The sequence below is a fragment of the Talpa europaea genome (assembly GCF_964194135.1).
Source record: "Talpa europaea genome assembly, chromosome: 4".
Classification (NCBI taxonomy): domain Eukaryota; kingdom Metazoa; phylum Chordata; class Mammalia; order Eulipotyphla; family Talpidae; genus Talpa; species Talpa europaea.
This window is the reverse complement of record NC_140070.1, coordinates 142,892,354-143,005,125: the sequence shown is the minus strand read 5'-3', so window position 1 is coordinate 143,005,125 and position 112,772 is coordinate 142,892,354. Positions and strand designations below refer to the sequence as shown.

General features: G+C 39.3%; 1 protein-coding gene across 1 annotated transcript; it reads right to left on the bottom strand.

The window, feature by feature from the left end:
* Positions 1 to 5,787: 5,787 nt before the first annotated feature.
* On the bottom strand, positions 5,788 to 112,359 carry TTC3 (tetratricopeptide repeat domain 3; the record flags this gene model as incomplete). Its single annotated transcript, XM_084232429.1, is given in 47 exon segments — positions 5,788 to 5,859; positions 6,894 to 6,986; positions 9,049 to 9,183; positions 9,359 to 9,479; positions 10,708 to 11,048; positions 12,313 to 12,414; positions 12,805 to 12,895; positions 15,320 to 15,420; positions 16,655 to 16,751; positions 17,591 to 17,659; positions 20,125 to 20,264; positions 24,360 to 24,509; positions 29,525 to 29,590; positions 35,876 to 36,884; positions 41,445 to 41,609; positions 42,827 to 42,900; positions 44,104 to 44,160; positions 45,051 to 45,097; positions 47,859 to 48,110; positions 50,076 to 50,402; positions 51,389 to 51,525; positions 52,493 to 52,557; positions 53,184 to 53,276; positions 55,237 to 55,338; positions 56,083 to 56,205; positions 58,226 to 58,346; positions 60,527 to 60,639; positions 63,166 to 63,246; positions 63,890 to 64,024; positions 65,257 to 65,341; positions 69,712 to 69,772; positions 71,749 to 71,812; positions 73,112 to 73,232; positions 74,070 to 74,115; positions 75,049 to 75,211; positions 80,736 to 80,790; positions 91,338 to 91,400; positions 92,880 to 92,974; positions 93,982 to 94,067; positions 96,143 to 96,263; positions 97,651 to 97,704; positions 98,510 to 98,594; positions 99,041 to 99,191; positions 99,824 to 99,866; positions 100,522 to 100,674; positions 112,304 to 112,341; positions 112,344 to 112,359. Coding segments are annotated over 47 exon segments (5,979 nt in total).
* Positions 112,360 to 112,772: the final 413 nt, after the last annotated feature.

The window sequence follows — 112,772 nt, the reverse complement described above, 5'->3', positions numbered from 1 at the left end:
TGGATGGCCTGCCAGTGCCAGGTGAGCGGAGGCTTCACGCACCACCGTCTCAGCATGCATCGTCTCTGGCTTTTCTCTCTGGAGCCGGCAGCCTGGTGAGTCTGGCCTCAGGGTCACATTCTTCACCTGAAGCAGCTTCCTGAAGAGCCACTGGCTAAGCTTGAGGCTGGGAGGGGACAGGAGCCGGGCCAGGAGGGAGCCCTGCAGGGAGAACATGGCGGGACTGAGCCTCAGTCTGCAGGCCCGGGGGAGCCTCTCCAGGCGCCTCCCAAGCCCTGGGCTAACATTTTTGTTTGATCTTGTTGACAACAATGACAGACAAGAGCGGCTTTAAATGTATAGCTCAAGGAACTTTCTAAATGACCCTGCAGGGGAGCAATGCTCAGCTGAAGAGACAAAACATCCCTGGAGCCCCTGGGGCAACCGCACACCCCTGTTGGCAGCATCACAACGGTGGCAGCACCGCTGTGACACCCCCACTGGAGACTAGTTTCCTGGCCGACAAGTCCATACAAATAGAGGTGTCTTATCTGGCTGCGTGTGTTCAGGACCGCTGTGAGTCCCCGTGGTACCATGTGTGTCGTGCCGACGCGTTCCAAGATGTCCTCCAGGCCCGGAGAGGCCGAATCCGTCCGGTCGACTGCTGGCTATGTGAACGCTTCTGTTTTAAACTTTTAGGAATGAAGGCAGAAAAAACCCCTGCACCCCTGCATGTATCTTTTAAATGGGCCTATGTCAGGGCACCTAGGTAGTAGCCTTAGTAAGCGCTGTGAACACAGTGGTGCCGATTTATGCTCCTCCCACCACTAGTATGGGAACGCACCAGTCACTCCATGTCCTAACCCACGCTTAGGGTTGTCCATGGTTTATTTTAGCCACCGTGGTGGGTTATCTATTGTATTAGTACATCATGGTGGTGTTAATGTGTATTTCCCTGATGATGGAAACAGAACAAATTTGGTTATCAAAATGCTTACCAACCATCAGGAAATTTGTGAAGTGTCTATTCAATTTTTTTGCTCATTTCTAAATACATTTCTCTATGGACATATAACAGTTCTGTTTCGGGAGCTCTTTGTTGGAAGTATTACATGTCTTCCATTTTGTGACTTGCTGTCTCCATGGTCACTTCAGAGTTCTTAACTGTCATGAAGTCTAGTCCATCAGATGTTCACCCTCATGGTTAGTGCTTTCTGCAGCCTAGTAAGTGCTTAGGACAGGAAGATTGTCTGTGTTTTCCGAAGAAGCCTTATTATTGTATTTTTCATGGTTCCAAGCACAGCCATCTGGAGCATGTTTATGGCACGGTGAGACGATTCTTCCCATGTGCACATCCAAAATGATTGTTCTTAATGTACCTAAGAACTCTGTCTTGACTCTAGAGGGCCTCTTTAGGCTGTTCACTAGCACTGCTTAACTCTGACACTTCTGCGGAACACTTCACTTCTGAAGGGGAAACAGGAAGACACAGTATAAACTGGAAGCAAAGATGGAAGGAGAAGAGCTCTCACCCTAAACTGCGGAACTGGAATCTCACACCTCTATTAGGCTCAGCCTTACCGGGGGACCCCCAGGGCGCCAGACAAATCCTCCCACTGAGCCACCCAGGTAATCTGGGAAAGCCCCCTGTGAAATTCCCCTTTGCTGTAGATTCCCAGTGTTGACTCAGGATTCCAGGAACAAAGCTGTTATTTTTCAAAATGACTTGGAGGTGATTTGACTTTTCACTCTTTTCTCCACTTGACTACATTTTGGTCTAGCCTCCCCTGAGGAAGTCGACTTCCTAACCTAGTAAAACCACCCTAGCACAAATATTTTTCTTTTTTTTCAAAAGATTTATTTATTTATTTATGCAAGCACTGGGTATAGTCAGAAGCGCGGGAGGGTGAGAGAATTCACCAGAGCCAGAGCGGGGAGCAGAGCAGGCAGAAGGACCGAAGGACACTGCTGAGGGGAGCAGCGGACGGCAGGAGAGGTCTGCGCGCCATGTGGGACCCTCGCCTGGTGGCCGGGGATTGAACAGGTGCTGCAGAGGCTGCTGGCAGCTTCGCAACCCAGCGCTCAACCGCTGCGCCACCGGGGGAGGCCCTCTTTTTTTTTTTTTTTTTAAAGATTTATTTATGCATACAAGAACTGGGGTACAGGCCAGAGATGTAGGTGGTGAGAAGATTCCCCAGAGACAGAGCGGGGAGCAGAACAGGCAGACTGACTGAAATACACTGCTGAGGGAAGAAGTGGGAAGACAGGAGAGGTCTGCTGCGCCATGTGGGTAGCTCCCTGGCTGGGGTTTGAACTCATGCTTCAGTGGCTGTGGATAGCTTCATAGTCCTGTGTCTTAACCCCTTGTGCCATCAGGGAGGCTCCATATTTCTTACACCACCAAACTTTCCCTGGATGGTTCCCAGACTCTTAACATTACGGTTTATGCGCAAAGCACTATGCTAAAGACTTATGAGAACTTTATTATTAACCCACATACCACCCTCCTTACTACTTCCTCAAAGCCCGCTCATGGCCAAAAATTACATCTTTTATTGTCTATTCAACTGAAAGACAAGTTTCATGAGGTCCTGTGTCGTTTGCTGTGGTTTCAAAATGTTGAACTCCCAGTGCCTAGCAAGTAGCAGGTTTCCAGGCCTTGCCCTGCATCTATCCAAGTGCTCAAGGACCCTGCCTGCAGGCAGGGTCTCCTCTCAGCATATCACTTCAGAACGGGAGAAGAAAACAAGGCACTTGACACGATGACGTCCAGTTCTTCATATAATTATTCTTCTACTGTAAAGGCTGCCTTAAATTTTATTTGTCAAGTTTGATTAAAGTGTAACACACAGATTTCCCATTTCTTTTATGAAGGCTCCTATTGGAGGTATTTCTGGTCCTTATGCTGACAGATCATTCCATCCACTTCATGACCTGTGCTTTGTCAGGCTCATACAAGAGCTTCAGGAAATTCCTGAGGAAACTGTCTTGTCTTTTCTACCTCTTCCTTGAGTCCATTTCTCAGAGCAACCCACTTGAAACCAGCTAAAGTGGCTTCACTGCTTCAGTTCTGAAATGTGTTCATCATGGCCTACTGGCCTCCGTGCCAGTTGCTGAAATTACCTTAAAAATATAGTGACATTTTTTGGGCCTCCCTGGTGGTGCAAGGGGTTAAGACACAACCTATGAAGCTGTCCGCAACCTTTGCAGCACGAGTTCGATCCCTGGCCAGTCAGGGAGCAGCCCACATGGTGCAGCAGACCGCTCCTGACTCGCCTGCTGCTCCCCTCAGCAGCATATTTCAGTCAATATGCCTGTTCTGCTCCCCACTCTGTCTCTGGTGGGTCTTCACCCCCCACACCTTTGGCCTGTACCCCAGTTCTTGTATGCATACATAAATCTTCAAAAAAATATACAGTAACATTTTCTATCACTGGGACACCATTTCAATTTTATATTGGATCATTCCTTATTTGCAATATTAGAGAACGCGAGATTAGAATATTTCCTAGGTTAGCAATTCCTTAGATTAAGAAAATGATCAAAACTCTTAGGAACAGACGCCACTTTAAGTTATCTAGTACTTTGCTATAAATGCATCAGGTAAGAGATGTGAACTGCTACCACTGGCTTTATTCAGTCTTCTCAGTGCTCAGCAGATTCAGAAGCGAGTCTAAAATGGAAACAATGCTGACAAGCCCCAAACTCCATGAATCTGCAAGTGCCTCAAAAAAAAAAAAAAAAAATTAACACTATAGGAATCCAATTTGATTAATTTAACATTCTTACATATATTCAGGTGAAAATTTTTTTACTTTAGTTTAAAACAGTGAGTTATCATCTTTGCATAAACTTCCCATTCACGCATTTCAACAACCAATCCCATGGCCCGAGGGCAGCAGCCTTGTCTGGACACAAAGGCCTGCTGTGGCCCAGGCCCTGAAGTGCCGCGTGCATGCCCTGGTCACGCTCTGCGGTGGGTCTTGCTCTTGACCCCATGAAATCACTTAAAAAAAATATATATATTTATTTATTTATACAAGCATTGGGTACAGTCAGAAGCACGGGAGGGTGAGAGAATTCACCAGAGCCAGAGCGGGGAGCAGAGCAGGCAGAAGGACCGAAGTACACTGCTGAGGGGAACAGCGGTGGGACCCTCCTCCGGTGGCCGGGGAGCAGCCGGGGATCGAACCGGCGCTGCAGAGGCTGCGGGCAGCTTCGCAACCCAGCGCTCAACCGCTGCACCACGGGGGAGGCCCCATGAAATCACTTTTTAGGATTTGAGCAAAAGACACATCTTGAATTTGCAAGTAGACTACATTTTTTAGTAACCTCAGAAAATATGCACAAACATGACAGTAAACGGCTGCAGTTACTTTAGATGCTCTTTATTTTGACACTCACTAGACATGTGTGAAGCAAGTTCACAAGTGTTTGCGTGAAGTTATATACAAAATCTGTCCTCTCACTTGGGAGCTGCTGCTTTTCCTTTGTGCCTGATAGTAAGAACTGGTCCCTCGATCTTAACAGCCACAGTTCTCAGCTGACAGGAACACACAGACAAGATTTTAGGAACCCGCCTGGAAATTCTACTTCAAAATATGGAGGGAGCGTGTGGGGACTAAGTCACTAAGACATCAAAACTCATGGTGAGCCAAGGAAAAGGAAGGGACCAATCAGCTCCGGGGCTTGGGACACTGAATTACAGAGAAACAACACACTAAAAAACATTTTTGATTCTTTCTGTTTGAGAGAAATGGAATGTGTCCAAAATTCACATCTCTACATTTATTACTGACTGTAAGTCACTTTATAAAGACACATGATTTTTGAGTTTCTGATGTAGTCAGAGATCAGTTCTCAGCCACTGTGAACAGCTGCATGCATCACTTCACACCAATGTCAAATGCAGAGTGACTGTGACAGGGACACCCCAGCACATCTGTTACACCATGTCTGTTTGGTGGTGCACAGGAAGGGCAGTGATGGGGGCCGTCCCCCAGTGCCAGTGTGTGCTAGATTGCGAGGTAACCAAACACTTATTACCAACTAACACAGGAAGGAAAACATCAGTCGGGAGAACAGTATTCAAGGAAGTTCTAAATGTGCGGTTGGTATAATGAAAACACAGCTTTGATTTTAGGGGTAAAAAGGTATTAGTTGATACAAATAAAGTGTTTTGTAATCAATTTTCAAAAACCAGATCACATCTTTGAAAGATGAAAAATAAACACTTTACTAATCTACTCGGTGGAATCTAAAACAATAAAATGAAGAATCAAAATGACATGGTATTTCATGAAAAGGGGATTTGAATCTTTTGTTCTAAGTCAGCCAATATTTTACTGTTAGCTACAAATTATTAAAACGTGGTTAGCTTAAGCCCATTTTTAAAATTCAAAATCTTTAAGGAAAAATGTGGGCATATTTTCAGGAATACTGGCTCTTAATAAAAAGTTTAACTTGGGGCATCTGAATAGGTCAAGTACTGCTCTGAGGCACTCATACAAGAGACTTTCATCTCAGACAGCACCTCTGTAGCAAGCCCCAGCAATACGTACATGTGGCCACACCACTTACTGACCACCATTAGGCTATGATCGCAGTGTTTCATCCGTGCGGAAATTACTACCAACTACATTAAAGATTTCCAATTATTAGCACTGTGTTTCACAGTGCAGAGAATCTTAAATGTCTATTTTATACCAAAGGTAGAATGCTGTTACTTTTCAATTTGGCAAACTAGTACGTCATTTCTCAGTGAAGTGCGGCTACCTAGAACAGCAGGCCTCTTCTGGTGGGTACAGGCTACTCCTCTGACAGATCACGATGCGGGCAGGATGGGCAAGTGCTCTGCTCCTTCAGCCACTGCTTGAAGCACTGAAGAGGAGAAAAGGAAGTCAGCCGGCGCCTTCAGGAGCACACAGAACCTCAGCTCTTCTGTCCTGCACCTTCACCTCAAAGTACGCTAGAGTCTGCGGTCATCCAACACTCAGAGACACTAAAGTCTGCTTCGCCCAGCATAAGCCTCAGAATCAGATCTGTGAAGACCTGGGGCCCCAACCCTCTGTTACCTTCCCCTAGTCCCCACCCCCCGCCACTCTGATGCTCGTCTTCACGCCTTAGCTGCCCTGATCTAGAGGTTGGCATTTTCTTGTCCCTGGGTCTCCCTCACCCGTTCTCCCTCACGTCCCACGCGGCGGTGGCTGGCCCACTGCCATCACAGTGCTGGCGTGTGCGAAGTCTGAGAGCCCAGGCACAACACCCCGACACCTGAAGAGGGCAGGCCATGTGAAGGAGACTGGGAGTGGTGTCCACTTCCCTCACAGCGTACCGCAGGGTCCCTTTGCCGGAGGATCAACGAACTGACCGAGCAGAGATGTGGTCTGTGCTCAGCCAGCAGGCTAAAGTTCAGCGCACCACATACCCCAACAGTTACACACAGATCTTGCAAGGGTACAAGCCTGGATCTCGCAGGTCTGGCAAATGGGCCAGTCAGTTTTAGGTTTTCTCCCTTCACAGTATCAAGCTTACTTCCTACACTGTGCGAGATTTATACACTCTGGCGCTGTTTATCAGTTAGTCATGTGCATAAGAAGTCACCTTCCAAGAGCTACTACAGCTTTGAATTTCAGCACCAAGAGAGTTGACGAGCCAAGTGCTCCTCGCCACCGACCCTGCTGGGTAGAGAGGAGGGCCCCAGAGCTTGGGGCCCAGCATGCCTCTCCCCTCCCCTTCCCTTTGGAAAGGGAGACAATGCATATGGACACAAGGAGGTTTACAAACGGTTTGAAAAATAAAAACAAAACAAAAAACATATTGATGCTTGGGGGAAAAAAGTCACTTCCTTGTTATTTTCAAAATACTTTACAGCTACAATGCATGCTACCAGGAAGACCCAAAAGAATTCTTACCCCTTTGTGAAACTTGTGCCCGCATTTTAACACACGCATATTTTTGGATTTGAACACTTCATGGCATATTTCACAGGAATCTGTACCCAAGATCTGTGAAAACAAACATCCAAATAATAAAGAATAACTTAATTTCTTTTTACTGGAATTTCTTTTACTACTTGAACTCTTCCTACAAGTGACTTTCAAATATTTTCACCACTAAGTGGTATATTATTCCCCATGTCAGCGAAGCAGGCAGAAGAAACTTATAATGAAGTTGTGATTTTTTCAGAGAAAAATGTTTCATAGTTAACAGATGCCCAGGTACAATACCACAAATGGCTATTTATCCAACCCCATACTGAAAGTATCACAGTAGCTGAACGTTGCAAATGAATCCTTCCCCTAATTACCTAACAATTGGGGTGGCTCCAGAGATTAAGATACGCCCCCACTAGGGACTAACATGCAGGTAACATCAGGATAGAAGATCGTCCCCAACACAGAGACGGTCCAACAGCTAAGGGCACATGGGGACACAACAGTAGGAGTCACAAGTGTCACACAATGCAAGTCTTTAAAATAGAGAAGGTGTTATAGAGTTTCCAGTAGAGGGTCCAGAAAGAGATGTGTTAACAGTGGTTACTTCTGGTTAAGATTTACTTTGTCCCCTTTGCTATTTTCTGAAGTTTCTGTGAAGGTGGATTACTCGTGCAAATCAAAACAAAACAGACTGACAGCTCACTCAGCAAACATCCATGGTCAGGGGCAGTGCGGGCGCTGGGACACAGGGGCAAATGGGAGGGTTTCTGGCTCCAGCGGCTCAATCTGGTGCCTGCAGACAGCAGTTCCCATGTGAAAGCCAGCCTGAGGGCTGCTCTCTTTCACCAGACACGAAGTCCTCTCCCCACTGCTCTCAGCACTTGCCCCACTCACCATCCTGACCTTGACTCACTTCCCTCTTAGTTCTGGGCACCTGTGTCCTGGGCAGCTGGCAAGGAAGCTGCTCCACAAACTGCCAGGCAGGTGAACGAATGCACCCCGGGGGTTAAGGTCAGGGATGGAGCTGGTGGCAGCACCTGCAGGTTCTGAATTGGGGAAGGGGAATTTCTGTCTTTCCCTGACACTGGTGCCGCCAGGCGCAGACGGAGGATGTGGCACAGTGAGGTGGTCACACTCTACTGTGGCCCTGCTGGGAGGGTCAAGGTGGGATGGAGGCAGGGTGAGGCTGGAGCCTGGCTGGAGCCCACCGAGCACGTGACCGGGAGGGCCTTGCAGGAATGACCTGCATGCTCAGAAGGTGAGGAGGAGACCCTCTGGGACACAGGCACTTGTGGGCGGGAATCCAAGGGATAGCAGGAAGTAAAAATGTGGAGAAGGAATAAAAACCTAAGTTCGCAAAGACTCACTCTTAAGTTGTCAACCTAGCGCTCTCTGCATAATCTTGCTTTTCAGACTGCACAGCTGAGGGCACCGTGGCCAGCAGCTCTCCTGCACTCTGATCACACAACTGGACAAAGGGAAGCTGTGCTCTGCGCCAGATTCCATGGAGTCCACGGCCAGGCACACAGGCGACACACACTGCGTCCCGGCATCAGCTGCTCGGTGGGTGAGGACCAGGGACTACAGGGCAGATTTGCATCAAGTGAAGCAATGAGGTGCTTTGGCTTCCTCATTCAGAAATCACAGACCATGCCAACGGTTATCACTGAGATCAGAGATACAATAGCGCTCATGAAAAAGTCTATGTAAATGTGACATTCTTATTGTCTAAGATGACAACCAACAACTAAACCAGTCTAGCGAATTGGGAGGTGGGTTTAACCAGTTCTGCCCAGCACTAGAGGGGAGGGGGTAGGGAAGAACCAGCCTTTCTGGAGTGCGGTGCCTAACCCTACTAAAGCCCACTGCAGCCCCACACCAGACAACCCCAACAAGGGGGTGTGACCCCAGCTCAGTGTACCAAGTCTGTGGGATTCCAAAGCCTCTGGTTGCAGAGAAGAAAATGATCCAAAAAGCATTTTCCCCAACTAGTCACACTTAGATGGGCTGTTCTGATGGCACACTCAAGCACATCTATATTTGCTTATAATTTTAAAGAATCGTGAATTAACAAGTTTGTCTCCTTCATTAAAAACCAAGTGGACCGTGCGGTTGCACACACAGCACTCACAGGGGCAGCCTCTGCCTTCGGCTCCGTGGGGTGGGGTGCTGCTTCAACAGCCTCTGAGGGGGCACCCTGCGAGGCCTTGGTCACAGAAGCAGCAGAGCTGGGCTCAGAGGATCTCCTGTCCTTGCCAGGATTTTGCTGCAGAGATAATGCAGGTGGGGAAACAAGTTTAGTTATCCAAAAGCTCCAGCATCTTCTCTTCAGTAAACTGCTCTCCATATTTTGGCCGAAGCATTTTTTGGTTTTTACAATTTCCTATTTTACAATCAAGGGTAAAGTGGAACATTTTACTGTATCTGAATAAAATACTGACCTTTTTTTCTTCATCTAGAACATGTTCTGTCACCCTTTGGACGATTTCATCAATGCTCAATCCTGATAGTGAGTTCTTGTTTTGGTTTCGCACTTTTTTAATAAAACCAGCAAGCTCAGTGCTGCAAAGGAAAGTGAGGATAAACGAAAAAGTCAAAGTTTTCTAATGCTAAGAAATAGAATGTGTCAATATTATCTCAATAGCTATAAGAATAAAACCAATGCAAAGGAAAAAAATTAGTTTGTAAACAAAAATAGTAACTATATACAAAAAGCAACAGGATCATTCCAGACAACTATGAAAATCTCACTATTATTTCTAAATATTTAAATAGAATTTCAAAGTGACAGTGTATCTGCTATATTCCTCCCTAATTAGAAGTGAACATCACACATCTTAGGTTTACTGTAGCTTTATAAAAAGTCACTAAACGATCAGACACCATTGTTTGGACTTGGAATCTATAAAAGTCTCTTTTTATCTAAGAGAAAACTAGTTTTGATTTTCTCCCTTAAAAAAAAACCTAGCCAGGGCCTCCCGGGTGGCGCAGAGGGTTGAGTGCAGCGCTGTGAAGCTATCAGCAGCCTCTGCAGCGCCAGTTCAATTCCCGGCCGGCCAGGGAGAAACCCACATGGCGCAGTAGACCTCTCCTGTCTCACCTGCTGCTCCCCTCAGCAGTGTTTTCCTCAGTCCAGTTGTTTTGCTCCCTGCTCTGTCTCTGGTGAATTCTCTCACCTTCCCGTGCCTCTGGCCTATACCCCAGTTCTTGTATAAATAAATAAATCTTAAAAAAAAAAAAAAGCTAGGGCCTCCCCGGTGGCGCAGCGGTTGAGTGCTGGGTTGCAAAGCTGCCCGCAGCCTCTGCAGCACCGGTTTGATCCCCAGCTGCTCCCGGGCCACCGGAGAAGGGTCCCACTGCTCCCCTCAGCAGTGTACTTCGGTCCTTCTGCTTGCTCTGCTCCCCGCTCTGGCTCTGGTGAATTCTCTCACCCTCCCGCCCTTCTGACTGTACCCCGTGCTTGTATAAACAAAACAAACAAATAAAAATAAATAAATAAATAAATAAAACATGCCTCTATTAAAAAAAAAAGCTAGCCAACAACGGGTTTTCAAAATTTGAATGTTTCACAAGTACTAAGGTGGGAACTATATCATTAACCAAGAATTACATATTTACAACACTAATAATACCCCAAATGCTTTAACTTTCAGAAAATTGGGATGCATTTCTATTTGGCTGTTCACACTCCAACACAGCCAGGGTTACCAACAGCTTTATTTTTAAGGTACTTTTGATATTACAACTATTTTTACAACTGGCATGTAACCGCTACAATTTCTATCTGTACCTGCTGTAACAGGGGAAGACCTCAGACAAGTGCTCGATAATACTGTTGAATGGCTTCTTGGGAGACTGGCTTGCGTGAGCGTAAGCTGGAGGAGCAGGCAGTTTCTGATCGGCCCCAAGGCTCATTTCTGGCCCAGGAGCCTGGTCAGTGCTCTCTGCCTCGGGCAGCGCAGTGACTTCTGGCGGGCTGCAGGGTGGTCCTGGCAGCAGAGAGGGTGTCCCCGCTGGGCCAGCACTTGAATCCTTGGGAGCTGTAGTCTGGTTTCCGGACTCTTGACTTGCAGAAGTAGAAGAGCCTTGATCATCGTGGCCTGAAGACTCAGGAACAAACTGAGGGTGAGCCTGGGAGGAACACACACAGCAGCCAGTTCACTTCCGAGACACACCCATGGAGGAAGACTATTAAACATCACCATGCCAAACTTGGTTACTCAAGGGCACAAGAAATTTGAATTAAATGTTTTTGTTTAAAAACACTGCTGTCATAACATAACTTGTCAGTTGTTACAAGGGCAGAACTCTGCTGCTAAGTATTTCTCTCTATAATTATTTTCTGTAAAATATGAAAAATGAGAACATTTCACATACAAACTCCCCTTCCTTCAGTACTTACCTACTCAGACTTCTCCATGCCCAGCTATGTCTGGTGGCTGACTCATCAAAACAACTGAACCCATATCCCCCCACCAAACTGCCCATGCTGAGGCCACCAACAGTCTCCATCCCACTAAGTCCAGGGACACCCTGACACTGCTGGTCACTTTCTTTCTTCACAAGAGCTCTTCTGGCTCCACCTGCCGGCTTTACCAGCACATCTCAGGTCTTTCTTGGCTCTCCCAGTGAGATTATGTGTGAACTTCCCCATTGTCTGAGGCCTGAATCTTCACCTCAGGCTACACCTCTCCCCAGGCTTTTTTCATTTTCTCATGACTCAAGAGTAAGTGCTCACAGAACTGAAGTGCCATAATCACTCCCAGAGATCCAAACCACAAGCCCAAACTTCCTAATGGTCAGCTCCAACTGGGTGATCAGAATTTTGATGTCTCAAAGCCAGCCTGAGCATAATCTCTTCACTCTAATCTTCCCTCCCATGCCCACCACACTGACAGAAACTCAGGGTTCATTCTTGACTCCCCAACACACACATATATCACTAATAATACCCCAAATGCTTTAACTTTCAGAAAATTAGGATGCATTTCTATTTAGCTGTTCAAACTCCAACACAGCCAACACTTCCCAACACACACCCACTGCACCCCAAACTCACGAGCAGACAGTTCATTCAAGAGTCTCTCCTAAATACTTCTCAGATGTGCTCCCCACACCCCTCCTCGAGCCAGGGCATGGCCAGCAGCGTGGGCTAGTAACTGTCAGCCCTATCCCCAGGCCTCTATGTGGAAAGGCTGATGTTTCGTTTACATAAGGGTGTTATAGATTTTAAAAGATAAACCCAGAAGCACCAATAATTAAAATATGGATCTATCCCACCCCCAGAAAATCCCCACAATACTCCAAGCAACTACTTTGGTCAGTTGAGAAAAACTGTGGTTCATTGTTTTCTTTCCTTCAAAAAGGAAAAAAAAAAAAGATGTGACAGACTTACTGTGCCACAGGCAGGAAATGAAAGCTCAGAAATCTGCACTTTAGGAAGTTCACTGAGTCGAGAACCTCTTTTAACTGCCTTAATTTGGTCTTCAAATTGAGACTGTAGAGAGGAGGAAAGGTGTTAAGTCTAATAAATTCCAAGGGAAAACCATAATTAAAACTTTTTTTCTTACTAAACATTACCAAAGGTCAACAATTTTCCAGTAACATGTGAACTACAAGGTATTGAAACAATTACTTCTTGAAGGAAGTACAATATCAGCTCTCAATCAGAATGTTCTACAATCTTACCAATTTTTCTAATCTTATCAACAAGGGCAGAGTATAAAACACATAATTCAAGAACTAGCATTATTTTCATGAAAAATTCTTCATAAAATTTCAATACTGCTTTTCATAGTTCAAGCCCAAAAGAAACCAAATTCTTAGTCTCCTAAGAATTATAGCCATCACACAGACTGACAGAATTATGAAATGCCTTATAACGTACCTTTGCTTTCTCAGTTTCTTCTCTAACACTGGTAAGAAAGGATTCCCAGGAATGCATGTCAGACTCTATGTCAGGATATGCTGCAGAATCACTGAAAAAGCAGAACAGTATGAAACTGCTTAATGTCCATCTTAGAAATGAAAAAAAAAAAAAAAAAAAGCAACTAAAAGTACTAAAATACAAATGAAATAAACATTTAAACATGAGAAAGAGACATTAAAATGATCACACATACACCCAAAAAGCCACCTGTTTTTAAAGAGTTGTGTATTTTATAATCTCAGCAGAAAACACTTTACAAATTTTAATTACTGACTAACCAAACCCCAAAACTGGTGAACAGGGAGCAGTCTCCTAAATTTTAATTTTTTCCCCTCAAATTTGAAGATTTGGCTATTCTTCATTTGACACTTTCATGTTTAACATCAAAGTCTATATTTGCATTAAAAAATATAGCCTGAAACATTTAAAACATCCCAATAAAACCCTCATTCTCACCTTCTTGTAAATTAAAGGGTGCGGTCTGAGAGGCTAAGATAAATTTATGATCTGGCACCTCAGGAGTCTGGTCTATTGGAGGTGACAGACATGTTATCTATGTCTGAGAAGACTGAAAACACCGCTGACCCTTGATAGTGTCAATTCTCATTACACAACTTGAAGAAAAACCCAAACACTCCTTTATGGCTTTTCCCTTGTGTTGTCCTTTGGAGCAACAGGCAGGTAGCAGAGTCCCTAGGAGAGAAGCCAATGTATGGGAGGCTTGTAAGAAGTTGGAAACACAGGTGAGACGCGGTTGGGGTCTGTTTCCCAGAGAAGCCACACGAACACTGATGACAGACGCCGTGCAGCAGCAAAGGGCACTTTTGTCTACCTGAGTTTACAGTCCTGGGATCTGAACCAGCACGTTAACTTGCACCTTCAATCAGAAAGGACTTTTCATGTAAAAAGCACTAATCTTTGAAAAATGAAGACAAAGAATCATACTTTATATGAAAACTAATTTTCCTTGACCTACTGACAGACTGAAATTTAAATTAAAAAAAAAAAAAAGAAAAAGAAAAAGAAAAAGAAAAAAACAACACAACACTAGGAAGGAAGAAAAAATCCCGGCATAAAGAAGTCAAAATCTGTGTGTGGAACATCTTGCTGAAGGACAAGATGAAAAGTAATCCCCTGTATGAAAATATACATAGAAAAGTGCCAAACGCCAAGACTTAAGGAAACCCTCAAAGATTCCCAGGTAAACTTTGCTGAAAAACAAAGTAAAATGAACAAAAACAGGTAATGATTGTGGAGAGCTGAAAAACTGAGTGCGTGCGAATATCCTTCAAAGTGACATTCCCATACTCTGCAGTTCAGATGTTAAGTAACCGTACCTAGGAAAGGCAATTTGGCAGTGTTTTAAAAGCCTTGAAAATGTGATCTTCATTCCAGAAATTTATTATGTAGAAATGATAACATGCATAAAAACTAGCTACAAAGTAGTGCAACTTTTGTTAATAAAACGTGTAAACAACCCAAGTATAACACCACTGAGGTGGTTTTGTTAGGGGGAAAAGGCTGTCCTAAAGCTAGTTCCATACAGGCTTTGTGGACTCCCCCAGGCCAAAGCCAAAGACACTGGGAACTCCAAATCCCATTACCACCCAAGGGAAGGTGGCTGGGACCTGATGGTGGGGTTAAGCAGCCAGGCTGATATAAAGGCAGACACGTGGGCTTTGGAAGGGGTCCCCCATTTTGGATCTCCACCAGCTTACCAGCGTCCGACCAGCTCTGAGAGTGACTTTGGGTTTCCAGGTCGGCGGATCGGGTAGGACGCATTAAAGACTTTATTTCCCTATTTTCTCCCTGAGTTGTACATTTTCCTTATTTCCTTTTCCCTTGTAAATAAACCTTTTATGAACCTTTTGTGTGTGCCTGTAGTGGAGTATTCCTAAGTCCCTTGTAAGCGCACGGGTGAGGACCCACAGCGAGGAACCCGTTCAATATCAGGGCTGTCCTATAACAGCTTGATGCCCAACGTGATTTCCAAGCTTCACCCATGGTTGACCAGCCCAAAGTAATTTTTCTTGCGTTGGTCACCATAAAGCGCATTAGGTCTGCAAGACTTTTTGCTTTCCACAATGGACAAATATCTGGAGGGACTGGTTTTCTTTCACACTGAAAAATCATAACCCATCTGCATGCTGGATATAATTCAGTTTTCAAAATTAGACTGGAGAAATGTAATTATTGATATGAAAGGAAGTTTGTGTATATTACCTAGTGAAAAAAAACATGCAAATTTCCAATACAAATGAATTTATTCTAAATTAACTAGTTATATCACAATTAAGAATTACGGATTTTTTTTCATTTTTGTATATTTTGATTTTTTTCTACAGCTGAACATGTTATCAACTGTATATTAAAAAATATAATGATCCTAACATAAAAATTTCTTTCTCAGATCAGCTCTAACTTATTTAGTAAGTGATGTGCCAGAAAGGAGGCTCGTGACAGCACACCGTACCTGCTCAGTAGCTTCAGGTTCTTAAGATACGCTTCAGCTTGTGAGTCCATGATCTGTAACTTAAACACTTCCATCTCCTTCCAGTTTTCGAGCACAGACACCTACCATTAAGTTAGAGAATGTTTAAGTATTTTAACACTGAAATTATTTTAAGGTTGTTAGAACTAAAACGTACTAAACCATTTTCAAGTTTCTCCTTAAATGACAAATGATGACAGAATCGCCAATACTTGATTATGCTGCAATTTCCCTCAGGTGAACATGATTATGCTGCAATTTCCCTCAGGTGACCATGAACGAAAACTTTTGGATTTGAAAACTGAATAAAAAAAGACAGTAAAATTAAGTACCTTAAATGAGGCTTCCCTCATTGTCTTTCTGCTTAAGCTGCATTAAGTACAGAGGTTAGTCATCTTAAAGTCTATGCCTGGCATCCATGTCTATACTCCCGTCCGTGAGTGCACAGAGGGCCAAGGGTCTCAGAATAACCCCAATGTTGAACCCTAATGAACTTAAAGGTCTCAAAGAAGTTTTCTCAACACGGGCATCAAAAGCCTCTGGGGATGTTTTTAAGTCATCAGACTACAAGAAATACAGAACTGGTTTGCTTTAATCCAGGTGTCAGTAGTCTTGACAGGATCCACCAGGTGTACCTGCTTGCCAGATGATGTTAAGTGTGAACTGAACAAACGTTGGGAATATATTTTCGGGTGTGGGGCCCACAAAGTACAGGTACATTGTCTTTGCCTTCCTTTCCTTAGAAGCAGTTCAATGTTCAACTGAAAGTCTCATGTCTGCAGACTGCATAAATTCTTTTCTTATTTTCCCTAAACAGTCATATTCCAATAAATAACATTAACTTCCCAATTAGAAAAATGGAGATAACCATATTTTAGTAATTTCTCAAATAACACACCTACATTGACACATATTCTTCCATAAATTATGACTATAATAAGTGGGATTTTCAAGTTCTTTTTCTAGGATTCACAAATATATTTTGTGGTTGGTTACATCATGGTGTTATCACTTGATTAAATATGATGGAGCCATTCAAAGTTATAGCATGGAAAATGACTGAAAAACAATGACGAGTGTGAGGTGTACAAGGACATCAAGCCACAAAATCTGCTACACAAACAGAGCTATGTAACAACATAAGCATAAAGGTAAATAAAGCATTCAAAAGCCCGAGGCATGGAAGAGGGGATGTTTTAGGGAGGCAGGATTTCGCCTCCGCACTTGTCAGTAAGGCTGCTATGCCTCATGTGTAATTAGACCCAAAACAAACAAACAGCGTGCAGTCCTGTCTGTCATCACACGTCCTGGACTCACCTCTGCAGCCACAGCTCTTTGAAGACTCTCTTCATAATTCTCTTTCCCTTTCTTGATAGAGCCTTCTATTTTCAATTTCTCATTTGTAAATGTATTACTGCAAATATCAAGGAAAAAAAAGTTTCTTGAAAAAAGCTTAACTTTGGGGATTACAGAAGCACAAGTTTAGTTTTGAAATCCTATCACAAGAAAACATATAACAAGTACAGTATCTTCTTGCCCAATATTTGACTATATAAAATAGACTCTCATGTGCCCCTTGAACTTAATAAATGAGCAAAGGAAGACTGGAAATTAAAACTATTTGGGGGGTAATGCTAAAAAATTGGCTCACCATTTTTATGAAGGTAAGTGGGGTGTGATCTATTATAGTTATAATAAACTTTGTAGCTCATCCCTCATCCTTTGAGTCACAAGTTTTATTTGGGCACATAATGCAAGGACATAACCCAAAGGAAAAAGTGGTCTGTACAAAGTTGCTCATGGCAATGTTTATAACAGCTAAAAAAGGAGGCCAGGACCATGATGTAAATGAAAGTATACATGAAACAATGAATAAGAAAAGTAAAATACAATTATTCACAGCTAAATATAAAGTTTGCCAGTGTGTAAAAACAGTATTTCCATTAATAAAAGGTAAAATAAAAAAACTTATATTAGTAATTCTCTAATGAAGGAGAAAGAGGCATAACCAACAAAAAAGAAATTCAAGATTTTTAAAATTGACAATGCAAAATAAAAGCAGGAACAGCTTAAAATAAAAATACTTAAAGGATAAATTTACTTTAATATTTATGGAATAGGATAAAAACAGAAATAAAGAAAATAAACACATTATTCTATAAAAGCAACAAACAATACACTTAGAAGTCTAGTGTGCTTGTACCTCTGATATGAGAATTTAAGATATTAAAAATAAATATAAACTTAATTTGCCTGATTTCAAGAGACTGATCCGGAAGTAACTCATGTTTCTCATCCTGTTCGTCACTTTTTTGGGGATACCTGAAAAAGCATAATCACCAAATTTTAATTAATATTCAAAGATTTTAAAAAAAAAGATTTTTAAAATTTCTATTTAGGGACACAAGAACTAGGGTGTAGGCCAGAGGTGCAGGGGGTAAGAGGATTCACCAGAGAGGGTGGGGAGCAGAACAGGCGGATCTACTGAAACACACTGCTGAGGGGAGCGGAGACAGGAGAGGTCTGCTGCACCATGTGGGTCAGCTCCCTGGCTGGAGATAGAAGTCAGGCTGCAGTGGCTGGCAATAGCTTGACAGCACTGAGATTTTAACCCCTGTGCCACCAGGAAGGTCCAATTTTCAAAGATTTTTTAAAACATGTTCTCACAGAGTAAACTCTAACCCTATCAGTGCAAGCATTTTTTGAATTTTTTTTAACATTTGTGTTCCCTAAGTGACGATATGCCTGTAGCACAGATCCTGCACCTCGGTCCATTTCCAGGAGCAGCTGCACTGGGCCAGCACATGCAGAAGAGGCAGCGCTGCCAGAGCACCACCAGTGCCACCCAGGGCTCTCACTCAGCACGGCTCCTGTTCTTTCAAAGACAACTTAAAGCCCTATTAGCGCATGCATGGACACACAGATGCACGCATGGTCTGACAGCCTCTCATCAACAAAGTGTGCCAAGCCTGATTCCTAGACAATGCTTTACACAAGATGGGCCCTGCTTCTCCTTTCCTGCTCTCCCGCATGCCTCTGCAAGTCATCTCTACTTGCCCAAAACCCCAAGTTTCCATTAAAAATCACTGTCACTTCATGGCTTTTCCCTTCCTCAAACACTTCCATGAAACACCCAATGCCAGCCATTCCTTAGCTGAATACTAAGTGTGATCTAAAGTACAGCAAAATCAAAGATATTATTCTTTATCCTTTGTGCTTCTGTAAGAGACCCAAAATATTTTAAGATTTAACCTTAAACATTTAAATATAAAAATTTACCTTTAAAAACATTTATTTGTAAAGTACAAAAAGCAACAGGCACACAGAGCTTATTGCTTATCTTTAAATTGTGACAGAAAATGCCCAAAGAGGAAAAAAAAATCAATAATGTTTATTCCTAGCAGAAACGGTAATTTTTGCTAGCACAGAAAATTTTTTTATCAACAGTTTCATTTATTCCAGTTGATATTACGTCTGAATTGAGCATACGAAAAACGTTTAATATTAAATATTCCTGAAGTTCTGAATAACTTAAAAAAAATTTACGACTACACACGTTCAAATATTAGGAGGTAGAGACCTTTACAAACATTACTGTTTCCATAAATGTTCCCCACTGAAGAAACTACCCCGAAACTAACGATCAAACCAGTATCAGCAAGCATCTACTTCTTCACTCTTTCAAGCACTGTCTAAAAACTACCCAAATGAGCACTTGCAAGTCCCATAAAGAAAGTTATCTGGCTGTAGGGTATGGGACATGTGGAAAACATAAATGTCCTTGAAAGGTGAAGGTGGTGATATGGACTCCCCTCACTAGAGCCCTTCAATCTGGACGAGGCCTGCAGATTCCTTTAGACAAGAGCATGCGGCGAAAGTGATGCTCTGACAGTTTTGGGCCGGAACCTCCAGAAGCGCCCTCTGCACTCCCCAGCCTTCGCCAGCACATCAGAAGTCCAGCTGCCATGCTAGAGACCACATGCTAGAGACCAAGCATCACAGGAAGACACCAGAGGAGGAGGAGACAACCTGAAACTACACGGCAGGAAAGAGGCCAAGATACCCCAGCCTACCAGTCAATTCTTGCTAAATGCAGCCCCACAAACCACTGGTATGGCCAGAAGTGGCCCAGCTGAACTCAGTCCGGCCCAGATGGCAAGATCATGATCAAATAAAATGGTTGTTAATTTAAGTCACAGAGTTTCGGGTATTTCATTACACGGTGGCAGATAACAATTAAGCTCAGGAATCATGTGATAAATCACTATTTAGGGAAGAGAGAGATTGGAGTGGATCACAGAGAATCTTAAAACAGCTCGGCCCATCTGATGACTATCGTACCTGTATGTATTACCAAAACCCTCAAACTATCCTCAAAACCCTCAACGATCCAATTTTTACAATTTACAGATATAGGATAGAAGTAATCATGAATAAAATGGTCATCAGAACCTTAGTGCAGGAAAGAACGTCGGCACAAGACCAGCCCCTTATACAGACAAGCGGGCCAGAGGCTCTGTGCACCCATGGAGGGGTGCAGACACCAGAGGGAGGAAGTCAGGTCTTGGCTGAGCCCCAGGCCCACTTTTAATTTACCTGAAAACACAGTAGGTTTAGAAAACATTTTAGGGGAGTAATTCCCCAACGGATGCTCTTTAAAGAGATGAAGACAGTATCTAAAATTTCACCTTATTTGAGATAACCTGAAATTAGATATCCAAAGTATTAAAATAACCCCTCAAAAAAATCCCCAATTTAAAAAAAATCACTTTTCGTGTGTTACTTACATTTCACTGGCATTTAAGACCTTTTTCATTTTCTTCTTCAGAGACTTCAGTTTTTCTTGGATTTCTTTTTTCTCCTGTTGCCATTTTTTAATTTCCTTTTCCAAATCTTGGAAGAACCAATTTAATTCCGTCTTTGAAATCTGAAAATATTTTTTAAAGTGAGAATATTAAAAAACATATTAAAAAGAGCCAGAATGACTAGAACTGACTGTGGTGTAACAGAACCCTCAAAAGCTCCAGGTCAGCAGAATAGACAAGGAGATGGCTGTGGGGCCTCCTGAGCCTGGGATACCAAGTTGTACAAAACAGGGTCTCAGCCCTGCCTGCTCTCACCCAGGCCGGCTAGAGGTGAGGCCAGTGGGCCCACATAGAGGCATGAGACTGCCTGGTAGTGGGGAGGGCTTCTCAAAATCAGTGATATCTGATCTTGGTCTTTAAGGTGAGTCTAGCACGTGGAGAATGGACCCCAAGGATTGGGCACAGGAGAGCACAGAGCAGTCAGGGCTTGTCTGGACAGGCGCAGGAGGTGCTCCATGGCTGCAGCGGAAAGCGGATGTGTGGAAGGCAGGGCAGGATGAATGGGACTTGGCCTGAAATTATGAACAGCCTTGCAAGCCACGCTGAGGAGTGGACGCTTCATCCAGCAAACAGGGAGTAAGTGTAGGCGCTTAAGCATGGAGAAGATTCTGGAAAAGTAACTCTGCAGGACACAGAGATGGATCAGGGTGGGAAGAGGGCACGTGGAAGGTTCAGACCGGAACAGCAGCCTGCACATTTCCCGTGACCCACCGTAACAAACACATTCTAATAATAATCTGCAGCAAGTGAACTGCAGCAAGTGATCTGCAGCAAATGAACATTTTTTCCAGTTCCACATTTCTCTGCTGAAATCTCTATTCTATTCAGTTATTAAAAACAATTTCAGCCACCATCCTTAAACTGATTTCGTAGCCCAATAAGGATTATAACCCTTCATGTTAAAAGCTGTATTATAGGAAGGGACAGTCTCTCAAAACCTCACAGCAACAACGCAGGCAAGAGACAATGAGGATGATGGTGGTGACAATGGGGTGATAAAATTAAGGGAAACGCTGGATGAGTAGAGTAAGACGATGTGTCCACTTGGAGATAAAAAGTAGAGAAGAAGCTGACAGTTTCTCCTACTAGTGGAAAAAGGAGACTACGGAGATAAACTATGACAGGAGGCATAGGAAATAATCCTATAAATGACTTATATAAGAACTCAATAATCTTGACCAGTCATTTTGATGGAACAGAAGTTTATAAGCACTTGGCAAAGATTACAAGTCAAAGGAATAAAAACCGTCTTTCAACCTAATCACGTAGAAAGGCGTGTGTCTTGTTTACCCACACATTATAGGCACTTCTAACAGGCTACCCCAGAACAGATCAAGTCAGTGTGTTCTGCTCCTCAAAACAATCCTTCTCAATATATTCCCGGTATATTAGTAGGGCTACTATGACCACTTATAAGCTAGTTGGTTGTGGCCTGGAAGGTACTTCCCTATAATGAGCCATGTTAGAAACATCAGTTAAATGTACAAAACTTCTCTTCTAAGAAGTTCGTGATCACAGTGGGAATCTGAATAAAATGGAATTTAAAGTGTTAAGAGGGCAAGTTTCAGACCATGAGAGTCCTTCTTACTTTTTTTTTTTTTTAAAGATTTATTTATTTATACAAGAAGCAAGGCACAGGCCAGATACGCGGGAGGGTGAGAGGATTGACCAGAGATAGAGCGGGGAACAGAACAGGCAGACTGACGAAATACACTGCTGAGGGGAGCAGTGGGTGAGACAGAAGAGGTCTGCCTCGCCATGTGGGATTCTTGCCGGCCAGCCGGGATCAAACCAGCACTGCAGAGGCTGCGGACAGCTTCACAGTGTGGTACTCAACAGCCTGCGCCACCAGGGAGGCCCTCCCTCTGACTATTGAAGAAAGAATCTTAGCCTGAGTTCTGGGAGTAGAGACACATGGTGCTGGGAAGATGAGAAAAGCAAAGTACTTACTGATCTATTTAGAATAGAATCACACCTGTCTTTAGTAACCTCCCACAGCCTATAGGCACTCCATTTTGTCCTCTGGGGACCTGCCTCCCATCAACACCTTCAAGTCTCACTGGACCTCTGTTTAAGCATCCCCACCTAAAGGCATGCCCAAATCTCAAGAGCATACTTCAAATGTCTTTCCTTTCCTTCCCTTTAAATCCTAGCACAGGTTACAGTAAGATATTCTAAGAACCCTTTCCACCCTCCTGCAAGTATTCACACTTCGCCCTTCAGCTAGATAATTACCTAAGCTCAAGGCAGACTGCACACAGGTTTTAGTTGACAAGTCCAATTGTTTTTGTTTGTTTTTTAAAATATGAATGTGATGCCTTTGACTTGGTCGTAGAGGCATTTGGGTCAAGATACCTGCCAGTGTGTCAGACAGTGTGACAAAAGAAAGGAAACACTCTATTTGAAGGCAGTGGTAGCTGCCCTTTGCTGGACAGCTAGGTGCCATTCCACCTGAGACTCAGTCTTCTCTGTCAGCTTTCTTATGCAGGTACTGCTTTTTGAAACTTCTTCTAAATCTACAAATTCTCTAAAAGTTTTATGTGAATTTTAAAAGTATCATTCTTTCAATGCAGGCAATGAGGGTGAAGCCTTTAATGTGGGGGAACTAAACAATGGCTTTAAAAAAAAAAAAATTGGACTGATTACATTCTGCAGTAAAGCACATAAAAATCAGACCCAAAGTTGGCCAAGATCAGAAGCACCAGGTATAGGTGCTCATGGTCTCCATCCCTGGGTGCCTGATTTACTGTGATGGTGTCTCTTGGTCAAGTGCACAAAGAAAGAAGCCTTGATGAACTGGAGTAACACAGTACCCAGCAGACTAACACTTATCAAGCTGTGAAAGCTTATGTCAGAAAGAAATACCATTCACACAGCACTGACTAAGTGGCTGTGTCTCCAAATCTGCCCTTATCACTGAGCTGGGTGGACACAGGCATTCCCATACAGATTTAATAAATCTGAATTACCCTGAGGAAACACAAAGTTTATAAAAAAATATTTTGTTAATCCCCGTAAGTAGCTTATTAAACTTGTGTCCCATGAATCACTGTGTTAAGCAGGGTTCAATTTTTTCCTCTCCTAATCAGGAAGACTGACCAACCAGGAAACTAAGCAGAAAAGTTTCTGGTTCCTTCTAATTTTTCTCTACTATCAAATCTCATCCCATCCCAGTATAAATAGGTACTAAGGAATGTTAGGACAGCTACCTTTACATATTGACCCTTTTCTTTTGGGTATACTTAAATTTCAATAACTTAGTTTCTTGATTAAGGACCCATTAAATTAATTTTCTTCTATTTACTGTGTTAACCTAACTATTGACCTTTGGACAAATTCTTTCTTTCTTAAATGGACTAACTCTCCTTTGCTAGCTCTGTACCTTAGTTGTTAAAAAGGAAAACACAATTTCTTCACAATTCCATTTTCCTACTCATTCAACTTGGTTTTGCTATTAATAAATCCAATAGCAAGGTATAGTAACGGATGGTCAATTTTAGCTAGTGAAATTAAAGATCAGTAGACTCAAGACATTCTAGGTGACTACAGTTCCAATGTGCGTGAGCTCCATGTGTTTTTCTGACACTTCTTAGGGGTTAAGGTGGTGATGATGATGATATCAACAGTAACCCTGTTATGCACTGGACAACTTTAGGTACTTTGTAAGTATTAATCTAACCCCATGAAATGGATCTATTGTTACCCAAACTTTCCAGATAAGAAACTAAAGCACAGAGAAGTTAAATAACTTGCCTAGGATCAGAACGAGTATAGAACTAATCCTGGATCTAAAACCAGTCACTGGGATTCCACGGTTCACACATTCAACCCTACTGCTATACTCTCTCTCAATAAAAATAAGTATTTAACTCAGAACTTAGGTACCAGAAAATAGTTTTAGTTAATCAAGAAAACTCAGTTACAGATAAATGAAAACCCAGATTTACAGCCCTTTTCTTATATGGCAACTAAAGAGGCTCAAAAATGCTGCAAAAACAACGCTGCCCTTTCAACGCTAGAGAGAAATCTGAACAGGCAATAATGCAGAAGGAGCCTTTGCTCAGCCAACAATGCAGCAGCAGCAAAGGGAGGCCCAGCAGGCACACCTCTCCTGATTATGCTACAGGCTATTGAAGAGAAGTTTCATGTGGGATTACCTTGTTTTCTTCCAAGTTCCTTGTCAACTTTTCTTCCAGGTCCCTGGTCTCTTCTGCGCCCTTGAGTTTTCTCTGTTCATAATTTTCACATGCTTCCTTTAACTGCTCTTGCAAAACCTGGTACTCCCTTTCAATCTGTGAAATACCCCCCTAAAAGTAAAGTAAATTAGAAAATTATCTATTAAAAGTAGTTTAAAAAGCCTATTTCTGATTTCGTTCTGAACTGTTTCTTAAGTAAACAAAGAAAAATAATAAGCAGAAAAAAAGGGAAAATCCTAGGCAGTCTATGATAGGGAAATGTCACAATAAATCAAGAATTAAAAACCCCTAAACACTGCTTAGCGAAGATAGCTCTTTATAAAGTAATTGTTCACATTACTGGAATTCATAATGAAACTTTTCAATCTGTACTATAATTAGTTCTGAATTTTTAGAGGGTTCAGTATTAAATCAGCAGTTTGATATGAATGGCATTCTCCACAACAAATATCAGCAACTGTTAGGTTTTAAAACATATACATTAGGTTTTATGCATAGTTTAGATATAAAGAGAACATATTCATTTTGGTCTGATTTTAAGTACTTCAAATGGATGGCTGCCAATTATTTCAAGAAGACAAGTTAAAATATTATCAATGAACTGTGTTTAATTATGCAACTGTCTCTTGGACGAGCTTCTAAAAAAACAGAAGCCATACTGCAAAGTGAAACGTTGGTGAACAATATCACTGATATATTTTTTACCTTGCACACTACTAAGACTGTCAGCAATAACATACTTGTGTCCGCAAAGAAAGCCCGTGAGCTCCCGGGAGCCCCTCCTCACTGCAGGTGACTGCTCTCCCCAGATGCAAGGCCTGGCAGCTAAGCTTCGGAAACCCATCCAAGAGGCACCACCTACTCCATCCACCTTGCCCTTATCCTTCACCTCCAGCTCCGTAGCATGTTCCAAGTGAAAAGGGGCAAAATTCTGTGAAGTATCAGCGAACTCTGAACTATGACCAGAGTGGCCATAATGTCAGTTCACCTTGGAGAGTCCCAGTTTTTGTCTGTCCAGACTGAAGGTTTAGTTAAATAGTCACCCTTCCTGTGACCCACAAGAACCACTTAAAGTTTAAGATATGAGCTACCTCTATTTTCATTCTCAATTCAGCAAAAGGATCACAATGAATAGCAACTTGGTATTATCGATTAATTTATATGCCCCAAGTCACCACCGAGGACAGGCAGGAAGTTATGCTATCTCTGTTAATTCATTTAAACTTCACCACAGTTCTGTAAGATATTTAGCATTTTCACATTTTATAGATCAGAAAGCCAAGCTTTGAGAATTTAGGCAATTTTTCAAAGTCCCAGAAGAAAGCGGCAGTGTTAGGATGAATGCAGGTCTCAGAGGGAGGAGCCCACAGGCCACTACAGTAGGGTTCTGAAATCACATCAGCGTTCTGAAATCAAGCTGATTTAAGGAAGTGTTTGTGCACTTTCCAAATCCTAATGAAAATATTTGACAGTCAAAATACTGACTCCTGAAACAATAAGGCCTACCTAAGTTAGGGCTGAGCATGGGACAAGCACAGGCCCTTCCACTTGGTACATACATGTCCTGGCCCAAAGCTCAGCGAAGCTCTGTGCGCATGAAAAGCTAACACACTCTAAATGCTCAAGGATGAGAAACTGGTCAGGTATACCACCACATTCATCATACAATGGAAGATCAAGAATGCACTGAAAATGAAGTTAACAATCTGTATTTACCAACATGAAGATAAGTCCGTAAGACATTAAAACTGAAAATTTCCAATAAAACAGATAGTAAATCCCATTAAAAGCACTACTTTAAACATTACAAAATGCCTGGAAGACTGCTCATCAAAATATTAACATGGGTGATTATGGGAATGTAGATGACTTCAAATTTTTCATAAATTTCTGTATTGTTCATTAAAAGAAAATAAGGGTTGAATTTTTTTTTTTTTTAAGATTTATTTATTTATTTATATAAGCACTGGGTACAGTCAGAAGCACGGGAGGGTGAGAGAATTCACCAGAGCCAGAGCGGGGAGCAGAACAGGCAGAGGGACTGAAACACACTGCTGAGGGGAGCAGCGGGCGGCAGGAGAGGTCTGCGCGCCATGTGGGACCCTCCTCCCGGTGGCCGGGGAGCAGCCGGATTTCGAACCAGTGCTGCAGAGGGTGCAGGCAGCTTCGCAACCCAGCGATCAACCACTGCACCACCGGGGAGACCCAAGGGTCGAATTTTTATAATTGGCTAACTGATAGCTATTTGTACAGATATTAGCAGGCAACACAAAGCTGATTTTTTTCCTATTTAATTACACATCTGATCTTAAAAATGATTCCATACCAGTAATGGCAGAATTGTTTCATGTTTAAATGATGGTGTAACATTTCATTATATGGATGTGCCATAATTAAACTAGTTCAATACTGATGGGTGTTTAGATTGTACTTTTCTACAGATACAAATATAGATGAAACAAATATATAACAAATCCTTGTTTATTGATCTCTGGACACATACTGAGTGTAAATAAATCCCAAATTGCCTTCCCCAGAAAATTTTTTTTTTTTTTTTAATAAATGAAGTGCCATTGAGCCAGTACAGGACTGATTTCTCCCCTCCTGTGTGGTCACTGCAGCTCTCACAACCCTTACATTTTTATATTCTTTTGATAACTTATAACTTTTTCTTGTAACAAATGTAGTTGTACATCTTCTTACATGTTTAAACATCAACCTTATGTCTGTCTTTTATTGTGCACTGTCTAGTCACATCTATTCTCATTTTTATGTTTATGAATCTTTTCCTGATTAACAGAAATTAATTAAGAAATTATCTATAGTTTTATCTGTCCTGTGCTGCAAATTTTCCTACTTTGTCACTGTGTTTTCTGTGTATGTATATTTGTTGATACACTTATATATGCTATGCATAGGTATGCACACATTAAACATGTGTGTACAGACATATAAATACACATATTTGTTTCCATGCTGTTAATTAACCTTATGGAAAAAATTTCCCCATTTTTTCGGGGTACTTCTATGGGTTGATTTTTTTCACACTTAAGTCTTTGATCCTCCTGGAATTAATTTTGGTATACGGAATGAAGGAAGGAACCAAAATAATTTTTTCTACAGTAGATGGCAATCCATTTTTCCCTATACCATGTATTTAAGAATATACTTTTGCCTTACCATTTTTATTATACCTTTAATTTCTATATTCTTCTGTTCCATTGGACTCTTATTCTAAATAGTCCGGTTATGTGTAACACAGTTTTTATTATGTTTGATATCCAGTTGTTTATTTTATTTATTTTTTTTAAAGATTTATTTATTTATTTATTCATACAAGCACTGGGTACAGTCAGAAGCGCGGGAGGGTGAGAGAATTCACCAGAGCCAGAGCAGGGAGCAGAGCAGGCAGAAGGACCAAAGGACACTGCTGAGGGGAGCAGCGGGCGGCAGGAGAGGTCTGCGCGCCATGTGGGACCCTCCTCCGGTGGCCGGGTAACAGCCGGGGATCGAACCGGCGCTGCAGAGGCTGCGGGCAGCTTCGCAACCCAGCGCTCAACCGCTGCGCCACCGGGGAGGCCCGATATCCAGTTGTTTAATTTCCTTTCTTATAGTTTTTTTTTTCCATGGGCACACTTTTTTTTTTTTGGTATGAAGTTTAGAATCAGTTTGTCCAGTTTCAAATAAATTTTATGCAGCAGCTTCTCTCCAAGGTGATCCCCAAGCTCCCTGCCTCTTGGTATTCATGCCTTTGAATAGTCCTCTCCTACACTACATCTGGATTGGTGGGTTGGTATGTGCGACCAAGAAAATAGAGAAGTGATGGAGTGTAACTTCCTAAAGTAGGTCATAAAAGCCACTGCTACTTCTGTTTGATCACCCACTTTGAGGAAGTCAAGCCCAGTGACAATACACAAGCAGTTCCATGTGGCGCCCACAGGCAAAGAACTGAAGTCCTTGCCCAGAGCTAGCACCCATGCGCTGACCGGGCTGAGTGAACCATCTTGGGAACAGAGCATCCCAGCCCCTGCAGGGACTGAAAAGACTCCTGCAGAAGCCTGAACAGTACTGCAACTCACAAGAGATCTCCAGCACCGTCCAGCTACCCTGAGCCTTAATTTTTGACTGCTAGAAGCTGTGAGATAACGAATGTTTAAGCCACTGAGTTTTGAGACAATTTGTTACACAGCAACAGACAGCTAACATATCCTGCTCCGGTTGTACTGGGATTATGTCAAATTAGAAGCTTTAGGGAAAATCAATTTCTTTAACAACTCAAATACAGAGAGCACTTTTTCACTTAAGTCTTCTGTACATCTCTCAGTGCCATTTTTTTTCTCAAGTTTTAATTATTTTTTACCCTTTCTGTTACTGAAAATGATCTTTTCTTTTAATGTAATTTGCACAGGTTGTTATTTATATATATAAAGGTACTGCATCCAATCACCTTTCTGAATTCTCTTACATTTTGGTATTAGGTTTTCAGTTGATTTAGATCTTCCAGGTACACAATCTAAGCCTCTATAAATAATGATCCTTTTACCTCCTCTTTTATAATTTTTCTTACCTACTTTTGTCAGCTGATAGCTCCAGACTGCTAAATAATAAGGTGATGCTTTACCATTCAGTGAGAGGGCTTTTAAGAAAGAAAGACAATAGCATGGTGAGAAGTGTTCACCTATTCCCATGTCATTGTAGTCAATAAAGGGACTTGAATTTTACCTAATACCTTTTTATAACTTTTCTCTTAAGATATATTACCAGAGTAAATGATATTAGTACATTTTAAGTGAATCATTCCTAAAGTGGTGAAGCTCTTACAATTATTTCTCCATTACTTAGTTCTTACTTATAAATTAATATAGACTCATTATACAGCAGCTAAAACAATAAAGCCATTCTACTTTGGAATAAATAGCTAAGAAAAAACTTACCTTTTCCAATCCCAAACTTGCCTCTGATCCCAAACTAATAATACAAATAATATCCTTGTGTATTATGTTCTAAAGCTTCCATAGCAATGTTTTATATGGAGTTGACATCAAAATAGTTTTAGTTCATCATTCCATCTAGTTAAATTAGTAAAAATTAAAACCTGTGAACAGTTAAGTATGATTCTGACCCACCTGTTGTACCTCAAAAGGATCATATGGCTCAGTATTGACACCTTGATGCATTATATTCCAAGACACCTTTGGGGAGAAAACAAATATTTAAATTCAATCTATCTTCCCTGCTCTAGTAAAATGAATTTATCACATAATAACATTTGAAAACATGCCCACTTTTGCGGCAGAGGGAGGAGGTTAAGTGCCAATTCAGATAATGTTTTATACATTCTACAAATACTTGTAATTAGGAGACTGTCATCCTTTAGAATTATTAAAAATGAAAATGATTTTGGTTCATTACTCAACCTATTTTTCAGACTTTCTGAATGAGTAGGGGGACAATCCAATAAGGTTTAATCAACTCATGTCCTACAAAGTTATCTACAACCTAAATTTATTCTCATGCTTATGAGGAAGGATCTTTATGTGCATCCATCCCTCTGGTGTCCCTCCATCTGGCTATCTCATTTAACTACTCCCCTTAACAATCCCCACTCAGTTTGGCAAGACAAAATGGCACATGCAGCCCAGACACTTCCTTTATCCCTTCTCTTGGGAATTATCTGTGCAGAAAACACATGTTCCCTTTCTTCTCACTGCCCTGCAATAAGTACTGTGGGGTAGGCACCCCAAGTTGAGAGGCGCCCTGGTTAAGCACTGCTGTAACCTGGGGGGAAGCCAGGGTGCTATGGGCTTTTAGTGTTAGGACACATATTTTTTACAGAAACAGCCACATCTTACTTCTGCTAATATTTCTAATTATTGAGGTGACATTTTGGCTTCATCTGCTGATTCCACAATCTTATTTCTCAACTGGCACCAAAATTGGTAGGAATAACGATTTAAAAATTCTTTAAGATTATCCGCCATGCCCTACAAAAGGGCTCCTATTTTTTAAAGCATTTTCAAGTGAAAGCTTTAGTAACCAATATAAAATTAATCATCTAAAAAATTTAAGTAAATATAATGGCAATGAAAAAAGAAAATTTAACTTCTAGTAATAGAAGATGTTTTCTATTTAAGAATTTCCTGTATGGAAAAAAGCACACCACAAAAAGAAAACCACCCCCCAGATTGCAATGATAGTAACTTGGAAGAACTTCTGAGTCTTCCAGAAAGAGAATTTAAAATTGCCGTGATTAAAAAACTGACAGAAGTTATAAAGGAAAACAATGATAAGGGAAAAATAATCAACGATCAGAAGAATGAAACTGAGTCCCTAAAGAGGGAAGTAAAAGAAATGCAGGAGATCAAAGAATTAATGGAGGCGCTAAAGAACTCTAGGAAAAGCAATGAAAGCAGAATAGATGAAATGGAAGAATGAATAAGTACTCTTGAAGACACAGAAATAAAAAGAACCAAAACAGAAAAGGAAAGAGAAGTACGAAGGAAAAAGACCAAAGAAAGACTTTGGGAACTAACTGACTCCATGAGGAAAGGAAATATAAGAGTTATAGGAATCCTAGGAGAGGAGAGAAATGTACGAACAGAGAAAATATTCAAGGAGATAATTGAAGAGAACTTCCCAAACGTGAAGAAGGAGCTGAAAATTGAAGCAAGAAGAACACCAAAGCAAGAAGAACACCAAACTTCCACGACGAAAGGAAAAATACAGCAAGACACATAATAGTAAAGCTCCCAAATATCCAGGACAAGGAAAAAATAATGAAGCTGACAAGCGGGAAGAAACAGATAACATTCAAAGGAAAACCAATCAGACTGACATCAGACTTCTCTGAAGAAACACTACGGGCTAGGAGAGAGTGGAGGGACATAGCCAACAGACTCCAAGAAAACAGATGCCAACCAAGAATACTCTATCCCGCAAAGCTCTCCTTCCTCTATGAAGAAAAATAAGGACCTTCCCAGACAAACAGAAACTCTGGAATTTCATTACGACTAAACCCCCACTCCAAAAAATACTACAAGGAGTCCTAAAGCCAGAACTTCAGAGGGACGAATAACAACGAAAGAAGGCCAAAAAAAAAAAAAAAAAAAAAAAGGGCCGCCCCTGGTGGCGCAGCGGTTGAGCGCTGGGTTGCGAAGCTGCCCACAGCCTTTGCAGCGCCGGTTCGATCCCTGGCTGCTCCCCGGCCACCAGAGGAGGGTCCACATGGCGCGCAGATCTCTCCTGCCGCACGCTGCTCCCCTCAGCAGTGTGCCTCGGTCCTTCTGCCTGCTCTGCTCCCCGCTCTGGCTCTGGTGAATTCTCTCACCCTCCCGCACTTCTGACTGTACCCAGTGCTTATATAAATAAATGAATAATAAATAAATCTTTTAAAGAAAAGTTATTAAAAGAATAAATAAATAAAATCAAAGGAAAGACAAACACAATGGCAAATACAGATGTTAACATATCAATATTAACTCTAAATGTAAATGGAATAAACTCTTCAATAAAAAGATACAGAGTTGCAGGCTGGAATAAGAAACAAAATCCAACCTTTTGCTGTCTCCAGGAAACACATTTAGCTACAAAAGATAAAAATAGACTCAAAGTTAAAGGATGGAAAACAATTTTACAAGCAAATGGACCAAAAAAGAAAGCAGGAACAGCTACACTTATATCTGATAAAACAGAATTCAAAATAAAAAAGATAAAAAGAAACCCCAACAGTCACTACATTATGATCAAGGGGACAATACTTCAAGAAGAAATAACACTCATTAATATATATACACCAAACGAAGGAGCACCAAAATATATCAGACAACTATTGTCATCTCTGAAAACAGACATCAGAGAAAACACATACGTAGTGGGAGACTTCAACACACCACTACCAACAATGGATAGATCAACGAGACAAAAAATAAGTAAAGACACTAAAGCTCTAAATAAGGATCTAGAGCGCTTGGGCTTAACAGACATCTATGGAACACTAAACCCAAAAAAATCTGAGTACACATTTTTCTCAAGTGCACACAGATCATTCTCCAGGATCAATCACATACTGGGAAACAAGACAAACATCAACAGATACACCAAGATTGAAATCATATGAACCATCTTTTCTGACCATGAAGGCATCAAACTAGAAATAAACCATAAAAAGAAGGCAAGGAAATCTCCTACCTCATGGAGATTGAAAACCACACTTCTGGAAGACCACTGGACTAACGAGGAGATCAAAGAAGAAATTAAAAAATTCTCTGAATTGAATGACAAGGAGGACACCAATTTCCTAAATGTATGGGATGCAGCAAAAGCAGTAATAAGAGGAAAGTATACAGCAACAGAGGCTCACATCAAGAAACAAGAAAGAACTCAAAGAAACAACCTAATCTCAAAGCTCAAAGATCTAGAAAAAGAACAACAAAAAAACCCCAAAACCAGTAGAAGAAATAATAAAAACCAAAGCAGAAATAAATGAAATCGAAACTAAAAAAACAATCCAAAAGATAAATGATACCAAGAGCTGGTTCTTAGAAAAAATAAATAAAATAGACAAAGCCCTAGCCAGGCTCACAAGGGAAAAAAGGGAGAAAGCACAAATAAACAGGATCATAAATGAAAGAGGAGAAATCACAAAGGACACAGCAGAAATCAAAAGAATAATCAGTAACTACTATGAACAGTTATATGGAAACAAGTTCAACAATCTAGAGGAGATGGACAAACTCCTACAACTCTACAATCACCCAAAGCTAGATAAAGAAGAAATAGAACACTTAAACAGACCAATTACAAGCAGTGAAACTGAAATGGTAATAAAAAACCTCCCCAAAAACAAAACCCCAGGACCTGATGGACTTACAAATGAATTCTACCAAACATTCAGAGATGAATTAGTGCCTATCCTTCACAAACTCTTCCAAAAAATTGAGAAGGAAGGGCTAATACCAAACACGTTCTATGAAGCCAACATTACACTAATACCAAAACTGAACAAGGACAACACAAAAAAAGAAAACTACAGGCCAATCTCCCTAATGAACACTGATGCAAAAATCCTCAATAAAATTTTAGCGATCAGAATCCAACAGTGTATCTATAAGATAATTCACCACGACCAAGTAGGATTCATGCCAGGGACACAAGGATGGCTCAACATCCGAAAATCAATCAATGTTATCCAACACATCAACAAAAGAAATATAAAAACCATATGATAATATCAATAGATGCTGAGAAAGCTTTCGACAAAGTGGAACACCCATTCATGATAAAAGCCCTTGAAATTCTTGGGATACAAGGAACATACCTCAACGTCATAAAGGCCATCTATGACAAGCCAACAGCCAGTATCATTCTCAATGGTGAAAAGCTGAAAGCATTTCCATTAAGATCTGAAACAAGACAAGGATGTCCACTCTCACCACTGCTTTTCAATATAATACCGGAAGTCCTAGCCAGAGCAATAAGACAAGAGGAAGGCTTACAAGGAATCCAAATAGGAAAAGAAGAAGTCAAACTATCACTATTTGCAGATGATATGATAATATACATAGAGAACCCCAAAAACTCCACAGAAAAACTAATTAAACTCATCAATCAGTTCAGTAAAGTGGCAGGATACAAAATCAACACGCAATAGTCAGTAGCCTTCCTATACACAAACGATAAATCTGAAGAAGAAATCAAAAAAACCATCCCTTTTATTATCGAAACAAAAAAAAAATCAAATACTTGGGAATAAATCTAACAAAAGAGGTAAAGGACCTATACAAAGAAAACTATAAAACACTGTTAAAAGAAAGAGAAGAAGACACAAAGAAATGGAAAGACAACCCCTGCTCATGGATTGGAAGAATAAACATTATTAAAATGGCCATCCTACCAAAAGCAATATACAGATTCAGTGCTATTCTAATCAAAATTTCAATGTCATTCTTCAAAGAAATAGAACAATTATTGATGAAATTCATATGGAATCACCAAGAATCCCGGATAGCCAAAGCTCTCCTGAAAAAAAAAAAAGAAGGGAATGGAGGCATCACACTCCCAGACTTCAAACTATATACTACAAAGCCATAATCATCAAAACTGCATGGTATTGGAACAAGAACAGACACACAGACCAATGGAATCAAATAGAAAATCTAGAAATAAACCCAAAGATTTATGGTCAACTAATCTTTGACAAAGGAGCAAAGAATATGCATTGGAGCAAAGAAAGTTAGTTCAATAAATGGTGCTGGGAAAACTGGGTCGCTACATGCAAAAGAATGAGCTTGACTACTACCTCACACCATACACAAAAACCAACTCAAAATGGATTAAAGAACTAGACATAAGACCTGAAACCATAAAATACATAGAAGGAAATCTAGGCGAAACACTACATGATATGTACATCAAAGACATCTTTACAGACACATCACCCAAAGCAGTGATAGTGAAGGCAAAGATAAACAGCTGGGACTACATCAAATTAAAGAGCTTCTGCACAGCAAAAGAGACAATAACAAAAACAAAGAGAAACCCCACCAACTAGGAGAACATTTTTGCACACAACATTAATGATAAAGGACTAATCACAAAAATCTGCAAAGAGCTGATGAGACTCAACAAAAACAAAGGAAATAATCCAGTCAATAAATGGGCAGAAGAACTAAAAAGAAACTTCTCTGAAGAGGAAATGCAAATGGCCAACAGGCATATGAAAAAATGTTCAACATCACTTGTAATCAGGGAAATGCAAATCAAAACTACCATGAGATACCATCTCACACCAGTGAGAATGGTACATATTAAAAAAACTAGCAACAACAAATGTTGGAGGTGGAGAAAAAGGAACTGCACTGTTGGTGGGAGTGCAAACTGGTCCAACCACTATGGAGAGCTGTGGGGAGATTTCTGGACCTACTAAACATAGAGCTTCCATAGGATCCAGCAATTCCACTACTAGGTATTTACCCAAAGGACACAGAAACATCAATTCCAAAGAGCACCTGCACCCCTATGTTTATAGCAGCACTATTTACAATAGCTAAGCTATGGAAGCAACCCAAATGCCCAAAAATAGATGACTGGATCAAGAAGATGTGGTACATATACACGATGGAATATTACTCAGCATTCAAAGAAGTTAAACACATGCAATTTGCAGCAACATGGATGGTGCTGGAAGGGATCATGCTCAGTGAAATAAGCCAGAAAGAAAAAGAAAAATACCGGATGGTCTCACTCATAGCAGGAATCTAGAAAACTTAAATAAGGGACCAGGAAAATGAATAACTATAAGAAAGTGAAAATCAAAATCAACAAAAAACTATGAACCAGAGATACTCTATGGGGGGTAGGGGGCGGGGAGGGGAGGGATTGGGGTCAAAATAAGGGGGTTGCTAATTGTATGGGGAATATAAAAATAAAATTTATAATAAATAAATAAATAAATAAATAAATAAATAAAAAAGAATTACCTGTATGGCAACCATTTTTGCAAGTGGACTATTTGTTACTTCGTTTGCACTTTCTGGGTTTTCTTCCAACTTGCTGGCAGCATCTCCACAGTGACCATCACTCCCCTCAGAGGTGCTCTGGGCTATACCAGTGCTCTCTGTGCTGCACTGTGACTCCACTGGCATTTCTGAGGAGTTACGACAGATCTGTGTTTCACAGGCGATCTGGTTACCAGGGGCATTCTCAACAGGCAAATGCTGACCCTCAAAATATGCAGTAGCATTTTTATCTGGTCTTTCACTGGCTACGAAGGACGGCACCACTGGCACTGATCTTTGCAGCTGATATTCAGAAGAAACAGCCAGAGGTGTGTAAATGCTAGTGTACTGGGGCAAGCTCGGCAATACATTAATGTATGTGGGTGGTGTCTGGGTAATGTCAAATCCCCGAAAGGGGAGGTATGTACAGTATCCTGTGACTATCTGGGGTTGAGTCCAATAGGTTGTTGGTTTCACATCCTCAGGAACTGGTGTGGGAGAACTGGGAGGGACCCCTTTGGGCTTCACATCCTCAGGAACTACTCCGGGAGGATTATCAGATACAGGTTTTGGCTTCAGGGTCTCATCAGCTGGTTTGGGAGAATTAGCAGACACTGGTTTGGGCTCCTCAGAAGTTGGTGCTGAAGATAAATCTGATACAGATTTGACTTTTACATCTGGTTTAAATTCCCTAGCTGCTGGATTTAGTGGTAGTTTAACTCGTAAATATTCTCCAGATTTTGAAATTTCTTCTACTTTTGTCTTAATGTTTTTCTTCTTTCTCTTTTTCTTGAGTCGTGATGCAACTTTCTTCAATGCAATACAATTGTCAATCACAACAAAACGAGGACATCCCAGGAGAAAAGATTTCAAGCCTCCTGCTTTTTCTAGGATCTGTCGAGTTTCTTCTGGGAAGAATTCATATTCTTCAGAGAACATCTTATTACTCATGTCCAAGGGACCATGTTCCTCCAACAACTGTGAGAAGTAACTTGGGAAAAATTTACATTTACTTGAATTATTACAAGAAGTACTTGTGTATGTTTAATAAAAAGTATTTCCCAAAAATTCTCCTAAAGCCAAGTACTATTTTCACTTCTCACTGATCTCAACCTCTCCCCAACAAACATTATCTATTCATATGAAATCTGCATAAAGTTAACTGCAATCAATGATACTATAATCAAAATTTTATTGAAAATAATCCTTTGAAATTTTTGGAAAAATAGCAAATATTAAAGTTATTTTAAAAATTTCAATTACATTATATAATCTTCTTACAAGGCAGTGAAAAGCAAGAAAACTTACTAAAGAAAAATAACAAGGCTATCAAATGAGAAGAGGACATTGAAAAAAAAAATCCTACAGGAATTTGCATTAGTAAACCTGTTAAGATTTTTCTGTTTAGGAATGTGGAATGATTCAGAAGTACTAAAATGCAGGATGTCTGATCAATAAGCCAATATAGCCATGGGTGTTCCTTCATCTGCCTCCCGCTCTATGGTGGCCTTGTTCACTTCATTCTGGGTCTCTCTTTTTATCCCACTCTTTGGCCAGACTCAGAGAGAAAGCGCACTTCCACTGGAATTTGGTATTCAGCCTACAGCAGTGGCAAATTAGCAAGAAAGACACATACCACACACCACCAAGACTTTTAAAAGACTGAAAATTTCCAAAGGAACTTTCCTGGTAAATCAATGCTAACCAGGAAGAAAAGTTATTTAGGAGGAAGGTTAAAAACAACTTCATAAATGCTTAGGACAAATTAAAATAATTCACCTCTATTCAAAGCCACTGATACTCAGATGCATAAAGACCAGTATCACTGCTCTTCATCAGCAATGCTCCCCTAAATACTCAAGTCACCAAACAATCTCTTTTAAGGTGTTTATTGATGACTATTTCCCCCCGATAGAATAATCTTTATAATATCAGCTCCCTAAATATATGTTGCTGTGCAAGGTAACAGGTTTAAATATACCTTTGAGATAAGATTCTTATCATGCTTTATTTCTAAATGAGAAATCTCTGGAAGTAGAAGGGGTAAAGGGAGGGTGAGGTAAAAAGAAAAATCGCTGGTCAGAAACAGGAATTCTTGTTGAGGGCCTTTGTTGACAGGTGTGTATGTGTTAACATCAGTCCACCACCTGTCCAAATAGACCTTCCGGGTTGGTGTTTAGTTGCCATTAAGCAAACAGAGTCATCCGTAAATGGTGGATATGTATTTGCTTATTTGCTCTCCATGATGAATAATAAAGAAAATCATTGGGGAAAAAAACCTTTTCTAGCTGGATTAAAGTACTTGAATCGAAAATGGGACAATTAAAGCACAGAAACCACATGAAAGGAAACCAGTAATTCAGCAGCCAGTTTCTCAATAGCCACAGGGGATCAGGACATAAATGATGATGCACATCTGGAATCACTGCCAAGCAACTAAAAAAAGTTGTGTTCTCCAACAGAATATTACTCAGCATTCAAAAAAGATAAACACATGCAATTTGCAGCAACATGGATGGCGCTGGAAGGGATCATGCTCAGCGAAATAAGCCAGAAAGAAAAAGAAAAATACCGGATGGTCTCACTCATAACAGGAATCTAGAAAACCTAAATAAGGGACCAGGAAAAAGAATAACTATAAGAAAGAAAAAATCAAAATCAACAAACAACTATGAACCAGAGACACACTTTGGAGGGGGGTGGGGAAAGGAGGGGTTGGGGTCATAATCAGGGGGTTGCAATTGTATGGGGAATATAAAAAAAAAAAAGTTGTGTTCTTGAATAGTCAAGGATATGAAAAAACGCTCACCATGCATTTTTAGTTGAAAAGGACAAATGACATAGCCAAGTAATAAAATCAGTTTGTAAATTTGAAAAAAATGTTTTATACATATGTGAAAGGCTATACACTGAAAATTAATTATGCTTATACTGGATGGTAGCATTAATCATAATTGTTATTTTTGCCTTTAAACTTTACTTAAAAAAGATTTGAGGAGTCCAGCAAGATGGCCACGGAATTAAGATGCTGGGTTTGCCTCCTCCATACTCTCACAACTAGATGCAGCAGAATGAAGCCAAACCCCCGAAAGGGAAAAACGGATGACCACAGCACACACTAGGAGCAAAGGTCTGGTGGAAAGGGGTAGAAAAAACTTTAAATGAACCATGTTTATTTTGATAGCAGGCAATACAACCCCCAAAAGGAAGGGAGGGAAGGAGAGCACCCTACAGTTGCTGACACAGGAGCACAGGCTAATAAATGGGAACTCCTGAAATGTGGCACTGCTCTGGATAAGGGGGAGCTCAGCAGTGGCACCCAGGACACCTTTGAAGAGCTACAGGGCTGAGGATGCAGAGCAAGGGCTGCTGGTGTGAACTTGAGTTTTTCAATCTAGAACAGCTGGAGTTTGAACTGAAGGGAAGCTCCAAGAAGGTGGGAAACAGATTTATTGTGATCACTTTTCACTGTTTATAAATGTCAAATCGTTATACTGTACACCTCAAATGAATGTGTTATAATTATACATTATAAAAAAGTTTAAAGAAAAACAATTCACTTTCTTACTTTAAGGTGATATATTTAAGTCAAGAAAAAGTTGATAGCAGTTATTCCAGTGTTCTTGACTTATTGTCTAATATTTTTTCTTTTTTGAAGATTTATTTATTTATACAAGAACTGGGGTACAGACCAGTACCTCTCTCACGGGAGGGTGAGAGAATCCACCAGAGACAGAGCAGGGAGCAGAACAGTCAGAATGACCAAAATACAGTGCTGAGGGGAGCAGCGGGCGAGACAGGAGAGGTCTGCTGCGCCATGTGGAAATCTCCCTGGCTGGCCGGGAATTGAACCGGCGCCGTAGAGGCTGTGGACAGCTTCACAGCGCTGTGCTCAACCCGTGGGGCCACTGGGGAGGCCCCTAATATTTTTTCTACTCTACATTCTTTACAAAAAGAAGTTTAGTTTCAGTTTCCTTTCTTTCATCTACTAGCCAATAAAAGGCATCATCATTTTTAAGTTGATCGTTACATGTTTACTTTCGAAAAGTCAAAGAAAGAACTAAGTTTTGAGGTTCCATGGCCTGTAACTTTCTGGCTTTTTCCTATAAGATATAAAAATGTACGATATGCTATCTCAAAATACAAACAAATCATTTTCCTCAAAGTTGTTTAAATTCTTCCTTCTTATAGTGGTAATAAACTTCTGAAAACTACACAGTTTAGCTTCAGTTTTAGATAGATGGGATAAAATTCAGCATATTTTAGATAGATGGAACAAAATTCAGCATTTTAAGAAGTTATAGTACCATTCTATAGTCATTTCCACATTTGTCATCCAGGATTTCTCAGGATATACAATTTGCTCAGTTTTATCTCTAAAGAAATACCATGAAGAGGGACCCTAGATTGAATAGGCATGATATAACTGAGGAAAAGAGAATAACCAAATTATGTGTTGATGGACAGGTTTTTTTCAGGATAGCTAGTTTTCAAATTAATTTTGTTGCAGATCTTAGCCCTCACCTTCTTTCAAGGAAGACAATAATGCCAAGTTCAAAATGGTAACTGCCCCATAGATTTCCTGAACCCCTTCACTCAATTTTATCCACCTTACTCATTTCTTGACATAACTGTTAATTTCACATTCACATTTTCAATGTAAAAGTAACTCAGACCCAAAGTTACTTAAAAATAAACCTATATCTCTTTTACCAGATCAATGTCAGGAATTCAAGTTTCTAGTACAATGCAAGGATACAATTTTTTTTTTAAGACTTATTTACTCATGCATACAAGAACCAGGGCACACATCAGATGTACAGGAAGGTGAGAGGATTCACCAGAGACAGAGTGGGTAACAGAACAGGCAGACTGACTGAAATACATGGCTGAGGGGAGCAGCGGGTGAGACAGGAGAGGTTTGCTGCGCCATGTGGGCATCTCCTCAGATGGCGGGGTCAAACCCATGCTGCTGAGGCTGTGGACAGCTTCACAGCGCCGCGGCTCAACCACCTGCGCCACCAGGGAGGCCCGATTCAGTTTTATATCTCTATAGCGCTATCATCCCAACAGAACAACTATCCTCCCAGCCAAACCAGTCGTGTGATCCTGGCATCCTTTCCCCAATAAAAGGGTAACACTGTACTCAGCTATATTACTTTCACTGGACTTAACGAAATGCCAAGCATCCATCAACACTGGGACAAGAGCAATCATTATACTCTTGTCAAATGTATACCCTGGAATTCATGATGAAAACATTATCATCATGACTGGAAACCTTATCAGCCCTATCAGGATATACCAGGACTGTTTTAGAAGTGGAATGTATCTTCATTTATCATTGGGATTCTAAATTTAATAATAAAAAAATTTAAAAAATTCTTAATTAATTCTAATACATGACAAAAGTTGTAAAATACTTTTCTTCCCTAGAGTTTGAGAGTCAATAAATACCTGTAATAAATACAAGCAACACCAATTAAATTGACAATTTTTAACTGGCAGCCTCTGTATAAAATAACACTTGTAGAAATGTTAAACTACTTACTCATAGAGAGTCGAACATTTCTGTTTTGGGTTAATGTCCCATAGCTTCTTATTACGGAGAACATATTCATTAGTATGCTGTTCATAGAGGGCTTCAAATTCTTCTACATCTTGCCGAAGATGGTCAGGCACTACAAATGGGCCTGCAGAATTTGAATTGCGCCTACTGATTAAAAAAAAAAAGTGAATAATAAACTTCTAGGAAAACCAGAATAGTTGAAATAGCAACATACTATTCAGCTTTACAATGCAAAACACTATCAGAGAATTAATACAGAAAAGTTACCCTTCCACAATTACAATCGAGAGATAGATATCTGACTATTGAGTAAACTTGAATAAACACTTTTAATTATTTACTCTTGCTTTAAAAGCTAATTTTAAAAACTCCTGGATTTAAAAAAAAAATCAACGTAGCATTTATTTTAACTTGTTAATAACAGAGAAAAATGAGGACTTTTCTTGTAACTGCTATTAAGTTAAAGTAAGATTGAGACTGGTAATAGGTACTTAATAAAAAGAGTAGTTTGAGCATGGGCTCCAAAACCGGATTGCTAGGTCTAAATTCTGACTCTGCCATGTGCTCCTGAGCACACTGCTCAACTGTGACTCCATCTCTCCATGTTAAAACAGATGTGATAGTGGACATATGTTCTTGAGTAGAAGACTGGATTAAATGAGTTTATGGGATTATGCATGTAAAACCCTTAGAGGGGTGCCAGGTACAGATGTGTTAGCTTAGTACAGGCTATTATTGTTTTAACTTAAAACAACTCCTCCATTTAAAGAATTCATGGAAATAACTATGCAAAACAACTGTTATTACAACGCCATTAAGAAAGTGGGGAGGGGGGTGTCATTTTGTGGGAGTTTGGTCCACAAAGGAGTATGATGTACAAAAGTCACTGTTCCTCACTATTTTATTTCTTTGTATGTCAATTTGTTTCTTGCAGACTCAATTTCAGGAACCAGATGCCACTGAAAATTACCAACAAAGGTTAAAACCATAACATCAATTATAGCCTCCAAAACATCTTCCTCTCTCATATTACAGTGAGCATACTATTTATCAACAGACTATTCTTTTAATTGAACATTTTAAAGAATAATTTCTAGGATTTTCCCAAAGTACCTTATACATGGTTGGTCATCAATTTAGCTAATAAGTCATGACTTTAATGCATTTGTATGAATTCTTAACATCAACCAGCCATACTATAAATTCACCAAAATGGGTCACCTCAGGTAGTCATCATATATGCATATTTTTAGGCAGACAAGTTAGGAAAATAAAACACAAGTTTAAGAACATTAAGTTAATACCATTTTATTAGTGAAAACATCTGAGTTAATATAAAGCAAAAAACTTCTAATTATACTTACTTATGGTCTTCATTTGAAGTAATAGTCTCATTATTTGGAGTTACCGACGTTGTTCCAGACCCAACTAACAGAGGCTGGTTTAAAAGACAGAAAAATGACTATGATTTTTCTACCTTAAAATTCCATGGAAAAAAATTACCATTAATACACCAATGAATGTTTATAGAAATATGCACACACACTGCCAATACATAGCTAAGTTTTCTGGTAAAGAGGAAAATGCATAATAATAAAAGCTTCAAATATAGGTCCAAATAACATTTAGGTGGCTTCCAATGCTACAAAAATATTTAAATGTCACTCAGTTAAACTACTATTTTAGATAAAATGAAGACATAAAGTCAAAGATAAAAAGAAGAGTTTCATTGGACTTTATAAAAAGCTGCTCTCGGGCCTCCCCTGGTGGCGCAGCAGTTGAGCGCTGGGCTGCGATGCTACCCGCAGCCTCTGTAGCTCCGGTTCATTCCTGGCCGCTGGCGAGGGTCCCATAAAAAAATAAATAAATAAAGGCTGCTCTCACCTCCAGTACAACTTGTTCTCTTTCTCAACTTCCCCCTTATCTGACTCCCAAATACATGAGTCATGAGGAATCCACCACAAGACATAAAAATAATGCCTTATTTATTTCACGAGCTTGAGGCAGAACTTCAAGAGAAAGAATCCTATCAATCCCGAGATATAACTAGTACTCATCAACCTCATTTTGAGTATTTTAGGCAATAAATACTTGAATGGAAATAATTCCAGTGAAAGCTTTAGAATACTGGAAACTATTGTTCTGCTTTCTTAACAACTATAAAATCCAGTTTAACAGTAATATTAGGTAACAATTACTAAGCATTTATTACCTAATAAGCACAATAACTGTATTATAGTTACTGTAATCGGTATCACAGATGATAACATAAGGAACTCAAATAGTGTGACTAAAGTCACATAGATTAATAATAATTGTTGCTATTATTATTGATCAAACCAACATATAAACACAGAACCGCCTGACTCTGAAGCCACCTTGGCCACTCTCTATAATCACCCACACAGATTCCTACATTATGACAGTGTTTTAACTCAGAAATAGCTAGAAAGTAAAACCGACAAGAGAGGTATCTCTCTTGAAAATATTAACCTTACGTTTCCTCAAAATGTTGAGAACACCAAAATTTTTTTATAGTCTATAAACTCTTTTGCTACAAAATGGTTCAAAATATCCCAGAAATTGGTTATTTCTAATTTACACAATTAATTTAGATAAGAATACAGAAAATGAACAATACCTTTGAATCTTTTGGCTTCTTTTTCTTGCCTTTGTTTTTAATCTTGGTAGAATTAAACTGAAAAATGGGGGGAAATCAAGAAACACTCAAATAATAGTACATGAAGGTCAACATAAATGTAAATAAAATTTTCCATTGGAAAATGTAAAATATGTAACTATTTTCAGTTTACATAAAAAATGCTCAAAAACACAATATTGTCAGCTTTTGTATTATGACTTAGAACAGAAAATAAAAAGCTTAATGATACCTAATGTTGTAACTAAACTTTTAACTGTTTTAATATTTTAAACTCACTTTCAACTAAGTTTATAGTATTTTAATTGGACTTTTAAAAAAAAGTAATTCCAGTTAAGTGCTCATAGCATTTTCATGATAATCCTTTTATTAAAACCAACTAGACATCTGCACGAGACGTGGCACAAAGCGAATTTCAGGAAGTATTTAACTTGCCATAGAGTGCAGTAATTGTGCTTCCCTGCTAGCTGGGTAATATTGGATAGCACTGATTAAGACAAATTTCAACTATAAATCAGGTGATGATTTAACAAATCAGTAAAAAGCATCTTTCTATTTGAAAACTGCCACAATATAAAAAGGACTACTTGAATAATTATAACTTAAACTCAATATGGAGTCATTCAAAATAGTCTCTTGTTTTTCTTAGAGCAGAAAATCAAAAGTTTAGTTATCAGAGAAAACGTCCTTTCTCTGCATGGCAGTGGCTCAAACACTATGGAGAGTCCGTACGGCTCAGCGTCTGTCTGGTGCCCCAGTTCCAAGAGGATGGTCAGGGTTAGCTTTCTCATGGAATAGTGTGCAAGACCCAGAAATCCTCTGGATCTGGCTTGGAATGCCCCTGCGATGGAAATAAATTCTGGCCTGGGCCATGCTCTCTCTCTTTGGCTAAATGAGAAGACAACATTGGAAGTGACCGAGTAACTCACAGGCACGTCACCACTGTCTTGTTTCCTGAGCACAGTACAGCGGCTGTCTGCAGGAAGACACGGATAGATGGTTTTGTGAGGAAATGAAACCAGTTACATTGCCATGCAGTCCTATCAAGTCCCAGACACTACTGACATCAATTATGCTCTCCTCATTTGATTTCGACACAGTTTAGCTTAAAACAGAGACCAAAATGGCTAACTATATGGGAAAGCAGCTACAAAGAACCACAAAATTTCAGTCCAGTTCACATCATTTGAGTGCCGTCTGGGTGTCCAACTCTATGCTATGCTAAATGCTGGGAATACAGCGATGCACAGAACATGCCATCAATAAGCCCTTGTTCTACAAAACAGACTAATGCAGTGTCACAGTACAGTGGAAACACAGTCGATGGGATAATAAAGTTTTCAAGGGGAGAGGCCCAAGGAGGGACTTGGGAAGAGTTTGGGAAAGACTTGAAATGAAGATGCAAAGGGGCAGGACATGACTGGAAGCACTGTATGGGCAAAGACAGGAGGCAGGAAAGTACAAGGCAGGTTTGGGCACAGTAAGTGGGGTCTGTATTCAGAGGCTAGAAAAGGAGCATGATGAGAAACCCAGATGGACACCATGGCTTTTATACGTAAATGTTTCCCAAGTAGATGAGAGTGACTGATGTCACTAGTGGCAAGGCAAGAGAAGATCCGGAATGGGAAGTCAGAAGCATGGGGACCAGTTCAGAGACTACTGCAATAGTCAAATCAAAGAAAGATTATTATTGTCCTGGCCTAGGGAAGTAGGAATTAATAGTTAAGGACACATTAAAGAAGCTTGTTTGATTTAGTGATGAACTGAATATGGGTAACAGAGAAAGGGAATAGTTAAGACCAATTCCAGGGTTTCCTCTTAAAAACAAGATACACAACAAGGCTATTAACACATAAGTTCAGGAAAAAGAGTTTTCTAGGGACACAAGTAGGCTCAGTCACATCGCTCTTAAAGGGCTTCTTGGATGTTTACACAAAAATTCAAGCACAGACATATGCATCAGACTTCAGTAATTAGGCTCCTAATTAGGTAGAGTGGTGACATTACTGATACTTTAGTTACAAGATCAGTGATTCTGGAATGTGTTAAGTAATTATCATTCCTTTAAATATAAAAAGAGATAGTTGGAAACATCTGGGGTGAGGATGGTAAGGAGAGCTATTGGATTTGAAAACCTCTGGCCAGTCATTTGGTTGGTGGCTTCTGACTCTACGACTAAATGCAGAGAAACAGTCACAGCCAGAAAGACTAAATATTTTAGGTTCAGAACACAGCAATTAGGCAGCTCTCCTTCCTGTCTGCCTGTGACTATGAAGGTGTCTCTCTTTTTCCCTTTCTCCCAATAAACCTGTACTTTTAAAATGTGAAAAAAAAAAAAAAGAAGAAGAAGAAGAACACAGCAGTTAAGAAAAATATATGGAGAAGGAATTGTCTTTTTTAACTATCTTGTTTTATGATCCAAATATGCAGGAGGCAATATAAAATCAGTTCCAGCACAGCATTTTATTACCCACAGCAGCAAACTGAGGGCAATAAATACAGGCTATCAAGCAGCATGTCACCTCTAGTCTTGAAGCTGTGTCCTGGAAAAATAAAGTCATCTATATTTGAGTGTGCTCCATGCTAAGCACTATGAGAAAGTTAGCTTCTCAGCTTCTTGTATCTGTACTCTGTAACATGTGACACCTCTGTACAACGCCTGACCCTGTAAAACAGCATGAAGTTAAGTCTCACTCCTGACATCACCCAAAGTAGACTTCTGATGCTGGCAGTGGATAAGACTGACAAAAGAGACATATGAAGTACCAAAGATAAGAAACTGAAATAAATTTAGAACCCAAGAAGAGTACCAGAATTTTGAGGCAAAATGGCACCTCATAGATGGTTTCAAATCCTCTCATTTTAACAATGAAGAATCCAAGATCTCAGTGAGGCTAAGGAATTAACTCCTAGTTATCCTATTCCACCAAACTGGACTCCACGTCCTTACTCACATTGGTCCCCAATTCTCCAACTTGTCCAACTCCACCTCCACAGCTCAGCTCAGACTCTACTCAAGCATCCAGAACTCAGACTCTCCTCCCCAGGGTGAACCACGTGCTCATTCCTCCACCTGAGCCCCTTGGCACTTATTCTGGTCCTTTTGTGCTGCACTTATTCCCATATTAGATTTACATAGATGCATCTCATTTCCTTTTCTAGAACATAAGGTACCTGATGGCAGGGAATACTATAAGCATTTCTGAATTCCTTGTTAACACTTAGCTCAGGACACTGTAGCAGCAGTAAAAAGGTTTTTAGTGAATTGGCAATGAAGAGTCTGAAGCAGTCTACATATCCTGGCTCCCAGTTCTAGGCTCTTTCCACAACAGGTATGCTAGCTGCTCTAGATTCTACTTCTGCAGGCCAATGTTATCTTGAATGTTACAGATCAAACCACTTCCTACTAAATTCCACCCATTTAATATGTAATCTTTTCCATGATACCGTCAAAGTATCTTAGATGAGAATGGTGTGGTGTGGTGTCCGTGAAACGTACCCATTTGAGCTTATGTCACAATTGAATAAAGAGGTTTTAGGATATAAAAAAATCACTATTCTTAATCACTATTCCCCCAAATAAGCCAGTTAATAGCAGCATAATAATTTTCACTATAATCTTTGTTAGATATTTGAATAAGATGGAATTTGCATTAGTTACTGCTTTTTACCCAAATCCTTCACAAATTTTTCTCCTAAGATTAGATATAATATAAATCAAAATTCAGCACACATACCCATTATATCAAAGAATTCATCTAAAGCATTGTGTAGGGCTGGAAACTTCTCTCTGTGTTCTTCTAGCAGCCATATCAAACATCGTGCTTCCTTCAGTGATGTTGGTTCATAGAAATAATCAAGCTGCTTTCCTTCTATAGAACCTAGTTTTTGACCGTACTTCTCATTCCAGAGAAAAGTCATGATGCTAAAATCAAGCTCCTTGAGAGATGCTCCATAACGAGAAAAAAATGGTCCTGTAGCATCTAAGCCTAAAAAGAAAACGAAACCCAAATCGGAAGGGAGAAATTATATATTGTAAAATCAGTTTCACATCTTTAAGAAGGGTTTCATTATAGTTTGCTTCCATCCTCAGTAAAAACATTTAAATACTTGAAAATAAACTTCAAGCTATTGTTCAAGCTATTACATTTAAACAATATTTAACATCAATATGCTTAACTATTCAATACATTTTGATTAGACCGAGGAGATGAAAGGCACTATTCCTTTAAAATACAGTAATTTTCACTAACTCATGACTTTATTTCAATTAGTACAAACTAGCAAACTTTTACAATACTTTTCTACAGAGTCCATAGTGACAAAGCATCAATAATATGCAAATGCTTTCTAAATGCCTTTCTCACAGAAAATGGGTAAATTCCTTCCCCAACACTGCCAAGAACTGCTGCTCATTCTCCAAAATACCATGGCTTCTATCAAAAATCAAGGTGATCATTATTCCTGCTTTTATTCCTCCTTGTCCAAATCAGGAACAAGGTGGCTACAAACCCACACATTTCTTCTAACAGAAGGATGATGAAACCTGCTCCTTACTAACACTGCCACCAAAAAGCCAAGATGAACTCTGTCCATCTCTAATAAAGCACTGGCTCCTGGTTCTCATTAGCAAAAGAAGCAGACAGCCCATTCAAAATTACCCTGCCCTGTGTTTCTTCTAGATTACACAGTAAGCTTGCAGAGGTCATGTTGCATTAAAAGTCACAATCTTTAAACAGAATCAGAAAGACCACGTAAAAAATATTTGCAGGTGGTTTCAGGGAACCATCAATTAAGAAACACCAGAGCCAACACACCTCCTTTCAGGGTGTACATCAGAGCATGTGAGGTAGCAGGGGAGGTGGCGGGTGCCTCTGACATGGCTGCGTGTTGCTTCAAGAAGGGAAGCAACACAGCTGCCTACTAATTCACCCACTGTGTTAGGCTAGTTGCTATCAGAGTCACCAGGAAAGGGCCCCAAGATGGGCCCAAAGACATAGCCACCTAGCATTACACAGCAATGCTGCAGTTGCCTTCTGCCTGCTTAGAGGGTCATCCTCAACATTCCTTCTCCCAGCTAAATTAGAAATATCACAAGTTTTTATAATCCTGTGATTCTTAACAGCCCAGTTCAACCCCAGGAGACATACATAAATACCTACATATACCATTAGCCTTTAGAATTGCCTTAGGTGATACCCACTTATTAATCCTTAGGTAAGAGATTTACTTTAGGTGACCTTAAGCAATTAGTTCCATCCACTCTTTCCTCTAAAATTTCCTTTAAGGAATCTGACTAGTGAACTGCACAACCCCAGAGGGCACAGCACAAGCAGCCAACTCCAGGGGGCGCTAGTTACCCAGGGCTGTGCCTAGTATTACACAGCTATCACATTACAAATAATGATAGTTTTAGGGCCTCCCTTGGTGGCACAGCGGTTGAGCGCTGGGCTGCAAAGCTGCCCAGCTGCCCGAAGCCTCTGCAGCGCCGGTTCAATCCCTGGCCACTGGCGAGGGTCTCACATGCCACGCAGACCTCTCCTGACGTGTCCTCAGCAGTGTGTATTTCATCAGTCTGCCTGTTCTGTTCCCTACTCTGGCTCTAGTGAATTCTCTCACCCTCCTGTGCTTCTGACTGTACCCAGTGCGTGCTTGTATAAGTAAATAAATAAATAAATCTTTAAAAAAAAAACCAACAACAAATAATGATAGTTTTATATATAGGGTAGGATTTTGTTACTGATTAAACTTCCACACTTTTGAAAAAAACAGATTTTAACCTATCTATAAAATAGCCTAAAAGTCATAAGTCAGGGGAGGTACTAAAATTTCAACCACACAAGTGTACAGTCCTGCATTTTAAAAAAATCATAAATGATAGGAAAATGAAAATGGATTCTGAGGCCCGTGTTTATCCTGCCTACAAACCACATCTCTAGAATGAAGTGACTTACCAAAGCTATTAAGTTTCTGGATCCAGGTAGCCAGTTTTGGCTCTACTTCTTTAAGTTCACTCAGAACATGCAGAAATATTCTTGTCTTTACTCTATTCTTTTCTTGAATTAAGTGACAGATGACATAGTCCACTGCTTCATTTAGAAAATTTCTGCTAGAGAAACATGTAGTATAGTCTTCTGTGCTTAAGACCTTCCAAGAAAGCAGCTCTTTGAGAAGCTTGGAAGTATTCAGTATACCAGATTTAATCTTGTCAGCATACTGCTTTATGCACTGCAGAATTCTGTCATCAAGGAACTGGCAACTCTGAACATTGTCTATAGTTTCTAAGGGTAAAAAACAGCGGTCAGTAAAATGAAGTAATAGGACTAATTTGCAAAGATATAAACTCAGAAGGATATTACACTATAATATAAAACATGACTCAGATCATGTTGTTTTAAATAAACACTTCAAGAAATTTAACATTAGAAATTAAATTTCATTTATATTTAATAAATACAAATATTTAACATTACCATTGACAAGTTCACGTTAAACCAAACCTCTGAAAAGTACCCACCCGATCTCCTTCACTCTGCACCACTCAGGTAACATCTAAAATCCTAGTTCCTTTCAAGTGAGGTTACTTCCTTCAGTCTCATGAACGATCTACATTTTGTAGTTAATATTTCATCAATAAGCATGTAAAAAGTGCTTATTTTTTTAAGAGTTGAAAGGATTATTATTCATTCAGTTATGAATTAGCTAATATTTGTAGTCATTGATGTATTAGTCATCTTATCATTGGACACTAAGATTACAGACTCCATGATGGAAAATACCTCAGTATCTCATCTTCCCACCCCGCATCTCCCTGATGGCCAGTTAGCCCTTTGAAGCACGCAAGGTTAAAACACAAACATTCACTGAAAAATTTTTTATTGGGACAGAATTTTGATTGCTTGTGAAACACTAATGAAATACTAAGTAAAAAATATAGACAGCAAGAGGGAAAACTTCATTTGGGAAATAGTGATAGTAATAGTAAAAAAATGAGAAAAGCTGATTTCCATTCAAAACTGAAAGTAAGTTAGTTAGTCAACCTGTCCACAGGAACACTGAAATTACCAACAAGACATTCCCATGTCAATCAGGTGACAGGTGAGTATAAAACTGTGAGACTTACAATAGGCATGTCAGATATTTTCAACTTCACAGTGACAGTATTAAAACACTAACATACCAAAACTTCAATTCAGTATCAATTAATACAAGACCGAGTTTTATTTACACTTTTAAGCATTCCAAGCATGCCTGAACTTCAGCATACCTTTTTGCTCTTCAGTTTTGGGTGGATTACTCTCCCGTAAGTCCTCTTCCATTCTTTCTTGTGCTAATTTTTTTGCTTCCTTCTTTTGAATCTTTCTCTTCAATTTTTTGTCTTCTTTCAGTCTTAACTTCTCTAGGCTAATAAACATTTACAATTAGTGATAATTCACCTGTGTTATAAACTCAATTGGCCACTTTCCTTTGCCTATTATAGAAATTATTCTTAAGTACTAAGACAGACATTTTCCCTTTAGTTAGAAACAGGCCTTCATCTTCCATTTAATATCACAAACTGTTGACATGTATGATCAATTCAGCAAAATAAGGGTACATTATTTCATGAAAACATGACCCTCCACTATTGAGTGACTTCTAATTAAGGACAGCATGTAGAGATTGTACAGATGTTATTCCCATGCACATATTAGTCATTGCTTAGGGTAAACAGGTATAGTAAAAATTACTCTGCAAGAAAATATATGCACTCATTTCAAACAATGAGCTCACAATAAAATATTATTTTCACATCTCAACAATGGCCCATAACTAGAATTTGGTTGATATGGTACAGTGAGTTTTCTGCAACAAATAATTTTGTTCATCTTTTTCTTTTGCTTTTTCTTCATCACCAATGATTAAAAAAATAATTTCTTAGAAAAGGGCCAAAAAAGAAAAAATGATTGAAATTATCTTATCTGGGGAAGAGACAGAAGAAAATCATTTTGAAAGCACACTGAGCATTTCAGAGTGCGAGATAGCCATTGGTTATCTCTGAGACAGAAATTAAAAAGCAAAAATGCTTTTGGAATTAAAGTTTAAACAACTGAGAGTGAAACACATGATGTTTACTTAAGTTCCAAATCTATCAAACATGTCATTTCACAGCATCAAATGTCATAATTTTACTTCACATTCAACTACTAATTCAAGTTTTTCATACTTAACCATACCAGGCTAGTTCTCTTTAAGTTGTAAATATCCATAGAATTCAATTAAAAAAATTCTTATTTAGGTATGTGTTCACAGTCAATTTTAAACCTGCATTTAATAGAAACATATTCTAGGAGACATCATTAAGCTACTGGTTGATGATTAAAGATCTTACCTAGAACATTTCTGTTTCAGAATAGGTCTTGGAGGAACCTTTTCTTTTATGACCTTGTGTTCAAACTTTAAATAAAACAAAGACAGCCAAAATTTGTCTCATACTCCATGACACAGAGTACAAAACCACAAGTAACAGCATTTAAAAAACACACAATGTTCAACTGGATAGAAAACAGTGATGATATTCTGACCGAGACAAAAGTCCAGAACACTCTAGCCAAGCAATTTATTGAAAAAAGGAACAAGGATAAACAAGCTTTAGAAGATGTTAAAAAATAAGAGTAAGGAGAAGAGCAAGGAAACTACAAATGTTACAACAATCCACTCCTGCCACTCCCAAAAAGTAAAGTTAAGACAACCCTTCAAGACACTTCTTTCTCTAAGAACCCCAACACCCACCAAAACCAGTAAGCTTACTGGGGATTAAGAAAACAAAGTAACAGAAAAGATAAAACCTCAAATGTAAAATGCCTCCTTTTCTTATTAAGAAATAAAAGAATATGAAACTCCATCACAGCAAAGGAGCATCTCACATCCTATTTCCTGTATTTGCTTAAATTAAGTAACTGTTTCTTTCCTTTTAAAAAAAATGCATATCGCACAATTTCCACAAATGTAAATCAATTTTTAAAATGTGTGAGTATTCTGGTTATCAGTTTAGTAAGATTTCCCCTTTATTAGATACTTACTTCACATTTAACTTGACCACCACTGCTGAAAATGATAATCTTAGAAATGATTCCTTCACAGTCAGGGGTAAGACAAATTCCTTGTAAAAAGTCCTATTTAATTAAAAAATGAGAGCAAGAGTGTACCATATTTCAGAATAAACCTATACAAGTATCAGAATAAATCTATACATGCATATGACTATCAGTAACAGTCAAAATAAAGTCTGTCCCCACCTCCCTTGTGGGAGGCACTGAAATCCCTGCTCATTGCCATGGGACCTTTTTTTTTTTTTTTAATTTTGCATAGAGGAACTGGGGTGTAGGCCAGAGGTGCAGGGGTGAGAGGATTCACCAGAGACAGAGCGGGAAGCAGAACAGGTAAACTGACTGAAACACACTGCTGAGGGGAGTAGCAGGCGAGATAGGAGATGTCTTCTGCGCCATGTGGGTCAGCTCCCTGGTGGGGAATCAAACTTAGGCTGTAGCAGTGATAGCAAGGAGACTTAACCCCTAGACCACCAGGGAGGGCCCTGCCATGGGATTTTTGAAGCTCTGTAGCAAGTACGAGATTCCTGTTTTAGAAAGCTGACCCTGTGACTTGTTTTGGATAATTCAAGGCGAACTTACATTATGTACATTATGCCTAAGCTAAAACTTTTTTTTTTTTTAATAGAGGCATGCTTTATTTATTTATTTGTTTGTTTGTTTTGTTTATACATGCACTGGGTACAGTCAGAAGCGCGGGAGGGTGAGAGAATTCACCAGAGCCAGAGCGGGGAGCAGAGCAGGCAGAAGGACCGAAGTACACTGCTGAGGGGAGCAGCGGGCGGCAGGAGATGTCTGCGCGCCATGTGGGACCCTCCTCCAGTGGCCGGGGAGCAGCCGGGGATCGAACCGGCGCCGCAGAGGCTGCGGGCAGCTTCGCAACCCAGCGCTCAACCGCTGCGCCACCGGGGAGGCCCCTAAGCTAAAACTTTAAGAACACTGCATGGGATGGCCATGCCTCTTTGCCCTCTGCCACAAAAACAGTCACTTTCAACTCTGATTCAGAAACAGAAGGCAGTTACATAGCCTAGAGCTGCTACAGTCTAACCTTGGCCAACAGCTGTGGTACTTCAGCAGAAATAATGTAAGGAAGGGATGAAACTTTCTTATTCTGAGTAACAAGCTATTTAAGGCTCATATAACTTCACTATACCTGAGAAAGAGAGGCCAAACTTTGCAGAGGGTGTTTGTATAAACCCATGGAATGGTCAAACCACTAAGGGAGCATGTCCAGCTGGAGAACTCCAATAAAAACATCACAAAAGTGACTTCGATGGCAGCAGTTCCTTGGTCATATCATAATACCCTTAGTTAAAATTATGTGAAAAAGTTCAGTATGTATTTTTACCAAACTTAACCATCTTTTCCTTTCCCCAATAGGGACAGGGGTTTACAGGAGGCTGCACAGTGTGTAGAAAGTTTTTCTTTTTTTTAAGTCTATAGCCTACATGGATCAGAAACAAATTCTATGAATGCAAAAAAGATTGTAAAATTATGCCTTCTCTCAAAGTATTCCTAGCCAGTGGTAGTAACATCATTATCTTGCCAACTAAGAAAAGCCCCAATGACAAGTGGCAGTACAAAATTTAAGTTGATTTCTAGGTACAAATCATCATATTTTGGCAGAAAATAAAGAAATGAGAGCCTAATTTTCATCATAACCTCAAAGTAATTAAATGAAAGGTCCTGAAGAATTAAAATTGTCAGTGCATAATTTAACATCTGTATTTTAAAAATGAGACATTTAAATTTTTTTTGATTCTAAGAGTCCTAAGATTAAACACCCATTAAACAACTTATTAAAGGCTTCAGTGGTTATTGTCTTTATGCTTGCATAAAATAAAAACAAAACCTATTTCCTACTTTATCTTTAAAGTTTCAATTTAAAACTTTCTAAAACTTTCAATTTAAAACTTTCTAATTATGTCTAGAATGCACAGAAATTAATATTCTTTTCTGAAGATTGTCAGGAAAAAGTATCAACACACAATAAGCATACTATAAAACCCAATCATATTAGGCTTACCTTGTCAATTTTATCATTAAAGGTTGTTGTCTTTAACTTCTTCCAACAGTTCATGTGAAATTCTATTTTACAGTACTGACAACAGCTAATTCGTATAAAACCCTGGGGGTTTAAAAAGATTTTTAATTCACACTGTAAAGATGCCTATACACACATACTCTTCCTTTTTCTCTCACACTGACAACACGTGTGAAGACAGAGCTGTTTGCACTCATCTGGCAGACTTAACTAGACACAGCACTTCCTCCAGGGGGAATGCAGTGCTTCTCACTCCCAGAGCGCCTCCTGCTGGAGGTGAGGACCTGGACTGACATGCTCATTTCCATGGTGTACAGCTGCGTTATCCTTTACAATTTATCAAGTATCTTATTTCATTAGATCTGATAATCAGGGACAGCAGCTGGCAACTACTATCTTCCAAGGCTCAGTAACTTAATTAAATACCAGGCTTGGTCTCAAATTTAGATCTCTAGGGGCTAATTTATAATGGTCGGAATGGCCTTTTAACTCTTGGACACAAATTTTACAAGAGATTAGAATTGCAATAAATCGGAGGTCATAATCTTTTTTTCCTTGTGCTTCTGAAATACAAGCAGTTGTGTGAAACAGTGGCTGGAAAGGAGTTATGGACTTAGTCTGCCTTCCCAGATGACCACCCCTACCCTCCATGTTTACTGCAGTGGCTCTGGGTTCCCACTGTGAGGTCAGTCTTGGGGAAGCACAGACAAGAAGACATAAAACTGCAGAACAATCAGAGAACACGAATATTTGTAATTCAGTAATTAGTTATTAATTCTCTTTAAAGCATAACCGCAAGTGAGTACCTTAGTGTATATTCACCATTACCTTAAAGTCTGGATCAGTGATGTAGATCTGGATTTTGGAATAGCCACGGCACTTCTGATAGCAACAAATGGCATCTGGCACTGGAGGGAACTTGCATTCTTCAATAAATTTTTCCAAAAGCATCTAAAACAAAAATGACAGTACTATCATACCAATCCATCAATAAAAACGCTGATGATTTCAACAACCTCTTGCAATCAAAATATTTTCAACATAAAAAAGACTTTTCCAGCCAAAAACAAACTACCCTGAAAATTTTAAGTTTTTCCTTTTAGGAGACCGATACAGAGCCATGTCACGAAAAATGGAGGAGGAGGAGGGGAGGATTGGACAAAAAAAATTCCAGAATTTCAGATTCAGAATCAAAATCTTACCCTGTGTTATAATCATCAAAACCTCATTTTATAACACATAACTCTTAGAGAACTCCTTCAAGCATACCGAGGGAGTCAAGAAAGAGGGTAACTAACCCTTAGATGGGACTCCTCTCTCTCCCAATGTCACTTCAGCTGGGAGCCTACCACCTATGATTCCTCTCCAGAAATCCCTGGCCCCCGTGCTTGTTCATTCCCTGGGGAGCCACATTGCAGCTGCAGAAGCCCCCAACAGGCTCAGGCTAGTTTCCCCTGCTGGCTCCTCCTTAGCAATAGTTCCTCTGCCTCCATCCCAAACAAGTATCAAAAGAGAAGAAACTTCACCCACTCTTGTTTTGTGTTTTATAGTAACTGTTGATATAATTCACATTTCATACAATTCACACATTTAAAGTACATAGTTTGGTGGTTTTCAGCATAGTCATAGGATTGTACAACCATTCCCACAATATAAATTTCAGAACATTTTCATTACCCAACAAGAGACCATTCGTAGTCACTCCCCATTCTCTCCAGAGCACCTGATAAGCACTAATCTACCTTCTGTCTCTTTGTATAGATTGGACTATTCTGATACATGGTTTTTTTGTGTTTGGCTTCCTTCTTTTTCTTTAACATGTTTTCAAGATTCCTCCATGGTGTAGACTTTGTAGTACTTCATCCCTTTTAATGGCTGAACAACATTCAGTTGTATGGATATGCCACATGTTATTTAACCACTTATTAGTTGGTTGTTACAAATAATGAAGCTATGAACATTCACAAGTTTTTGTGAGAACTTACTTTCCTTTCTTGAATATACCTGCGAGTGGAATGCTGGTCTGTACAATAACTCTATCTTTAACCTACTGAGGAACTGCCAAACTGTTTTCCAAAGCAACTGTACTATTTTACATGTCTGTCAGCAATGTATGAATTCTCATTTCTGTACATCCTTGCCAATACTTGTGACTTTCTGCCTTTTTGATTATGCCATCCTAGTGGGAGTGAAGTAGTATCTCAATGTGGTTTTAACTTGCATTCTCTGATAGCCAATGCTGTTGAATACATTTCACGTGCTTAATGACTATTTGTATAACTGCTTGGCAGATATGTCTACTCAGATCCTTTGGTACTTATTAACTAGATTATGTGTGCTTTTATTATTGGGTTTTAAAAGCCAGTCCCTGTGCTTTTAAAACCTTCAGCCAAAAGTAAGATTTCAACACATGCCAGAATTTACCACAAGTAAAGGTCTATCCTAGTCAATTCACACATAATTTAGGCTTTCCAGAACTAGCAAAGACCCTACAGTTCTGGATATGAGACTAAATTACATTCTCTAATCTTAAAGTATGATCTCAATAGCTAGAGTGACTATGATAAAACAACAACGCTCTACCTTTCTCTAGGTAAAACCTAGAACACACTGCTCAATAATGGAAGCTCTGAGGTCAGAATGCCAGATTCACATCCCAACTCCACCATTTCCTAGCTGTTTTAACCTTGAGCTTATTATATAACCTCTCTAAATTTAATCTTCCCCATCTGTAAAATAGGAAGAATCACAGAACTCAACACAGTAGGGCTGCTGTAGGATTAATGGGAGTAAGTGGAAGGTGGGTGACTGGCACACAGGAAATAATAAATGTGATTCTGACAAGTCTTTAAAGGAGAAACACACATAGGGAACTGGGGACAGAGCATGCCTGCCTCTTTGTCTTCTGACTCCTGCATCAATCAGTGAAGATGGGCTTTTATAAAGAAGCACTCTGCAGAAATAAAGTTACCTTTATTTTCCCTGGCTGAGTCTCTTCAATAATCACATTACTTGTGGGCCAAGTCAATACTCCAGGAAGTCGGCAAATCAAGGTTCTTGCTTTCTCAAAGTGATTAAGAGCCTCCAGAAATCTAAAGTCATATCATGAAGAAAAGAAGATATTAAAGATGTAATGTGATAGTTACAGTCACCACAACAAAAGTCAGAACTTTCATGTTACTAGGAAGCATATATCTGATAAATCACTATATAGAAATATTCATTGTAAAGTATACGTTCTTTAATAAGTCAGGGCATAACTGCTGTTGCTATAAAAGTAATGTAAATTAAGCTCGTTTGTCCCGACACTGGTTTTAATACAGCAGGTGCACATTAGTCCTTTCAAAGTTGTTTTATTGTTTTTTGAAAGTTCCCAACAATTAAAGTAGAAACTGAACAAGAATCTAACTGCTCCATTTTTTCATTTGCTAAGCTGATCAAGGAAGAAAGCAACCCTCCACTTTTTAATCATAAAAAGGACTCTACTAGGACATCTACAGTGAAAAATCTCTCTGCTGACAAAATCACAGAGACCATGAATTCTGGACATTGTTCTTCAACCAAAAAGCAGTGAATTATTTTAACAAAACAAATGCATGTATGAATTGTTTTAAAATATTTCAGTTATCTGATTTGAATTATGGCTTCAAAAAATATTGTCAATAGATTCCAAAGTCATTCAACAGAAGAATATTAACATTCTGAATTATGACAGTAAGTCAGTCTTTATTCTTCTCTTCAGACCAGACAAGGAGGAGGGTTGATATCCTCCTTTTTCCAGTCTTTAAATGAAACCTATTCATGTCTATAAGCATAGAAAAAATTCCCAAGTGTGAAGTTATACTCCCAAAATTATATATCTGTAAAAAAGAATGATTGATAAATCAATAAAATTTGTGGGGAGAAAAAATTCACTTGCAAAAAGCTGGAACACCATCTACAATTACATAGTTCTAGAGAGTGAGCAGAAACTATACATTAAAAAGGCAAAAAGAGGGGCCTCCCCGGTGGCGCAGCGGTTGAGTGCCGGGCTGCGAAGCTGCCCGCAGCCTCTGCAGCGCCGGTTCGATCCCCAGCCGCTGGGTGAGGGTCCCACATGGCGCGCAGACCTCTCCTGCCGCCCGCTGCTCCCCTCAGCAGTGTATTTCGTCGGTCTGTCTGTTCTGTTCCCTACTCTGGCTCTGGTGAATTCTCTCACCCTCCCGCGCTTCTGACTGTACCCAGTGCTTGTATAAATAAATAAATCTTAAAAAACAAAAATAAAAAAAAAATAAAAAGGCAAAAAGAATATTAGATGTTGAACCCCAAACTTATTATTTTGAAATTAAAGTCTGATTGTCTTTGAACATGGAGACTGTATCATTTGTCATGATCCTCATGATTTTTCACTTTGTCATTTTCCTAGACTATGTAAATTACCTGCATGTGCCACTAGTTAAAGATATGCTCAAAGCAAAACAACTGAGATCTAACTCTGAAGTTAATTTCATTTGCTACTACTTTATAAGTGACTGCTAATTCCTCATTTCCCCTGCCTCTACTTGAGCCTTAATATAGTTCAGCCTAGTCAGATAGTAACTTCAGGACATAAAACAATTTACTTCATACTAAAAAAGGCTCTCAGATTGGGTTCCAAATAGTACCAATGGTCTGATAAAATTCTCTCTATAAAGTTAAATGAAAATTTGAGGCTATTGATAAGTTATGAATGACATTCAGTCAGTGAACAATCTCTTTATAAAGTAATCCAACATACCTACCTACCACTTAAAGCTAAAGGCATAATCCTGTCCCCCTCTAAGGGTTGTACAGCAATTTGGAGAGATTATGTATGAAACATTCACTTAGAGAACATACTAACTTTAAACAAGATTATAACTATAAGTTGAAAGAACAGAATTTTATTCCTAACTCAAGATGTCTCTGAACATATACTATATATGCCTCTCATTAAAACCATCTTTATACAGATTTTTTGGGACATAGGTATTTAACAAAAAAAAAATCACACAATCGGACTTGTAAAGCATTAATTAAAACCAATTCCGTCACCACTGATAAATGAGGTATACCAAAAGATAAAATATAAAATTCTTTGTCTCAAATTACTCTATTATTGATTTCCTATCCAAAATTTCACGAAACACTGGGAGCTGAATTAATTAGTCTTACTTTAATAATTAATACTGAAATGCTGGTCCTCAAAGTAAACAAATTATAATAGTGTGCCAAGGAAAAGATAGCAAATAATTCTAGAAACAGTTCTACTAACCTGTTTTTTTTCAAATATACTTTTCCAATTCCACAGTAGGCCAAGCAATCAAGTCCCTCATTTGGGTAGTGTTCAATCATCCTCTTAAATTGGTTTTCAGCTTCAGATAATTCCTTTAACAGTAGTAATAACAATGCTCACACAAAAAGAGAAATGCTGGGGACCTCCCTGGTAGCGCAAGGGGTTAAGACACAACCTATGAAGCTTGAGGCAGCCACTGCAGCATGAGTTTGATCCCCGGCCAGGGAACTACCCACATGGGCAGCATACCTCTCCCGTCTCGCCCACTGCTCCCCTCAGAAGTGTATTTCAGTATATCTTCCTGTTCTGTTCCCCTCTCTGTCTCTGGTGAATCCTTTCACCTCCCCCTCCACAACTCCGGCCTGTATCCCAGTTCTTGTATGTATAAATATTAAAAAAAAAAAAAATGTCGGAACAGATTTTATCAGACGGCTGATGCCTCTTGTGTAATATATTAAAAACAACTGTACATCTAAAAATTTCCATGGCAAAATTACAACTGCATTTCATTTTCTTAATAGTTACACATTTTCATATACTATATGAATACTTAGAGACACAACACCAAAGTGATCCAGCTTGGGAATTAAAAGTCAAGACATCCATCAGACAACCAAGTAAGTATTACGAACAGACACAGGAGGGTCTGGTGTGTGCCAGTTATCACTAAAAGGTGTGAATTTGTGGTAAAAGACTGATTTGGGTGCAAACATACCAGCGCATACATCCTGGTAAGTGCTGTTCCCTAGTGAGCATAGGCATGCCAATGGTATTGTCACATGTTTTATGGCATAAGACAGGAAAGTGCTCTGTCTTAAAAACAGTTCTTTAGAAAAAGACTTATATACATCTTATATAGAAAAAGACTTATATACAGCTTAGCATACATCCTTTTGATTAGTCTCAATAGCGGAAATCTCTGCTCTGAATGCATTTTGTGTAAGAAAAATATCCAAAGACAGTTCAAAGCATATAGGTAACCCCACTGTAGATAAAAAAAGGAAATGTCACCACAAAATGGAGCTTACAAGTAGCGATGAGGCCAGCTCCAAAGGAGGCATCCATAAATGTTTTAAGTGAGGATGGTACTGGAGTGAACATATCACTTCCTATGGGGCTATTCTGAATGATGAAATTCTTTTCAAAATCTAAGTTCTACCACACGTGCAAGTTTTTTTGTTTTTTTTTTTAAATCAATCTCACTACTTCACAACAAATCATTAATGAAATATTCCTTGAATTCTGATAAGGTAAAACATGGCATTTATTATTACCTGCCAAGAACAGAAAAATTGAGGAAAATGGAGGACTCTCTTTATCAATCTATTAGAAGACAAATTAGACAGGCCTTAACAGAAGACATTACCATCTGTCACATAAGAACACAAAAAGTACAACGTAAATAAAAGCCCTCAAGTAGAGGACCACTGAGAGTGGAACCTAAGCAACAATTTGCTCCTTTTTAGGTAGCAATTAAGATCAAGTTTTCATCTAGTGAGAGAAGTTTGGAGTCCAAAGTGGTAGAAAGGATATATTATACCTGAAATAATTCAAGAGTCATTTCAACCTTTACCAAAAACTCACAATCATGGAAAGCAAAGTTAATACTGAATAGTACAGGCTGAATAAGCTTTGTAGAAGAGCAGTGAAAGAACATGAGTAATGGAAGTCATGTGATTCAGTCACACACTGCATACATCATGCGGAGGCTACACTCTAGAAAATAAAACACCAAGTGCTCACCAACTCGAACTAAGAGATATCAATATTGGAATTTTTACATTTTTAAAATAAAACAACTAACACAAAATTGAATTATCTTTTCTTAACATCTCCAGGCCCCGTCCTTCCTTCCATCACTAAATGCAACCATTATTTTATTTGACGTTGGGCAAGTCCACGGTTTTTACAAGATGCAGACAGCCAGAAACAATATGTACTGTTATTCTGCAGATTTTCCGAATTTTATGAGTAGTATCACGCCATCTGTTATGTTTCTAACATGCTTTTTTCCCTCAACATGTTTCTGAAATCTATCATGATGCATTAAGTCCTCTACTTATACAAATATAAAAGGACTACCACTGGTCGTCTGACACAGATTTTTTTCTAATAGAAACACAAACTAAATTTTCTTTAAAACAAACACAAACTGGGCCTCCCCGGTGGCGCAGCGGTTGAGCACTGGGTTGCAAAGCTGCCTGCGGCCTCTGCGGCGCCGGTTCGATCCCCGGCTGCTCCCCGGCCACCGGAGGAGGATCCCACATGGTGCGCAGACCTCTCCTGCCACCCGCTGCTCCCCTCAGCAGTGTGCTTCAGTCCTTCTGCCTGCTCTGCTCCCCACTCTGGCTCTGGTGAATTCTCTCACCCTCCCGCGCCTCTGACTGTACCCAGTGCATGTATAAACAAAACAAACAAACAAACAAACATAATAAATAAATAAATAAAAACATGCCTCTATTAAAACAAACACAAACTAAACTTAGATAGTTCAGAAACAATTACCAAGAAAGGAAATAAGTCAAAGAAGTAAGTAAAAATGGGGAAACTATTTTGACATTATTTTCTAAAATCAATGGCATATTTTAAAAATGTATTGTCTCTGTTACAAATCTTACCTCAGGCTGTCCTATTCCCAGGAGAGAAATAGCAAGTCCATAGACTACTAAAACATAGTTAATCATGGCGAGGTTCAATTGCTGTCAACAAAAATGTTACAGTTAAAATTCTAAACATAGACTAAGATGGCCCAATGTGTACCACACCAACCTTTTAGATATGACAGGAAAAGAGGGTAATAAAATCTCACTAATCAACACGATTGTAATAAAGGTCAAAGAGAATTAGAAAATGTTTGGCAAAGATAAGCAGTTACTTGGCTATCAAGTATTTAAAATATAGAATCATTGTTTCAGAGTTCCTAGAAGACATGGCTCATGACATTAAAATAAATGAAGTCATCTTTTGCAACTAAGTAGGTAGTAGTGACAGATTAGGACAATTCTCCTACAATCTAACTAATAGTTTGGTTGTGGATGAAAAGATTATGACTAAAATGAGTCCAAATACAGGATTTAGTACTTTAATAAAACAGAAGTACAGGAATTCAAGTGAACACTGTCAAGCATGTGAGCAGAGTCTACACATGGGCTGTGTCCCTTGAGTGCAACCAGAGGCTGAATGGGAACATCATCTCCTATCTCTCCCAACCTGAAACCAAGTCAGCCGATCTTGGCAAGACCTAAAGTGCCTTACTACAATATAGCAAAACCCTTGATTTTCTCGTACATTCACCTAAAACACACTGACATTGCTAAAAAAGTCATACGGTAGCAATTTCACCTTTATTTTTTGAGGATCTAAGCCATTGAGCAACTCTGTGAAGGCCTGTGCAGCACTGCGGCAGCGCTGGTCCAGCAAAGCCGTGTAGCCATCCTGGATCAAGCTTCTCAGCATTTTCATTATATTAGCAAAATCCTGCAAAAAGGAAATCCAATTTCTGAGAACCGGACCTATAAATTTTTAGTGTAAAACTTAAAATGCCAAAGTTCATCACAGAGTAGTTAATACTGTCATGCTTGACCATAAATAAGAATCTAAGTATCAAAAGCTATCCTTTAATACATAATATCCCTCTCACCTCACAGCTCCTTTCAAGTGAAAAACAAAAAGATACCCTTCACCACTGTACTTTCAGTGCTTCTATTACTGCCATGAAGAGCAGTCCACTTTATTTTTTTTCTTTTTTTCTTTTTTTTAATTTAAATAATAAATTTTATTTTTATATTCCCCCATACAATTGCAAACGCCCCATTCTGACCCCAATCCCTCCCCTCCCGCCCCCCACCCCCCAAAAAGTGTCTCTGGTTCATAGTTTTTTGTTGATTTTGATTTTCACTTTCTTATATTCATTTTCCTGGTCCCTTATTTAAGTTTTCTAGATTCCTGCTATGAGTGAGACCATCCGGTATTTTTCTTTTTCTTTTTGGCTTATTTCGCTGAGCATGATCCCTTCCAGCGCCATCCATGTTGCTGCAAATTACATGTGTTTATCTTTTTTGTATGCTGAGTAATATTCCATGGTGTATATGTACCACATCTTCTTGATCCAGTCATCTATTTTTGGGCATTTGGGCTGTTTCCAAAGCTTAGCTATTGTAAATAGTGCTGAAGAGCAGTCCACTTTATACGACATAGTGCTATGCCTTGCTCACTTTTTCAGATTAAACACAGTATTTTAAAATTTCAACAATTTTACTTTATTCTCTTACAAGGCACCATTTAAATAAGCAGATTTGTTTGGCTGTGAACAGAACAACTAGACATATTATAGCAGATAATTTACTGATCACTATCAGATTTTGACAACTGCCCTCACGTCCTGGAACAAACCTTCATTTTCAGCAAGAAATAAATACTTTAGCTCTACTCCTACTAACAGGTACTTGGATAGAACAACGTAAAATTATTGGGAGAAAGGTTAGGATTGGGAGATGCAAACAATTCTGCAATGTTAACCATTCATTAAATCACTGGTTAATGTAAGTATTGAGTTTAATATGTAATTAATGATAGCTTGGATAAATTATATGTCCACAATAAAATCTATTAAGAAAATCCAATATTAGGGAGGTACATGATTAGACTTTATTCATGTTAAAAATGTTTTTCTCAGGAAGTTTGCTTTTTCCATACAAAAACCTTTTTACCTGGTGTGCAGCTCTGGAAGATTTAGAAAACTGTTTTTCCAAGATGGTTTTCAAATCAACTGGTAAACTCACTTGTGAATTAGAACTAAAAGAGAAAAACATTTGTTTTAGAACAAAACAATCCTACCTATATAAAGAAAAAATGCAGCTACTGAAGATTATTTTAAACATGGAGTAAACAGGATCCTAAGTTCCTGAACAGAAATATTACCAAGATGTGGGTTCTCCCCAAATTAATCTCTAACTCCAATGAAATCACAATAAAAATATCTATAAACCTAGAGGTGGAGAGATACCAGATGAATGGGTAATAAAATTATATGTAAGAATAGCTTTTGGAATTTTGCACTGATTATCGAAAGTTATTTGACATCTACAGCCGTCAATAATAACTTAGTCTTAAAACAAGAAATGTGCCCTGAAATACTGCCAAGATGCTCCATCTTTGGGAAAATCCACGTCTGGGAAAATCTAACGATACAGCAGTTTCATAAAATCTGACTCCCAGAGCTGGTGAACATAGGAAGATTCAGACCTGTAGGTGTTCACACCAAATGTGGGTTTTTTCCCCCCAAAACCAAATACCAGTATTGTCACGTTTCTCACATTAATTCTCCAACAATTCAACTTGACACCAACTCTGGACTTAACACAGACCGCACAGGTTATTAAATGCTCAGTCCAAGACTGTCCTCATTCAGGTGTCAGTTACAATGAGGTGGGCAGGCTACCCTACACTGTCAGGCTGCCTATAAACTTGGGGGTGGGGAAGGGTACATGAATCCCCTCTGGCACAACAATTGCCTAGAATGATTCACAGGACTTAGGAAAACCCTCCACTCACTACTATTACTGTCACCAGGTGGTAGCTTAAGTTCCTCATCCTTGCCCTGCTCCTGTTACTTTTCTTGCAGACAAAAACCAGACCAGCTGAGAACAAAATGGAGGCAGAAGACAAGGGTGAAGCCACAACCTCATGACCATAGAAAAAGCACACCCACCAGTGCCATGACAGAGGTGGTCAAGACCAAACTGGAAAGAAAAGGGCGGCATGTAATGGCTCCTGGAAATGCCTGCCTATTTTCTGAAATCCTGTTGATGCAGACCCTTTAGACTCTCCCCTTCCTTAGTCATTCCCCTATAAGTTCCTGATTCTCTCCAGTTTGGGGAAATGGCCTTTGAGCCAGTACTCCAACATTTCCCCAGATTGCCATCGCCTCATTAAACCTGATTTCCTCCTACCAAGTCATCGTTCGAGTTTTGCCTTAAAAGTGGCTCAGACCCTGGCTCCAGTAACATCGCCAGCTTATCAAAAACAAATACAGAATTCAGAAAAAGCCCAATGGAAGAGATGGGTAGGAAGGTATGGAGCAGGGGCAGTGCCACAGAGCTTTCATGAGCTCCCTGTGCACCACCCACGCTGTCTCATAATATACTGACCAATCTGGAAGCTCCTTGAGCTCCGATGTTTGTGGAGATTTTCATTAAATTACTGGCCACTGCAACTGAAATGAATTTCCAGCCGTCTTCCCCTCCTCAGAAATGGGGAAGTAAGGCTGACTGTCCCAACTTCTAATAATACTTCTCAGCAAACTCCTATGATTTTAGAAGCTCTACAGCATGAATTAAGGACAAAGACCAATACAGTTGTCCCTCAGTATCCAAAATCCATGGATGCTCAAGTCTCATATAAAATGGCATAGTATTTTATATGTTCCAATATACTTTGAGTTATTGCTAGTTGATTTACAATGCCTAGTACAATAGAAATGCTATGTAGGGGCCTCCCTGGTGGCACAAGGGGTTAAGTTGCAGCAGTCTGAAGCTATCCATACCTACTGCAGCACAAGTTCAATCCCCGGCCAGGGAGCTACCCACATGGCACAACAGACCTGCTCCCCTAGCAGTGTATTTCAGTCAATTCACCTGTTCTGCTCCCCACTCTGTCTCTAGTGAATCCTCTCACCCCTGCACCTCTGGCCTGTACCCCAGTTCTCACATGCATAAATAAATCTTTTAAAAAAAATGCTATCTAAATAATCATTATACTCTATTATTTAGGGACAATTTACAAGAAATCTGTCTATGTTCAGTACAGGGGCAACCATGGTAGGCCTAACTACATTATAAGTATTTTCAATCTGTAGTGGATTGAATCCGTGGATGCAAAACCTGTGAATAAAGAGAGCTGATGATATATTTTAATTAAATCACATGACTTCATGGTTTATTAGGAATGTGAACAGTGCCCCTTTTCTGGGCAGGGCATTTTGGCAGTGCCTATCAAAATAAAAATTATATATCCCTTTTGACAGAGCAATTTTATTCCAGAAAGAACTTCTAATAATACATCTCTATCATGAAAATGAAGGATGCAGAGCTCCGTGGTCTGCCAGGTGAAAATATCCAATATATGTGGTTATCCCATTTACTTGTGAAGTAATGTATGTAAAGACATAATCAAACAAAAAGCTCTCAGGCTGGGGCCTCCCCGGTGGCGCAGCGGTTGAGCGCTGGGTTGCGAAGCTGCCGGCGACCTCTGCGGTGCCGGTTCGATCCCCGGCTGCTCCCCGGCCACCGGAGGAGGGTCCCACATGGCGCGCAGACCTCTCCTGCCGCCCGCTGCTCCCCTCAGCAGTGTACTTCGGGCCTTCTGCCTGCTCTGCTCCCCGCTCTGGCTCTGGTGAATTCTCTCACCCTCCCGTGCTTCTGACTGTACCCAGTGCATGTATAAACAAAGAAACAAACAAATAAATAAATAAAACATGCCTCTATAAAAAAAAAAAAAAAAAATTAAAAAAAAAAAAAAAAAAGCTCTCAGGCTGAAGACAGAAACAAAGTCTCAGAGAAACAAATTTATCTTTAACAAAACAGATTAAAATTGTAACAGTGCATTCAAAGACTGATGATGTACAGGGTTTGGTTTCTTTGGTGGTAGGGAGTTCTGGGCCAGGGGAAAGACATGGGATTTTTTCCTACCCCGTTATTGATCCTTGTAGCAGCATAAAAAAAAAAAATGGTCATTTGTTTTAATGAGCTTTACTAACTTCTCTTAATGCTTTGACAGTCAGATCATTCTCCTTCAAGCACCTATCAAGGAAATCAGCCTTAAAAAATGAAGAAAACTGGGCCTCCCCGGTGGCGCAGCGGTTGAGCGCTGGGTTACGAAGCTGCGTGCGGCCTTTGCGGCGCCGGTTCGATCCCCGGCTGCTCCCCGGCCACAGAAGGAGGGTCCCACATGGCGCGCAGACCTCTCCTGCCGCCCGCTGCTCCCCTCAGCAGTGTACTTCGGGCCTTCTGCCTGCTCTGCTCCCCGCTCTGGCTCTGGTGAATTCTCTCACCCTCCCGTGCTTCTGACTGTACCCAGTGCATGTATAAACAAAAACAAACAAACAAACCAGCAAAACAAATAAATAAAGCATGCCTCTATAAAAAAAAAAAAAAAAATGAAGAAAACTGACAACTGGTGTAACTCACAGAAATAGCTTTGTAGTTTTTCCAGCATCCCTTTCACTGGCTTAATGAACTTCTGTATCTATTTTAAGATTTACAATTTTACTTTGCAATCAGTGTGTGCCTTTGTAGGGTATGGTGGATTAGGCAGCAAGAGTTCCAACTGTTAATTTCAGAGGGAGGGAAGGGTGTGGGCATGTGCACTGGGTAAATGAATTTTATAAGTAGTCAGCTGATTAGCAAATACTTTCCTCTAGTGGTAATTACTCAAAAAGGGTTTCTGAATATACATATCTCCATGCCTGTGCATACAGAGTAAACTTCCAAATGGCTAAGAAAATAATAATAAAAAATGTGGTGGGCCTCCCTGGTGGTGCAAGGGGTTAAGCACTGCACTATGAAGCAATCTGAAGCCTCTGCAGCACGAGTTTGATTCCCTGGCCCGCCAGGGAGCAACCCATATGGCGCAGCAGACCTCTCCTGTCTCACCCGCTGCTCCCCTCAGCAGTGTATTTCAGTGAGTCTGCCTGTTCTGCTCCCCACTCTGTCTCTGGTGAATCCTCTCACCCCTCCGCACCTCTGGCCTGTACCCCACCTCTTGTATGCATACATAAGTAAATATTTAAAAAAAAGTGTGGAAAGGAAGCCACTAGAGAAGAAAACTGTGGGAAAGGTGAGCAGAGATGGAGGCAATTTTTAACCTTCAGTTCTCTGAGAATTTTTTCCTCCTATGAGTACATATTTTTGAATTTACATTTTTGATTTTTAAGAAAATCACTATCACATAACAATGACTTTCATAAATCAGTATTAACCATCCAGGATTAATAATCCTTTAACTCCAGAATGATCCTCTCCTAAAGAAATGCCATTGACATTTAAAAGGGATTTAAATACCTAGTATTCATCATAATACACCTGTATAAAGGTAGCTACTTGTTTTTTCTTGGAAAGAGAACAACATTAGGAAAAACAAACAGAAATTTTACATCAAAAACATACCTGAACTTATCAAATTCATTGTTTCTGGATTTTTGTTTTCCTTTATATTTTGGAGGTGGAGCTGTGAATACAAAAGTATTAGTTTTTGAAATCTGTACATAAAAGTCTTCAAGCTTTGAAAAGTGAATCAGTTTAAAACTGGAATATGAAAACAATATTACATGTGAATGTATCTATAGATAGCTAAGCCAAAAGAAGCCACTGGTGATGTTTTTCTATGTATGCAATAAAGTTATTACAAAGATAAATTATGATTATTTAGATCAATAATAGATGCCAAGAGATAAAGAATAGAGTTCCTTTTCTCAGGTAGTTTACAATCATGTGGGAAGAAAAGATAGTGACTTCAAATTAACAATAATCACTACTACTTAGTACAAGAAAGACACTGTGATGTTACTGACATTAATTCCATAGAACTGCTCTAGTAACTCACAGTAAAAGGGAAGTCACTTAAGCTGGTGTGGCTCAAGCAAGCGTGAGTAGAAAGGCAGCATCTGTGTTCAGTTTGAAAAAGCAGGTAGTATTTGTGTAGAATGGCCCACTGAGTCACACTGATTTAAGAAACATTAAACCGTCTGGTTTGGAGACTGGTAGGCAGGCTAAAGTGAGTTGTGCCTCAGATCGCTCAGTGAGCTCAGCCTTTAACTGACTAGCAGGAGTAGGAGCCTCTGCATACTTTTCAGCGGGGAACGATATATGTAAAGTTTTGTAGATGATAACTCAGCAATAGGTACAGGGTATATTTTATGGAAAGTTTGGGGAAAGGTGGCATAGGCAAGTCAGAGCCTACTCAGGAGGGAAAGAGAGTTTGAACTGGTTTTGGCAGCCTCAGAAAACAAAAGAAGCTTCTAGAAATGCAGAGTTCTAGTTTGATTTTTACTATCTGACCTCGGGCAAACTACCTAACCCTCACCATGGTACCTCAATTTCTTCACCTGACTTTAGATAAAAGGTAAACAGTACTTATTGATAAGTAGACATTACTCATTGAAATATGCTAAGCAATATCAATAAATTAAAAGCTGTTTTCTAAAAAGAAGTTTCATCTTCAAAGATTTTCACATTTAGGGTAACGTCAGGTAAGACAGTCATCACCTGAGTTTTCCTCTTTATAATTCTGATAATGTGCTAATCAAACGAAAACACCTGTAAGAAATAGTTGGCATAAAAGACAGAAATTACCACTAGCAGCAAACACTGAAAGGAAAACAACTGAGCTAACACATGAGAGAGGAAAGGAGACCAACAGGACCAATTGCTAGGCCAACAATCTCACCTCAGTTCCCTGAAAGAAACAACATGAAAACTCGAGATAAATAACTGTTATAAAAAACCCAGAGTTACCAAGAAAATTGATATTTTTAAAAACTGTTTTAAAAGGCAGGGAAGTACATAATAAATGTTAAAACGATTTCCATCAAAATATAGTAGTATAAAGGGAAACTGAGGAAATTAAAGAAATGTGAATATTTGTGTCTCCAGAACCCTTCATTTCGCTATAATATCAAATAAACAAGGTCCTGACACATCTGCATATTTAACACATGCATAAATGCACACCAAGAAGTGCAATTCTCAACAGGGGCTATCTCCTTCCAACAGGGTGACAACTGATTATGGGAAAATAAAAATAAAAAAATCTCAATTTTTAATATGAAGCACAGATGTATTATTACAGATAAACATCTGTGGTATAAAATTGTATGGGGGGGGGACAATAAACAAAAAGTCTAAAAGACTTCTTGGACAGGGCAGATATAATGAATCAAAGGTTGAGAAACTTCAAACTAACGGAAATTAGGTAGCAGACCAAGAAGAGTTTCTTGTTTTCTTCCAACCCTTTTTATTTAATTTCACTAATTAAATTTATTAAATAAAATGAAAAGGTTGAGCATGAATTCAAGAAGGTATTTGAGTTGCTCAACTTTATAAAGTAATAACAGAACAGCAGCAAACACAAGCAAGGCTGGTGCAAATTTCAGGTATGAAAGTTGATGTAACTCAGGAACAAATCACGTAAGAAAAAAGACTCACCTGATGGAGGTAGAAGTTCAGGATGACAGTCACAATCATCTACCTTCAAAGCCTCATCTACCACCTACCCACAAAAATAAAATTAGTAAGACTTCAAAAAACTACTGCCATGAAGAGTTCAATAGCAAAATAATACAACAGGAAAAAAAAAGACACAATTTATGCATGCTCCTAGAATACCCAGCCTAGATGAATAAACAAACCAAGTAATAACTAACGATAAGAGAGTATGATATAACTTGACACATTCTTCATGATAATCCCATTTCTGATACCTCCTGACAGGTTGGTCAGTGAGTGTTTGTATTGAATGATACTATCACAGCTTTCTGAAGGTCCCTGACCCTCAGTGAACACAGTCTCTGGGAGGTATCTGCTGAGCTCTGAGTACACTAGAGTAAAGGAAAAAACTTGCTTAGAGATCATCTGGGACCCTGATCACAGAGCCAGGCTAGAAGCCTAGAGGTGCCCTGAAGAAAGCACCAAACCAAGGTTCTGCCAAGCACCACTGCTAAGAACAACAGAGGCTGCAGAAATACCTTGGGCAGAGATGGGGATGAGGTGCCTCCCAGGCCCAGCATAGCACGAATTGTGTGGGTGAGCTGGGGCAGTGCCAGCCAGTCAAGTAAACTGCAAAAGGGAAATGGGAGGAAGAGAAAAATCCAAAGCATTATAAGGGGTCGGGTGAACTGGACACTAGACCCCACTGTCCCTTACTCCCAAGCGACTGACTGGAAGCCATGAAGGAAGACCATGCAAAGAGACCTATCCACGTGGCAAAATGATATTTTTTTTTTTTTAAATTTAGATCTCTAATTGCTAGTGTTTTGCTTTTTTTTTTTTATAAAGATTTTATTTATTTATTTATACAAGCACTGGGTACAGTCAGAAGCACAGGAGGGTGAGAGAATTCACCAGAGCCAGAGTGGGGAACAGAGCAGGCAGAAAGACCGAAGTACACTGCTGAGGGGAGCAGCGGGCGGCAGGAGAGGTCTGCGCGCCATGTGGGACCCTCGCCCAGCAGCCGGGGATCGAACTGGCGGTGCAGAGACTGTGGGCAGCTTCGCAGCCCAGCGCTCAACCGCTGCGCCACCGGGGAGGCCCCCGTGGCAAAATGATATTTAGAAAAAATATTTTGAAAACACACAAATCTGATTTCATAAGAAAGTCTGTAATGCTTAAATAGCATCTGCATGTAGTTGTAGGAGGTAATCAAATTATTTACTAAAAAGAGAGAACTGTTCTCTTGATATCAACAGGAAGGTTCAGAATCACCAAAACAGTTTCCATTATCCCTAAAATATTATTGTAAAAACATGGGACCACTAGATTTGAAATTATTTTAATTTTAAACTGTACCTACCTTTAGATTCTGATTACGACCGTTTGCCATTTCGCGGTTAGTTTTTCTGGAATATTTTTTGGTCTCCACAAAGTTAAGTGAAGTACTAAAAGCAGGTGCTGCTAAACTAGGTATGCAGGCCCTGAGTGGGGAGAAAAGAAACAGTCACTTTATTCTTATTAAAGTGAATTTTTAAAAGCTATCCTTTAAGCAAAAAGGCCCCCATAATTATATCCTTTTTTTCCTTGAAACCAAGGATAACATTGTTTTTAAAAGAATCTAGAGCTCTGAGACTGCTTTATATACATAAACACTATTTTTAATTTGGTATGAAAAAGACAAAGCAGAATTTTAAAATTTATTGAAGTAACACTGTATAATAACATTATGAAACTAGAACAACACTTTAATTTCCAGTCTCCCTGTTTTACATTGAACAGTATCAGTATTTTACACAAGTAAATCATATAGGAAAAGCTTGATCTATTTTAATTGCCAAATAAGCTATTTGTTTTCTTGTGAGCATACTCAAGTCTATCTTCTGCCTGTTTCTCAAAAGAGTTGTCTTAGCCTATGGTGGTAGATGTTTTCAGAACAGAAGTGAAGGGTAAAAAGCACAAGCAATGCCCTGCTCTCTGCTGCCAGGACCCTCATGGCTAAAACTGGTTCTGGTGAAGTATAGTAATATTCAATTAATTTTTCATCCCTCTTTATCAAAAGGGTTAGGATATATACGCACAAATACACACACACACACACACACACACACAGTTATCAAAGTTGGCAAAATAAGTCTGACAATTCAAAGTCACATGATCTTACACATGAACACTAAAAACCACCGTTCTTCCTTCCATTCCAAACTTCACTATTGTTGCTGTTGTGGACACTTTAATAAAGCATCAAAGTGATTCTCAAACTCACAGGACAAAGCCATTCCAAGTAACAACAGCTACTGACCTGATTGATACTAACTCACCTGCTTTCGTAAAAGGCGTTAATTGGATTCCTAGTTGGTGTTCGACCTATAAAAAAATCAATCACACACACATACACACACACAAAGAGTAATAAGTGAATTGGCCAATACTGATTTTAAAAGACTTTCAAATTTCCTTTAGGCTGATCATAAGAACATCAAATACAGAGAACTGAAAAATAAACCTAAGCAATTTGGTATTTCTAGATGTCTTTAAGCTTTAGGAGGGTGTCAACAGAATGTTACACAAACCTTTATATGTGATCACTGACTAGATGCAACAGCATATAAACTTGAATCAGAGATGCTACCTGTCTTCAAGGAGCTCACAATCTTAGAATTAAGTTCTGTTAGATAGCAACATCTACTAGTGAAATAGAACTACTCAGCTCAGCTGCCTAAAACACTGAATGTCCAAAGAAGGAAAAACAGGGAAAACCGACAGGCTGAAAGTGTAAAGTGTTTCCGTCATTGGAGAGAGCATAGTGACAGGTGAGAAAATACGGGCAGAATGAAAATCTAGAGTTCCCAGACTGCACAAATCTATTCTGACACACGTCTATGTTCCGCATACTATAGAAATAACCACAAGCTTGGTACAAAAACATTAAGCAACTCTACTGAAGAGTTTTATATTTAGGGAATAACTTCAATAATGGAAGGGAAAAAAAGTTGTTTCAAAAAGGCTTTCCTTTATTCAAAATTTCTAGAAGGCATATTTTCTTACAGATAATAACAGTTTGTTGATGCCTGTTTCAAATAAAAACTACAAATCATTTATGATTACAAATGGAATATAACACTAATATAACTCTACACAGATAGAGGAAAACTTCAGTGACCTGACCAAGATAACATAACAAAATAAATACAAATCATCTCAGAAGTGATTTTCTGGTCCTCCATTAATCCAAGAAACCCACCTTCAAAAGTTTTAAAGGGAATTCGACCGTAACCAAAAGAATCTTAGGTGAAATACCTTGCAGGTCTTCTATGTGTTTTTGTAACTTTACATGCTGCTGAATTAGATCCTTGATTCCCTCAGGGTCATTTTTACAGAGTTTTTGAGCTTTTATGTTTGCTTGCAGGGCCCAGTCATATTCCCCCAGCATAGAAAGAGCATCACAATAACGATAATGACCCTGTTCCAAAAAGATAAATGTATTTTTTTTCTCAAAAATATACTTGAAGAAAATAGATAAGAAAAAAATATTGCTTGAAAACTGACTTGTTTAAATTATTAGATTAGGACCCTATCAATGAAAAATAAAAATAGTTATACCTCAGATGAGCTAAGTGAAAATTTATGAATAGTATTTATAATAACTTAACAACTGATTAGAGATTAGCATTTTTGCTAAAGAAACTTTTGTACCCCCAAGAAAAGAATTAAACCTATGTTATACATTATCAGAAAAGGGTAAAATAATGATTTTGTGCTAAATAAAATTTTAAAAAGATCATTATTAATAACTTTTTTTTTTTCCCAAAATACTTGAAGGCAAGAGTGGCCTCTAAATCATTACATTCCCTACATTTCAGAAATCAGAATTTTAGAGCTGGTACTTTTCCAAACCTTTTCAAGAACATGGGCACAGATAAAGGGTGCATCAGGTTAAATCTCCCACCCATGTCTGTCTAAACCAGCTTTTAGTCTGTCTCTTAAGTGTATTTCATGGCTTTAAGAAAAGGTCAAACAATACTGATTTACTCTTCATTCCCATGACTGTGTTTTTTGGATGTGCTTTCTACCACAGAACCACTGCTCTGGCTGGCTCCATTTGTGCACTGTGGGAAATCTATTATCAAGCATGAACTTCTTGACCTAGAAAACGAGTATTACCAAACCTGAAGCTAACTCAACCACGCCCTCATCTACCTACTCACAAACCAATCTCCCCCTCCATCTTCTGCACAGTAGCTCCACTGGAGGAGAGTCAAAGAGGCAAGAAACAGAACAAAGAATCCTGAGCTCTTTTCTCTTTAGTATGCATTTTACGATGACATTCTGATTGTCTGAGGAAATACAAGTCAGAAATAGTGACACTTTTCAGAAAGGGAAGACTTCACTAACAGACAGAAATAATCCTAAGGGCCTGTGCTAGCGCAGACCTCATGCCCTGCTCTGGCACACCAACCCCACCTAAGTTCCACAGGAACTGTGAGAGTACCAAAAAAAATTCTGCCTCAGTTATGGAGAAAAATTTAACTTGAGACCAAATGCCACTGTGGTCCCATCTAACAAAGCTTAAAACAAGACCCCAAAGAATTGAACTGTTTCTATGTAACTACTCAGCACATTCCATGTGTTCAAGAATTTAAAAGAAAAATTAAACATGTTAAGACATGAAATATACTCAAATAAAACTGCCAGAGGTGAAAGCCACAGAACTTAAGATGAAAAATATATTGATGAAAATAAAGGCAGATCAGACATCACAGAAGAAAAAATCAGTGATTCTGAGGACATAGCAACAGAATCCACAAAAAATAATGAAACAGAAAAAAGACTGGAAATGAAGCTCACAAACGGGAAGCACAGTGACAAACAGGCGACACACAGAAAGAAAAATGCGCAGCAATGTGGGGACAACCACACCGGAAGCTGCACTAGACTTTTCAGTTATGTAAGCCAACAAATTCCCTTTCTACTGATGCCAAATCTACGTTGGGTTTTGTCATTTGCCCCAAATGCCTGAACACCCCCTCAAAATGAAAAGGCTAAGAACATTTGCGAAGTTACTGGTTTGTGTCCTGTATCACACACATCAAAAGGCAGAGCACACAGAATGTCAACAAATATCCTGCTGGCTATGCCATAAAACTTCTCATCCTTTAGGACACAGTGACCCCCTCTCTTAAGTCTGAAAGCATGTCCAGTTGACAATGCACCAGTCTTCTCTGTCTGGAAAGAAGGAAGAAAAAAATCGCCCACCCCAACAAAGAACCCTCCATAGTACCTTTCTGTGTAGGTTCACATCCTAGGGGCATGCCTCAACAGACTCTGGCTCATAATCAATTCTAAAACAATCAGTTAAAAAATGGATCAAAGACACCTTAACAAACTAGACAGAGAGCAAGTAAGAACTGAAAATAACACTGAATCACATGACATCAGGGAATGCAATTAATGAGGTACCAGCACACACCTATCAGAAGGGTCAAAATATCCAAAATACTGGTAACATCAAAGGCTGATAAGGATGTGAAACAATAAAAACGTTTTCATTATTATAGTGGGAATGCAAAATATAGTCAATTTGGAGGACAGTTTGGCAGTTTGCCACAGAACTAAACACAGTTTCATCATGTGATCTCGTCATCGTGCTCTCTGGCATTCCCAAATGAACTGAAAACTTAAGTCTACCCAAAAACCTACACATCAACATTTTTGGCAGCTTTATTCATGATTGCCAAAACTCGAAAGTAAACCCAGCAGGTGATGGGTAAACTGGTACATTCATACAATGAAATATTATTCAGTGGTAAAAAGAAATGAACTACCAATTCCTGAAGGAACCTTAAGGGCTTATTAGCAAGTGAAAGAAGCTAATCTGAAATGACTGCACACTGTATGATCCCAACTACATTTCATTGTGGAAAAGGCAAGACTATGCAGAGAATAAGAAGACCAGAGCTTGAAGGGAAGGAGAGGGGAACAGGCAGAGAACCGAAGACACTTACAGCAGTGAAACTACTCTGATACGACATTGGTGGACATGTGTTGTTACATATTTGTTCAAAGCCACAGAATGTACAACACCAAGAGAAAATCCTAAAATAAGCTATGGATTTTGCGTGGTAATAATGGGTCAATGTAAGGTCTTGGATTGTAACAAATGTAAAACTCTGGTGGGGACCACTGGGGTGGGGGAGGGCAGAAGAGGTTCTATGGAAATAACTGTACTTCTTAATTTTACTATGACCCTAAATCTGCTTTGGAAAGCAGATTTTTTTTTTTAAGCAAAGTGCTAAGAAATTAAGCCGGTAATAAACATTCTACGTAAGATCCTCAACATAGGGCCTCCCTGGTGGCACAAGGTGTTAAGACACAACCTTTGAAGCTATCCACAGCCTCTGCAGCACAAGTTCGAGCCCTGGCCAGGGAGCTACCCACATGGCACAGCAGACCTCTCCTGACTCACCCGCTGCTCCCCCCAACAGTGTATTTCAGTCAGTCTGCCAGTTCTGCTTCCCACTCTGTCTCTGGTGAATCCTCTCACCCCCCACACCTCTGGCCTGTACCCCAGTTCTTGTATGCATAAATAAATAAATCTTTCACATCTTTAAAAAAAAAAAAAAGATCCTCAACATAATTCAGAAAGTTTCAGCATTCTTTCTAGGTAGATAACAGGCTGAAATAGCCAAAAGTGTCTCTGAAAAAACAATATGATGGTCTGGGTTTCAGTATGAAGAATTCTATCAGCCATTCATCCTAGAAGCAGTTACAGAGCACCTGCCCAATGTCAGGTTCAGTGATGAGCGGACTCACCTGGAGCACAACAAATGACTGACAAAGAAAAAGCAACAAACCATCACCCTTGAACAGAAGCACATCCCATGCTGGATTCCCAATCCTGCTTGTCTTTTACTTGCAGGAGTCACTGTACCTTTCTGGGACTCAATTTCTTCATCTATAAAGTGAGGCATTTAAAAAGTGACATCAAACTTTGGATGTACAAGTCTACCTGGAGAAATTCACAATCTCCAGAGTCAAATACACTCCTAAATCACCTAAATCAGTCCTAAAACCCTATGATTCCACTCACTTTGATTGTAAAAAGAGGCTATGTAAAGCCAGAAATGAAGCAGGAAAGAAGTGTGTCTTATTTGAAGTTCTCTTAAAAATTTTGGGGGGACATTTTATGATTCAGGACAATACAGAGACTAAAAGATAACACCTACAAATTAACTACAGACACATTTTATTATATTTGCTTCACATTCTTGTTATTCAGGAAATAATACCACAGACATGGCTAAAACCTCCTCTAGTCCCTCTCTAATCTCCAGTTTCCCTCTCTCACTTCCCAGAATCAAACATAATCATGAATTTGACGAGTATTTTTCTAGTCTATATTGTGCTATTACTGTTTCGTTTTCATGCAATAGTTTAAGTTATAAATATTGATAAGCCAGTGAACTCACTGATTCTTTTACTCACTAAATCAGTAAGTATTTACTAGTAAGTGCCTTCTATGTGCCAAGCAATTTGGATTAAAAAATGAACCAACAAACAAAAAAAAAACACCTGCCCTCATGGAGCTATGTGGGAAGATGCACAATAACCACCACAGCTGAAATAGTACAGACAGCAGGCTGAATAATGAGAGCAAAATGTAAAGGGAAAGAGGGCAGGAAATGTCAATAAGGGACAGGTTTGGCTTTTTAGTAATGTGGCAGGGAAGGTTTCACTGAAAGGACTTTCAGTAACAAGGGAAGGAAATAAGGGAACTAATGCTGATGCTCTGGAGAAAGGTGTTCCCATTCCAGGCAGAGGCAAGAGCAAATAGTCTGGTAGTGGATGTTTGAGAAACGGTGAGAAGACCAACAAGCAACACAGAATGCACAAGGTGAAAGCAACAGCAGCAAGGCATCAGAAATAATGGGGGTTCAAGACAGATGCCAGATCAGACAGATCACAGTAACCATTTTGATCAAGTAACACTACCATAGTCATGGCTGCTGTAATGAGTTAAGAATATTTAGTATTTGCAATTCTGTGCCTTTAAAACAATGCTGCAATGCCAACCCTGTACCCCTCACCGTGTGTATTCGAGGTACATACACTTAGAATAAAGTAATTCACCACATTCATGATAATATTTTGCAAACTGGCTGTAACAAATTCATACTCCACCAGTTTACTGAGGGTTCCTGTTAGTTCAGGTGAGTTGTACAAACACTCCACAAATACTCAGGACTACTGGTCTTTTTAATTTTTGCCAATCTGAAAATCCCAAAGAGTATCACATTCACTTATTCATATATATACACGAGCTCTGTTTGCAGGCTATTCTGTTCTCTTGATTTCATTTTTCTTTCCCTGTACAATTTTAATGACTAGGAAATAGAACACAGGTATTTCTATTGCCCATTCAGGATTCTGCTGATGTAAAATGGGTCTTTCTCTTACTGGCCCATTTTCTGCTGGGTTTCTTATTTATTTTACTTTTTTGCACATTCTGAATACAAATCCTATCAGATGTATTAAGCATTATCTCCTTACAGTCCACTATTTCATTCATAGTGTCTTTTGACATACAGAACTTGAGTTTGATCTAGCCAAATCCACCCCACGTCGTATTCCCATTGGGGATGTGTGCCTGTTGCATTATTTAAGAGAACTTCCCCACCTCAAGGTCACAAAGTTCCTATGATCCTGTCTAAGTTTTAAGTCTCACTTTTCAAGGTTAGGTCTTTTTACTCCACCCAGAATGTGCAGATGCATCTCAAGGTATCCACCTCAGGATCCTCCATCTTCTAGTGGCTACTCACTCCTTTCTGACAGCGGGACTGAAGTCTCCAGTCACATTCCTGAGCTCCATATCACTGTACCCAGCACTTGAACACACAAATCCACATACACTTTACAACTTTGTGAACAGATTTTCCACAAAGTAGTACGGCATTATTTGCCCAATGTAAAATATTAAAGAAACCTACCTTTGTCCAATTGCTCTTCAGAATAGTGGCTCTCTTTCCATCACCAAGTGCATTTCTAAAAATAAAAACAAGATATAAATATCCAAACATTTTTTATTATAAAAGTATGTAATGTGCATCTTTTTGCACTGTTTGAATTTTCCATATTCTCTAATTAAAAACTTATTTTCCTAATTTTTAAAAATCCATACAATTTATGTCCATTATAGGAAATTTGGAAAATACAGAAAAATAAAACACAATCACAACTACCCAGGAATGACTACTTTTAATATTTTTTAAGTAATTCCTACACATATTTGATCTACGCCTAATTATTACATATTTGTGCATGTTCACAAGACTTCTCATCTCCAGAAATGTAATTCCCAGGTCTTTTACACAACACATGAGCTAAGCTAGAGCAGACAATCTGCACGCCAGGGCTTGAAACCACAGATAAGTCCAACTCAACACAACTCTTCTTGGGGCTATCTGGAAGTTATTAGCTTAGAGAGACTAATAACTTTAAAATATCTTTAAAGTTTATTAATAACTATAAATAACTATAAAATAACTAATAACTATAAAATATCTTTAAATAGTCTTTAAAATAGCTACAAAATGAGGATAATCCTGCTTTAAGGTAAATACTATGTCACACACTATGTTAAAAAATAGTGCTTTGAAAAATAAACAATGATGTAAAATATATATAAATTTTAAAAAACCCAAAGATTAAAAAAAAAAAAATACAGTGCTTTGCAAAATGTCAAATACTAACAGATCCAAAGCTCAGTCTCTTTAACTATTTCCCCAGGGTGTGCAACACTCTGACTGACCCACTTGATCTTTCTACTTCTTTATTTATCAAGCTTAAGATTTGCTGGCTCATCATTTCATACATGCATACAAATTTTTTGTACTTCTCTGTCCCAACGTTTATGTTCTGCTATGACAAACCCCAACTCTGGATCAAGCCCACTTTCTGCTTTCTCCAGACCTCGATCAGGGGCTGGAGAACATTAGCGCAAAGCACAGGCAGCACCACTGCACAATTACAACAATCCAAGGGGCCTTCAACACTGTCAAGCAATCGTTCTACATCAAATTATTCTTTAACTTTGTAAAATGATCATTTCAAACCTTGTGTCCATTCCACAAACTTCCAGCTTCCCCTTCTGTCAGCAGATAAGCTCTGCTATAAATTCGGAGTGTAAACTGGAGCCATTAAAAAGGACTCGATTTCCTACTACCAAACCTAAAGACAAACCCACTGCCAGCCCCATCTCTTCTCCTCTACTGTTAGAGATGTTCCTATTCTTCCTTATATGGCCAATTCTTCTACTTGTTCCAGAAAATTCCATCATCTGTACAATATAAATTATCACTTCTCTCACCTATAAAATTAACCATTTCATCTCTAGACTCTATCCCATCATTTTTTTATTGTGGCAAAATATATCCAACATATAATTTACAATTTAAACTGTTTCATAAATACAGTTCAGTGGAGTAAATACATCTATTTGCTATGCCACCTTCACCAACTGTTAATATTCTCAGATCACTCTTTAAAAATAACACAAAATAAAACAATGATGTAAAATATATATAAATGAATTTTTAAAAAATTAAATAAATGTCTTGAAACCTAAGCAAACACTGCTGGTAACTTATTCAACAGCTACTCCTCTGTGCTACCTGGTTACTTTTGTTGTGAGGGTCTACCTCACTACATGATTTAGAGGTAATTCTTATTTATTTTACCCCAATGCAGCAATCCCACTCTCTTTTCCATTGATGGGTTTAGGGGTAGTGCTGGCCACCGAGACCTGAGGGGGTTTATCATTCTTAAAGACATTGCCACAACACTAGGAAACTCACACTACCAGACACCAACACCTACTAAAAGACCATCTAAGGGTAGAGGAGCCATCAACACAACAGCACAGAGAACCCAAAAGTCTTACGCAGTCACCTGACCTACAACAGAGGTAACCCTGCCGTGTGTGGAGGAAACAGACTCCTAAGGAAAGTGCTGGATCAGCAGGACATCTGAGTCTTGGAACAGAACTCACACTACAGAGGACTCCGAGTGGACTACAGACCTGAGTACCAAGGCTCAATGAGCAATTTCCAGAAGGAGCAGAAAGGCTGGTGACCTTAGAGTAGGCAAATATTTGAAGCAGAACACAAAAAATGTTTACCATAAAGAAAAAAAAAAAGATTAAATGTATTATTTTAAAACTAGTAACTTCTGGTTGTGAAGAAAAAAAGAAGTGAAAAGGCAAGCCACAGAATGTGAGAAGATGCATATATGTGACCAATGACTTACATCCAAAATTTTTTCAAAACTACAATTGAAAAAGACATTCAACTCGAAAAAATAAAGCAAAATGTTTTAATAGGCACGTCATAAAAGGGAATATCCAAGTGGCCAACAAGCATATGAAAAGATGTTCAACTGAATATTCTTTATCAACTTAAAATGCAAATTAAAATCACAGCTCTATATACCCACCAAAATGTCTAAATTAAATGACACAAAATAATAAGTGTTAGCAAGGATGTGGAACTGAAACTGGCATATGCTGCTGGCAGGCGTGTACATGACCCAATCACACTGGAAATTATGTTCTAAAGCTGGATAATAGCACACTGTCCCAGCAACTCCACTTATCTGCTCTAAAAATGTTCACAACGTTACTATCTGTAAAAGCCAAATACTAGAAACTACCCAAATGTCCATCAACAACAGAATGGGTAAAACATGGTATATTCATGCAACAGATGAACACTTCACAATTACATGCAACAATATGGATCTCAAAATCAACGCTGAAAGCCAAACAGAAAAGAGCACATACTATACGAGTCTGTTTATACTACACAAAAACGGGCAAAATAAAGCTATGGTGCTGAAAGCTGGAAGAATAGTTACCCTGAGGAGGCAGGCAGTGACTACAGGGAGGGCTACAGGGAGCTTCTGGAATACTGGGTTCTTGCTCTGATACCTGGTTTCTGGAAAGTTCACCTATACACTGATGAACTATACTTTTCATATGTATTTTAACAGTTCTTGAAGATGAGCCATCCTTCTTCCGCTGCGGTATCTGGTTTGATGCCTGAATTATAGCAGCTGTCCTGTCCTCTTAAGAGGGCACCTGAGAACCAAGGTACACACAGAGGGACGGCAAACCTAGTTGTTTAGTAATACTATTTTTTAAAATCTTTTATTTAATTTTAAAATTCACTTTTTTTTTTTTTTTGGTGGGACCCTCGCCAGCCGGGGAACAAACCAGCGCTGCAGAGGCTGTGGGCAGCCCTGCAGCCCGGCGCTCAACCGCTGCGCCACCAGGGGAGGCCCTAGTGATACTATTGAGCCACTAAATACACAAAGCGGAAGTCACCTTCTTCTGGAACTCCTGAATGAGGCTATTTTCTTCACCATCAGTTTTCTGATGTTTGTGGCCCAAAACATTCTAATACAGTGGCCCACCTGTTCCACTCCTCATGGCCTCTACCCCAAATGCCTTTACCAACTGTGCATGCCATCTCCACCTCCTTACTCTCGTTTCCCAACCCACTCCAACCCAAGCTTCCCACTGCCAGCTCCCCCATGGTAACAACATGGTTCATACAGCTACATGTAAATTCCAGCTGGTCTCAGCAACAGGCATTGCCAGGCACTGCTTCACTGACTACCACGGCACCGCACTGACACTGCTTCTCCAGCACCTACCAGTGGTCTCCGGTGCAGGCTCATCTTTTCCTAGTTGACCAGTAACAGTGGCCCTCAAATCTCAATCTTACTTCCTCTTCTGATCTCATCTCAGCTTATGCTTCCTCTAGACTAAAGGATATCAGGTCTCAACCTTGGTTGCAAATTCCATCTGGGCTGGGGGAGTGTTCTCAAAGCCCAATACCTAATTAATTTACCCCAGATTAAATAATCAGAACAGGGTGTGGGGGATTTTTTCAAAGCTCAAGGGATTCCAATTTGCAGTGGACCACTTCCCTGGACAACCTCACCTACCGCTGCAACGTCAGATCATCAAGCCTACTCATGCTGAACATGTCTGTCTGCTGCCCAAACCTCTCCTTTGAGTCCTAGGGGTAAGGACCTCATTGCCTTTGCATTCCAATTTAGATCCTTCAAGGACACTTTATCTCAGTATGCCCAAGTCAAGATCTACTTCTTATAAATATGTCTCCCACTGTCGGGGCCTATAATTCATGAAGCTGCTGAAGGCAGAAAGCTCAGAAGAGTCCCAACTGCCACCTTCTCCCTCACTTTCCAACTACAACCTGTAAGAAACTCTGTCAACTTTACTTCCAAATATCTCAAATTCTGCTCCAAGCCACCATCATCTCTAGCCTGGAGTTAAACAGCCTCCTATTCATATTGCATCACCTCTATGCCTACCCACCTCACTACATCTGGATTGTGCTAAAGTGCTAGCTATGCTATCGCTCCTCAATTTAAAATTACTCTTATCGATGCTGTTAAAGGTCAACAGTCTTCATGTAGTGTACAAGGTCCTCATGTAGTCTGGTCCCTGACCACCTCTCCCTTCCACCTGTATTCAGGTGACCATTCATTCCATGAATTACCACGCTGCTCCCACCACTGTTCAAACCGTTGGCCCATAGTCTAGAATGCAGGGACATCTGGTTTTGCTCATTTCTGTCATCATCTATAAACAGAAACCCAATATTTGTTGATCAATGTTGGATTCTTCAGCACTTCTTATACACTATCATATCTATAACCACAATATATTGCTATGTATTATAATCATGTTATAAACATACAAATGTATGTTTACACTTTCTCATTTACTAGTATATCACCATATTGCTTATAACTGCTGTATCACAACATAGAAATGCATATAAACACCAACAAGTCCCCATTTACTAGCCAATGAACACTTTCCAATATTAAAGCAAAGTGGGGAGAGGAAATTACATGGCGCCACTGCTCATCCAATGACTGCAGCCCAGGATCCAAACACTCTGACAGCAGGCGTGGCCTAGCAGCAGCAATACCCTGCACAAGACACCTATGGAAACAGAATGGCTATCTACTCTCCCAGCCTGTGCACAGTGGTGAGCACGCCACAGAGGGTCAGAAATGTAATTCCAGCCTAAATGCTATAACTTATTACATGTAAATAGGAAAGTGTTTTCATTCTCTAGCCACCACCTTTCTCCTATATATAATATGCTAGATTTTGCCCTAAAAAGTTAGGAAGAAACACTCCTTTTCCTCTAGTTCCCACGGTGATTTGCTCATCACTCCAGAGCTCTTTCCCTAATGCGCATGAATAGAAACTAAATATGGGGGAGGGGCATTACTCCTAGTTGGCTCAGTTCTCACTCCTTAGACCTCCAGAAACTCACTGCATTCTCGCTGCCTCTAAGCTCTGAGCGCACAGGGGCACTGTTTACCTGGCTCTGTCTGCAACCATGGGTGAACGAATAACAGGGCATTTTGCTAACAGATGTAGGCTGTTCTCTAACAACTGTATCAGTAATGGAGGTGAGACTGGATTACCATTTATCTGTCTCCTTCTTTTAATTGATTCTGAACTCAGGAGGTGAAGAGAAGCTATTGAGTTTTCCAAAGCACAATATATTAAGTATGTAGGAATTTTGCAATTCATAAAAAGGTTATGATAAAAGAATTTTATCAGGAATCTTCTACAAATATGTTTTACCTGAGTGTAGAACATAAAAAGAAAAATCACTAGAGAGCTGTATAATTTTTGAAACTGAAAATATAGACATCAGCACAAACTTAAGTATGAGTAACCTATTAAGACTACGCAATCATGAATAAGACCAAGAAACACTAGATACACTGATATGCAACAGACTCTAAGATGTAAGTATCAAAAAAGAAATCAAGACATGCAATGGTGTGCCTATGGCTGCCCCTAGGTATTAAGAACAAAAGATGCATATATTACACTGAACCCAATGAAACTGCCTGTATTCTGAAGTTATAAAAATGGCAACTTCATTTGACTCAGCCCAACTGCTTACAGGAGTAGAAACAGGGACAGACACATGAACCTGAAGACAAGGACTGAGGCATGGGTCTGAATTGAGCAAGACTCGAATTAATCCTTTCTTTTGTATTTTTATAATGTGCATTTCTTAGTGCTTTCTTAAAAGTGGTGCAGCCCTAAGACTGAAAAAATTAATGTTTTCTTCAAAAGCAAATTCAGTGACTTATAACAGACCACACAAATAAGAAAGTAAAGGAATTCAACTGACAACACCCCCACATGAAAGCTGCACACAGTAGGATTTTAAACTCCCATAGAAACATATAATTGATTTATACTTCTGGGTCTCAGAGAAATTCAGAAAAAAATTAAAACCAGAGAAGTCACTGGAGTCTATTTATCCAGGCTAGGATCTAGGAGATGGGAGTATCATGATGCACAGTTAAATAACAAAAGGTCCAAAGAAATATCAAGTCTATAAATTCCATTATGCATCCAAGTCTGAGCTTCCTTTGTCCAATAACATTTCCCCTTACAAAATTTATCACATGCCATCAAAAAAATTTAATTTTTCGCAGGTGAGCTCCACAGAATGAACTAAACATAAGTGGGCAAAACCTGATCACACACACTATGAACTACTGATTGCTTTTTCTAGATACTCTTCTAAACTGGAAATTTCTAATGACTTCAATTACAATTATCAATTCAAAATGTTCCATTAACTACCAAATTGCATTTGAAAAGTGAACTTCTAGAAGACCAGAATAAAAACCACCTCTCCGCCAAGCCAGGCGTTGGGACACCCCGCACATGTTCCTCAAGCCAGCAGGAGTCAGTGTGGAGAAGCTGCGGCAGGAGGTGGCAAGTTTCACCCACCTCTACCTCAGCCAGCCCCTCCCCCCTTTGTATTCCCCAAGAGCAACATCTGCAGACCTGGAATGACTATTTGTCATTAAAACCAGCACCAGCACTTTGACCATTTTGGAATGAAACATTTTCCCCACACATACCTCACCTCAGGTTCCCCACCATTAGTCTCAAAATACTTATATTTCTCTTTTCAAGATTACATTTATCCTTGATAGTATTTAATTACAATGTGTCACCTTTTATCAAACATCTCAATTTTACATAAAAGCACAGAATATAACATCATAATGAACACCCAGGGACCACCTTAACAAAATCTTAACATTTTGCCAAATTTACTTCAGATCTTTTCCAGAGTTTGTGACAGTTGACATCCACTGTGCACACACCACCTCTCCCTTCTCCAGTTCGTTCTCCTTTTCCTCCCCAGACAGCCACATCCCTAGTGTTAAACATGCTCATGCATTTTAAAAACATTTTTAATACATACTATGTATTATGGCTATGCATATCATTTTGCATATTTTTGAACATTATATAAATGACATCACACCATATAAAACATTCTGCAACTTGCTTTTTCACTCAGCATAGCATTCATTGTAATTGCTACACAGAATTCCATTGTCTGAATATACCATGATTTATTTATCCATTCCCTACTGATGGACATTTGGGTTGCTTCCATTTCTTTACTCTCACAAGCAACGCTACAACGAAGGCTTTTACACATCTTCGTGAGTACACATGCGGGAGTTTGGAGGGTGAGAGCCTAGAAGAGCTGCAGAGAATGACATCTTCACCTTGCCAAATTGCTCTCCAATGTGACTGCGCCAATTTACACTTTCTCCAGCCGAGTATGAATGTTTCATTTGTTCCACATCCTCTCAAACACTTGGTGTTATGAGACTGTAAAATTTTTGCCAATCTGAAGAGACTCATAGGTTTTAATCTGCATGTCCTGTAAGGATAATTATGTTTACTGACCAATTATGTTTACTGGACCATTTATTTTAGCCCCAACTCTCACATTACCCTTTGATTCCATCACCACTTTTCCATGGTGATTAATAGTAGCTACTCCATATCTGGGTTTAAATTCTAGCTTCATCACACCTACCGAGTGTCCATGGACACTCTGTTCACCCTACCCATGCCTGTTTCCTCATCTGTAAAGAGACAGCAGCACCTATTTCACAGAGTTGTGAGAGCTTTGAGTCAGCACTTGTAAAGTGCTCAGAACAGCGCCAGCCAGGTTGTAAGAAACTGTGATGTTATTTTTTATTATTCTTACCAAAGGTATATTTTTTAATTCAATATTTCTTTTAATGTTACAATTTATGTTTCCTAATCTTTTAGGATTAAACTATTTCAGAAGTTCTAGCATTCATAACTCTATCCTCTTACTCTTTTCTCTTTTATAGGACCAACTGAAAATTTACTTTTCTGTTCTTTGAACATCTTGATTCTTACAATGGCAGACAAAGTCTGGCCTTGAGGAACAGCAAAGAGTGCATCCTTGCCCAAATATAAGAAGGCTGGATGCTGGACCCCAGCTGCTCAGGCAGATTTCTGCAACAGAACATCAACCTTCTGATGTGAGAGTTTCAAAACATGTCCACCTTGGTAACACAGTTAAAGAGGGCATGGGTCCTCCTGAGTCAACAATACTTCTCAATTAGTGGCAACATGTTCGTTACTGAAGCCCATTATCTACTCACTTGACCAGGAGTTATTACATATACCGTGGACTCAGAAAACAGTGTCCCTCCATTACTAAGCAAGTCACATACACACTGTGTGAGGAGGAGGGAAACACTAGCAGCACTAGTGAGGCATAATGCTTCTGACATTAACAGGTATCCGATACGTAACAATGACCTAAAAAAGAAAAGTTGCTGACCTGCCTCTAATAATAAGTGCTGCGCCTCAAGCGAGAGCATCGGGAAGGAAGCAGAGGATGCGATGCACAGCCCTGCGCTTGACCTCTACCTCACCAGGCTACTGGCTTCAGTATTTCTACTCTGATACACCTCCTTTACAGTGGAGTTTGAGGCAGTCATCCTAGAGTGTCTAGCATTCAACGCTCAGACAAGAGGACAGACACACCCTGGTCCGCCCCTCAGCTCTCAGAGATCCCCTACGCAGAGTGCATGACCTTCCGCCCAATCAAGGGTTCGGATACAAGTTGCCAACCTATTCATCTTGAAAACATACAGATTCACTTTTCAACAGCACAGGATATCTGCAATTCTGGACCTAGCCAGAGGTAATAACCTAAAAACATTTGCAGCTCATTTCTTGTCAGGACAGTTGAGGACAGTGGTATTGATGGAAGACTGTGTCAAGCCCATCCATTCCTCTAGTCTAGATAGCCTCGGTTTATCCACGGCTTAAGCCACCTAAAAGCTGCATAACGTTAATACAGCGGTATTCTCCGAGGTGGTTGGATTACTGGTGATTGTTATTTTCTTCTTTTTAAACTCTTGTATTTTCCAAATTTTCTACCATGAGAATGTGTTCTGTTTATAATAAAAGAAAAACATAATGTTATTTTTAAAGCTATATACTTGGATACACTATCTTCCCCAGTCCCACCCATTCACATCCCAGCAGAAGTATTTTCACTGACAAACAACTGGTAAGACTCTCTGCACTCATGAGACACTTCACACAAAAAATCATTTGTAAAACCCCAACTACACTTTCAGGAATGTTGCTGAGGTTCTCCTCTACGCCATCACTCACTTCCTGGCACTTGTAGCCATAGAGAAACTTTCTTCCAGAACTAAACCCCAGGAAAGCACCACTGCTGTTTCACCTGATCAACTGGCAGTCTCTTTCTTCATGGACAGTGAGAATTAAGTAACTTGTCAAGTCTTTTTTTATTTTGTGTAACAGAAAGATCAAATGCAAGTGAACTATAACTAATAACACATCTACACCACTTTATTCAAAGGATTCCCAGCTCTAACTTGGTTATTTGTTTTATTTTTAATATTCTTCTATGAGAAGTCATATTCTTGAAGCTATCTTAAACCCTTCTTACAAAAAGCATGCATAATTAAATGCAACAGTCTACACTGCTTACTGTCAATGCTTGTAATTTATGTACTAAGATTTTTTAAACTGAGGTACACAAAATCATGGTGCAATCCTTCTCAACGAATAAATAAAATCTCAGTTCAAATCCAATATAAGGAACTAAGAATTATGATTTTACTCTTAGTTGCACCATGAAATTTCCTTGCTTTCTTTCAGTTACAAAGAAAGTATGCTTAATTTTTTCATTCCAAGATAGAAAAAAAGTCTATCTGTATGGGAAAAATTGTTCCAGAACTAAATAGAGCAAAAGAAGGTGGTATATTGTAGGTGTTATAAACACTGATTTTGACATCATCAGGTATGATCTGTGTTCAAATCCTGACATCACCACTTATTAATGGTATGAGTTTGTCCAAATGGAAATGTGAAGAATAACATTACCTACTTACTAAGGTGTTGTGAAAATTAAAAAACATAAAGCACTTAAAACAATGCATCAACATGCTATGCACTCAATCAGAATGGATGCTGTGTTGCTATATATAAAGCCTACAGAGACCTCTTTTAACTATTTCTGCCAAAGAACTCCTGAGTGATATCCTGCATACCTGCAAAACAGAAATAGTTCCCCAAAATGGGTATTTAGCTTAATAGTTCAGGGATTGTAGTACTTTAAGGAACTTACCTAAACTGGCCAGTGCGAAGAAAACAAAGAGCTCGGTTACCATAAAGTAGGTGATTTTCAGGTCTTTAAGACAAATAATATTTATTAGTCAGTAAAGCAAATTACATACACAAGAAAAAAAAAATCACACAGAAAACAGAGCCAAAAAATTTTCAAACTACTTCCCACAGAGTAGGAGGAATATAGGTTTGCAGTTCCAACTGGCTTAATATCAATTCCCTCACTTCCCACCAAAGAGAGTCTGTTCAAATCCACCTGAATTTCCCTGAATTCAAAGTGAAGACAGTTCTTTTTCTGACTAGCTCATAGGGTTGTTGTGAGGAACAAATGAGAAATGAAAAAGTCAGTAAATTACAAAATATGCTATAACTACAGAGGACAGAACTATTTAGACTAGTACCACCTTGACAAAGAATTCAGACAAAAGAAATCTGTAAACTGCACCAGTACTTTAAATAGTTTCATTTCAAATGCTGCCCTTTTTAGTTTCATCTACGTGTGGTGGAGCTCACGTCCCCCCTTTCCTCCTCCTCCTCCTCAGAAGAACAGAGCAGTAACTGTTCAGATGTGCTGTGTACCTTCGTGCACTCGGTCCCAGTGCAGCGGGCAAGGGAGGAGAGAGCAGCTGTCTGAGCGCGCCCTCTGAGGACCACCGCGGGATGAGGCGGCCTAGCTAAGACACCCGCAGGAGCCAAGTGTGAGGCACACTGCAGAAATGCTACAAAATTCTAGCTGCTGAGTCAAGAAATGATGAGGCAGAGAGAGCACGTGCGCGCTCTCAACAATTCCAAATATTAGCCTTTAAAAGTTCTCTCTTAAGGGCCTCCCCGGTGGCGCAGCGGTAGAGCGCTGGGTTGTGAAGCTGCCCGCGGCCTCTGCGGTGCCGGTTCAATCCCCGGCTGCTCCCCGGCCACCGGAGAAGGGTCCCACATGGCGCGCAGACCTCTCCTGCCGCCTGCTGCTCCCCTCAGCAGTGTACTTCGGTCCTTCTGCCTGCTCTGCCCCTCGCTCTGGCTCTGGTGAATTCTCTCACCCTCCCGACTTCTGACTGTACCCAGTGCATGTATAAACAAAACAAACAAGCAAACAAATAAATAAAGAAAAACATGCCTCTATTAAAAAAAAAATCTTCAAAAAAAAAAAAAAAGTTCTCTCTTAAGAAGCAAAACTCCTGAACGGATGGCATCTTAAATATTAATAACTAACTCTCTATGACCAGTTAATAACTTGGAAGGAATTAGTGGAAGGTAAAATGAGAACAAGAAAGAGAGATGACTCTTTACTGGAAAGCCTGAAAGAAAATGGGGCAGGGTAGAATCAAGCTCACAATTTTGCCAGGCTTGTGTGAGTCACACTACTCTTGATTAAGTTCATCTGCACAGGCCATCTCTAATACTTCTGAAATCTAAAGGTAAGAAAATCTTTTGTACATAGCAAGCTGAAAATATTCTCCAATTCCTTATCATGCTTTTATGTCTCCTGACAGGTATTCTAAGCTGATTTGCCACATAAAAAAGATCCCGTCATTTTATTTTCTCTTACCTATATTCAATGGCTCTGGTGTAATAGATAATAGCTATATCAAATCTTTCTCTGGAAAATTCTTCATTTCCTTTCATTTTCATTAGTTCTCCTTGCTGAGAAACCAAGGTTAAAAAGATCCATCAATTATCTCCAAAGTGAATCAAGAATCCCAATACCTACAAAAAGTGGCTCTGGATTTCTATCTTTTATATCAGAAACAACTTGAGGGATTATTTATATAGAAAATGAGATCACGATCCCCAATAGTTGGGGATATATAGGTCTTTTTCTTTTAAAGAACTGTCTCTAATGACTCAATGCTAACCTTGTTAAAGGAATATTAAGAGGTGAACAAAAGCACCACATTGTGAAACCAACTAACAATTTATCCCCTTGTGTACATTATTTGCAGAATCACTTTTTAGACATCTATTATTAAGTCTGCCATTCTTATTAAGAATTGATGTGAGGCAGAATTTTAATTTTAGGTTAGAATGTGACATTAATCAATAAACCTCAGCGCTTAAAAAACAATCTGTAAACTAGTAACATGTAGGCTGTGCTGGTTAATTACAAAAATGAGGGAACAAAGTTAGCAGGAAAATGTATGAAATCGAAGATACTACAGAGATAGCTGACTTTTCACTTCAAACTCAAATTTTCAAAATAAATTAAGAAACTGGATTATATCAATGGCTTTAATTAGAAAATTAAATAAAGCATTAAATATTTTCCTAAATCTTTTCTAAAATTTTAGATAAAATCACATTTCCTATGAAGAATTCTATGGCATGTGATTTACCTTTCAATAAAGCTGTTGCCAAAGAAAAACATTTTCTCAACTAATTAGAAGTACCTTAGTTAAAAAAAAAAATCAAATTTCAATTTCAATTACCTGGTTTTACATTCTATAAAAATCAGAAAATTTTCATCTTGCTGTTTTCCTCTTCCAAAAACATAATATTCTGATGAAAATTTATTAAAATTTCCCTTCAAAATTGCTACTGCATTTTACAGTATTTTCTGTATGTTGTCAGATCAGTTTACTGAACTTCCTCTGGGTATCAATATTAATAAAGCAAATTTTAAAATATACTTACAAGTAAATATTTATTCTCACCTCTATACATTCCGCACAATTTTGAGTTTTAAATTCTTCAAGCAAATTGCAGTTTTCTGTTACAACTTTAGTTATGTGATACTTGTCTAAATTTTATTTTTAGGAGAAAGTGAGAAAACATTTGTTTAAAAAAAAAACAAATTGGTATTGGTTTTCATCTAATTTAAGTTAGGTTGAGTCCATAAAGTTCATACCATCCAAATAACACATTTATTATTATGTTTTATGTGTATCAAATAATGTATTTAAAAGCAAACAATATTTTACAATATTTCCAAAAACATTAGATTCATTGTTTGTTATGAACCTAATCTGTTTTATGTCTAGTATTAAAACAACCACTTATTTATCATCACATTAGTTCTAACTACAGTTACAAGTGACCCATCATAACACACGCTAAAGAGGCTTCCTGACTACGCAAGTTAATTCAACAAACATTACTAAGCACCTATGATGTACCTGGCATGATGTTCAAGGCAAATGTCTGAAAACAAAAGCCTAGAAAATGTCTTTCTAAAAGTTTTATAACAAATGAAGAATTTAAAATGTCTTAATTCAACACGTGACTCATGAGTAAAATGCTACATTGAGATGTTATCTGAAGTAATAGTCTCATAAAAATTTAATAGGCAAATTAAAATGCGTCAGAATATTAACCAAAATTTAGGTCAAAGCCTACCAACCCTCTTTTTCTGTATTTTAAGCTTTTCCATAAAAGATTTTCTAAAAATGATTAATAATAATTTTATTACAATAAAACTGTGGTTAAGGGGAGGTCATTAAATAGAGAAAGCAATACTGGGACAGAGGCAGATTACAAAATGAAAATCTGAGCTTTGAGATCAGAGACCGACTTCTAGTCTAGGTTCTACTATTTACTACAATAGATGTAGTTTTACATCAAGTGATGTTTCTGTGTTTCTAAAACATGAACATTAATAGCTACGTTGCAGCGTTATTATAAAGACAGAATGTCAGAAATGAGCCCACAGGGTTGCCCAATGTTATAAATTGCTCCTCTACTTCCATGGTAAGACCTAGTCTATAAGTAAAAGTCTCCAGGACAACAAAGAGAACTACCTCCAGTGTCTAATAAACAGGCCAGAAAAATCTGTCTTCTTGTCTATGCATAATTTTCCACTAACATTTAGGTCACCAGTTCAAAATTTGCCCTCTTCACTTCAGTTAGCACTGGTGGTATAGTGTGAGCATAGCTGCTTTCCATATTTGCCCTCTTCTTGGGAGAGTTGGCAAATATTGGTCATCATCTACTGAAGAGTCAAGTATTTACTGTATTAAGTTTCCTATACCTACATTACAAAAATACTAATATTTAAATGCTTTAAGGAAAAATATTTTACAAAGTAAAAAAATATATAATGCAGTTTCATCATAAGAATTATGCACCATAAATTTATTCATAGGAATAACAACTTAATCAAGGAAATAAAAATTATAATCTTAGTTTGTTACTTATTTCTCTTAAGAATGAGAATACATGAGAATACCGGGGTCCTCCCCGGTGGCACAGCGGGTTAAGCGCAGCGCTGTGAAGCTGTCCACAGCCTCTGCAGCGCCGGTTCGATTCCCAGACAGTCAGGGAGAGTCCCACATGGTGCAAAAGACCTCTCCTGTCTTGTCCACTCCTCCCCTCAGCAGTGTATTTCGGTCCTTCTGCTTGTTCTGCTCCCTACTCTGTCTCTGGTGAATTCTCTCACCATCTCGTGCCTCTGGCCTATACACCAGTGCTTCTATAAATAAATAAACCTTAATTTTTTAAAAAGATTTATTTATTTATGCAAAAGAGAGAGAGAAGCTCTTGTGTCACAATAACAAAATATTTAAAAAAAAAAAAAAGAATGAAAATACATGAGCCCCAGTTATGATCTTTCTTTGGGCATTATATACAGTAATTGATGACATTCCATTGGTAGGGTTTTAAAAAGTATTACATCACAGAACTCACTGAAAGAGGACATACAAAATACACCTGACATACAAAATACACCTAACTACAAGGTTAAGTTCTTTCTCTTAATCACAAGAGGAAAACACTATTTAAAGCCATAAGAAAAATATAAACAGATCACATAACTACACACTCCATTTTCCTAAAAAAAAACTGAGCTCAATAACAATTTAAAACATTTGTACTTACATTCTGTAAAGAAAATACTTAACATAGGCCAACAATTGTCAACCGCTCCTAATTTAGGTAGAATTGTTACATCGCCTGTGTATTTCACCCAATTCAAAGCTTCTTCCATTGCCAAGATTTTCTGTTTTAAAAAGGGGAGTGAGGAATGTTATTTGGGTATTATTTCTAAGTTTACAGTGGCATTATAAATTTATCTTATGTAGTATTTCAGATTCTGAGCATAAAACTTGTACAAGCTCCTTTTGTTACTACCACATGAAACCTGGATAGTGAGACCCCAACATACAAGTTAAAAGATACTGGGAACTCACATATGTTATATACCTTCTGGTGACCTCAGACTACCCTCAGACCTCCAGAGGCTTCTGAATGATTACAGACCTGCAAGTTGAGGTTTATGACCTGGCCAGAAGCTGCCCTGCTTTTCTGAAGCAGAAAAGTGCAATAATACAACATGCACAAGGGGTTTCAGATCTCACCTCAACTAGGACTTTCAGCCTTAAGGTTCATTCAAAGGGACTGGGTATTTCAAATGGTCTGTGGCAAATAAAATAAGGAGATAAAAGAGACAGGAATGACTGGACAAATAAGCACTCAATGCAATGACTTTAATGTCGAGTCAAGAGTTCATAGACATACTTCTAGTGTCTGAAGTGACTGGAAATTCATCATCAATATTAGTGTCAAATTTCATGAGTGGCATTAAAAACTGGTTTATTGATGCACAGCAGGTCCTTGAATAATTTTGTTCCATTCAATGTTATTTTGTTGTAATACTGACAAGAAAATAAATCCCAGTCCACACTGAATGAACCAGGACCTGCTTTCATTACATGTCACTTTGTTCAAAACTGCAGTTTCCAAGAACTTATCAATGATGACACTGTGGACTCATTGTGTCTGCAGATTAGTAATCAAAAATGTTCATACCAGGGAAATAGTGATTTCATTCGCAGGGGATAGGGGAGGGTGGGAGGAGGTGTGAAAAATGATGAAGACTCCAAAAATAAAGAGGTAGTTTAAGCAAAACATATAAATCAATACTACCAAATATTGTATTAAAAACACAGACTATGTGGGGGCCTCCCTGGTGGCACAAGGGATTAAGTCTCAGCACTCTGAAGCTATCAGCAGCCACTGCAACAAAAATTTGATCCCCAGCCAGGGAGCTGACCCACATGGCTCAGCAGACCTCTCCTGTCTCCCCGCTGAGCCCCTCAGCATTGTATTTCAGTCAATTGCCTGTTCTGCTCCCCATCCTGTCTCAGGTGAATCCTCTCACTCCCACCACCCCCCGCACCTCTGGCCTACAACTCAGTTCCTGTATGCATAAATAAATAAATCTCAAAAACATAGACTATGTGAATCCAATACAAGCTACACAGGGCAGCTTCTGGCCAGGTCACAGACCAAACTTCCAGGTCTATAATCATTCACAAGCCTCTGGAGGTCTGGAGGTGTGCCATGTATTCATAGGGTTGTGCTGGGATTCCAAGCTTAACACTTACATTTTCTATTTTATAACCAATTCTCAATAAGCCTCCAATAAAGAATGGATCATTCTGCAAAACAAAAAAAGAACAAAACACATATTTCTCCTTATTCAGTCAGTTATACTTGAATTCCCAGTGGACAAAAAAAAATCCTGTACTTGATGTGTACAGCAGTCCACTTCCCACAAGCACCTGTGTTCCCTATCTACCTCTTAAGGACCCTAAAACAAAAATGCAGAAAGTCTTACACTGGGTTATAGCAATAAAATGACTGAGCATAACTTTCAGGTGTATGAATTTTAAGTACATTACATCTAGGCTTTTGAATAAAAGTCCACTGGCTGATACAAGTTACTGTAAAGGATTATCAGCAGGAAATAACGATCAGGGTGCCCTTTCTAAATTTTAGCTTGCAATGAGAATAGAATCAAGATGATCACTTCCAAAACCAAATGAAGTAAGAAAAACCATCAAATTGCTTTTAAGAAAAAAATATAAAAAGAACTCTGTAGACAAGGAAACCTCCTCAAAACTGACATGATCAAGTTTACCCCAAAGAAAAAACACCTCTGGAGGTGGTGACAATAGTGACGTGATTTTATAAGAAAAAACTCATCACCTACTGAACCAGTGACAAAAGCTTCTCTGAACCAGGAGCACACTTGTGACAAATCCCAATTTCTAGCCTATTTCTCATTATGTTACACAACCTGATCTCTCAAATATATAGCACATACTCATAGGGAACAGAATAATCTCAAGTTAATAAAAATTAAAACTATTATCTGTTAACCACAATAAATAACATGGGTCTGACACCATACAAGTATTTCTATTCTTTAAATGGGAGGTACGGGGACCATATTTAACTTACCACAACTTTCTTTGCCAAATCCACAATATCTTCCATCAACTCAAGATGTTGTAATTTTTTCAAACTTATCTCAGAAGCATGATTGCTTAAAAGACAGATTTATTTTTTAGAAGATTAGATTCTCATATAAAAATATTCATTAAACTTTACACTTCAATATGTTATAGTTACATGAAAAAAAAAAAGATATGTTTCTTCACTCCAGGTAACAAGTTGCATATTAAGTGGATAAAATACTGTATCTTTCTCTCAATTATAAAATATAATGTTGACATTTATAAACAAGCATTTTACATTTTCCTTTCTTAGCTTCAAATCTACCAGCTTAATGCTCTTCAGTTTCATTCACTATATTACTATAATCATTCATATCCAAATCCCAAATATTAACTTTTCCACCCTACTATACAAGAGACCAGTTGAACAATTTACAAGAATGAGATATGAGTCTTCTACTGTACTTGCATTCCTCAGTACTGAGTAACATGCTTATCACTGTTCATACAAAATTAATAACACGTAATAATTTACCTGGCCTCCACACAGGGGTGCAACCGTGATATTATAGAACTGTGTTGACGTTGAAACAGAAGTGGCCAGAAGATGTATATTTTAATAGCATCACAGTAATCTTGCAAGACAGAAATTGGCTTACTGCACCACATATTGCAGATGTCAAATTCTTAATTAAAAAAAAAAGTTTTTAATTACTACTTTGTGCTTCATTTTGGAATGAATTAACACTGTTAAATGGGAAAAAAGGAACAATGGATATAGAAACAAGAAATGAATGGATGAAATATTTTAGCCCATTAGTCATTACGAATATTTAAATGCTGTCTATAGCTGTTTTGTTTTTTTTTTTTAAATGATTTTGAGCCAGTACTTTTGGTTTTTTGTTTTTGAAAGGTTTATTTATTTATTTATACAAGCACCGGGTACAGTCAGAAGCACGGGAGGGTGAGAGAATTCACCAGAGCCAGAGCGGGGAGCAGAGCAGGCAGAAGGACTGAAGTACACTGCTGAGGGGAGCAGCGGGCAGCAGGAGAGGTCTGCGTGCCTTGAGGGACCATCGCCCGGTGGCCGGGGATCTAACCAGCGCTGCAGAGGCTCCGGGCAGCTTCACAACCCAGCGCTCAACTGCTGCGCCACCAGGGAGGCCCTGGCTATAGCTGTTTTTACAAAGATTTTGCTTTATAGGGGGAAAGAAGAGTAAGAAAAGATTTTAAAAGAGATGAAAGTCTGTTATGCTCACGCAAGTGGATGAATCGTCTTTGATAATCTTTCAACAAATTAAAATACCAATGTACTCACCTAAGTTTCTCTCACTTTGGATATAATCTTTATACTGCATACCCTAAAAAGGAAAAAAATGCTTTTGATTTGTACCTGGTATAGTACAAAGGGTGCGAGGGTAATGGTGCACGAGTGAATTAGAAAAAAATAAAATACAAAAGAACAGTTCTTGACTTTACTATAGAGATTATCAGTAATCAGCCAGAATTTTACAGTGCATTTACTTAAACCCTTTAAATACATCATCTATGTACAATCAATGAGCCTTTAGGTCTTTTTCAGTTTCCTGAGTCTTTCTGTGGCTTTCACTGGTTTTCCAAATCTCTAGTCAGAAAACCACCTTTCACCATCACCTGGTCTCTGGCATGCACTCTTGTTGACGGAGAGCTTACTGTCCCTTCTGAAATCACTTTTTCAAAAGCAAGTATGTCTCCCTATAAAAAAGCATGTATCACAGAAACATCTTTACTCAGACATCTCTAAATCTAAAAGCTTTTAAGAAGTAAATCTTAAAAGATCCCATCACCAAAACAAAAGCTCTCATTACAAAAAAAGTTTAACTGTCTAGTGACAGATGTTGATTTATTGTGATAATCACAATATATACATATATCAAATTACTGTGTGGTTATCTAAAACTGATTTAACATTATATGCTAATCATATCTCAATCAAAAACACGATGTTAAAAACAGAAAAGTGGCAAATCTACTCACCACCCCATCACAGTAAAGTTGAGTCACACGAACATAATCACTGGATGTAAATTCAGGAGCAAACACACAATCGTCCATGGAACGGCCATCATCTAACAAGGCATAATCTGCTACAGTGAAATCTCCCAGGGCAAAATCATCCATAGTGTACCATCCTAGGGGAACAACACAAACCTGAATCAGTAATTAAATCATTTGAGATGAGAAGCAGTTTCCCTGGCTTCTATGGCATGTTAGAAAAATACTTGGAATTCAAGTCTCAAGGAAATAACTCCAATGAGAATGTCAAGTTGTCCAAGGTCTGCATCCTCATTCTGCTAATCTTATCCCCTAAGTCTCTGCAAATAATCAGTTTGAATCTATTTCTCCTTTCCCTGAGATTCACAGATTACCAATTCTACTCTGAATATTATCTGTTTACACATCTCCTTTAGATGGCCGATAATGAAGGGCACCTACTAATGACTGCGTGTGCCTCCTAATGGTAAACCTACTGATGACTGCGTGTGCCTCGTAATGGAAAACCCTCAAAGGTTCTGCTGAATGAACATCTTCACACGGCTGTCCTGTACCCCATCTGTTTGTACTGTCCCGTGAAATATGCCATCTCACCACACAAATTCTATGACACAAATTCTACCTCCTGGCCAGAACTAAATCCTGACTCCATCAAGACAACAGTTTCCTATCAGCTGCTGGTGTTCCACCCATGCCGCATGTGTGTATCTCACTTCCCAAGCCTCACCCAGACCTTCCATCCGCCTGATCGTCGCCACTCCTCAGGCTCTCACGCTCACTACAACAGTCAGCACTGCTATTTTGCAACGGTGGGGAATAAGCACATTATAAAAAGAAAGTACTTAATGGGGGGAAAGAGAGGTTAAGGAAGGAATTTCAGACTAAGGTTTTTTCCATAAAGAAAGTTCAATAGTAAAGATTTGTAACTATCAGAACAGCTACAAAACCTTCATCTCTCTAAAAATGCATCATGTTTTAACTTCTAACTCTTGTCTACATGATGACTTCCTTTTCCTATTAACTATCATTAACACCGTTTCTTATACCTTCTTACTTTACCATTATCATCCCATCGTTTTTTTCATAAGCAAGACCACCATCAGTCCTTGAACTACAAATCTGTTTCTTTAATTAAGCCTCTTATTATGCCCAACTTGCTGTATGAAAATCTCAAAATCAGCAGTGAAGAATAACAACCTTCCTAGCAAACATTTCTACTATTTGTCATGTATTGCACCAAGCATTTATAAGCATCATCCTCATACCAATTCTTAACAGTTCCAATTACCATCTCCTCCATCCTGGAGACAGGAAAACAATTCACAGTAAAATGAATTGTTCAAGGTCACCAAGCCAAGGATTCAAAGCCAGGTTCTGATCCAGAGAATCTACTTTAGTTCACTCTACCTACTCTTCCTTGTCATTACCACCTGGTTACCTCTTGAATGTTGTCATGTTTAAGAACAGAAACTAGTTCAAAGTTTTTCCCTCTTTCCTCGAAATTCTATCATCTCAGGCACATCAAGGCACATGAAAACAATCCCTTCAAAACCCCAGCCTTGCAGTGTAAGGACCTCCTCCACTGAACAATGGACTTCACCTAGGCCGTTCCTTTCCAAGGCCACACCTCAGATCACTGCCCAGGTCTGACCCTAACTAGTTCCTCTGCCCACAGCCAAGAGTCCCCTCTGTCTCTCTCCACAGACATTTTCTGTCTCATTAAGAGCACTTGCGTTTCTCCCATGCAATTCCTCCCATTCGCATTCGCTTTAAGTTTCCTACCACTGGTCTACCATTCAAAGGAAACTGCTTTCAATAAGGTCACTAGTGGCCTTTTATAACAGACTGGTTATCTTGAATGTCTGGCAACTGGCCTATTGTGGATGAACAATATTATAGAGAATTTAACTCCAAAATGGAACAACGACTAGAAAAGTTATGAAGACATTTTAGCACCCAAAGTGCGGAACATAACATGGGACATATACTATCCTGGGAAATATAAATACTTTGAAACTCATTTGTCTGACAATTTTTGCATACACTCAGAGAGCCAAGAACTGTCTCACAGCCCACATGTCACCGTCACAGCATCTATCACTATGCAGTCACCGCACTCATACCCAGGAGACTGAGAGCGTGCCTTACGCTGGTCATTCCCAACCTGGCAGTTCTCACCACACCATGCCCTACACCAGCTGCACTGGAATTACGATGTTGGATAATTTCTATTTTCTATTTTATTTTATCCAGACAGGCGATGTGGCACTGTAGCTCAGATCACAGACTCTGGAACCAAACCGCCTGGACCTGAATCCTGGCTTTCCCACTTCCTCAGTTTTAGGGAAGTTACTTAACCTCTCTGGGCTTCAGTTTCCTCATATATCAAAAGGGAATCACAATACTATCTAGCTAGTCACTGAATACATTTCTACATACACATATATAACAGGAAAAGCTATAAACATCAGCTACCTCCAACGTTATGAGTTGTTTTTTTTTTTTAATTCGCTATTTGGATGCTTCTGGTAAACGGTCCACCTTAACTGCTAAGTCCAAAGAGCACTTTTCAGCTTACAACTTACTTGACACTGTTGACCATTCCTCATCCTCAGAACTCTTCATCTGGACTCCAAAGACCATCTTCTCCTGGTTCTCCTCCTATTCTTCTGGCTGCTCTTCCTCAGCCACCTCCGTGGGCTCCTCTTCTCCATTCCCCGCCACCCAAATGTCAACTCTCTTTTTCTTCTCACGCTTACTCTCTCCCCGGGTGACCTTATCCACCACTCCCAGGGCTTAAACCAGCACTTTCTCAACTTCCACCATGTGCAGAGCTTCACCATGACTGTCGCCATTTTCACACATCACATGTATTTTTACTTATATTTCTCTTTCATGGGGCTCACTTGACAATTGATAATATCCACAGTATCGTAGGTTTGATGTATGTATGTTTTCATATACATTAGCATAAATTCCTAACGAGTAAAGAAACCTTAAGTGTTCATGTACTACTTTAAATTATCTCATACTGCATTGCAGCAAAAATGGCTGAAGACTCAAACCTCTCCAGGGGGTGGGCTGCATCTCGTGACTGTTCATGCCACCGGATCTTCATCAAGATGCCCCACAAGCCTCTCAGATTTAGTAAGTCAAAAACAAACATCCTTTTCTCAAATAAAACCCAAAACTTTCTTCTTTTTGTCTGTTATTAGAGAATGGTCTACATGCCACCTGGTTAGCCAAACAAAAAATCTGGGGTCTAGACTCCCTAGTCTCCTTCAACAATCCCATCCAACAGACCACAAAGTCTTGCCATTTCCACTCCCTGAGGGAATCTAAAATCAGCACACACACCACTTCATGACCAGTGCCATTTCTCAGCTGCATCGCCCCTTCTCCTCTAAACTAATTCAACAGGCAGTCTTCTAAGGGGTGGCTTGCCTTCAATCTTGGCACCCTCCAGAACTGACCATTACATTATACCACTTAAAATTATTCACGGGGGTCCCCTTATCTTCATAATAAAGCCCAAACTCCCTACTATAGCATAGGAGGCCATCTGTGACCTGTTGTTTCTTTTCTCTCTATAGTTACTCCATGACACCTAACTCAGAAGCAACCCTCATCTGCTTGTCATTACCAAATAAAGCTTATTTTGCAACCATCTATAATGCCTACAGTCCTTAATAATGGGTTCCAGGAAGCATTTCCTTCTTCCCACTACCACCAAGTTCATTACTGCACCTTTCTCTGTAAGCCCAGAGCACTATGCCCACACCCTTTTGACAGCAGTTTTCTGTTTGTTCACCACAGGTTTAGCTTTCAGGCGCACTATGAGTCCAAATGGTACACTGTGCCCTGCTCATCCTGATTTCCTAGCTCAGTGTTTCCCCAAATCTTTTACTTAACATAGAAAACTGACAAATCCTTGCCACCTATACTGGTATTTAATATTTTTCTTTAGAATAATTCACAACTCTTAACTCAAATATAAACTAATTTTAATAAAAAAAATTGTATCACCAAGAAATCTTACAGTGGGCAGTAAGATTTTTTTTGTTCTAATACAAACTGAAATATACTATTGGGTTGTCGGAAAAGTCATGACATATTTTTCTATGTTTTTCAAGCAAAAATACGTCACGACTTTTCCGACAACCCAATAAAATTAAATATAAAAGAACATTATCATGCTATCAGTATGATAAACTAAAAGGATATTCTACCACAGCAAAATGAATCCTAGATTTTAAAAAATATTTAATGTGCTGAGTTCATAGAAACAGGGAACACTAAAAGTCACCCTTTCCCCCAAAAGAAACAAACCTCTCACAAGAAAAACCTGGGAGTCAAGAGCCACAAGTAGTGAGCAGCACTGGGGCAGTCTGCTGAGCCTTGGGTAGGAAGCAAAGCAGGGGAACTGAAAAGTAGTCGCATGTACTCCCTGGTGCCCATAGTCGATACAAATCCTTTCAGATGAAAAGCATCACCAAATCAAAATCTCAAGATCCCCGTAAAAAAAAGCTTAATCAAGTATTTTATAATCAAAAATTACCAAACACAGAAGGTGTCTACCTACCAACAGGAGTTAAGAAAAAAAACAAGCACTAAATTTAAACCCCAAGGATATCACAGTCTACAGCTGAAGAGAAAATTGAAGAACTAGAAAGATGTGCCTGATGAAATGCCCCAGCACTGCCCATTCTAGTAGATACAAGGAAGTAAAAAATAGGAAAGATGAAAAATAAGTAATCGTGAAAGAGTTAGTACAATATCCAGTTAAATTTCCACCGAAGAATAGGTAAGATCAGAGAAACAATGGTCAAAGAACATAGAGCTCTGAATCTTCTAGGCCACTGAAAGGTGAAATTCAGAATCAGGAGACACATGCATTCAAAGTGAGGAGAAACAACAGTAATCTTTTTTTACTCTTAGAAGTGAAATGACCTGACACCAATGACAGGAAAATCCAAAGCAGTCTAAAGAAAAAGAGTATTTTCTTCAAAGAGGCATAAGGAAAACTGGAAGTAGATTCTGCGTGAGTGAAGGAACAGGAGCGTAGTACCTCACCATGCCAACAGAAAGTAAACTATGAACCTAGAATTGTACATCTACCAAGATGATCTCTCGAGGACAAGGATATAACAACAACAAATTTAGATAAAAACTGAGAATACCACCAAGACAAATTTCTAAAATTTGTCAAAACTGACAAATATAACTAAATATAACTAAATATAACAATTAAAAGACATAAATTATCTGATTAAAGAGGGGGGAATCTAGTAACACTCCTTTATAAGAGCTACCTAAAACATAAGGACATTAAAAAAAGGTGGCAGTAAAACGAAGGAAAAAGATATGCCAGGTAAACTACAAACAAAAGAAAGGTGGGACAGACAACAGACCCTGAGACTAAAAGCAAAATTAGGAGCGGAGAGGATTACAACATAATAGGAAAGGTTGAATCCACTAGGAAAATAGTGTTAAGCTTGCATGTACCCAATAAAATAGTCCCAAATATATGAAAATAAGATAATTATAAAAATATATAATTAGAAGATAATGTGTGAGATTACAACACATTTCTCTCAACTAATGATAGGTCAAACAAAAAAATTAATAAAGACAATCTGAACACAATTATAAGCTTGATCAAATGGATACAGATGGACTATAATAAAAATATATTCTCTGCACAAGTATATATAAAAAAACTTAGAATTCATGATGTATTAGGACATAAAGGGTAAACAAATATTTTTAAAAAGGTAAAACACAAACCAAGATCTCTGACAACTCAATTAAGAATTCAATAATAAAAAATGCAAATGTAGATATAGCTGACCATTTAAAAACATTTCTAAATAACTCATAAGTCAATGACAAATCAAAATGGAAATTTAAAAAACTTAGATTTAAAAATGAATGAAAGCTCTGGAAATTATGTTAGAGAAAGCAGAAATGAATGTGGGGAAGTTTATAGCCTTATATGCTGTAAAGAAAAATGGCTGAACACTTACTTCTAACTTAAGCATGAAATTTAAATTAAAAAATAAAAATAACAAATCCAAAGAAAGAACAAAGGAGGAAACAATGAAACAAAAAATAATAGTGAACTGAAAAACAAAGACAAAGGGCAGGTGGTTAAAAAAAGAAAAAATATAACAGAGAAGACCAATTAAGCCAAAATTTAATTCTTTACCAAGATTAATAAAACAGACAAACTTGGAAAGGGGCAGGGGGTGGGAGGAGAGTGCACTGGGCGTTGCTGAGGGCTGTGGGCACTATGGTAAGCACCTCGGGGGAGAAATCTTGTATTGTGAAAAAATAAAGGACTGTTTTTTTAATTTCTTTCATTTTCTTCAAGTGTTAATTGAGAAAAAGAGGTGTACATAAATATTCAAAATGAGAAAAACATAACTACTGATAAAAGAGAGATTAAAAAGGGAACTAAGCCAATGCCATGAACTTAACGCCAATAAACTTAACATTTTTGTTGACAGGAAATATTTCTAAAATTTTTCAAAAGTGACTAAAAGAAATAGAAAACGTGTAAAGTCCTACCATTATTAACTGCTAGTTACTACTCAATTATTTACAACTCTTACTCCTTCCACAAAGAAAACATTAGATCCAAATGATCTTACAAATAACTTCCATGAAACTTTTAAGAAACCAATCACTCCAAATCAAACACAGGGAATAGAAAAAAGAGGGACTACTCTTTAATTGGTATAAGGCCAGTACAACTTTACCAACATCAGATAAGATCATCACTATGGTAAGTGACAGTTAACAAATATGCAAACCCCCCCCACCCCAAAAAAAAATAGTAAACTCAATCCAGTAGTTCATAAAGACAATCCATCAAGATCATTTTGGGTTTATCTCGGGAAGGAATGTAATCATTAAGAATTTTAAGATATACAAATTGGAATCTATTACAACAGTCTACACACAAAATATTCTCAACCAATGCAGAAAAACATGTAATAAAAGGATATCTACAAAAACTCAGTAATAGACATTTTTTAATGGGAAAATCAGAAATGAGACAGCTATGCCCATTATAATTACTTCAAATAACTAATCACAATCACTTCTAAAAGTGTGCCAAGAAAAATAAAAGGGAAAAAATAAAAATAAATAAAAAATAAAATTAAAAAATAAAAGGGAAAGTAATTTAAAAGAACCGGAATCATCACTATTTGCAAATAACATAATTATCCACATAGAAAAACCAAAAAATTGCAGAAAAATAGTAGAAATTTAGGAGTTTATCAAGTGAGTATATAAAGCTATGTTAAATTTCATTAAATTTCTATTAACAATGAAAGAGACTCTTTCAAAACACCATTTATAACAGCAATACAAACTAGTAGAAACACTGGAATCAACATTTAAAAAATAGCAGATTTGTATAAAAAATTACAAAATTATTAAGACAGTGCAAACCTAAGTAAATGAAGATACGTACCATGTTCTCAGACAGGAAGGCTCAAAATCTTAAAGATTTCAATTCTTCCCCAAATTGAGCCAATCAATTCCAATTAATTCCCAAAGGGTTTTTCATGTCACGTGACAAGCTGATTCTTAAAACAAGAACAAAGGTCCAAGAAAGCTGAAACTCAAGTCCACCAGGTATCAAGACTTCTGACAAAACTACATCATGAGTCATTACAACAGTGTGTTAGCAGCACAGAGGGAGAAAATGGACAAGTGACACAGAATGAGGAGCCAGGAACGTACAGAAACGAATGGTGTAAAAGAGATGGTGCAGCAGATGACCGGTGAGCAGAAGGCCAATCCAGTACATGGCAGGGGGACAACTACACCAACATGGGGGGGTGAATGGATCACTATCGCACACCACACACAAAAATCAACTGCAGGTGGATTATGAACTGAAGGTGTGAAAAATATTTTAAAAGCTTCTGAAAAGAAACAAAGGAAAATGTCTCTATAACCCCAAGGCAGGGAAGGTATGCCATTAAGTACATTAAAATTAAGAGCTTCTGTTCACCAAAATACACCATAAAAGTGAAAAAGACAGGATGGGAACTGGAATTAGAAATTTACAATGTATATGATCAATGTTTTCAGTCAATTAGTTTTGAAGGATAACACAACAGAAAAAAATGGGTAAGAGACATGGCTAGATATTTCACAAAGGAAACACGAAGGGCTTGCAAACAAAAGATGCTCAATTTCATTCGTAATCAAATAAAGGCAAATTAAAACTACAACGGCACATCACTTCATAATCCATTTGATGATAACAAGTGTTTGAGAGGTGTAAATCAACTTTAAATCTTAGACACTGCTGGTCAAAACTGCTCCCCAAAGTAGAAGCTAGTACAAACACTTCTGCAGAAAACTTGGTATCATTCTGTAGAGTTGACTATTCATATCCCATTACCCAGCAATTGCACTTCTAGCAAATAACTTAACACAGTGGTTATTCCAACTTTTTTTTTGCTCAAAAACCACCAAAATGCTTTTAAAAATTACATACCCTTCACATTTTAAGATGACATCTAAAACATTTAAGTTTAAATTGCAAAGAATGAATTTCTGATATAGTAACATTTTAAAATGAAACAGCACTGGCTTAAATGATAAGCATACAATTGTTCAAAAATAACTACGTACAATAAAAATTAATCATAAAAAGGGAAATTTTGTTGGAAATTCAGCTCTTGAGGAGATGGACGGGGCGGTGCCTGGATTAAATGAGGCTTTCCCTGACATTGTACACTGCATTTTAAGTTATCCTTGTGTTTTTCATGGAGTTTTTCCACTTGGGTCTATGGAGGGCCCTGTAAAGCTACGCCTTTCTTAGGGTAGAAGTTATTACTGTGAAAGGGAAGGTGGGAGAGCTGAGCCAGTGGGAAGACTCTATCACAGGCCTCTAGCATTACCAATTTTAGGAAAGCATACATTTATAAGTTAATGATTTGTAAATTGATTCATTAACATCACTTGTGCCCAAGTATTCCTCAAAGATTTTCATTCCTCTCCTGGGGGTCATATACCCCAGTATGAGAATTAGGGAAATTCTTGCAACACTGTACTAGATATATGTATAAAAATCTTCATAACGGTAAAAAAAATCAATCAAAATGTCCATTAACAAAAGAATGCATTCACTGTGTTATATTCACCGTGGAATATCACACAGCAGTGAAAATTAGTAACTTAACATCTAAACTCAAACCTTAGTGATTATTAAAAACATAACACCAAGTGACATAAACAAGTCCCAGAAAACTGTATCCAGTGTTTTAACTTAAAATATCAGAGAACATACAATACATTGTCAAGAGATAGATACATATCTGAAAAAGAATTTTAAAAGCAAAGAACGACATACACACACAATTTAGAATAGTAGTCACTAGAGAGGAACATATTCAGTATTGGTCATTGATTCTTGGATCAGTAATAGATTGACAGTTCATTTTATTGTTTTGCTTCACAATTTATATATATGGTACATATATTTAAATGCATTAAATATTACATTAAGAGGAAAAAATTTAAAAACCACTTATCATATTAAAATATTTTTTAATTAAAATCACCTCACCAGCTACTAGAGATACATGTAACATACCATGGAAATTACTATCTTTACATTATCCATAGGAACTGACATAATCAGGTACAAAATAAACGTTTTTTGGAATTAATCTTAGGGACCAAATGAAATAAGACTGAGCCAGTTAGCTGTGAGAGATGAACCCATAAGCTGACACAGGGCTATCGCAGAAGCCAAGGTGGCTGGCAAGCAAATTGAGCTGCAAGCTAAAGATATATGGAAGCTGGTCAGTAAAGAGAAGGCAAAAATGTAAGTCCAATAACAGAAAGTGTTAGCAACGATGTGAGGAAATGAGTGTCCTCACTCAATACCACTGAGAGTGAAAATCAGTACCACCACTTGGAGAGTTTCTGTAATAATTGGTTAAGCTGAAGATGCACATATCCTACTATGCAGCAAATCTACTACTAGGTGTATTTATTTCCTAGAGAAACTTCCAAGTGTGCGCGAGCAGACAAGTACAAAGATGTTTATTGCAGGATTGATTTTAAGTATCCAAAACCAGAAACAACTTCAAAGTCCATCAACAGGGAAATGGATAAATTATGGTATATTCATACAATGGAATTCTATACCAGCAATTAACATGAATGAGCCAAAGATAACATAATTATCCAATTTATTCACATATAAATATCAAAATGTGATGCTGAGTGAAAAAAAGCAAGTTGCAAAAAAAGATACATATCATTTAACACCATTAAAATTCAAATGCACAATACTATATATTGTGAATGGATTCACGGTGATCCAGGTATAAAATATACAAGGGAATACACACAAACCTGAGCACTGTCGACACCGCTAGGAAAGGTGGGGGAGGAACTGATAGCACCTCCAATATCAGTAATTTTATTTTATTCTTATAGAGGATCTGAAGCAAATTTGGCAAAATAATTCCATCTGTAAATCTTTGAGTCACGGATTGGTTAGAGCCCCCTCTGTATTTTATATGTGAAACATTCCAGAAATTAAAAAGAAAAAAAGAGTATTAGATAAGAGCAAGAAAATTGAGCCAATGAACAAAGAAACAGACACCAAAATGCAGCCCTCGAGCGCAGAGCACGAACCTTAGCAAGAGGAGGAAGAGCTGGGCGCCTAATGGATTAGAGGTTTCTTTCCCTGCGTAGCCTCGTAATGAACCCCACTCTCCACAGGCGAAAATGCAAATTTCTTGCAATAAAAAAATGTCTTAACTCGAGTGGGAACTATGAGGAGACTGCTCCCAAGGGAGGTGGAGTAAAATCTTCAATCCACTGCCTTCTGCCTCTCACCGTAACGGCGGGCGGAAAGAAAAGCAGCAGTAATTACGGACGTGAACGCCCGAAACAGCCCAGGAACCGCTAAAGGCCGGCAGGTCTGGCGAGAGCGCGTGTGTTTTGGAAGGAGTTCTCGCTCCAAGGGCTTTGGGCCGCCGGGCGCCCGTAGGAAGGCACCCCGCCCCGGTACCAGCCCCAGGGCACCTCTGCCTCGGTTCGAGTTTTGCCCCCCCCCCTTTTCTTCCTCGAAGCAGCTCACGGCACAGGCTCCCCGGCCCCGCCGACGCTGCGCCACAGCCGGCCGGGCGCGCAGCGGGGCCCCCACCCCCGGGCGCGCCCGCGGCGGGGACGGCGCTCCGAGGGGCGCCGGGGAAGGGGGCGCCGGGCTCCAGTCCCCTCCCGGGGGTCGCGGGGGAGGCGACGGCCCCGAGCACGGAGGCCAGTTCTGACCCGCGCAGGGACGCAGACGAGAGAACACAACACGGAGCACAGAACGTTCTCGAACACGCGCGACCACACACCCCGCCCGGGCGCGCGGGGCCACGCGAGGACGCCGCCCCGGGCCCGCGACGCTCCGGGCGGGGGGCGCGCCGGCCCACCCCGAGAGGGACACAGAAAGGGGGCCCCCACCCAGGCCGGGGAGCCCCTGCCGGGAGGGACCCCGGAAAACACGGGCGGCGGGGGCGCGCCAGGAGGGGTGTCACTGGGGCGCGGGAGCGGGGCGCCCGGGGATGCGCGCACAAAGGGGCCGCTCGCGCCTCGCCCCGACCCCGGGACGGGCACGGGGCACCCGCGACCCAGGGGACACACCCCCCGGGGCCGGCGGAGGCGGCCACACCCCCGGCGCCGCGGCTCCGACCCGCGAGACGCCCCGCGAGCGACGCGGGCGACGCGCACACACCACACTCACCACACACCCACGGAGGGGGTGTGGAGGGCCCGCGCCCCGGGCATCTCGGCTGCAGCGCGACAAGGTGACACGTCCGAGGGCCCCGCCGCGCGCCAGGTGTGCACTCACCGGGGCCCGCCGCCCGCGAGCCTCGGACGCGGACAGCCGCCGCCGCCTCGGGCCCTCCACGTCAGCCGCGGGGCGGGCGGGCGCGGGTGGGCGGCGCGTCACGTGGGCGCGCGCACATGCGCAGACGCGCCGCGCCGCCCCTCCCCCTCCGCGGCGGCGAGCCCAGCGATCCCGCCGGCCCTCGCGCGCGCGCGCCTCCGCCGCGCGAAGGTCGCGCTGCGCATGCGCCGCAGCCTTTCTGGCACTTTCTCTAGCGTTCCCCGGGCCCCCAATGCGGCTCCCCGGTCGGCGCGTGCACGTGGACCCCGCGCTGAGGTGGTGGAGCTGTCGGGAGGGGGCGCAAGAAGAG